Source organism: Cyprinus carpio, chromosome B18, assembly GCF_018340385.1.
Source record: "Cyprinus carpio isolate SPL01 chromosome B18, ASM1834038v1, whole genome shotgun sequence".
In the NCBI taxonomy this organism is placed as follows: domain Eukaryota; kingdom Metazoa; phylum Chordata; class Actinopteri; order Cypriniformes; family Cyprinidae; genus Cyprinus; species Cyprinus carpio.
In genome coordinates, this window is record NC_056614.1 from 26808541 (window position 1) to 26952719 (window position 144179).

At 34.4% G+C, this 144179-nt stretch overlaps 8 protein-coding genes and 1 long non-coding RNA gene across 15 annotated transcripts; 3 read left to right on the forward strand and 6 right to left on the reverse strand.

Annotated features, from left to right (window-relative positions):
- Positions 1-22148: 22148 nt before the first annotated feature.
- On the reverse strand, positions 22149-23914 carry LOC109069361 (hemagglutinin/amebocyte aggregation factor-like). The gene is made up of 5 exons (XM_019086001.2): positions 23799-23914; positions 23612-23684; positions 22946-23134; positions 22384-22533; positions 22149-22272 (listed from the first exon to the last, which is right to left on the reverse strand). The coding sequence occupies exons 1-5, from the start codon at positions 23851-23853 to the stop codon at positions 22227-22229; spliced, it is 513 nt and encodes a 170-aa protein (XP_018941546.1). The 5' UTR covers positions 23854-23914; the 3' UTR covers positions 22149-22226.
- Positions 23915-28404: 4490 nt separating this feature from the next.
- Positions 28405-33280, reverse strand: LOC122140375. The gene is made up of 3 exons (XR_006157024.1): positions 32794-33280; positions 29463-29505; positions 28405-28737 (listed from the first exon to the last, which is right to left on the reverse strand). It is a non-coding gene; the product is annotated as an uncharacterized LOC122140375 (long non-coding RNA).
- Positions 33281-39706: 6426 nt separating this feature from the next.
- On the reverse strand, positions 39707-67737 carry LOC109069349 (DISP complex protein LRCH3-like). Of its 2 annotated transcripts, none has more exons than XM_042744626.1 (21): positions 67352-67736; positions 57576-57720; positions 56298-56423; positions 55969-56075; positions 55749-55885; positions 54740-54849; positions 53866-53959; positions 53657-53777; positions 53413-53558; positions 53235-53311; positions 51917-51962; positions 51687-51827; positions 50687-50734; positions 50516-50569; positions 49987-50067; positions 46942-46975; positions 46725-46838; positions 45900-46000; positions 44306-44443; positions 44150-44227; positions 39707-40107 (listed from the first exon to the last, which is right to left on the reverse strand). In XM_042744626.1, exons 1-21 carry the CDS (start codon positions 67593-67595, stop codon positions 39949-39951), a joined length of 2301 nt encoding a protein of 766 aa, XP_042600560.1. In that variant the 5' UTR covers positions 67596-67736; the 3' UTR covers positions 39707-39948. The 2 variants fall into 2 exon arrangements, with proteins under 2 accessions (XP_042600560.1, XP_042600559.1); XM_042744625.1 differs by lacking the exon at positions 39707-40107 and adding an exon at positions 43363-43937 and having other exon boundaries at positions 67352-67737.
- Positions 67738-69096: 1359 nt separating this feature from the next.
- LOC109069362 (stress-associated endoplasmic reticulum protein 1-like) lies at positions 69097-70993 on the reverse strand. 2 transcript variants are annotated; one of them, XM_019086002.2, is made up of 3 exons: positions 70718-70982; positions 70399-70474; positions 69097-69545 (listed from the first exon to the last, which is right to left on the reverse strand). In XM_019086002.2, exons 1-3 carry the CDS (start codon positions 70799-70801, stop codon positions 69505-69507), a joined length of 201 nt encoding a protein of 66 aa, XP_018941547.1. In that variant the 5' UTR covers positions 70802-70982; the 3' UTR covers positions 69097-69504. The 2 variants fall into 2 exon arrangements, with proteins under 2 accessions (XP_018941547.1, XP_042600561.1); XM_042744627.1 differs by lacking the exon at positions 69097-69545 and having other exon boundaries at positions 70304-70474; positions 70718-70993.
- Positions 70994-73126: 2133 nt separating this feature from the next.
- LOC109072988 (eukaryotic translation initiation factor 2A-like) lies at positions 73127-76352 on the forward strand. Its single transcript, XM_042744631.1, has 7 exons — positions 73127-73273; positions 73418-73517; positions 73607-73689; positions 74255-74376; positions 74452-74565; positions 75887-75952; positions 76044-76352. Exons 2-7 carry the CDS (start codon positions 73420-73422, stop codon positions 76107-76109), a joined length of 549 nt encoding a protein of 182 aa, XP_042600565.1. The 5' UTR covers positions 73127-73273; positions 73418-73419; the 3' UTR covers positions 76110-76352.
- Positions 76353-76366: 14 nt separating this feature from the next.
- LOC109072986 (DCN1-like protein 5) lies at positions 76367-80375 on the forward strand. 4 transcript variants are annotated; one of them, XM_019089172.2, is made up of 9 exons: positions 76367-76496; positions 77073-77202; positions 77285-77376; positions 78134-78204; positions 78285-78376; positions 78455-78563; positions 78710-78814; positions 79831-79933; positions 80014-80375. In XM_019089172.2, the coding sequence occupies exons 2-9, from the start codon at positions 77132-77134 to the stop codon at positions 80067-80069; spliced, it is 699 nt and encodes a 232-aa protein (XP_018944717.2). In that variant the 5' UTR covers positions 76367-76496; positions 77073-77131; the 3' UTR covers positions 80070-80375. The 4 variants fall into 4 exon arrangements, with proteins under 4 accessions (XP_018944717.2, XP_042600563.1, XP_042600564.1 ...); XM_042744629.1 differs by having other exon boundaries at positions 76368-76496; positions 79834-79933; XM_042744630.1 differs by having other exon boundaries at positions 76370-76496; positions 77294-77376.
- Positions 80376-81257: 882 nt separating this feature from the next.
- Positions 81258-84749, reverse strand: LOC109066553. The gene is made up of 3 exons (XM_019083582.2): positions 84680-84749; positions 84209-84427; positions 81258-82418 (listed from the first exon to the last, which is right to left on the reverse strand). The coding sequence occupies exons 2-3, from the start codon at positions 84420-84422 to the stop codon at positions 81508-81510; spliced, it is 1125 nt and encodes a 374-aa protein (XP_018939127.1). The 5' UTR covers positions 84423-84427; positions 84680-84749; the 3' UTR covers positions 81258-81507.
- A 1063-nt stretch (positions 84750-85812) lies between these two features.
- On the forward strand, positions 85813-110881 carry capn5a (calpain 5a). Of its 2 annotated transcripts, none has more exons than XM_042744633.1 (13): positions 85813-86008; positions 88863-89130; positions 91963-92094; positions 95567-95775; positions 96595-96787; positions 97651-97844; positions 100092-100169; positions 102888-103083; positions 103167-103283; positions 104583-104779; positions 105684-105805; positions 107497-107633; positions 108901-110881. In XM_042744633.1, the coding sequence occupies exons 2-13, from the start codon at positions 88966-88968 to the stop codon at positions 109081-109083; spliced, it is 1923 nt and encodes a 640-aa protein (XP_042600567.1). In that variant the 5' UTR covers positions 85813-86008; positions 88863-88965; the 3' UTR covers positions 109084-110881. The 2 variants fall into 2 exon arrangements, with proteins under 2 accessions (XP_042600567.1, XP_042600566.1); XM_042744632.1 differs by having other exon boundaries at positions 88958-89130.
- Positions 110882-113975: 3094 nt separating this feature from the next.
- Positions 113976-131750, reverse strand: LOC109066548 (glycerophosphodiester phosphodiesterase domain-containing protein 5-like; the record flags this gene model as incomplete). Its single annotated transcript, XM_042743637.1, has 15 exons — positions 113976-114518; positions 116006-116085; positions 117252-117334; positions 117415-117562; positions 119203-119360; positions 120218-120442; positions 122160-122310; positions 123485-123567; positions 123824-123969; positions 125655-125748; positions 125822-125920; positions 127172-127231; positions 127304-127397; positions 129419-129522; positions 131505-131750. Coding segments are annotated over 15 exons (1878 nt in total), but the record flags the coding sequence as incomplete, so codon positions are not given.
- Positions 131751-144179: the final 12429 nt, after the last annotated feature.

A 144179-nucleotide genomic window follows, 5' to 3' on the forward strand; every position in this document is an offset into this window, starting at 1 on the left:
ATGCGTGGTGGCTTGTGTGCTGAGATGTTTGTGCCCTGCATCCCCACAGAGCCACGGGACGGTTACATAAACACACATGACATAAATGAACATGTCATGTTTACATTACATATAGTCACATAAACACACGCCCACACTGTCAAAGATGCACTGCTTACTGTATAATGAGAATTTCTTTCAGTAAATATACACTACAAACTTTTTTAATAAGTTCATTTTTATACAACAAGGATGCATTAAATTGATCAAGACGTTTACAATGTTCTACATGATTTCTGTTTCAAATAAATGCTGTTCTTTTCAACTTTCTGTTCATCTTTGAATCCTGAAAAACTAAATGTATCAGTTTCAACACAAATATTTAGCAGCACAACTGTTTTTAATATTAATAATAGTAAAAATCAGAAATGTTTCTTGAGCAGCAAATCAGCATATTAGAATAATTTCTGACGAATCATGTGACTCTGAAGACTGGAGTAATGATGCTGAAAATACAGCTTTGATCACAGAAATAAATTACATTTTAACAGATATTCACATAGAAAACGGCTATTTTAAATTGTAATAATATTTCATAGTTTTTACTGTATTTTTCACCAAATAAATACAGCTTTGATTAGCATAAATGACTTATTTCAAAAACATTATAAAAATTACACCACATTTTAAATGGTACTATAGCATAATAAATTAAATAATAATAAAAATAAATATTATTAATATTAATAATAATACATTTATATTGATTTATTTAAAATATACCAACAAATTAAATAATTAAATTACAGTTAAACAATTAAACTCTCTCTCTCTCTGTTCTCACTCAGACGGGCGTCTAGGGTTACAGGAAGGAAATGAGCCTCATGTTCAATGTTAAATAATGGCTTCAAGAATCAAACAAATCAATTCTTTTTCACTCCGTGACCCCAGTGCAGACGTGCAGGATGAATTTCAGTGTGTCAGAGCTGTCAGATGAAGATGATGATGAGAGAGTGAATCATGAGTTCAGAGGCTTTGACCCCTTTCAGCACTCACTTATCATGAAAAATATTACTGTCCATTATCATTGTGATTACCACATTATCTCATATGTTAGCCAGTATTACATTTTAAAATTACATTTTCTAAATCAATTCAAAAGTGTTTTTCTGAAATGTTTTTTTTTTTTTTTCAAAAGTTTAAGCTTAAAACTAGAAGAAAAAAAAAGATATCTATAAGTGGTGTCTGAAAAATAAACTTAGCTCAAGGGAAAACAAGATTATTTTTCTGACCAAATATACATTTTCAGAAAACTATATTTTATGTCATTAATTATCTTGATTTATGAATGTTTAGATATTTGTTCTGGAAATCAAGACTGAAATACAAAGAAAGAAAGTTAGGCAAAAAATGCCTAATATTAGCTCATTTGAGTTCAAAAATGTTAATAAAAACTTTCCATTATATACAGTTTTTCACAAAATAGTTTATTTTTTTATTATTATGTATACTGTGTATCAGCTTTAATGCACTTAACAAAAGCAGTAAAATGTGAAAGGTTTTGGTTTTAATGACAAAAAGAAGTTTTCAAAAAAAATACTATAAATCGCTAACTATACCAAAATGTACTCTAAAGAATATAATTTTATATCTGAATAAAAAAACAAAAATAAGCAAATCACAATAAAAAAATGAAAAAAAAAAAAAGTAAAATAAAAATAAAACAACAAAACAAAAAAAAAAAAATAAAAAAATACAAATAAAAATAAAAAAATTATAAAATAACTTGTATATAAAAAAACTTACAATCTGCAAAGGAATTGAAAATTATGTTATAAAATATTTCATTTAACGTCAAAGAACTTACATAAATGTATAAACAAAATGCATAATTTAACTTGCAAACTGCAAAGGAGTGGTAAAATATCTTCAAATACTCCATTTAATGTCAAAGAGCTTGCTTATGATGCAGCAGAAAACATCTGGCTCATGTTTGCATTTCATGTCATAATTCTGGCCTTGAAATCAGACAATTACGCATAAAATAATGTGTTCAGATTCATCCCTGCATGTATGAGAAAATGGGCTAAGAACTGATCAAATAGTTGTAATCTGGCTCAGATTCAGACAGGAATCATGTGTTTTGGAGTTTTCTTTTTTTTTTGCAGATTAAGGGAGAATATGAAACTACTTCACCTTAAAAATGCTACGAAGTGCACATATTTTGTGAGAAAGTGTGACATTCTCGAGCAAAACAAGCACTGTTTTTGGAATCAGCCAACCATAATTAAAAACAGCAAAGGTCCAGTGATCGAGCCCTGAGTAAAAACTGTTGTCATGTCTTGAGCCAGATGATTGCAGTATAGGTAAACATATCCACGTCAGCCGGCGTCATTAATCGCTCTCAGACTGATTCATTGATGGAAACAAACACAAATCAAATGCTGATGGAAGGAACTGGTCTGTTTTTTTTGTTTGAGCGTGTCTGTGTTTGTGTGCAGCGGTAAATTTTGTGTCAGCATGTTTGAAGATCTTCACCTGAGATGTATGGCTTTCCATCATCCATCATTTTCTTCATCCCTTTAGTTTGCGTTCATATTATTGTTCTCTCCTCTCCTGCAAAATGAAGGGAGAATTTCAAAATTTTGCTTGTGCGGGGAAAAAGAGTGTTACATAAAAAGCGACTTTTCCTTTTTGAGAGTGTCATAAAAATGCAAAGTAAAGGTATAGAAGCAGCGCATCCAGTTTGTGTAAAATATGCATTATTTCTCATATTGGGGTTGTAGAAATCCGGCATAATCTAATGCATTGTGCTGTTCTTATAAACACCCTCCTTACAGAACAAATCAAATGTTTTTATTCATAAAATAAGAATAATAATGGGATTTGTGGCAACACTCGGCAGGGTCTCAGGATTAACGGTGGAGCAGCACAGACGTGCGTCTAATAAATAAAAAGCCCTTTTCTAACTGAATTCTGCACGACTGGTCGATGTATTGATGTTGATTAAAGCCTTTACGCGGATTAATGATGGTCTTTACCGCTGCTGAGCGTTCTGAAGCAGAGTTTCTGATGAGAGCATTGCTCAACAGACAATCCTCAAATAATGCTCCAAACACAATGAAACTAATTAATTACAGTGTTTTAATTCTCTGTGGTAAGAGCAGGTGTTTTACGTCTAGCGGGAATAAAATGAGGAACAAAAAGAGGTTTATACTTAAATCAAGTAAAGAAATTGTTTGCTTGCTGATTCTCTGACTACTAGTCACAATGATTTAAAATAGGCATGAAAGCAAAATGTATTTTTCATAATGCATACTGTATTAGTTTTCTTATTGTGAACACAAACTATGCATTTATTATTATCATCAAAATTCACTCAGAAATACACTGCCTTTCAAAAGTTTGAGTCTGGCCTTGCAAGTTTTTTTTTTTTTCTTTTTTGAAAAGAAGCCTCTTCTGCTCACCAAGGCTGCATTTATTTAGCCAAAAATGTAAAAATGTGAAAATGTAAAAATGCAAAATAGTTTTACAATTTAAAATAGCTGTTCTCTTTGTTATTATGTGTTAAAGTGTAATTTATTTCTGTGATGTGCAGCTGTATTTTCAGCATCATTACTCCAGTCTTCAGTGTCACATGATCTTCAGAAATCATTATAATAAGCTGATTTGCTGCTCAACAAACATTTATGACTATTAATGTTTAAAACAGTTATGATATTGTATTATTTGCATTTTTCAAGATTCTACGAAAATGCAATCATTTGTTCCACCTCCAGTTTTCTGTATAAAACTTTACTCCATCCAAGTCTAAACATAATTTCTCATTGAATATCTCACTGTAAGACAAGACAAAAACACTGATTAAGAAATAGAAATGCTGTTAATTTTATTCTTTCTTTGCTTGCGGTGTCTCCGCTACTGAAATCAATGAAAAATGATGTGCTAAGGCCTTGGTGTTTAATGATATGCAAAATACTATACTTAATTACCCAAGACTTACTGAAACAGTGTTCTGGACACGCAAGACACTGCCTGCGGCTTCACATATCAGATCTAAACACACACACATGCACGTGTATACTGCATAACACATCACCCATTCAGTATGCAAACACACACACACACACCCTCGAGACAGAACCTGGACTCATTTGAGAACTCCTGATGGTGTTTAGACAGATTTACAATGCAAACATCATTCCCAGATCTCCAGACAGCGGAGAGATGCACAGGTATGAGTGTTTGCATATGTGACCCTGGACCACAAAACCAGTCATAAATTGCTTTCCATTGATGTATGGTTTGTTAGGAGGACAATATTTGTCTGAGATACAACTATTTGAAAATCTGGAATCTGAGGTTGCAAAAAAATCTAAATATTGAGAAAATCATCTTTAAAGTTGTTCAAATGAAGTTCTTAGCAATGCATATTACTAATCAAAAATTACGTTTTGATGTATTTACAGTAGGAAACTTACAAAATATCTTCATGGAACATGATCTTTACTTAATATCCTAATGATTTTTGGTATAAAAGAAAAATCAATAATTTTGACCCATACAATGTTTTTTTGGCTATTGCTACAAATATACCCCAGAGACTTAAGACTGCTTTTGTGCTCCAGGGTCACAAATGAAGACGAAACCCACCCTACTGACTTTGAGCAAAGATGCTGACATATAAATTCGGTTTCATGGATGAAGGAATAACTGGTGTGTTGACTTTTATCTGAACATATGAAAGCGCCAGGAAACAATAATGTCTCTGGCAGTAAACAACGCATGAAAACTCCCACCGTGCCTTCGGGGAAGTGGATGCATGAGGTGCTGGAATGAGCAGGCGGCTTCATAAGATCATCTACTGGTTCCTGATCGACGGGGCTGAAGGACACACAAATGAGAAAAAGTCACATATGAGTAATGTCAGGAAATTGCAACACCTTTACTTCTATAAAAATCTTTTTATGGCCATGCTGAGGGGAGACTGAACTAAACTAAAAGATGCAGCATCTTTCAGTAGCGTGACAGAAGCACAGCTGTTTTCAAAACAATAACAAGCTATTGTCCAATAACTAGCAGTGTAGCGTGAATATACTACATTACTCTTGTTCCTGTAGTTCACTGCAATCGCAGGTGAGCAAACAAAGTGAACACGCTGTCATGGAAAGCTTTCTCAAGCAGAATTGAAAATCTGATTCATTTAGTAAATTAGTCCTGTTTCCAGACATCCCTGCACATCATTTTATAGTGAATTAAATGACTTCATTCAATAATGGGCATTTGAAATATCTGTATATAGTATTTACATAGTATTTACATTTTTGGATAAGATTTTTTAGTCACTTCTGCTCACCAAGGTTACATTTATTTGATCAAAAATACAGTAAAATAATGAAATATTATTAAAATTTAAAATAACTGTTTTCTATGTGAATATCTGTTAAAGTGTAATTTATTTCTGTGATGCGCAGCTGTATTTTCAGCATCATTACTCCAGTCTTCAGTGTCACATGATCTTCAGAAATCATTCTAATATGATGATTTGCTGCTCAAGAAACATTTCTGATTATTATCAGTGTTGAAAACAGTTGTGCTGCACAATATTTTTGTGGAAACCGCAAGATTATATTTTTTAGGATTCACAGATGAATGGAAAGCTCAAAAGAACAGCATTTCTTTTGTAACATTATAAATGTTTTATTGTCACTTCTGAACAATTTAATGCATCCTTGCTTAATAAAAGTATTCATTTCTTTAAAAAATAAAATCAATCGTCTTACAGTTTTTTTTTTCAGCTGCTTACACTCATTTTCAAAACTTTACACACAAATCCAAAAACTGCACACACAGAATGAAAAATGCTTCACATCTCTTTCAAAATGAAGCACTGCATTCTAAATATCACAAACACATCTCAAAAGCAAACATCTGCAAACACCTTTGCCATAATATTAATTCCTGTTAGATTTTTGTGTTACATAGAGAATTTTTTGTTGTGTTTTGCAAAAAGTGTTTTATGAAATTGAAAACTGAGTCAAAGGCTGAGAATTAGTGTATGGTTTTGCAGATTTGGTGTGTGCCACTACTTTAAAATTTTAAACTTTCAGAAACTGTGTGACAAGGAAAGATTTTGTGTAAAATTAATTTTTAATAAAAATCGGCTAACAATTTCCATTATCTGACCAGTCCAGTAACTCCAGTAACTGAACAACTTTAACTATTGAAAGCTATTAGTAGTTTGTCCATAGGGAAGATGCAGTTTGAAAGTACATGTGCTTGATGGGAATCTCACAGAGCTTGAGAAGAGAGAGAGAGAGAGAGTGTGAGAGAGAAATACAAAAACAGGAAACCAAAACAGCCAAGGCAAGCGGAGAGCAGATGGAGCTGTGCACACACACACACACAGTATCACACAGAGGCATGAAAATACATGCAAAGCCATTCATGCATATGCTCGATTGCTCACATACACACACACACACACACTTGACAGCATTCACAAACTTCATCCTTATCACCCGCAGAAGCCCTTCACTTGCCAGAGCAGAGACCGCACCCATTTTACTAAATGAAGGGAAACGCACAGTATTTCTCCATGCAGTCAGCATCAGAATACACTGTATAACATGTGTTGATGTGCAGCCTGTGTGTTCTGTGCAAGCGAGGAGCGCAGCTGCCCGATGGATGATAACCTTAATCTGCTCCCCTCCGGGACAGAAGCGGTTAATGCACGTCCAAGCCACACGTTTGAGCATGACTACGTAATCCAGCAGTTTAAAAGACATGTACTGGGATAAAAGCAAGCATTAAAGCTGATGTGTGTGTAGCATTTGATGTTCAGTATGACCAGACAGCTATAAACTGCTCCAGGCATAATGATTCCTCAATCCCGTGTCTTGTTAAGAACAGGTGTGCTGGTACTTTACAAAGTGATCAATTTAATTTCGGTAGACTGAAATCTCTTCTATCGGGGGTCTGACACACAGACAGATTAAGCATGGACGAGGGGTGAGAGACTAAACAACTGAGTCTGATGTTTCCAATTCACCACCGAATATTACAACGGCCCATTTTGGCAGCAAATCAATGCACAGCGAATGAGAACAGGAGCAGAGTGGACATAAATGACTGCGGTAGACTGAATTAGGATGTAATTCATGCAGTAACTTTAGCCTGTGAATGTGTGGGATTGTGAATCTGGTCCTATGGGACTCACTGTAGAAAATATATATGACCATGCATGGCTTCAGTGGGAAAACAGCGACATGGAAAAGATTGCACAGTTTAGGGCCTGTTTCAAATCGCTCATAAAAGCAATGCATGAGAGACGCAACAGCAGGGTTAGAAAAAAAGGGTTATCAAGGGTATAGTTATTAATATGAGGCTGCAGTAAATATTAATAGAATTTAAAAAATGGACTTCATGACCTAATTTGCTGTAAATAAAATATATAAATAAGTAGAAAATAAATAATTCAGATAAATTAAAATAATTAAAATAAATAAATAATTTTTAGGTTTTTGACTATGTCAGATTAAAATATTTTTATGATTACAGGGAAAAATCATTAGAGGTTCATTTAAAAATATAATAATTACATTTTTATTTTTATAATTTAAAAAGCATTAATAAATTGCATCATCAATATTTTAGAATTGTTTAATTTATTTATAATGGTTACTTTTACACATTGGATATCTGACCCCAAAAATAAAATTAAATCAATCTTAACAGATCATGAGGGATAAAAACTACACTGTTAAAAACTTAAAAACACATATTTCAACTTAAAAACTGAAATTCAGCCTTAAAAATGTTAGGTATAATCAACTTGGTTGTACAAGTCATTCCAAGTTAAATTACATTAAACCAACTTAAATAATCACGTTGAATTTCAAATAACATAAGTTGAAATTGCTCAAGTAATGTACTGATCATATCATTTTCTATACTTGATTGCCTTGAAATCAAATTTAAATGACAGGTGGCTCTAAATGATGGAAAACACCAAATAATCAGAAATCAGTCACATTTACTGAACCAAGTGTTTGTATTAACTAGCATGAAGTCAATAAAAACTCCAGCAAACAATGTGTGAGTAGTTCACACTGTTATTATTTTATGTCGCTTCATAAATAGCAATGAAATGCTCATTTTTTTAGTGTGTTTTTCACTTCAAGTGTGCAGCACTGCTACAGTACATTTGGGTGTAAATACTGCAACACTATTGAGAGCTAAAATGCATGCATACTGCTAAAGTATGTATTAAACGGCAGGCCTGAGGCGACACTGTGTGAAAAAAAAGACCAACACGAGTATCCAAAATTCATTTACGGCCTCTAGCAGGTGCTTTCTGGAAAGTATGTGTGTCTGTGTGTAAATAAATGAGCGTGTGTGTCCTTCCTTGGTCCAGGCCGCCTCTAGGGATTGGTCCTGTAGCGGTCAGTGACTGTAGAGGAGTGTGTTCATCTCGCTATCAGTCACACTAAAGGAAAACTCTCTGAGCTGAGACAGCAATAAATGAGTCCTACCAGATACTGAAGGAAAAGCATTCCAATGATGTTCAAAAGCATCAGGATAGTAGTATAGACAAAATCCTAGATGTGAGAGAGATTTCATATGCTTCCATTTGTGCTCTTCTTAAGACTTTGCATCGCTCTACTATTATTCTAACATGTGCAAACTAATGCTTTGCAGTGTAACGGTTTATTTAGCAGGTCAATGAAGCTGTTTGAACACAGCATAAATAGATTAGAGCAAAACAGAAACAGACGCATCCCCATGCCTTTGAGAGATAAGTGTGAGACACCTGAGAGCTTCGTGCTTTTATCCCGGGAATCCAAGCAGATAAGATGAAAAGCACAAAGAGAGGAAGAGGAAAGCTGATAAAGCGCAGTCATCGGCATCTCAACACACGAGAAATCTGGCAGAAGGGTTTGAGTTCAGGTGCATATTCAGAGATGAAGCTCACTAGAGGAGAAAGAGAGAGAGAGAGAGAGACTGCGAGTATCAGTAAGATAAAAGAAACAGATAGAAAGGCATTGCACTAAAGCGAATGACGCAGCTCTCATTAAGATGCAAAGAGAATAATTACAATCTTTAGATCCAAGGCAGAAACAAATTAGATTAATTAAATGACCATGTCACACAATCCCTACTTGAACTAAACTTTAAATTAGAGAGCTGTTTGCACCAGTAAACTTACATGAAATTAATATTTATTCATTAGTTCAATCCAGTTCATTCACATTTTCAGAACCTATTACATTTAAACCATCATTTTGGTTTTAATTTCGGTAAGCCTTTATTCATGTTGCTTCATTAGTGATCAGTTAAGTGATTGATTTGAAACTTGCAGGAGGTTTAATTTTCCAAAAGTGCCTTTATTTGATGGATTGGGGACAGTAAAAGTTGTCAGAATTAAGTAAAATGCCCCCATTTGAGTTTAATGCAATGCAGTGACCTACACTACTGTTCAAATCATTGTTGTTTTAAAGAAACAAACACTTTTATTCAGCAGGGATGCATTAAATTGATCAAAAGTGACGATAAAGACATTTATAATGTTCCAAAAATTCTATTTCAAATAAATGCTGTTCATTTGAACTTAATATTTGTAAAAGAATGTTTCAAAGTTTCAAAGCAAATCAGCATATTAGAATGATTTCTGAAGGATCCCGTGACACTGAAGACTGGAGTAATGATGCTGAAAATTCAGCAGCGCATCACAGAAATAAATTACATTTTAACAGATGTTCACATAGAAAACACTTATTAGAAATTGCAATAATATTTCACATTTTTACTGTATTTTTAGTCACATAAATGCAGCCTTGGTGAGCGTAAAGGACTTTAAAATGCAAACCCTAGGCTTTTGAACAGCAGTGTATATTATATTGGTTCAGCACAAACACACTCAGTGAGGCATGTAATAATAATAGAAGTGCAATATTAAATTAAACTCAATTTCCTTCACAAGTTACTTATGAGAGGATCCATTGGTGAGCAAGTGAGGCTCGGTGTAATTCCACCATCACTCAACAATAATCACTCTGGCTCCTTCAGCTCATCTATTTTGTCTGTGTCTCTTTACAAGAAGGGTTTCTCGCCTCATCAAAGACTAGAACTTTCTCAGTCTCTGCAAAGGTCGAACAAGCTCTCAGAACAGCCAACAAGGTTTTCTAGACATTATTAAATCAATATATACTGCATTTTCTTAAAGGGATAGTTCAACTCTCATTTACTCACCCTCCATTTGTTCCACTTCTTGTTGTAGCCACTGACTTTCTATAGTATGGCAAAAAATACTATAGAAGTCAATGGGTACCGTCAACTTTTTGCTACCAACATTCTTCAAAATATCTTCTTTTGTGTTCAGTGGAAGAGAGAAACCCGTACAGGTGTGGAACAATGTGAGGGTGAGTAAATGATGACAGAATTTTCATTTCTGGGTGAAGTATCCCTTTAAGAAGCAAAATGATATAAGACACAAAGTCCTTTTTTTATGAAATCTAAGTGAATTTTCCCTTAAAACAGGAACGAAATATCTAAATTTTTTAAAGTTTGTTTTTTTGACCCCACTGGCAGATATCTGTGTAGTGATAAACCAGACATAATTACTACACGGCTAAAAATGATTTTCGTCCTCAGAAAACAAAAGAGAATGTATTGGGTGAAGCAATCAAAACTTGCAATCTTTTTTTGAAGTTCTGATGCTTCTTCAAGGCCTTTAAGCATTAATTTTTTCTTCAATATATATTTGGTTGTCAGTGAACACTTAATCTGCAGATTGACCAATATCATGTTCATTAATATCAAGAGTTTATTTCAAATTGGCTCAATACATTCCAGCATTATATTTTCCTCTAGTGTTCTTGACACAGCGCTATACTGACTTGATCTCCACACTCTGGTAATTACCATTGAAACGGTCTGTGAACGCTCTTAAAGGTCATTCTGGTCAGACAGTATGTGAAATGACAAAAGCACAGTGTGCAGAAAGAAAGAAGCACTGTGGTGGTTATCTAAAGTACTTGGCAACATCCAGCTAACAAAAATATATAACATTTCCATTAAGTTATAAAATGTTATTTCTGAAGTTTTTCCTATGCTTAATGCAAACATTAATATAACATTCCATTTTATAATTTTTGAAACATTCTTTTTGAATGTTCTCTGAACGTTCTGAAACATGCAGCAGCACTTCAAAAACGTTTAACTAAAAAGTTTCAGAGAAAAGTTCCATGAATGATACATAAATAACACTTTGAGAACATTAGATAACTTTGAACATTTAAAATACTATTCCTGTTCTGTTTGTTCATAACTTTGAAAGAACCTTGCCGGAACATTCTGAGCATGGTTTTCTTTGAAGTGTTATGTAAATAACATGTTTTAGTACTGTATATGTCAAAGTATCATGATATTACAATATGAAACCATAACCATACACAGTAATTTTTTGGAAACTTTTGACATTTGACTGCTTTTGTTATTTTCATAAGTGCATTAAACCTGACACATATATAATTTGAAAAACCGATGAAAACTGATGGAAAGTTTTACTGACATTTTTGAGCATTATCAGTTTTATATATATATATATATATATATATATATATATTATTCCTTTTCTATTGTAGATGTCAAAGTAATATTGTGAAATAAAATTCTTTACCTTATTAAATACCTTAATCTTTTTTTATATATTTTTTATTTTATAGGGTAAAGAAATGTGAATAAAAAAAAGGCATTCTTAAATCAAAATACATTTAATTAGTTTTTACTCACTTAATGGGGTAAGAAAAATAATCTTTTTAATAAAAGCACAGAAATTGCACGGAAAAACATGGTTATTTCTTGAATACAACAATGCAACAAATTTCTGTCAACATTATTCATTCTCTGACCTTTTGCAACCCAGTTTACACAATTTACCACCAAAAAGCTTGTGCTTCTGTGATAGCATTCGTTCTTTGCTTTAATGGAAAATACTTTCTTACTTAAATGTCTTAAAGAAAGTAAGAAAGATGGCCAAAGGGCATGAGATGGGGACGTCTAAGTGTGCAGAAAAGTCCGGTTACCTGTCAAAGACTTCTGATACTGCTGGAAAAAAAAAACACTGAAAACTTTTCCCTCGGAAATCTCATTTTGGAAGAAAAGCACCCCTCGAATTGGTTTTAAACTGGCTTAAGATTTAAGCTCGTTTCAACACAGCTTCCATTTGCAGCATGCGAACAACCTCATTTCTGATTTGTGATGAAACTATGATGCTGTATAGAAAAGCAAGTGATTTCTTTGTTACTACATTGAGCTTTTACTTGCACTTGATAAAATGGTTATCAGAAGCAGGCAGATGTGAAATATCATTGTAAAATATGTCATTTATATAATATAATTAAGATGGAAGCCAAAACTCAAAGTAAAGCAATACATGCAACTTCTTTATGCTGAGTCAGAAGTATTGATAATGCTTTATAGTACGCTTTTGTATGTTAAACCTCTATGGTACAGAGCTGTAGCAACAATTAATTATTAATTATTTCCTTGTTATTCTGGCCAGCCTTAAGGTAGTCAATGATGTGCTGTTTTTAAGTCAAATGACATTTATATGTTCCTCCAAAACACTTTTTCCCACTGTCACCTTCACATAGAGGACACCTGTTGAAGATCTCCTGAAATTGCTGTTAACTTCATTTCTGAACATCTCTTCTTAAGGGGGATTTTTTTTTTTTTTTTTTTTTTTTTTTTGCATCATCTTTGGTTAGTAAATTACATTTTTTTATTCACAAATCAACATTGTGAAATTGAGAAAATATCAATGTTGCCATATGGCAACTCTGTACCACAATGGAAATGATGTGATGTATTTCCCTGTTGGGATTTGTTATAGCTAGTAACATCAATAATATGATTGCAGTTATTTATTTATTTTAAGTGTTTATTGCACAGTAGTATAGTTGTATTGATGCATGAACAAGAAAATTACATATTCTTTTCAGAAAATAAATATGGCAATATTTTACGGAAAGGGCAATTGGAAGAGTGCAGAATTGGCTCTTTCATGTGATGAGGATGAGTTGGCCTTCAGTGACTGTAACGATGTGTGTGTGTGTGTGTGTGTGTGTGGCAGATTTTGAATAAAAAATATGTAAGATTGTATGTATCAATTTCTACAAGAAATGTGCATTTCAATTGAAAAGAGAATTATACTTTAATAGAAAAACTACTTTTTTGGCCAATTTCTATTGTGGTACACTGTTGCCATATGGCAACGTTTCCTTAAATACCGCCCAATATGTTTTTGTTTGTTTGTTTGTTTGTGTGTTTTTTCTTCTCAAAAATCTGTTTTGATTTGTATAATTGAAGCTATTTCATGTAATACAAACTTTTTTGAAAAATATTTCATGGTTATAACATGCATATCATTGTAATAAACTACATTAGTTAACATGAACCAACAATCAACAACACTTATACAGCTTTTATTAATCTTCATTAATGTTAATTGCAGCTGTTACTAATACTTTTTTAAAATCAAAACCTAAAATCAAAAATTGTTTAATGCAAAACATGAAAAACAAAACAATGCATTTTTATTAAATAACATTAACAAAATTAATAAATGCATTATCAATGCTGTAGCGTGAATGTATTAAAATAAGTTCTAATATAATAAAACATTTTAGGTCTCATTTGTTAACAGTAGTTGACTACATGAACTAATAATGAACAACACTTCTAAAGCATTTATTAATCTTAATGTTAATTTCAACAGTTAATTAAAAACTTTTTAAACTTTTTAAAGTGATAGTTCACCCCAAAATAATTTTCTGACTGTTTGAAAAGGAAAAAAAGGTTACACCGCTTCATTTTAAGGTTTCCTTGTTACAGTGTAGTTATACAAGTACTAAGTAATATTTATTAACTACTATATGGTTAGGGTTTGGCTCAGGGTTACTTGCAAGTCTCAACTTAATATTTAATAAAATACATTTCTAAAAACAAATATTGGTCTCCAGTGAAAACTGTTGGTATAACAAGTAAAAAATGTTTGAGGTCAGAATATAATTTTAGTATATATATATATATATGACATCTACATTAAAGACTTGCATGCATGTCATCTATTAACTTTAGATTAAGATAAAACGTACAGATATTTTCTTGGGAATCACTGAGGCCCACTGTGAATCTGTGAACATCAAGATTTTGATGAGAAACTGGGGAGTTGAAGATGTTTTATTATATATAACTGAAGAATCATCTCTCTCTGCAATCACATGTGACAGAAACACACTGATCGCTCATCATCAAACCTGAGCCATTACACTGCACACATTACACATTATGTGTGTTACCGCAGTTTCTGGAGGTTTGTGTTGCAGTGAGTTTCCCGCTGAGGCACCACACGAGCCCATGTAATAAATCAACAGTGGATCATACACACACACACACACACACACACACACACACACACACACACACACACACTGTGAGGACAGTAGAGAAAGATCATCTGCCCTGCAGTGTGTGCATGTACTCTTACATGATAGTGTGTGTAACTCTGTTCCAAAAGCTGTCGACATGCAGGCGTCTACTAGGGCAGCATACTAACTAGGGATGGGAACTGTCAGGATTTAATGATTCAGGATCTGATTACACTTAATGATTTAGCTTCCTTAACCATTCTGTTCATTAATCTTTCAGTACTTGAAGAATAATTGGTCCTATACCTGTGAAGTTATCAAATAAACTAATAAAACCAACAACTTAGGGTAATAATACACACACACACTCGTATATGTGGTTCATGGGCACTCTCTACAGGAATTATGCATATAGGCAGCTTTTTTATATTTTATTTTATTTTATTTTATTTTATTTTATTTTATTTTATTTTATTTTATTTTATTTTATTTTATTATTTTATTTTATTTTATTTTATTTATTTTATTTTATTTTATTTTATTTTATTTTATTTTATTTTATTTTTCCACTGGACTGTACCAAACCACACCTGGTGGGTGCTGAAAGCTACCGTGACAATAAACACGAGTAAGTACAGCTCCCCAAAATAATCCAGCGTGCTCGTACACAGGCTTCATATGAAGGATTGTTTTGAAATAATGACTGGCTGCTTCATTATTACAAGATGCAAAACGCAATTTATAAGCAATAATTGTCGGCAGATATTTATAACTATTCACTCACTCCACCTTCTGGCCATTAATTAAAGTTATTTCGATCAAGAAATCTTAAACCCAACTAACTAAACTCTCACAAATTCCCTCAGATGCATCTGCACTCAAATTCAAATCTGAAATGAAGACAAGAAAGAAACTAACAGTTATTATTGACCTAAGAACTTAAGAAGAAAAATGCTGATAGCTCTAAGACTGTGAATGTCTTGAAGATACTGTAAAATCAGTCAATATGAAATAAAATTGGGTTCCAGGTGTCCTGAATGAATCATAATTATATCAAAATAAAAAAATAATTATTTCCTGAACAAAAACAAAAACTATAACAACACATTACAATTTTTCAGAAAGAATTACAAAAACTCTGACCACACTTTTTAATTTGTTACAGTGTACATTATTTTATCAGCATAATAACAGGAGTGGAAATTTGAATAGAAAGATTTACATGAATTTCAGAACGTGTTCAGCATGACTTGAGAAGTTTGCATGTTCAGTGCCATAATCTTTACAGTCGTCTTCTGTTTATGACTGACAATATTAGATGAGTAAATAGATAATTATATCCCTTTAAAACATGTATTTGCTCTGTAAACACTTATCTTTGAAGTCAACATGATTCAATATTTCCCAACCCTGTTTCTGTAGAAAATACAACCTAATCAAACACCAACTCATCAGCACGCGATCCATCCATGAGTGAAAATGTCTTTCCTTTTGACTCGAGTGGGTGAAATTAAATCATGTTTTTCTCTTAAAAAACTAAAAGGAAATTATTGTGGTAAAATGGAACCCATTTCAAGTGCAAAAATACAGTTATCTTGTTTTGGTGGTTAGTTCATTTTACACCCGGTTCAGGTACAGCAAGACCAGCTCCCGTATGGGAACAATTAGGTTTCACTGTATAGAATACTTCAATTGCACATAGGTAAAAAAAAAAGAAAAAAATTATAGCTTGGTTTTCTAAAAATTTACAAATATTTTTTTTTACTTTATTTTACTTTAATTATTTACTGTATTTTCTAATCAAACACCCCTGATTCAACTCATGAGCATGCATGAAGAAACAAAACCTCCATTCAGTTGCTGAATTAAATTACAATTAAATTAACTGTATACTTCATTTCAACTTAAATTATAATAAACTACTTTTTTAAAAAAGTTGAAGCTTGTGTAGCTTGTGTAAAAAAATAAAAAAAGTTGAAAACTGCATAACTTTTTTTAATGCATTTTTCAATGTAATACACAATTAGCACAACATGTAAAATGTAAAGTACATTAAAAATATAAAAGTACAGGTTTTATAGGCTAAAAGTGAAACTCACATTCAGCTTCAAAATGTTGTTAATTTTGGGATTATGACATGCCCCATTATTATTAGAGCTGCTTTTACCAGAAGTTGTACACTCTTAGTCAAACAAAGATCAAAAAGCATTCATTTGTTATCTTCTGATCCGGAGGTAAGTGCTCTGTTTCAACACCCTGTTCGTCCAATCATATATAAAAAAGGACAGAAATTTAAGAGGATTTTTATGATTTGAGATATTTTAGCAAATACGATCAGAGGTGCTTTCATTTTTGTACATAATGAAACTAAATACGACAATAACAAAATACAGATATTTTTTGACTTTGCAATGCAATTGAAAACAATTGACATTTCAAGAGAAAATGAATAAGTGATAAATAATTGCATGGCTATTTAAATTTTTGATTAAGATAAATGGATTTAGATTTTTTTTATTTATTTTTTTCAATATACATGTAAAGGAATAACAATGTTTAATTTTTTTTTACTGTTGTAAAAAGTATTACATACATACTATAAAAACAAGTTAAATTATTTTTTTCTTATGTAAGTTTTTGCATGCAGATTTTTTATTTTTTTCCATAATTTTGGAGTTTTTTAAACAATTATACAACCTTCATTCATGGCAAAGCTAACCCTAACATACAGTATACAGACACCCTAAAACCCGGAAATTACAATTTTGATATCCAGAAAATCAAGCAAACTATTAAAATGCACTTTTGCTGATTCTGTCAGAATTCGTCTTGTGGTCAACAGTGATGCATTTAAAATTTGCACGTGTGTTTTGTCTTAAGCTTCTCAGTCTTTCCGGAATTCATCAGAATGAACCAAACAGGGGTTTTTAAATATGACAATTTAAATCACTTAAACATCAGTTTTGACATTATGTGCTAGGAATTTACTTTTTTTTTTCATCTGTGCCTGAATCAGCTTCATGCACCACACACACACACATTTTCAAAAGCGATGAATTTGGGACAAAAGAATTTGTGCAGCCACAGTTTTGGCTTTTAACTTGCCAAAACAGAGGATCATGAGAGAATATAGTGAACTGCGAGAGAAATTGCATTTTTCAGAATCAAACATCTGTACTGAACACAGACCTTGTAACCATCGTCGATCTCTGAAAGAAGGGCAACATCAGTGAGCAACAGAGCACACAATCTGACATGCTTGACTTAAAATAGCTTCACACAGAAATAACATAATGAGCAAGTAAATCAATTACACCTACTCTTCATAATTTTGATGGTAGCTTTGAGCTCCCACCAGAACGTTCCTGGGAAGGCACAGTCCAGGTGAAGTACTCCACTCAAAAGAGTTCAGATTTTATTGCTCCAGTTACAGTTTGTAGTAACGCACGGACTTCAAACAGCAGTGAAAAACCTCCAGCTGTGTGAAAACATGCAACAGATTTACAGATATGATCCTGGACCAAATTTCTTAAGATTGATATTTATACATTGTAGCCGAGATACAACTTATTTGAAAATCTGGAATCTGAGTGTAAAAAAAAAAAAAAATCGAAATATTGAGAAAATCATCTTTAAAGTTGTTCAAATGAAGTTCTTAGCAAGCTGATATTAACAAATCAAAATTAAGTTTTGAATTATTCACGGTAGGAAACTTCCAAATATCTTCATGGAACATGATCAAAACTGAATATCCTAATGATTTTTGGCGTAAAAGAAAAATGTATAAGCTTTTTGACCCATATTCTGACGGCATTGTTTCACTGTTGCTACAAATATACCCCAGAGACTTGCTCATAGTATTTGTGCTGCAGGGACACAGATGAGAATCAGTGGATCAGAGCTCACCGTCTGTCCTCATAGTAGTTGTTGTGATAGCTGCTAATTCCTGCTATCACATGTTCTGCTGGACACTCAAAGAGGAGCACTTGGTCGAAGTCGTTGATGTAATTTGTCCAACAGTAAAACATTCTGCGACATGGCAAAAGGTGCTTGCTTGGCAGCCTGCATTCCCAACGCCGTGTAATTCATGGTAATTGCTGTTTTCGCTTTGTTAACCATAAGTTGGCATAAAGAAAAAGAATCTTAATCGTATATTTTAATTGCTCTTGATAAATTCTGTTCAGTTTTTTAACAATTTATTACGTTCATTCATGGCAAAGCTAACCCAAAACATACCAGGTAATAACTACACATCTCACCCTTCTTTTGCACCGCAAAGCCACACACGAAGATATCAGAAAATCAAGCAACGTGTGTAAAATGCATTTTTGCTGATTCTGTCAGAAGTGGTCAACAGTGATGCATTTAAATTTACTGCATGTGTGTTTTGAATGCTTCTCCTTCTGTTCGGAATTCATCAGAATGAAAACAATGGGGTTTTTAACAGTGATGATTTACATTTAAATCACTTAAACTGATACACCACACATCTCCCGGAAATGAGTTTTTTGCGGGGTGGGTGGATGTCTACACACTACGTGTGAATTTTGTACCTTGAAGTTTATTATATGTTTATAATGCGCATTAATAGCTGGGACTCACCTCGTCTAATGGAAGATATAAACTAGGGATGGACTGGCCTGCAGGACAGTTGAAGTTTAGAGGCTTCGTCATAGTTGTTGTCACCAGCCTGTGTTCAGATAGATATCAAATCAAATTCAGTTTGGAATATATTCAAATATCAAAACAAAACAAAAAGAAATTAGCTGCAGTAAAAAAAAAAGAATCCTGTATTCAAAGTCACACACCTTGTGCACAGGCCCAAAAGTCACACACACCCAATCAGAAACAGAGCAACTGTCACATAGTATTTCAGGGATGCAAAGGCATTCGTTGTGTTTTATCTGCTGTTTGGTCTGTCATGTGTGTTCTTTAAATGCTTTATCACATATAAATCCGCAGTGGCCAATCATGAGGCTGATTCAAAACTAATGTATTTTACATATTTTTATTATTTGGTGTTATCTGTTTGTGATTATTTTGAAAACACCCCCAAAATAACACTGTATATATTATTTTACAGTTTTTTTTTTTTTTTTATTTTATTAATACAATATCATTTGTGTACTGAAAATCAAAACTATTAAAACATTTCATCACTTTTTAAAAAAATATAAAACCTTACTTATAAAATAACACCATAATAATATACTAAAAGTAATATAGTATGTAATTGGGCATGAAAATTGTTTCTGCTGCGGAATTAAAAAAAAAAATAAAAGCTTTTGGTATGAAATTGGGTATGAAAATTAAAATTAAAAAAAAAAATAAAAAAAAAAAATAAACACATTAAAAAAATAAAGATAAATTACAACTCATAATTATGAGGTATAAACTCAAAATTGCAAGATATAAAATTCTATATAATATATATTATAATAATATAATATTCGCAATTCTGACATTTTTTCCATACTTTTTTTTAAGTTGTAAATGATGCATTTCCACTACAAATTTTTTATCTGTAAATGAGAATTGTGAAGAAAAAACACAGAAATTATCAGACCTAAGAACCCCCTCACAACTCAACTGATAACTTACAAAGTTTATATCTCAAAATTCTAAGGGGAAAAAGTCAGAATTATGAGACAAATGTGAAACTGTGAGAAAAAAAGTCAACTGTGAAATAAAAAGTCACAATTTCCTTTTTATTTTTATTCTTAGTGGCGGAAACATAGCAATGTGTATAACTGATGACTACAAGAAAGAAGAAAGAAACACACAACTTCTGACCACACTTTTTGTCATCAAAAAGTTACATTATACGACATTTTTATCAGCATAATAACATAAGTACAAATTTACACATCAGAAAGTGCACTACATATTTTGTATTTTATTTTGCATTGGACACCAAGTGACTTCAGAAGTGCCATTATGGTTCCTCATTACCATAATCTAAAAAAAAAATTTTCTTTAGTCATCCTCTGTTTATGACTGACAATATTAGATGAGTAAATAGATAATTATATCCCTTTAAAAAACCATGTATTTGCTCTGTCAACACTTATCTTTGAAGTCAACATGATTCAATATTTCCCAACCCCTGTTTCTGTAGAAAATACAACCTAATCTGTTTTTCTCTTAAAAAACTCATCAGCACGCGATCCATCCATGAGTGAAAATGTCTTTCCTTTTGACTCGAGTGGGTGAAATTAAATCATGTTTTTCTCTTAAAAAACTAAAAGGAAATTACTGTGGTAAATGGAATGGTTTCAAGTCAAAAATACAGTTATCTTGTTTTGGTGGTTAGTTCATTTTAAGGGTTCAGGTACCAAGACAGCTCTGTATGGGAACAATTAGGTTTCACTGTATAGAATACTTCAATTGCACATAGGTAAAAAAAAAAACTAATTATAGCTTGGTTTTCTAAAACATCACAAATATTTTTTATTTACTGTATTTTCTGTATATTTACTGTATTTTCCTAATCAAACACCCCTGATTCAACTCATGAGCATGCAATGAAGAAACAAACCTTGGGTTCAGTTGCTGAATTAAATTACAATTAAATTAACTGTATACTTCATTTCAACTTAAATTATAATAAACTACTTTTAAAAAAAGTTGAAGCTTGTGTAGCTTGTGTAACTAATAAAAAAAGTTGAAACTGCATAACTTGTTTTAATGCATTTTTCAATGTAATACACTTTAGCACAACATGTAAATGTAAAGTACATTAAAAATATAAAAGTACAGGTTTTATAGGCTATAAAGTGAACTCAACATTCAGCTTCAAAATGTTGTTAATTTTGGGATTATGACATGCCCCATTATTCTGAGCTGCTTTTACCAGAAGTTGTACACTCTTAGTCAACAAAGATCAAAAGCATGGCATTTGTTATCTTCTGATCCGGAGGTAAGTGCTCTGTTTCAACACCCTCCGTTAATCATATATAAAAACAGGACAGAAATTTAAGAGATTTTTATTTTGAGATATTTTAGCAAATACGATCAGAGGTGCTTTTCATTTTTGTACATAATAAACTAAATAGACAATAACAAACTACAGATATTATTTGACTTTGCAATGCCAATGAAAACAAAAATGACATTTCAGAGAAAATGATGTGATAAATAATTGCATGGCTATTTAAATTGTTTAAGACTGGATTTAGATTTTTTTTATTTATTTTTTTTAAATATACTGTAAAGGAATAACAATGTTTAATTTTTTTTTCATTTTGTAAAAAGTATTACAACATTAATATCATTAAAGAAATTATGTGCTGCTTATAAAAATACTATAAAAACAAACAAAATTATCTTCTCCATAATTTTGGAGTTTTTTAAACAATTTATTACATTCATTCATGGCAAAGCTAACCCTAACATACAGTATACAGACACCCTAAAACCCGGAAATTACACACGATATCCAGAAATCAAGCAAACTATTAAAATGCACTTTTGCTGATTCTGTCAGAAGTGGTCAACAGTGATGCATTTAAAATTTGCACGTGTGTTTTGAATGCTTCTCCTTCTTTTCGGAATTCATCAGAATGAACCAAACAGGGGTTTTTAAATGATGACAATTTAAATCACTTAAACATCAGTTTTGACATTATGTGCTAGAATTTACTTTTTTTTTTCATTCTTGCCTGAACTAATTCATGCACACACACACACACACATTTTCAACTTTTGAATTTAACACAAAGATCAGCCACAGTTTTGCTTTTAACTTGCGTTTATTTCAGAGGATCATGAGAGAATATTCATCATGAACTGCGAGAGAATATTGCATTTTCAGAATCAACATCTGTACTGGACACAGACCTTGTACTTCCATCGTCGATCTCTGAAAGAAGGGCAACATCAGTGAGCAACAGAGCACACAATCTGACATGCTTGACTTGAAATAGCTTCACACAGAAATAACATAATGAGCAAGTAAATCAATTACACCTACTCTTCATAATTTTGATGGTAGCTTTGAGCTCCCACCAGAACGTTCCTGGAAGGCACAGTCCAGGTGAAGTACTCATCAAAAGAGTTCACATACGAGCTCCAGTTACAGTTTGTAGTAACACACGGACTTCTACAGCAGTGAAACCTCCAGCTGTGTGAAAACATGCAACAGATTTACAGATATGATCCTGGACCAAATTTTCTTAAATTGAGATTTATACATTGTAGCCGAGATACAACTTTTTGAAAATCTGGAATCTGAGTGTGCAAAAAAAATCTAAATATTGAGAAAATCATCTTTAAAGTTGTTCAAATGAAGTTCTTAGCAATGCATATTACAAATCAAAATTAAGTTTTGATATATTTACGGTAGGAAACTTACAAAATATCTTCATGGAACATGATCTTTACTTAATATCCTAATGATTTTTGGCATAAAAGAAAAATGTATAATTTTAACCCATACAATGTATTGTTGGCTGTTGCTACAAATATACCCCAGAGACTTAAGACTGCTTTTGTGCTGCAGGGACACAGATGAGAATCAGTGGATCAGAGCTCACCGTCTGTCCTCATAGTAGTTGTTGTGATAGCTGCTAATTCCTGCTATCACATGTTCTGCTGGACACTCAAAGAGGAGCACTTGGTCGAAGTCGTTGATGTAATTTGTCCAGTAACATTCTGCGCTCTGGCCAAAGGTGGCTTGGCAGCCAAATTCCCAACGCCGGTCTTCATGGTAATTGCTGTTTTCGCTTTGTTAACATAAGTTGGCATAAAGAAAAAAATCCTTAATCGTATATTTTAATTGCATTGATATTTACATTTAAATTCTGGAGTTTTTTAACAATTTATTACGTTCATTCATGGCAAAGCTAACCCAAACATACAGTATACAGACACCCTAAAACCCGCAAATTACACACGATATTCAGAAATCAAGCAAAGTGTTAAAATGCATTTTTGCTGATTCTGTCAGAAGTGGTCAACAGTGATGCATTTAAATTTGCATGTGTGTTTTGAATGCTTCTCCTTCTGTTCGGAATTCATCAGAATGAACCAAACAGGGGTTTTTAAATGATGATTTAATTTAAATCACTTAAACTGATACTGGAGTGTGCCATCTCCCGGAAATGAGTTTTTGTGGGGTGGGATGTCTACACACTACGTGTGAATTTTATGCCTTGAAGTTTATTATATGTTTATAATGCGCATTAATAAGCGGGACTCACCTCGTAATGGAAGATATTGACTGGCCTGCAGGACAGTTGAAGTTTAGAGGCTCGTCATAGTTGTTGTCCCAGCCTGTGTGGAGATAGATATCAAATCAAATTCAGTTTGGAATATATTCAAATATCAATCAGCACAAAAAGAAATGCTGCAGTAAAAAAAAAAGAATCCTTAATTAAAGTCACTCACCTTGTGCACGGCCCAAAAGTCCGGTCAGAATCAGAAACAGAGCAACTGTCTTCATAGTATTCAGGGATGCAAAGGCGATTCGTTGTGTTTATCTGCTGTTTTGTCTGTCATGTGTGTTCTTTTAAATGCTTTATCACATGACTAAATCCAGCACTGGCCAATCATGAGGCTGAGTCAAAACTAATGTGATTTTACATATTATTATTATTTGGTGTTATCTGTTTGTGATTTATTTGAAAACACCCCCAAAAAAAAAATTATATATCTCCAGTGACATTATAATATAATACTCCTACAGTGTATATACAAAATAATAATATTACTTGAAAAACCAACTTAAAAAATTATATTAAAAGCTCATGTTAAAAAATTTTATAATAAAATTTTAGCTTACATAATATCATATCGTTTCTACATTTTTAGAAAAATATTATAGTATGTAAGGAGGATTAGGACTGGCAAACTGATCAACCTCAAATAAATAAATAAAATAAAAGTGCCAGATCTATTAAAATTCATCCCACAATGTCCAGCACGACTGGGGTAAAAAGGTGCATAAGATTTTTGTGGGTATAAATGCTATAGTACTAGTAATAATGGAAATTGGGCATGAAAATTGTTTCTGCTGCGGAACTAAAAAAAAAATAAATAAATAAATAAAAAAACCATTGAAAAATAAAGATAAATGACAACTTTTTATTTTCAAGAAAAAAAAAAAATAAAAATCATAACAACTCACCTCACAACTTTTTTTTAAGTTGTAAAGTCAGAATTGTGAGATATAAAACAAGAAAATATCAGATTTTTCCCCCTCACAACTCAACTTGATAACTTACAATTTCAAGTTTATATCTCAAAATTCTGAGGGGAAAAAGTCAGAATTATGAGACAAATGTGAAACTGTGAGAAAAAAAGTCAACTGTGAAATAAAAAGTCACAATTTCCTTTTTATTTTTATTCTATGGCGGAAACAAGCTTCCATATAAATGATGAATACAAGAAAGAAAAGAAACACCACGCTTGAAACCACTGAAGCCTGTCATCAAAAAGCCATTATATGACATTAAAAAGCAGATTACTTATAACACATTTACACATCACAAATTGTGCACTAAATGGAGAATATTTTGTATTTTATTTTGCACTGGACACCAAGTGAGTCAGAAGTGCCATTATGGTTCCTCATATTACAAATGTAAAAAAAAAAATTTTTTTAGTCATCCTCTATTTATGACTGACAATATCGGATGTGTAAATGGACAAATATATTACTTTAAAACATGTATTTGCTCTGTAAACACTTATCTTTGAAGTCAACATGATTCAATATGTCCCAACCCTGTTTCTGTAGAAAATACAACAGTCCATATTTACAATATTTACCTAATCAAACACCCCGGATTCAACTCATCAGCACGCGATCCATCCATGAGTGAAAATGACTTTCCTTTTGACTCGAGTGGGTGAAATTAAATCATGTTTTTCTCTTAAAAAACTAAAAGGAAATTACTGTGGTAAATGAAAATATAGTTATCTTGTTATGGTGGTTAGTTCATTTTAAGGGTTCATGTACCAATACAGCTCCTTATGGGAACAATTATATTTCACTGTATAGAATATTTCAATTGCACATAAAATAGCTCATTATAGCTTGGTTTTCCAAAATATCACACATAATTCTCTTATGATTTAGGATTATGTCCAACATTTTAAATAAATGTAATTTAATTCATAATTAATTAACTTTACATATTGAAGTGAATAATGACACTGTTTTACAGCAGAACTGAACTCTATACAGCTGCTCTGAAACTATCTGTATTGTATAAAGTGCTATAAAGATGATGTTGAATTAATTTGACCTGATCAGAAACTCGGCGTAAAGATTAAAGTACAGCTTACTTGATACTAACAGCAATAGTTTGTAGTTTACGGTAACATATGTATATAAAAGTGTTATATTTATAATCACTATTCCTCGCCTCCAGTTCACTCATGCATTAGATTTTGTGTAATTCCATGCATACAGAAAATTCATACTTTATTAACAGTTTGCATACTGCAGTATAGTAGCAGTTGCATGGCAGTATGCCATTGTATTTAGCTGTATTGTGTTGTATTTAGCAGATTTAATAAAGGACACCATCTGTGTTTTGCATGCATACAGGAAACAGTATTCATACTGGAAACTGATAAGTACTGTAGCATGATAATATGCCATTTCGAACACTACCCTAGTTTTAAACTTACTGTTTGTGTAAAAGTAAATCAGGTTTCATCTCTACAGATGGACAGACAGACAGACTCCCGGATGAGGAAGGAGCATCGATAGCAGGACAAATGAGGCCAGGTTTCCGATAGCCTGTGGGGAAAGAGAGTTTTTCGGCGCTTTTAATCAATGTTTATACTTAGATCCGGATCGATCAGTCGACCTTCAGTGTGTTTGAGATCCTCTCCTGGAAATAACACACTCGACTCTTCACACTGCAAAATAAATCCTATGACACTAAATTAATACTTTTTCACACAAAACAAAAAAAACATACAAAAACCACAACACTGGCTAAAAAATAACTCAACCAAATTATTTGGCTTCACTTGGAACTCTTTTCATCAATGGAGCAAAAAAATATGACTTAAGTGCAAACACTGTCTAAAATGTAAGTCACTCAATTTTACCTTGTTTAACTGTTATATAAAATCAATATTACACTCAAAATTGTGATTAACAACAACTAAACACTTGCTTGTGTTAATCATTGCCTTAATTTCTATATGACTTGCACGCAGAATGGCAATCCAAAATTGAATGTAAGGAACTAGAATTCAAATTAAAAAAACTAAATTTTAAAGTTTCTCAAGATAGACAGACAGAGACAGACTGATAGATGATAGATAGAGATCATGTTATTGCATATGTTCTACTACAGCAACTATTTTTGACCACTAAATGTGAATTTTACACGAAATTTAAATAAAAATAGAAAAAAAAAATATTTGTGAGATGATAAACTAATGCAATTTACATGCAGCCAGTAACACACTATACACAATATCGCACACTACTGTCTGAAACTTTCCTTTTAATGCCTAAACTTTAGTACTAAGCCATTTCATGCTTAAGCCCATGCATGCTAAATATTTCCCTACTATGCACAGTATACACTGCATACTACACACTTGAGCGTCTGCCTTTAAAAAAAAGGGAACCACCAGTTGAAGGAATGCAAAGAGAGAGGGCTGATCTTTTATACACGACCCAGTTAATGAAACAGTGAGAGCGTGGAGACAGAACTGGGTCTCATTTTTTAATCAGTTCTGAGGCTGGAAAAATAAGAGAACGAGAATGATTCTGATCACTCCCGTCTATTTCGATTTGCCTCGCACAAAAGCAGCATAAGCGATGCTAAAAAAAAAAAAAAAAAAAAAAAAACAAGCATGAATTATGGAAATAGCATGCAGAATATTTCAAAACTGAGGCTTTCTGTTGGGCAGAACTGGACAAATATTAATTTGGCTCATGAACAGTGGCTGTTTAAACAGCAGTCATTCAAATGAAGTAAATATTGACAGGAAGGAATATCAGCGAATCTCAAAGATAATCATGAAAATTTAGAATTTGTTCTTCATATAACAGTGTGCACTTTACCTCACCTACTACGTATTCACACACTCACACACACACGCACCACATACACACTCACACACACACGTTTCAATTATGACAGAGATTAATATGGTTTTTAAACTGATGGTAATTTAATGCTATTTTAATATGTTCTATCATCTAGCCCTAACACTCACATAAACCTTTCTGCATTTTCTTGAAGTCATTATTCATGTGTTTATTAATACACATTCTAATCATAATCATCACAACACAAACAAACTCAATCCAAATTCAAATATCACTATCCTAATATTAAAATACAAATAAATACAAATACAAACAAAATAAAAATACATACATCTAAAATCCTAAAATATAATCAATAGCATAAACCTCAGTTGTTTCTATCTATCTATCTATCTATCTATCTATCTATCTATCTATCTATCTATCAATTATTTTATTAATATAATTAATGTTGATATAATAAATTGTAATGTGTGTTTGTTCACGTTATTATTAAAAATTTCTTCACAAAAGCTATTTGAAATATTAAAGTAGACACTTTCCTAGCAATATAGCAAAATATATGTGTGTGTGTGTGTGTGTGCACGCGTAAGATAGACAGACAGTAGTACATTAAATAAAGTGCATGTTTTAAAAGTAATGAAAATGTGTGAGAATAAAGAATACATATTTGCTACATTCACACTACTATTAAAAAGCTGGGGACCATTAAGATTTGTTAAAAATGTCTAAATTATTTTAGTCTCTTCTGCTCACTACTGTTACATTTATTTGATTAAAAATACAGTAAAATCAGTAATATTGCGAAATATTATTCTAATTTAGAATAAGTGTTTTCTATGTGAATATCTGTCAAACTGTAATGTATTTCTGTGATGTGCAGCTGAATTTTCAGCATCATTACTCCAGTCTTCAGTGTCACATGATCTTCAGAAATCATTAAACAGTTGTGCTGCTGAATATTTATGTGGAAACCGTCATACTTTTTAATTTTCAGGATTCACAGATGAATAGAAAGTTCAGGAGAACAATGACAGTGATTAAAAGTGCAAATAGCATCAGTGTGTTATTGCCTGAAGCACTAGTCAAAAAAGCAGCTTCTGCATGTTATGATTTATTTTATGCACATAGGATTGAATTTGAAATGTGATGTTGGACAGATGAATGCCACGTCTGAAGTGCTTCAATTTAACATGCTTATCTAAACGCTTCTCTCCCCCGAGTCTTTAGAAACGAGTCCTGAAATCTCTCTCCAACATCTGCACAGAGGCACAAAGGCTCAAACAGATGGCTTCACGAACGCTGCGGAAGACAGATGTACATGTCGTAATGTCAATCGGGTGACTTGAAACCAAACAAGACTCGTTTTCAATAAACATTACTTTTTTTTTTATTATTTATTTGGATGCTTTGAAATAAGAGCTGTGTTCTGAAACACTGCTGTCGTTCATTCATGTAGTTGTTTCTAAATTTCTAGCGCAAAGGTCACCCTGCTGCCATTATTTCATAGGTCACATGACCCTGTCACGTCAGTGAAACTTGATCAATGTTGTTATTAAAGGTGATATATATATCATACACACATGACAGATGACAGCAAAATGACCAAGCATTCAGTCCTGGCTGAAATATGCGAATACTAGCATTCTAGAATGAAATACTAGTGCACTTATAAATGTATACAACACAGTAAAACAGAGTGATACAGCTAAGAAATATTATATATATATATATATATTTGTGTGTATATGTGTGTGTGTGTGTGTGTGTGTGTGTGTGTGTGTGTGTATACATACTAATAATATAAACACATATATACATTTTTTGCTTGCATGCCCGACTACCATCCGTGCATACAAAAATGTACACTACATACTCTACGCAGTATGCAATATACTGAAATACTATAAATAGTGTGCTATTCTCAACATATGAACATGTGTTGCATCCAAACAGCTCCGCCCACTGTCATTATGACATCATGAGACTCAAAACATACCAGGACGATGTAATTGCGCTGTGAATACCTTGAAGAAGCCGATGAGACGAGCCTTTAAAGCACAGCCGGTGCTGCATGAATAAAAATGCATATTCATGAACATTAGCATTCATTTGCATACACTGATACATCCTGCATCTAATTAAGGTCAGTTTAAAGCAGTAGAGGTGAAGCACCTAAATTCCGTAATAAGAGCTTAACATTTCAACCAGAGTTATGCTTAAGGCTAGATTTGAATATATTCACAGTGTTAGAGAAAACACTTTGAAACTGAACCTTGCCAAACTACTGGCTATGCATAATTTAAATGTAGCTAACGCAATCTGATGGTTACTGATGTTCAATTTAACTCCGTATGATATGCAGAGACAATTAGAAGTGAATTTGCAGGTCAATTCACCTCAAATAATGCCATGGAGTTTATTGTAGGACTGTTCGGGAAACCTGTCTGAAAACAATTATTTTTGCAAGGTTTTTTTGGTGATATCAGCTGCACAGAAATGACACACTTCACCTTTAAACTACAAGCTACTCAAACTAGTTACATTAACACGTTGGGTAAATACATTTATGGACAAATAAACTGATATGAAAATAAAGATGGTCATTGTTGAAAACTATGGAGGCTTGTTTTTGCCACGGGATTAAGAGAAATGAATCTCGAAATTCTGACTTTTTCCTCAAAATTCCAAGTTTATATCTTGCAAATCTGAGAAAAAAGTCTGAACTGTGAGATAAAAAGAAGTAAATTCCCTTTTAATTTTTTTTATTATTCGGGTGAAAAATTGCAAGATGTAAAAACTGTATTCAGAGAAAATAAAATAAAATTACTTTCAATTGCAAAAAAAAAAAAAAAAAAAAGTGATAAAAAATTTAAAAACACTGTTATTACATCACAGAAGAAAAAAAAAATTGAGATAACAACAAAAAAATTTAAAAAGAAAAAAAAACATTTTGAGTTTTTACCTCGCAGTTCAGATTTTTTTGTTTTGGTCATGAAAAAAATAAATAAAAAAAAAATATATATAGTAAATTATTAAAAATTGCAAGAAAATAAAGTCTGAATTGTGAGATAAAAACTCAGAATTGCAAGTACAAGAGTCCAAATTTTGAGATAAAAAGTTGCAATTGTCTTTTTAATTATTTGTATTCTGTGGCAGAAACAGGTTTCCATAGAAATGTATTACTTACATATGATTTTTTTTTTTTTTTTTTTTTAAACAATGTAATACTGAATATAAGGCATCATAAAACACTGGAGCATTCAGAGTAAATCACTGAATCCGTTTTGGGTGAATTCTTTGAAAAGAACCTTTGAACTTATTCACAGAAATGAATCAAATCTATCAACTATCGTTAGTGCATTAATATTTTAGCACAAATTCATCTGTCACTTTGTTCAAACAAGTTAAATCAGATGCTAGCAGGGACAGGTTGTGTGATTCATTCTCAAAAATCACAAACAAAATGATTTACGGTAAACCAGCGTGCAACCCACATGCAAGTTAATTTGATAATGTTAGTTATTTTAGAATTCAATTTAAAATTTAATTAGATCAGAAATAGGTTACTTGAAATTAGATGATAATTACTATAAATGCACATATTTTTTTCAACGAGTGAAAAGCACCACTAACAATATTCTAATCTAATCAATCATAGATGTCTTGTGTGATGTGTCTTCATTTATAAACAAAACAACACAAGATGAAAGAAACTACATGAATGCTAAATGTTTTGGGTCAAATGCAAAATCTCAGTTCTAGAGCAAAACTACTGAGAAATGCAAAACAACACCTAAAACTGAGAGTTTAAAAAAAAAGAAAAGTTTTTTTTTTTTAAATAAAATAAACATTAAATGAAATGAAATAAAATATTTAAAAAAATCAGTTAGCTTCTAATGCAAAATGTTTTATTTTAATTAAGTTTAACTTGATGTACTAAAATACTGTAACTAATACTGAAAAAAAAAACTAACAAAAAAAAAAAAAAAAAAACTATAAAAATAACAAAAAATAAAAGAGAAATATATGAAAAAAAAAATTATTTAAAATATATTAATAAAAATAAAAAAAATATCACTCAAAATAAAAAGTTCATTTTTATATCTCAGTTATGACTCAAAAAAACACTGGAACAAAAGTCACTGTAAATAAAAAGTTCTTTCTGGAGCTTAAGTTTCTCCTACAAAATCAAGCTGTGTAACTTACATTTTGTTTTCTGTATTGCTCTACAAATTAAAGTGCAGAACACTTTATCCTGACGGACAATTTATTATTGCAGAGGGCAGCCGGCCTCGTTAATGCTCTTCACAAATGTCAGCGCATAAATCTTCGTTACTCTAATGATATTCACAGGCTTTGCCATGTTGCCGTCGCCACTTTGATGCTGAGACGCCACACACAGTACAGTACGTCTAATGGTCAACCTGCTGTTGCTAAGTTACCAGAGCATCAGCAGAAAGACGTATAGAGTGAAAGCACTTCATGCAAACACTGAGTGTGATGCTGATTGTGAGCTGCAAACCCAACGGTCTGAGGATCGAACCCCAGACAGCCTGAGTGCAGTCGATGCAGAGTACTACAGTCGCTTTGGCTGAAATGTGTCTAATAAATATCCAGAAACTGAGATTGTTCATTGCTTCATCAATTAGAGCTGCTGTGCTTCACCAGCTGTTTTTATTTTTAAATCAAACTACAAATATAAGATCATTAATTCAATGTATAATTCACTGGATTAATAAATAATATGCATTGTTTGCAACATAGTTGGTTAAAATAAGAAAAAAAAAATTTTTAACGTGCATATCAAATTTCCATCCATTTGGATTACATTGTTTTAACTAATCAACTTAACGTGATGCATATTTGTCAGTCATGCATATATGCAATTTCTGCATTTTATTTGATTTAAATATTTATTTTCAGAATGCATTTATTCAAATCGCTTAGAATATGCATAAATCCGCTCCTTTTAAAAACAATTACATTTATTCGGTTAAAAATAATGATCACGGTTAAATATGGCTATTAATGGAACATGCAACATTCAGTTAGTTGAAATGTATGCAAATCGAAACACAAGCAATCAGATTTATTGATGATAAATGTATAAACCTGGTCATTCAGTTTATTAGTATTATGCACGACTGACAAATATGCATCACATAAATTTCATTACGTATATTTGCCAAAACCATGTAACCCAAATTGATGGAAATGTTTAATGCAATTCAAATACATCTTAAATGTAGGGAAATAAATAAATAAATGCAACAAAATAAGTGCATACTGTGACTTGAAATGAATGTGGTAATATAAAATGATGGTCATAACAGAAATGATACGTAGCCTACTCACCTTATTAATAAAAAAATTATAATTGTGGCCACAAAGTTGAGCAATTCTGATTTCAGATTCAGTCTCTATTGTCTGAAGCACATGTGAAGAAAAAAAAGTTTTTTTCTTTCCCATCTTTTTTTTTTTTTCAACAAGTCTGATGAAAGAGAGAGAAACAAAGAGAGTCAAGGCAGTTTGATGTGTGCAGACTTTTCTTTTTTTTTTTTAAATACTGTGATTTTGTATTCAGTTAGTGACAATATTATGACAATTGCATGAGAGCATCTCCAGCATCCACTTCATCACAGACAGCATTTAAAGCATGGTAAAAGTAAACGCTCATAAATGCTCAGTATCAGGCACAATAAGACATGCTTCTGAATTCAAACTGAAACTAAGCCAGGAATAATTATTTAAAGGAACAGTTCACACAAAAATGAAAATGTGCTGAAAATGTTCTCACCCTCAGGACATCCGAGGTTTAGATGAGTTTGTTTCTTCATCAGATTTGGAGAAATGTCTCAGCAATGGATGCTCTGCAGTGAATGGGTGCCGTCAGAATGAGAGTCCATAAAAACATCACAATAATCCAAAACAGTTAAAAACCACACAAGACAAAAACTTAACACCTGCATAAAACAAAAAAATAAACAAATCCAGCATTAAGACGTTTTTAAACCAAAACTGAGTCCTTAATCCATAATAACACTTCCTCAAGTGAAAAAGTGCATCTCCTGTTGTCTCTCACATCAAAATCCAGCCACAGATTTGTTTAGAGCTGTTTAAACGCTGCTTGATCTGTGCACACCTCACTCATAACACAAAACATAACAACCATACAAAAAATAAAGAATAAATACTCATATTTAACCAAACAATGTTTTGAAGCTAAAACGTCTTAATGATGTGTTTCACATATGCATTTAACAGACACTTTTATCTAAAGTGACTTAATTGGATCCAAAGTACAGCTTATTATCAGACCTTGCTTTCATTAATAAAATGACAAGCTTTTCAATATGTCCTGTGCCAACAGAAAAAAAAAAAAAGTCATCACAGGAAAGTAAAACTGCACTTGTGAGGTCTGTTCGGTCTCTGGATCTCGTGGGACATCTGTCTCCCTGTGTTTCTCACAGCTGTTCTGTCAAATAAAGCTGTAGTGAGAAGCACCACAGAGCTCACAAACACACACCTGACACATTTTACATCTTCAGTGTCCGTAATCTGGCACATTATCAGCGTCGCTCAAGAAACTAAACCTGTGAAAGTGAAGCTGAACAGGCAAACAGATGCAATGTTTGATGACATCCACAGATGCATATCTGATTCAAAGATTCACTTTACAGACAGCAGTATGGATACAACAGATTTAGCTGGACTAAACTTGCTCCAGCAAAACAAATATCTAATCCTACTTGAATCGAATTCAACACTTATTTTACTTGCACAATATAAATCATAACAAGAAAAGAAATCGAGGTGTGATTTTTCTGCAGTTCTCTATAGAAACACTCTCATGTGTGATATAATCAATAAAGGCCTTAGGGAGTCTATTTTTCAAAACACTTCTCATTGAGCCTGCCTTCATTTGCATATTCATAATTAGCGATAAAGCAATGCATCACATTTGGGAAAATAAGATGCGGCCTGCTGGCATGCATTTGCTCGTAAGGGAAAAAGGTTGATTTGATGAGCAAAAAAAAAGATGGATGAAGTACAGTAACCCAAATCCACTCCTAATGTGCATATTCATCTTGTGAAATGGCATAATAATGTAATCGTTCTCAATCATCACTGATAAAGCCCTTCAGGTGCAGATTGAGAACAAGCTCATCTGAAGGACTCTTGTGACCTCTACCGGACACGCGTGGTATTACAACACTATTTAAATACACGCACTCACACGCGCACACACACATATATATATATATAAATTTGAGTTTTGTTTCAGGTGGAGTCTACTATTTCTGTGCCTTATGTAATCTCTTATTTTGAATGGTTTTGTAATTGATATTCCCTGGAAGAAAGTTTGGTCTTTTACCTCATGAGAGAAATTACATTTAAGTTGATTCATAGATTTTACTCGGATAATGCTCTATTAAAAGACTTAAGAATGATATTAATACAGACTGTTATAAATAAAATCGCTGTAAACAAACAGATGCATTTATGTAAAGGAATATATACAGAAATTATGATGATGGGTGTTTTTTTCAATTAAGGACTCAAGAAAAACTTGAATTAAAATATTTGAAAAATACTTGAAAAGTGCAGAGGAATAAAGATGTGATCACGACCTTAAACAACCTTGATCTGGATGTGTATCTTTGTTATTGTGTGTTTAATTTTTCACAATTAACATTGAAATGATAAAATAAGTTCCTGGTAAAAACTACTGAAAGCTATAAATAATCCATACTTAGAATGATTAGGTTTATATATAGTGATGGGTGAAATGCATTACAAGTAACGCGAGTTACGTAATCAGATTACTTTTAAGTAACTAGTAAAGGTTTTCTATTTTTTTATTTACAAGAACATATCTGAGTTACTTTTTCAAATAAGTAACGCCCGTTACTTTGTTTCCATGTATTGACTGACAGCTCTCGTGTTGCCATGGTGACAGAAATCAGGAGTGAGTGCAGAGACGTGTGAACATGATCTCACTGTAGTTCTAGACTAAATATGAACGTATTCAGATTCGGTATTCCTCAAAATGATTAAAAGCAGTGAAACGCCAACTCAAAATATGCAAACCAGCAATTATATGTTATTAATATTATTAACTAATGTCTTTGCTGCTAATCCAATTCCACCATACTAATGAGCAAAACCGACTGAAAAGATTTTACATTTGGCAAAAATAGAACTTTTTATATTAAAACAAACAAGCAAGAACAGCCCAGATGAGAAAAAGTAATGCAAAAGTAATCACTTTCCATAAAAAGTAACATAATTAGTTACTTTTTTAGGGAGTAACATAATATTGCATTTCATAAAACAAAAAACTAAAAAAAAAGGACTTACTTTCTTAATCTATTTAAAAAAAAAAAAACACTTGACTGCATGAAACTCACATCCACAAACCAAGATTGTCTGAAATCCAAGAGTTAAACTTCTCACTTATCTGAAAGAAATGCACCTCCGTGTTAAATAACAGTTCAGTTTTGCTCTTAAATGCTTGGAGAAGTAGAAAAACTGTAAATACTCACCATTATCTTTTGAAAATATTCAGCCCTTCAGCTGCTGGACATTAAAACTTCATGCATGTCAACATAAACTTGTTTTAAAAAGCACGAATACCATTTACAAAACATTGGTTTTCAAAGACAAACAACACACCTGCTTAGAGACAAAGCCCTCAAAACGCTCTTCAGATGCTGCCACGAAAGAGTACAAATGCAGCATAAAAAAAAGCTCTTTAGAATAAAATGTCCAGCATTTGGACAGAAGTACAGAAGCTAGTCAAGAATTATAAAACTTTTTTATCCATGCATGCATTTATAAGATGAAATGCTGATTTGCATTTTAATTATTGCATGAGAATAAAGAGACTGAAGCAGGAGAAAAGGAAAACTAGCACAACTTCGTAGGAAATCATCTGCACGGGACAAAATGTGTATATACAAATATATTACACGAATCTCAAAACACTGTGGCATCCAAACCCAACACACATCAGAGGTGTGCAAATAAATGAAAGGACTGCAGAAATGGGAAACTTTTTATTCATGTATGTCACAAATCCAAATGTTCAGACCATCTTTATTCCAAAGTATAAACTTTACAGCACATGTTTTGCAGGGAGAAGTGTTCAAAAACAAAAGCGCAGTGAAAATAAGAAGCTCATGTTGGGGGTCGTCTGAGAGCGCACAGCAGGTCCTCGTGTTTCATACTTGTAAACGTATGGAATGTATTTATTTACTGTACAGACACGCAGGGACAAACCCTGCAGAAGAAACTACATGATCTGTGCTGGGGAAATAACCCTAGTCAAAGAATTTATTTATAGATTAAAAAAACACACTCTAAAAACACCTATACAGAACATTTCGCAATATTTGTTTCTACCGCTTTTAACTTCCCTTTTAAAAACGCAGTCTCTAAAAAAAAGCTAGTTAAAATATTAACTTTAATCGTTCAGTTTTCTGTATTTTAATTTTTGCTTCTCTTTTATCAGAATTATATTAAAGATGAGGAAATTTCATAAATGCTGCTTTATTATCTTCATGACCCTTCGGGTGAATCTCATGAAAACATATCCAGGTCCCGTTTCACCGTAAAAGCATTCTGAAAGAATATTCTGCATAAAGAAAAAGTAGTACGTTTTTTCATAATAAATAAGCACATTTTTGCAACAAATAATTACTCATCTTAATGAAAAATAGATTCATTCTTATCAGCAAAATGTTTTACCTTTTTTGCTATTTATACAATTCATTATGGAGATTCTCAATTTATTTCATTTTTGACTTTTATATGAAAAATAAGACCTAATATTTAATACTTATATATAAAAAAGTAGAAAATAACATTTAAAAACAGGTTTATTTTCTTTGCATTATAAAAACAGAGAGGTCTTGTTTCAAACAAAGACTAGCTTTTCACAGCAATATAATGAAAACACAAATAAAACAAAATTCAATACTTAAATATATATTTTATTATAAAAAAAAGTTTAAAAACAATTACAAAATGTTCAATGTTTTTTTTTATTTCACTGCATTATATTGTAAAAAAAAATATTTATTTAAATAAAAAAATAGCATTAATAATGCAAAGAAAACTTCTTTTCTTACCACATTATAATGCAATTAATTAATTAAACTTGTTTTTTATTTTTTATTTAAATAAAACATGATTCTACAGTAAAAATGTGCTTAATTGTTATGAAAAAAGAATAAATAAATATAGTTTGTTTTTGTTTTTTTGGTGTGAAATGACCTGGCCATGCTAACAGTAACAGCATGTGGAGCTGCCTCTGGAAAGACAACCGTCTAAACGAGTGAACAACATCTGTGCTTTTCTCTCTCTCTCACACACACACACACACACACACACACACACACACACACACAGCTCTAAACCACAGATGAGATGCGCGTTCTGTTGGCAGACAAATCATAAGCAAAGCCATGCAACGGTGGCAACATAATCTGAATAAAAAAAGGAAATACAATAAAAACAGCTTTTATACCGCCGTCCCATTTCAGTCCAAACTCCCAACACCCAGAATCCCTCGCATGCAAGACCAGTTACATATAAACACATGACAGCAATAGAAATCAGCCCTCGTCGCTCTAGGCTATTAAAATAGAATAAGTGTTCCATTCATTTACTGTGTTTCAAACATCTTTACATATATCCGTTTTTCAAAAACTTGTGCCCATCATGCTAAACCTCACTATAGCACTAATATACCTCTCAATAAAGTCAATAAAGTCTGTGAGCTCTTAAAGTTTTAATAGTTTTCTTCTCGTGCGATCGTAGTACTAAAAGCAGCACTAAAAGTGTCGTTAGAACAAAACCCTGTGGCTAAAACTCGTGACAGAGACGCTCAGCGGATCTGTTAATCTAGGACCGCTGTGAATTAGTGTCTTTCAGTCATTTACAAGCTGCTTTGGAGTGTTTTTCTGCTGTTTAAACACTTACGGAATCTCACCAAAACAAGCCACACTTCACCTAAAATAGAAAAATTAAAAGACTGCATGAAGCTTATTTATTCTTTCCTTGTTTTTCTTAAAGATTTTATACATTTTTTGCATTATGACATTATTTTCATGAAAAATAATGCTCATTAACATGATGCATTTGCATTTTTTTTTTAATCAATAGTTATTCTCATTACTGTAATAAAGTAAAGATACAGCAATTATTTAAATCCTAATGAATTAAATGTACAAACTTATGTGCAAATGTACAATAGCTAATTGAGTAAATTTAATTAATTTAATTTAATAGATTAAAATACTTTTCAATTTAAATAATATATCATTATATGTTTGCATTGCGATGATGAGAATTTGTTTTGCGTGTCATGAAAATAGTCACAAAAACCCTAATGGTCCTAAAAAATGTGTTTCAGTACTTTTCTTAGCATTATAATGCAATAAAACAAGCTGTTTTATTGTTTTACTGTATTATAATGCAAAGAAAATTCTCTATTATTTAAATGAACAATGAAATGGTTAACATTTTTTAATTTAAATACATAATTTTCTTTGCATTATATTTTACATTTGTTTTGTACATCTTGAAAATAATGTCACAAAAATCTTAATGGTCCTAAAAAACATTTCAATACTTTTCTTAGCATATAATGCAAAAAACAACATATTTTAAAATATTTTTTTTTTTACTGCATTTTAATGCAAAGAAAATTCGACATTATATAAATAAAAAAAATAAAAATAAAAATAACCCTTCATTTTATTTTAAATAATACAGAATTTTCTTTGCATTGCATTTTTGCATTGTGATAACAAACATTTATTTTGTATGTCATGAAAATAATGTCACAAAAATCCTAATGGTTCTAAAAAATGTTTTAATAATTTTCTCAGCTTTATAATGCAATGAAACAGCCAGTTTTAAAATATTTTAACTGCATTATAATGCAAAGAAAATTATATATTATTTACATGGGAAAAAAAAAAAAGTTGAACATTTTTTATTGAAATAATACAAACATATCTTTGCATTACATTTTTGCATTATGATAATGAGAATTTGTTTTGCACGTCATGAAAATAATGTCACATAATAATTCTACAAGTATATTATCTTAGTTTTATTTCAGGGTGAAATGTGAGCGGCAGGTTTTGTGAGATTAAACCACCAGCCAATGTAACGCTCAGATATGTAAGCTTTTGGCCAACTCAATAATAATAATAATATTAATAATACAAAATAAAAATATAATAGAGATATAAAAGAGAAATTAAAGTGTAAAACTAACTGCTACAACGAAATAGAAATATAGCTTCAAAGAAGTCTGTGGACATGTCTGTTGGTCAGTCGTCTCCTCTGGTGTCCGAGGGCTGCCCGGGGTTTGAAGAGCGTGTGTGTTCACAGAGCAGGTAGTGTGTGAGTGTGTTACCGTTACAGAACCGTTCATGAGGAACTCAAGAACAGAAAGGAGTCTTAAAGATCTTTGGGCCTGCTGGGAGGAGATTCCTACAGAGCGAGGGGGGAGGCGGTGCTGGGGCTGGTCGGGGTCGTGCTCGGGGACGGCGTGTGTTTCGGAGGAGCCAGATCCAGGAGTGCACGGACTGTCCCGGCCACCTGAGACAAACCTCGCTCTTCCAGGATGTGCAGGGGGAGACACAGCTGGTTCTGAGGCCGCGCACACACACACACACACACACACACACACACACACACACACATACACGCACGCACACAGATACAGGCACACACACACACAAACAAACATGCACGCACACAGACACACAGACACACACACGCACACAGACACACACACACACACACACACACACACACACACACACACACACACACACACAGAAACACACGCACACACACACACGCACACACACACAGAGCAGGGGCGAACAAAAAAAGGGATGAAAAGGGTGTCAATGGAGAAACAAATTATAAAAATTAATATAACTTAAAAAATGAAATGATCAAAAGAATAGTTCACCCCAAAATGAAAACTTTAAGATCAGGATGAGTTTGTTTCTTCTTCAGATTTGGAGTAATGTCTCAGCAATGGATGCTCTGCAGTGAATGGGTGCCGTCAGAATGAGAGTCCAAACAGCTGATAAAAACATCACAATAATCCACAAGTAATCCACAGCACTCCAGTCCATCAGTTAACATCTGGAGAAGACAAAAGCTGAAACAAATCCAGCATTAAGACGTTTTTAACTAAAATACATAGAGTCTATAATCCATAATAACACTTCCTTCAGTGAAAAAGTGCATCTCCTGTTCTCTCTCACATCAAAATCCAGACACATATTTGTTTAGAGCTGTTTAAACACTGCTTGATCTGTGCAGATTTCTCTCCTGATTCACACCAGAACACTTTTTCACTGCAGGAAGTGTTATTATGGATTATAGACTCTATGTATTTGAGTTAAAAACGTCTTAATGCTGGATGTGTTTCAGCTTTTGTCTTCTCCAGATGTTCACTGATGGACTGGAGTGCTGTGGATTACTTGTGATGTTTTTATCAGCTGTTTGGACTCTCATTCTGACGGCACCCATTCACTGCTGATGCACTGATGCGATGCTACATTTCTCCAAATCTGAAGAAGAAACAAACTCATCTGCATCTCGGCTGGCCTGAGCGTGAACACGTTTTTTAGCAAATGTTCATTTCTGGGTGAACTATAAAAAGGAGGAACTTAAAGCAGATAAGGTACAACTAAGGAAGAACTTAAAGTATAATCATGACAATAAAGAACGATGGAGGAGAAGAAGAGAAAAACCAAGAACGCAGCGTTAACTAGTCTGACACTATAAATGAACTGAAGTATTAGTAGAGGCTGTTATTACACAAGCTTTGAAGCCCTTCACCTGAAGATCAAAACAGGGAGTGTAAATCATCATGTGCTGTTTGTGCCTAAAACACAAGCGATAAACCAAACTGAGGTGCCTTTATATCCATCCAATATAAAGCTGCGACTCTCAGACTCAAACACACAATTCAACTAGCGATAAAACACACATCTACAGCGGATGCATGAGTTTAGATTTTATTGTAGAAAAGCAGAGGAGGACAACAGTCAGACTGTAGGAAAACCAGGCAATACGGCACACAAATCTGACAGACAAATGCTCTCACACTCTCCGCGACCGCTGCTGTGTTTCCTAAGTGTGTTAGGAAGATATTACACTGTACAGCTATTCATTAACAACAGGCATGTACCGGATGATGAGGGCTGTTTTTACAGCGAAGAACACGTCTGACAACATGCTTGATAACTGCACAAATAGTGGTTTTTATAACTATTTAAAGGGTTAGTTCCACCTTAAATCTTTTCAAATGTGTATGATTTACTTTCTGCACAAAAGGAGACATTTAACAGAAAGTCCCAGCTGCTTTTTTCCACATAATAAGCTTCAGTCAATGAAACACAAGCAGAATTTTTGTTAACATGAAACAAATTATTCTTATTATTTTTTAAGCACTGCATTTTGATAACATTTAACCATAATACAATGTAATACAGCAAACAATATAATTATAAATAAATCAAAAGAATTATATAAAACAAGTCACTTTGGATAAAAACCTCTGCTAAATGAATAAATATGAATATTATTGTACTGTACTGTAACAAATATAATATTAAATAAAATAATTCATTGTTTTTAACTAAAGCAGTTAGTTTAACATAAAAAGCAAAAATGATTGAAAACAGTCTTTCAGTATTTTTTCATTTCTTTTTATTAAGGATTATAATTATTCTAAGCACCAGCAATATTCATCTGAAAGCTTAATGCTTTAATTTAATAATTTATTTTGAATTTATGCAAAATACTGGAGCCAAACCAGAGAATGCAGTCAGCGTTCCTGTACGCATAATTCATGTAATTGTAATTTCAGGGCGGGATTATGTCAGGCTCAAAAAAGTGTCCCAAATATAGTTCTGTGTATGCCACATGGAACATCCGTCCCCTTTCACTGTAATTGTATGGAAAAGAGAAGTCAAAGCCAAAATTTCTCCTTCTGTGTTTCATGGAAAAAAGCAACTCATACGGAATGACAAGCAGGTGAGTAATTGTTATTTTTGGGTGAACTGTTGTGTTAAGCGTGAGGTGGAAGACACTGAAGTAAGGCACAAAGGGATAAAACAGGGGGAGTTTATGGTTTGGCATCCTCCACTCACTGTCTCATTATTTTTTTTTTTAATTCACGCAAACCCTCAGAAACTCAAAGCCTCACGGAGTACTCATACACTTCAGCACACTTTGGGGAAAAGCGCAGCAGCACTGATGCACGATAAAGGGCTCGTTCACGGAGCAGGCAGCTTGTTCTGTCGTCTTGTTTAAGGCTAAATGGGCCAATCCGCCCAACTTTGTGCTTTTTGATGGAGCTTTGATTTTTGATATGGACATGTGCTCTCTACACACTCATAAACACTCTCACATGCTTCTCCGCTAAGCCCCGCCTTAGAACACCACTGGCCAATCATATCTTAGCAGCTGTTGCTGTTTATAAACCATCAAATGTGACTTTTTTGTTTCATTTTAATCTATACTTTTATTCAGCAAGGCTGCATTAAATTGATCAAAAGTGACAGTAAAGACATTTATAATGTTCCAAAAGATTTCTATTTCAAATAAATGCTGTTCTTCTGAACGTTCTGTTCATCAAAGTATCCTGAAAAATAAAATGCATCACAGTTTCCACAAAAATATTGTGCAGCACAACTGTTTTTAACATTGATAATAATCAGAAATGTTTCTTGAGCAGCAAATCATCATATTAGAATGATTTCTGAAGATCATGTGACACTGAAGACTGGAGTAATGATGCTGAAAATACAACTTTGATCACAGAAATAAATTACAGTTTAATATATATTCACATAGAAGACAGCTATTTTAATTTGTAATAATATTTCACTATTTTTACTGTATTTCTGGTCAAACAAATGCAGCCTCGGTGAGCAGAAGAAACTTCTTCCCAAAATATAAAAAATCTTCCTGGCTTCAAACGGAACAGTAGTGCAAATAATTTCATTTAAAGAAACAGCACATTCTTTCATCACAATTCTTTCCAGTCCAAGTATTAAATTTGCATGAATGTTATTTTATTAAGCCTGTCTAACTTTACACAGAGGGGGCGGAGCTTAGCGAAGCATTGATTGTGCGCACTAGAAAACACTATAAACGTAACATCTGTGTGCGTAAACGCCAGCTATTGTGTAATTCTCCACAAAGACAAACAATTGGTTATTTTAGTGCAGTGAGCAACATGGAAGTGTGATTTAAAGGCTTGGCACCAGGTGGCAGTAGAGAGCACATAGCAGCGACATGATTGACAGGTAGAAAAGGGCAAATCCAGCCAGCTGGGAAGAAGGGGCGGAGTGAAAGGGAGGCGGTGCCAGAGAGAGCAAGGCCTCAACCAGCCTAAACACACAAACCACCTCCCCTTTCAGGACGTCACCCGCTGAACACAAACTATCCTGCCCACAGAGCCAAGACGAGGAGGACACGGAGCGTTCAAATAAAACACAACGAGGGGTTGATGGTTTTAAATTGGAAGGGAATGGAGGGAGAGAGAGAGAGAGAGTTAGTAATATTAAGTTGAAGGCACTAGAGGGAACAGCAAGAGATGCTAGGTTTGAAGAAAATATGAAACAGAGAAGTTTTGTCTTAATTTGGTTTTAAAGAATACCTGCGGAACTCCGATTCTGCGGCAGGCCTCTAGGAAGTTCTCCACATTTCGTCGACACTTGGCCATCGTCAGTTTGGGCTGGAAAGACAGCAAACGTGAAACCGATGCAATCCTATGCACATGCACAAAAACTCAAATAAACCCAGAGTATCTCACCACTGCCGGTGAGGGTACATGGATGCTCGGTATGGATCGGGGACACACGTGGTTGGCCAGATGGCACAACACCACCCCGTCGGTCAAAGCTGCCCCAAGATCACTGGGTAAGGACACCTTGAGTCGACACTCGATATTCTACAGGGTTGCAAAACAAGACTTACAGCGGAAATAATTTGTAAAAAAAAAAAAATTGCAAATAAAATAAAAAAGGTCAAAGATGAAAAAGGGTTTAAGCATAAAAACAATAAGTGTAATACTGCTTTAAATTGTTTTTCAAAAAAAAAAAAAAAAATTGTAAAAAGTTTTCTGTTTAACTTAATTGCAGTTTTGTTTTTGTTTTGCAGAGCAAAAAATAAATATCATATATTTCTCCCTGATTTACAGAAGACACTCACTAAAATATAATTTGGTGGAACATTCTCGTCAGGCATATTTACAACAAAAATACATTTATGACATATTAAAAGACTAATTAGTATTTTTTTTAAATCTGCCACTATCCTAGGCTTTGCCCATTTGTCAGTAAGAATTTTTTACTAATTTAAAACAAAATATGCTCCCTTGTATTTTATATATTTTAATATGTACAATAATTAATAAGCATGTTGTTTGAACTTTTACATAAATATTGTGTTACACTGAATGACAATGTAACATTATTTCAACCAAATTTTGACATTTTATTCTTGAAAAACTTATTTGAAACCTTAAAAGTAGACATTTTACTTACATTTAACATGCTTTCAATGGACACAAAATCACTTTTGTACATTTCCTTTGACTCGGACATCTTAACGTATTTGACCCACATATATATAAAATACTTATTAAAATGTAATGTACTGTTGTGATCAAAGCTACATGGTCTAAAAAGTCACATGATCTTCAGAAATCATTCTAATATGCTGATTTGCAAGATTTTTATTATTATTATTATTATTATTATTATCAATATTTAAAACAGATGAGTAAATGTTTTCAGGATTCTTTGATGAATAGAAAGACCCAAAGATCAGCATTCATCTGAAATAAAACCCTTTTGTAACATTATACTATATACTATTCAAAAGCTTGAGTCAGTATATATATTTTTTTGTTTTTTTGGGAAAGTATAGAAATTAATATCTTTATTTAGCATCGATGCTTTAAATTGATCAAAAGTGATGATAAAAACACTTATAATGTCACAAAAGATTTATATTCCAGATAAACACTGTTCTTCTGAACTTTGTATTCATCAAAGAAACCTGAAAAATCCTATGATAATAATAATAATAATAAATAAATGCTTTTTGAGCAGAAAATCTGAATTTTAGAATGATTTCTGAAGAATCGTGTGACTGGAGTAATGATGCTAAAAACTCAGCTTTGAAATCACAGGAATAAATATATTCAAATATAATTTTTTTTTTTTTTTTAATATTTCAAAATTACTGTTTTTGCTGTACTTTGGATTAAATAAATGCAGGCTTGGTGAGCAGAAGAGACTTAGTTAAAAAACAAAATCTTACTGTTCAAAAGCTTATTATTTATATATATATATATATATAAAATCAATCAATAAATACAGGATGCAGTTTGTTTGACGCACCCTTCTCAGCTGCTCTATCAGTATTGCCTCCTCTCCCGTGTGGGCGGGACTCTGTGTGGGAGTGGCTTCCACTGGCTCCGCCTTCTGTGTGCCGGATTCTCCTGCACATAATTACATAAACAAGTAACAATCAAGAGCAATGACTGACACACTTGTAACAGAGCGCTACAGTGACTACCCACTTTTCAGTGAGATTTTAATATTATTTATACACTATTATAGCATTATTATTATAGCTTTTCTTTTTATATTCATGTTGTTAAGTGCTTTTGGCATTTGTGTAAGTTTTTTTATTTCTCAATTTAATTACATTTTTATCCTCACATATCACTCACATTTTCACATTAATCAAAATGAACAAAAACTAACAAAATAATAACTAAATAACTACATACAGTCAATAACTAAATTAACAATAACAACACCGCCTCTTTTTCAGTGACTCGTGTTCCTCAAGTATTTCTCACATTTTCTCCGTAAGCATTACATTCTTCAATTCTTCAAAATTAAGAGTTCAAGACAAAGCAACACGTTCTAAGATGAATCCCATCATCACAACATGAGATTCAGAGCAAAGAGCATCAAAGTTAATGTTAAGAAGGCAACACGTGTTTTTTCCTGAGGTTCAGAAAACAGCAATACATTAACATACATATTATTTCCTTAAGTGTAACTGATAAAATGCAATGCTTCAGTAGTCAAACCTGTTCATTAGAAGGGGGTGTCCTAATAATTTTAGTGCATATAAGTGTGTGCATCACATGTTTATTCATGACATCATGAACGTCGCACAAAGCAGCAGTCGGCTGCATCAGATGAACAAACCTTTTTTCTTCTCCTCTCGCTGACTGAGGCGGAACAGATAACTCTCAGGTCTCTGGCCGGGGCCACGGGGGGGAGACGGGGCAGCAGGGCTGGGGTACGTGGGGGTTTGGGGGGCTGCAAGACCAGCAAAAAGTCACAATGGGACGTGGGGCAAAGAATTAAAATGGCAAAACAGAAGGAAAAAGGAAGATGAAGTCTGATTTAATCAAACACATACCGGTGGGAGACAGCGAGCCATAATCTTCCCCTTGCTACAGAAGGAAAGAGGAAAAATAAAAAGGTCAAATCAGTGGAAATAACATGAGTAACAAGCAGTGTATCTGTGGCATGGAACTCTAGGCGTGAATCTTGGGAAATATGTCCATGACGGATATTTCTTGGCAGTTTTTGAGATTCGCCCTCATTTTTAAAACACGTTGAGAACTTCCAAACCCTAAACAAACATGCACATGCATCAGCTGAAATCTTACACCATGTCCTAAACAGGCATGACGTGACATCTATCCAGCATCATTTCCTCAATGATGTGGAAATACTGCTCGCAAAATCACAGTCAGACACAAAAAGGAGCAAAAAGCATTGAATAAAAATGTTGTTATTCAAAGCTTGTCGCAGTTGTGGCTGGTTAGGATTAACTCATTATTTACTGCATTCTGCCTGATTATGTCATGGAGATAGATCTGAATGCAACAATGCATTTTATGAAAGTAAAATCATCCACAATAAGCTTATATGCATCAAATAAAGTGATGGAGGCAGATCATCTCCAGGATCTTGCGCTTCAGTACCTGCGGCGTACAGGAGGCGGATAAAGTGGGAGACACACAGCCATCCAGCGGCACAGCAGGGTTTTTTCCTACATTGAAAATTTTTTGGCGGCCGCCAAACTTTTTTTTTTGTCCCGCCAAAGCCTTATTTGATCTGTAATTGGGTTTTGTGAATGAAGCAGGCTACAGACGGAGTGAACGAGCACAGCGCGCCCCTCCCCCGCGTGCGCACTCTCTGTCTTCAGTTCTGTCTTTGCTCGCTCCCCTCGCATCAAAATCAACTGCCTAAAGGTCGGTAGACCGAATCCATGTTTCACGTGGTGCATTCGGAGAATATTTTTGCTGAATTAACGGCTGGGTGTGTAATTGCAGTCAAAAAAAAAAAAAGTTGCCTTATCTTCTCTTACAAATTGTGACAAGCATTCCGCACATGCAGCTGCTGACATAACTTTAGATAAACGCAAAAAATAATAATAATAAAAAAAAAATCTATACAGTTATGAAGGTGTTGTGTGTGTGTGTGTGTGTGTGTGTGTGTGTGTGTGTGTGTTGTGTGTGTGTGTGTGTGTGTGTGTGTTGACAAATCTTTCGCGATGTCCTAACAGCCAGGATTCACACACAACACGTCCGCTAAAGTCCGATTCGCGACCTAATGACTCCTTTGAGCAGATTCATTATAATGAATGGTTAAAGCAGTCGGTCTGCCCGTCAGTGTCGGTGTATAACAAATCATTACTTCTTAGAAGAACATACAATCTGAAATGAAAAAGTAAGTGTGGCTTACCCCATTTAGCAAGAGTGTTTAGTAAAATTTTGCCTTAATTATCCACAGTATGTAAAGGCCTATGACAATGTGTAGTAAATTACCTATAAAATCATTTAGTTTAAAGTTAGACTGGAGTGAGATGAAACTAGATCAAAGCACAAAGCAAGGCTGTTGCTAGCTAGCTGCTAATTTTATATGGTAAAAAAATTACACTATTAACCTTTTAATGCTAAGTTTTTAATGCTACTTTTTAATTGATATGATTATACTAAAATAATTATCAGGTCTATCAAAAAAGGATTTTATCTTTCAAAACTTTGAAAGCCAGTCGTGGAAAAATCACAGCTTTTTTTGCAAAGACGGCAAGAAAGGATGACAGTGAGAGTGACAGGTAATATCTGTGTCTGATAATTGCATAATTTGTAAATAGATAAATTGTGATACCTTTGACATTTCAAATATACTTTGGTATCGATGACGTTTGCATGCAAAAATAAGCTGTAATCGCTTTCTTTTAAAATCTAGCCTGACAGTGATTTTTTAATTTTTTTTATTATTATCATGAATAAATTAAGAAAAAAATCTCAAACTGTTTTCTTTGTATTTATTTTAAATTAAACATTTATTGTCAATATTGGGCTTGCGAACACACAGCCAGCCAGCGGCACAGCAGAGAGAGACCAGCCAGCCAGAGCAATGCAGAGAGGGAGAAAGACACACAGCCATCCAGCGGCACAGCAGAGAGAGACCAGCCAGCCAGAGCAATGCAGAGAGGGAGAAAGATACGAAACCACGGGAAATAACGGAGAGGAATCAGGAAATAAACAGAGAAGGTTTAAGAGGAGAAAAAGATTTTAAAGTTTGTTACTGAAAATGCTGAAGGAAAAATGCTTAAACAAATGTTAAATGTTTTCTTTTAGGGGGGATAATCAGCTTAAATTAAAAATTGTAAAGTTTATAATGATGATGATGATTGTTAAAATTTAAATAAATCATCAGGAAACATGCATAAAAAGATTATTTGCATTTATAGAAACAAAGTGATGGAGGTGGATCATCTCCAGGCTACAAACAAACAAATAATAAATAAATAAATAAAAAATATTAATTATTCAAAATTTACAAGCCTAAAATAATTTTTGAGAGTAAAATCATCAAGAAAAATCCATATTAAATGTATTTGCATCTACAGAAATAAAATGTAGGTAAATTATCTCTAGGCTGCAAACAAAAGAAAAAATAAATAAATAAATATTGAGAATATTTATTATAAGAGTATATTTGTATTTATAGAAGAAGTAACAAATAAATAAAAAAACAAGTAAACAAACAAAAAAAAAAAAAAAAAAAAATTATTTAAAATCATTTTTGAGATCATGTACAGGTTACAAAGAAACAAATAAATTATATTATTATTATCATTATTTAATTTACTAGCTTACGGCAATTTTTGAGAATGAAATTGTCAAATAAAAAAACAACAACATCCATAATAAGCTTATTTGCATCTAGAAAAACAAAAGTGATGGAGGCAGATCATCTCCAGTCTCTAAGAAAAAAAAAATTGTATCTTTGCAACATGCAAAAGTTTAATACAAAGGTTTTTTGGTTTATTAACGCCCCTAACCCAAATTCTGAGCAACACTTATTAAGAACCAGCATTAATCAACAGCAGTGCATTGTAGGTCCCTATTGAGACAGCTAGTAAACATGTCTGTGTGTCTTTCACCTGTTTGTGAGGGTCAGGCCTCTTCTTTATAGTGTTGGTATCTGTGTCTATCTCAAATATCAGTAGAGCCTCAAACTCACTCTGACACAGAACCAACATGACAGAGAGAGAAAGAGAGAAAGACAAGAAGGGAAGCAAAAAAAGCAGGGCAGCCGTGTTAAAGACGCTCGCCGGGAAATGCAGATATAATATTAAAGATGCACTCAGCAAGTTTTAATAATCATTAAGATGGTATTAACTATCAATTACAAGATAAGGCTGGTCATATCTTAACAATACAACTTTTTCTTGCCACTAGAGTCTTGAGAACAATTGAAAACGATTAAATTACTTTTTAATTACTGAGTGTATCTTTAAAGGATGTTAACAGCTTAGATGGAACAGAAAAGCAGTTGCGATTAGAAATAACCATAAATCATGTTAATACATTATGCAAAGTTAAAGGGGACCACTGTTAAGGGAAGTGAACACACAAGAGGAATGAGATGATGCAGAGGATGACGCATGATCGGAGCTGATTGGCTCTTACCATGAAGAGGGCGGAGTCATCGGTGTGAGTGGACCGTCTGGAGGGGTACAGACTCTGGGGTGGGACAGTATGCGTATGACTACAGCGCCACACACTCACATTCACACACACAGCAGGATGAAGTGATGGACAGGGAGGAAGTGATTGTGTGAATGTGAAGGAGACACTCACCTCACTGTCTGTCGGACTGAGCTTCGTAGGGCTCTGAGACGACTTGTGCTGAAAATACAAGACAGAAAATAAGTTTCCTATCTTTAGAAACATCACCGGACACATTTGGGGAGAGTTTTAATTGGAATTCGGATGCTAAAGATCAATTTTTGCCCTTCAGAGCATCTTGATGTATTATTGAGGTAACTGTCGTTATATTAAATGCAATTATATTTGTGACCCTGGAGCACAAAACTAGTCAAAAGAGTCGAAATTGAGATTTATACATCACCTGAAAGCTGAATAGATAAGATTTTGTTAGGAGGACAATATTTGTCTGAGATACAACTATTTGAAAATCTGGAATCTGAGGGAGCAAAAAAATCTAAATATTGAGAAAATCATCTTTAAAGTTGTCCAAATGAAGTTCTTAGCAATGCATATTACTAATCAAAAATTAAGTTTTGATATATTTACAATAGAAAATGTACTAAATATCTTCATGGAACATGATCTCTACTTAATATTCTAATGATTTTTAGCATAAAAGAAAAATGTATAATTTTGACCCATACAATGTATTTTTGGCTATTGCTACAAATATATCACAGCGACTGTTTTTGTGCTCCAGAATCACGTTTTGTGAACAATTGGGAAGCTTTAAGTAGACAAGACTTAAAGGGATAGTTCACCCAAAAATGAAAATGGTAATCTTTTACTCATCCTCAAGTTGTTCCAAGCTTATATGAGCTTCTTTCTTCTGTTAAACACAAAAGAAGATATTATAAATAATGTTGGTAAGCAAACAGCTGACGGTAGCCATTGACTTCCAAAGTATTTTTTTCCATACTATAGAAGTCAATGGGTACCGTCAACAGTTTGGTTACCAACATTCTCCAAAATATCTTCTTTTGTGTTCAACAGAAGCTCATATAAGCAGTTAAACCCCGATTTTACATGTCGCATGTTGCAGCACTTTTTTTGCAAATGCATTAATAATTGTGTGTATGAGTGTGTGTACCTTGACGTAATTCATAACGCCGTCTCTTTGCACTGATCTTGTTTTCTGTCTCTCCTCCTCGTACCGCAGAGCCGCCAGCTGAGCTTCCCGTCTCACTCTCTCCACGCCGGCACCAGAACCTGACGCCGCACCAGCGGAGCGCTGACACACACAAACAGAATAAATTCAGTACATTTTAGAGTAAATTTCATTGAGTGCATAATGAGATGTGAGTGTACAGGGACTCTCACCTGATTATGAGCGTATGAAGATGTGACCGCTGTATCTGACCCACCACTAAACAGACAACAATCGTTACTGAAAACAGATATTTTACTTCTCTGATTTGATTTCTAATTCTTAATTGTTTAGCGGATGGTTCGTAGGCACCCATTGTAATAGCTGGCGTTCTTCTTCGGAAGTCTATGTTGGCAAATAAAATTCCTTGTGGGGGAAAGTTATCAAATTTGGCATGCAGCTATAGGAGAGTCTCAACATTAACCACTGCGAGTTTGGTGTCTCTAACTCAAACCCTCTAGCGCCACCAACAGGCCAAATTTGCACTAATGTTTATGCTAATAACTTTTGAACTGTAAAGTTTAGAAGCAAAATGATCCCTTGGCTCAGATCATTAAATTAGATTATGCTGGCAAAAAGTTACGGAATTCAAGATGATTAGTCAAAGCATTTTTGAATAATGCGTGAACGAATTTGACAAAGAGCACGGCAAAATGGACGTGAGCCTATATCTGCGCAACGGTTCAGCGTATTGAGAACAAACTCGGTGTGTGTTATAATAACCAAGCCCTGAGGTAACATGCACAGTTTGCATGCATTTTTGCTTAGAATTTCTGAACAGTTTGGCCAAAAAAATAAAAATAAAAATAAGTCTCTTTAGATTCAGAGTCATACAATACACAGTTTTCCCATGTCGACCATTATGAATTTAGTTATAAATGCTGTATTTTACGAACTCATTGGCATATCATTACAAAACCTGGTACTCAAAGAGTTTTGTGGTGGCGCCACCTTGTGGTTATTAATTATAATGAAATTGCAAATAATCCAAATAGCTTTTGATTAGTTTTGCCTATTATAATGCTACCAGTCTTGACCGATTCCTTGCATCATGCTGAGAACATTTATACCAATTATGCCATAATCAGGCATTTCGATTTACGTTAAAAAAAAAAAACCCTACTTTTCTGAACTCCTCCTAGACCGCTGGTCCAATTTTCACAAAATTCGACCCAAGTCAGCAAAACGGTTTCCGTTTACCGCATTAACAAATTTGATGGCATGGTGCCAAACTGCATCTGATGCTGTATCTCTGCAAAGCTTTGACATATTGACACCAAACTTTGTGTGTGTCATTGTCACCTAACACCATCAAAGCCACATCAACTGGACAACAGTGCCACCTATTGGTAAAAACTGGAAAAACCAATAAATCATATTACTAATGATTGAACTTATGATTTTTCAGCTAGTCAAAGCAGGCGGGAAATGGCGGAGAGCAAATGTATATTATACATTTTAGTTATCATGAAAGTTGAATTAGTTCAGTACCGGTTATGTAAGGAGGTTTGGCGTCTTGGATCATCAGTTCTGAAGTCTCTGGATAGGCTGGTCTTCACGGGTGAACCCTAGAAACAAAGTAAAGCGATCATCATCCCCGTGTTAACAACAAAATCCAACTGGTGTTGAGTAGAACTGATGTGATCAGACGTTAATCAGTAATGCGCACCTCTGTACTGATTCGTCTTTCAATGTAGGCCATAAACTGTGAGGTGAGGCTGACAGGCTCCGCCCCTTTACGGCTCCGCCCATCCTCCTCATCATCCTCCCCCGTGCAGCTGTCAATGAAGTCTATCTGTTCGAGCTCTGCTTCCACTTTAGAAAGAGACGACAAGGTGATTTAAAATTAAAATCCTGTAGAGCTTACTACTAGAGTATTAGATTACTACAGGGGAGCGTAGATGTGATCTCACATGTGCCATTGGTCACGTGAGACGCCGTCCGATGATCCTCACGTTCTCGATCGCGTCTCTGTCTTTGCTCTCTGGTGATTTCCGCCACTCTCAACGACAAGTCTGACAACTCATCTGAAGGCTTTAAGAAAGGATAGATGGGATGAAATGAAATGAGTGATACATTAAGGAGAATAACAGCTGGATAGAGTGATCAGAATAGCACTTGCCTCATTTCCAGACCACCTTTTGTCTCCGCTGTCCACACTGTTAAAGCCAGAGTCCAGAGCTCCGTACGGCCGGCCAGAATACGAATCCTCTGCACTGAGAGACGGACAGATCAGAGAGAGCGACATCAAATCATCTGAGGTCTCACACATAGAAATAGTCTGCTAAATTACTTTCTAATAACCATATCATCCTACAAGAGATGAACGTTTTTTCTCTCTTGATTTTTCTGGTGTCTAGATATGGCTTGGGTCCCTCCTCCAATGTAACTCTGTGCTATTTTCTCCCTTTAATTATTTTAAATGTAATTTTGATTTTCCAGTCTCAAGTCTGTGCTGTTTTTAACCTTTAATTTAATTTTGTTTTATATTCTGTATTTTATTTTTACTTTAGCTCAAATTTTTGCTTTTTTGGCCTCAAGTTGATGTTTTTTTTCACCCATTTATTGCATTTTATTTTAAAACTTTTTAAAACTATCACAATGTGTCACCACTTAATGTAAGTATCCTTATAAAGATGGTGCTTTTACCACAAACATCTCGAGAACCACTGTGCCTCCTTGTATACAAGATCCTCATATAAGTTTCTGTCGAATTTCCTGAGAAGTTTGATCTCGACATCATCTCGTCTACCATCATCCGGTTCTGCTGCAATCTCTCCTCTCTTCATACCTTCATTCCAATCAATCCAAGCTTTCATGCTGTCTGTCTGTGTCTTTTCCTTTCCCTCCCTTCTTATCTGCAGGATCGCCCTGCCTTGTGTGTCCTCTGAGAGATACGGCCCATAAACACCGGCTCAAACGAATGTGGGTGCGAAAGTGAAAGACGAGGAGGAGTTTATGCTCACAAAACCCAGTGAAATGAAGCGAGTTCTCACCAGGATCCGAAAGGCAGAGGTCTTCTGTCGTAGTCTGGAAGCTCTGATGCTGCTTTGCACGACTCCATGTTTAAATATTTAAATATATGGATCTTTCCCTTTATACAGATCTGGAAAAAATACACAAAAATAACCATGATTCGTTCTCAGAGTTTCTCCTAACTTTTAACCCCTTAACTGCCACCTGTGGGACGCTTGGCGCTCTTTTTTTTTTTTTCTTTTAGTAATCATCATAAATTCTATATCATTTGAAAGCTTAGAAGTCCAAGATTCATCCTGTGAAAACCATTTTGAAATCGGACATTGCGTTACCATGGAAATGGTACTTTAAAATCTTATGGCGGTCTCCTCCCCCTTAGTGGGCGGAGTCAAGTGTCATATTACAAAATGCATTACGGTCTTTTAGAATCAAAACTTTTTATAATCTTGGCAACAAACACATCATTGGAAAGGTCTTGAGTCTCAGGATTCCATATTTGGTGGTTATTTTGAGTATTGAAGTAAAATTGACAGAGAAATCTAGAGAAAAATTCATTAAACAAAATTCAAAGGAGTTTTGATGCTCCCAGTGGCTGTTTGTGGTATGACGCCCTAAATAAAATCTCACAGGAACCTCAATTTTTTTCATATCAACTTCAAATTTGGAACATAACTTATTGAGACACAAGGCTTTAATTTTATACCAATTTTAGAGTAAAACCTGTTATGTAAAATATTTATAATAAATAAATTAAAAAAAAATAAAATTAATATAGCGCATTTTATTTACAGTAGATTCAAACTTTTATAACTTTTTGATACTTTAATTTTTTTTTTAAAAAATTCCACTTTTGCCAAAATCTGCTAAAAACGAGACCAACCTTAGGTCTATATTCCAAAGTGTTCATAAAATACAACAATTTAAGTTTGGATTTTAAAAAAATGGGGGGTGACAGTTAAGGGGTTAAACAGTTCTCAAAGGCAATAAAAAGTGACGTATTTCTTCGATTCAAACAGGAATGTGTGTTACCTGTGCAGGTGGGCTCTGGAGAGGATTGTTGTCTATAATGATGCTCTGGAGGTGTCTGAGATTGCGGTAGCATACCGGGATTGTCGTTACCTTGTTACAGGAAAAATCAAGCCGGACTAACGGCAGCTCGGCCAACTCTGCAAACCCATGAACACAGACATGACACAACAGATCAACACAAAACCGTCACTCTTTTCATTCAGGTGCATGCGTTTCTGACCAGGAGGCAGGCGAACGAGGTGGTTCCTGCGGATGTTGAGGTCGCGCAGAGCTTCCAGCTGACCGATCTGTGGAGGAAGCGTCTGGATCTCATTACAGCTGACGTCCGAAGAGAGAGAGAGAGAGAGAGAGAGAGAGAATCGATGAGTAATGTGCACAAGTGAGAACAAATGTGAAGATGACCTCAAAAAGAGAGAGAGAGAGAGAGAGAGAGAGAGAGAGAATCGATGAGTAATGTGCACGAGTGAGAGCAAATGTGAAGATGACTGCAGAGAGAGAGAGAGAGAGAGAGAGAGAGAGAGCGAGAGAGACAGCGCTGGTCCACACACCAGTTCTGTGAGCTGTCTGAGTTTGCCCAGATCCTCCGGAAGCGAGACCAGCTTGTTATTGCAGGCGATCAGGACTTTGAGCGGCAGACGGCACACGTGAGCGGGGAGAGTGGACAACTGGTTCCGACTGCAGAGAGAAAACGAAAACCAAGAGAATCAGAAACTGTTCGCCGGCTCCAATGACTAGATTAAAGAAAATATGAGCGGTACTTTCACTTGAATATCTTGGAAAGGGCGATGTAGTTACTAAAGAGTTCTGAATGATTTCATGCAGCTTACAGTGTTGCTATTGTTGACTAAAACTAGGGTTGCAAAAAGGTGGAAAATTTCGGAAATATTCCAGAAATTTTGAAAACTTTCCAGGATTTTTTGGAATATTCCAAGGATTTCTGGGAAGTTTCCGGAAATTTTCCACCCCTTTGCAACTCTTAACTAAAACTATTGAAAATTCATTGAAATAAAAAATATAAATATTAGATGAAAATAGCTAATATTTTATTTTTATTTTACTGTATTTATGCTATATATATATATTTTTTTTTTTTTATTTGCCACCAAGCAAAAGCAAAACATGACCTGATTACTCAGAATATTAATAGCCAACTCTCCTCAACAAGATTTAGGTATCATAATTTGTAAACAAAAGTCCTTTATTTGAAAAAACAATAAAATAAAAAAAAGACCAACAAAAAAAAAAAAAAAACCTGTGTTATTGTTAACCAAAAATTCAATTACAAAACCCAATAATTAATACAAATACTACATAATTATTAGATTAAAAACTTCAACTTAAAAATTAAAAATGTTGTTTTGAAAACTAACTGAAAAAAGTACATTACTAATACTGAAAAAAAATACAAATAAAAACTGGAATTAAAACTAAAAGCTAATTCAAAATATTACATACAATAACAGTAACAAAAAATACTAAAATAGCACTAATTGGCTTCTTACTGGTCTTTATCAAAAGAGCCCACATCTGTATTTCTCTACTGGATTAATTTCTGACATAATGACATCTTGTATTTTTTGGCTTTTTAGACGTGTGTGACAGAACACGATGAATGACAGAATTATTATTTTTGGGCGAACTATCCCTTTAAATCTCAAATCATGAATGGTAAGAACAAATGGACTCTACATTGTATTTTTTAATCAATGTTTTTCATATCTCCAGAACTCTGTGTTAAAACACCGCTGCCGTTCAGCTGTGGTAACATTTAAAATGGTCAAATATATTCTAGCGTTATGTTATGAATGCTGTGTCTGTGTATATGACCTGATGTTTAGGTAGGTGAGGGACTGCAGGTTTATCAGACTCTCTGGTAGTGAACGCAGGCAGTTCTGGTACAGGTTCAAACTCTCCAGTGACACAAACATGCACACGTCCACCGGTAGCTCTGTCAGTCTGTTTCGTGATAGATCTGAGAGGACGGGTAACACAGAGAGAAGGAGACGATGAGAAACACATGTCTGGCATCCAGGACGGCTGCACACCGGTCACACTCTGAAAACCTTTCTTCTACTTCAGGTCAGGTAAATGATACAGCTACATCAGCATCAGCCAAAAGGTTTATTTACAGTATGTGTCTGCAGAATTCAAGTTTGGTTGTCCTTGCTTTCAAAACAGCCAATGAAACATATGCAGAATCACAGCTGTCAAATTTTTATTTGAAATACAAAATGCATGCTCAAAATGCAGAAGGAACTCTGCAGTATATGCACTTTTAAATGTAATTTTAAATAAAAAAAATGCATGACCAAATTACAAAATGCATGCCCAATTTATACATAAAGTATCAATTTATAAAACATACTCCTTTTAACGCAGCCACAATACAAGCATCCGATCTGAAATCTGAATTTGAAGAGTTTATTTGCAAAAACAGATAACTCTCGTTTTTTTTAATTTTCAAAAATCATGTTTTTTTATCATGTTATCATGTTTTAAGTATGTTTTATTGTGTTAGTTAGTTAGTTAGTTTTTAACATAGTTAAAATAACCCAACTGCAGTTTGATTGAGATTAATTGGAATGCACAATAAAAAAAATATGATTTCTGAGAATTCTGAGAGTTATCTGTTTTTGCAAATGAACTTTTCATATAATAACAGCACTGCTGGTGCAAATACAGTACAAAGTGTTTAACTGCTGCTTGATACTCAGACCACGTTCAATTTCACAATACTCCATGTCAGATTCATAATCTCAGGTGACTGTGTTTAAGCGTTTAGTGCATGTTTAGGGGTAAACAAAGTGCCTTCCGTATCAAGATTTAGGATCTTTTTCAGAACTAAGACAGAAATCTTGCTTTGATTTCATCAGAAATGTGTGTACACACACACACACACACTTTACACCCAGAGGACAAACACTCACACAAGGGATCCCATGACCACCAACAATATCTGCCGGACTAGGAGCGAGATAAGTGTCCATTTATCTGTTCTGGTTTACATGAAAGAGGTCAGTATATCCTCACTGGTGCTCCAAAACTCATTTCTACACTCAGAGAAGATTCAGACGGACCGAACTTACCTGACGAAGTTTGTTTTGAGAACAATCTAATCTAACATTCACTGTTTTTTGTTTTTGTATTTCATTTCTACAGTGTCTGATGTTTATTACCAAAAACGACAATATAAATACAATGAAAAATAAGTTTTTTTAAAACCTTAAAAAATATTAAGTATGTATTTTCTGAATACCTTAAAATTTTTTGAAAATACAAATATAGCACAAACGCCAATGAAAATGTACGTTATTACAAAAGATTTTGTCTGTATTTTCTGAATACATATTTATTTGAAAAGATTCTGACCTTTTTATTTTTTTTGAAGTTTGTTGGGATTTTCTGAATATATTCACATTTTCTGAATATAATATAGCATGGATGACAATACATTTAAAAAGATTTTGTATGTTTTTTCTGAAAATATTACCATTTTCTGAATGTTAATAGCAAAAACCACAACATTAAAAATGCTGAAAACTAAAAAAAAAGATAAATATGTTTTTTTAAAACGTTACGATTTTGTCAGCTTGTTCTATATAATAATTTTAAAAAAAAATGAATGAATTCACATACATTCTCAAAATACAAAAATAACAAAAATATACACAAAAAAACCAAAAAAAACAAAAAACAAAAAAAAAATAAAAATGATGAAAATGTGTATTTTAATATTTTTTGTATAATTTTGTCAGTTCTCTCTGAACACACTTACACTTTTTTAAAAAATGTGGTATTTTTTTCTAAACATGTTTACATTTTCTGAATATACTAATATAGCAAAACGTACAATAAAAACAATAAAAATGTGTATTTAAAAACATAACATGAACATTTTCATTCATCTTGATATACCAACCGGGACAAAAGGCTTATAGATAAATAGATAAATATTGAGATGTATATTTCATACTGCTAAAAGGGCTAAAAAATACCGAACAGTGTTCTGCAGCACAACATCAGTGTAATCAGACCTGCAGCCTGTATATGTTGTTTGTGGAGGTGTGTGGATGTGCTGATGGCTTTCCAGTCCACACTGGATCTATATTTGTAACGGTGCAGCTGAGCAGAGATCCGGGATGGAGAAGACAGGAAGTGCTGCTGACCGTAACATCTGCTTCCTACACCGACTGCTACCTAAAACCAGCGCACAAACACAGCACGGACCCATTACGGAGAACTCAAAACACACACGCACTTTTATAATAAAGTGGGCAGATGTTTCAGATAAGCACAAGCAGCTTCAATGTCTTTCTGAGTTATACTGTACAGGAAAATAAGGCATAGGGAGTTTCATGCAAACCTTATAAACACACTGTTATTGGAAACTCCCTATAAACAAGCAAATCAGATTGTATCAGGCCTAGACAGGATCCCAAACACTTGTCCTTTAGTCTCTGATCCCTGTGACGATCTGTTTACAAGCCATACTGCAATTCTGAAAACAACCAACAACATCAGAGCCAAGAAGAGCAACGACTGAGTAACGTGCATCTCCTCTTCTGGTTTATATTTCCTAAGAGTGTCCGGCAGCAGACAGCATTTCAGCCTGACTCGTGGCCTCCGTCAAATATAGACCGTAATATCCAGATGACTTCACTTCCTCCATGCTTGTGCACAACAGTCATCAGTTCTGGCCTCGAGGCGAGACAGCAGCAGACGACTCACTGCAATAATCTTCAATCCTGCATCTCCCTCGAAGGATTCCTTCTAGATCAAATCTCTCTCACACAAGCCTTTTCAATAAAACACACTGCTAAACAACACCAAATACAAGCCGATTTATATTTCTAGTCTAAAATAAAAGAAACAGCTACAGATGCCAAGTTGATTCAAAATATTTAATACAAAAAGTTAAATACAGTTAGAACCCTAACCGGTTAATCTAAAAAAAAATAATAATAATAATCAACTGTGCTCATGCAAACACACACACACACACACACACACACACATGGGTCAAAGACGAAAAAGGGAAAAAATCAAAAAAATAATATTAATACAAATTTAAAGTTTTTCCCTAAAAAAAACAAAAAATATTTAAAAAGTTTTCTGTTTTATTTAATTGCAACTTTGTTTTTGTTTTTCCGAGCAAAAAATAAATATCATACATTTTCCCCTGATTTACAGAAGACACCCAGTAAAATATAATTCAGTGTAACATTCTGGTCAGGCATATTTACAACAAAAATCTATTTATGACATATTAAAAGACTAATTACTTTCACCCACAAATACTAATGAGTTGTAATTTAAATTTTTTTAAATCTGCTATTAACCTAGGTTTTGCCCATTGGTCAGTAAAATTTAAAACTAATAATTTAAAACAATAAATTTAATATGCTCCCTTATTCTTTATATATTTTAATATGCACAATAATGAATAAGCATGTCGTTTGAATTTCTACATAAATATTGTGTTACACTGAATGACAATGTAACATTATTTCAACCAAATTTTGACATTTTATTCTCCAGAAACTTATTTGAAACCTTAAAAGTAGACACTTTACTTACATTTAACATGCTTTCTACAGATATAAAATCACTTTTGTACATTTCTTTTGATGCAGACATCTTAACGTCTTTGACCCACATATATATACATCCAGAAGTGTTGTTTTTATTTTAAACAGTTTAACGTTCTCCGTCACAACAATGATGAACTAAACTGGTCTAATAACTTGATATGCAGGAAACTTACTGGCCAAGTACAAAAAAATAAAAGAAATGCATGAATTACTGTGATGATAGTAGTGTTGTTTCATGTTATATAATCATGAATATTCAATATATATAAGTTTAACACAGTATAACAATACAATTTCTTGCTTTTGTAGTTGCACTTCTTTCAAGTCACCATGCGACACAACAGACAACAACGCACAAAAACGTCCTCCTGCAAAACGAAGACAAGCTCATTCTTCTCTCTCTCTCTGTCTGTGTCTGAGATGTGTTTGAGAGCAGAATACAGGAGACAGCTAGTGTATGTTTAAGTGCTCATCATGTTGCAACCAAGAGGTCTTCTGCGGTGAACTTGATTTGGCTGCTTATATAAAGCCAAGAGCTTCTGTTCAAAACAAAGCATGGCGTGGGAAAGTGTGTAATTGCAATGTCTCTGACTTTTCGCAAGCGAACTGACATGACCACAGTCCACAGCACTGCGAGTGAGGCAACGTTTCTCAAACAACTGCACTGACAAAGCACTGTGTAAAAGAAAGAAAGAGAGAGAGCGAGAGAGAAAGAAAGAAGTTAAACAAAAAAGAAAAAAAGTCACATTTACATTTTAAGATGAAACAGGACCCAAAAATGTTCTACAGATTTTTTGATTCAGTCTTAAATGTTTTATTAATCTAATTAACTCAAAGAGAAAATAAAAATAAACAACCAATAAATGAATAACAAAAAATAGAAAATAAATAATAGCCTATAATTAAATAATCAACAAATAACTAAATCAATATCCAATAAATTACTAACCAACAAATACATAACTAAATAACTAAACTAAAATATACAAGAGTTCAACAGGAGTTCTTTAAACCATCACAATAAAATAATCAATAAAATATCTTTAACAAAACCTTAAGAGGTATAATTAACCATAGTCAAATAATTCTATTATCAATAGAACTGAGAGTCTAAAATTCACAACCAAACCTCCTTTTTATTTTTTCCAAATCAAGAACAAAATATTTACTTCCATCATTAGGGCCCTATGAAATCAATTTTATTTCTTTTTTACAAAATCCATTTTTTTCCATTTAAATTTTTCTCGACTCCTTTTTAATGGTTAAATTAATTGTATTAATCAAAAAGCATGTCTAATTAATTAAAATCATAAAACTTATACATTTTCACATCGATTTATTAAAAGTTTAACAAAAATTACGTTTAGGGCCCTTTGAAATGTTTTATTTTCTCTTCACCGTATGTTTTATTGTTACCTAATTCGTTGTTTTAGCATGTCTAATTATTTAAATGCATAAAAACAATTTAATTTATTTAAAATGTTCTAAAAAAATAGCCTTACGGAATGTTTTTTCCCCCCTCAGAAATTCTGTTGTGTATTTACATTTTTCAGGTGATCAAATGAAGGCATAAAACATTAATTTAATTTATCTTTTAATTACTGAAAATTAAGCAAACTTTGTTTTTTGGTAAACAAAAGGGATTTACTATTAAAATTAAAACATGGAAGAAATGCTGTGCGATTATTCCTTAAAAAATAATGTTTGTTTCTTTTTAGTAGTAGCAGTACATTCTGCTGAACAACAGTAATACATTTCTGGCGAATTCTTGTCTTCAAATCAAACCGGACTTTTATTTTGACGGGTTGCCGTGAATACCGTTACAGTCCTGTGTATGTGATATGAGGCTAGTTTTACTCAAACCAAACGGTCAAACACTCATGAAGTGACTCTCAGAGCAGTTCTGGAGATGTTCTTCATGTGTTTACGTCCTCATTTAGTGAGACGGCAGACGCTGAAATCACCGCGAGCATCACGCGCGCTTCAGTATTAAAAGTTAAATACTTCCTAACAAACCTGTTATTACTCTGTAATGCAACATTTACAGTGCAAAGGTGGCTCAGAAGTGCTTCTGAAGTGACGTTTGTGTGTCTTTTTCTACTTGCATAAATTAATTTACACAACAATTACACAACAGCTGTATACTTTGATGCTGGATCAGAGCAGGCATAATTTAGTCTGGCTTTTATGCAGAAACACATCATAACACAAAATCTTAATCATTCACATACAAACACTAAGACATCTGTGAACACTATTAACAGCAATGATTAAAACTTACAGCAAAATTTGGTAGTTATGCATGTTGCTCGAGGGTTGGACTCATCTGAGGTCCTCTTGTAATGACACAAACATTGTTTATTCAATCTCTGGCAATCACAGCTGTCACTTTTTCTCCTAAATTTAATAAGTATGGCCTTTACAGAAAAACTCATTATTGATAAACCTCTTATAGGTAGGGCTGTGCCAAAAAAATCGAATGCGATTCTCATGCGCATCTCATCAGTAAAGGCGCTCCTGTGATTATTAGTATATCTCCAGCACGTGCGTTCAGACCAGGGTTGCCAGGTTTTCACAACAAATCCTGCCCAGTTGCTTCTCAAAACTGCCGCTTCACCTGAACCAGTGTTGCCAAGTCTGCGGTTGTTTTTCATGTCCGCGGGTTGAAGCGACCCCAATACCAATAACGTGATATTTAGCCCCTAAAATGTGAATATTACCAAGGAAACCTTGCCAAAAAACGTATATTTTTATCACCTGGAATGAAACACGATTGGACTAGTTTTGAGAAGCAATTGGGCAGAATTTGTTGTGAAAACCTGGCAACCCTGTGCTTAACGCAAATCAATTAGAAATACTACAAATCAAAGCAGCATCCAAACAAAGTATATACGCATGAAAATCGCATTTGATTTTTTGCACAGCCCTACTTATAGGTGATGGTCAACTGTTATTATCACCTTAAAATGACCTCACTAAAAAAAAAAAAAAAAAAAAGCCATATACAATCTGGCGGAAACAAAGCTATGGCACTCACAATCTGTCATTAGCAAACCATAACACACTCACAGCAAAGCAATAGAGCTATTTTGGGGTAAGAGCATTGAAAGCCTTTTCCCGTTCATTCCTAAAGTCTGCATTTTTGTGCACCGGCTTCGAATGAGAACAAAATCAGAGAATTGTGTGTGCATCCCAGCATGCACTGCACAGACGATCAATATTGACACAGACACAAGACACCAAGTGTGCTCAGGATCAGAGCGGTAGTCCTGAGCTACGATGACCACTTCACATTTTCATATTCTGGGGTGACACTTACTAGACCCAGGCTGAAATAACAGTGAAACTAACAATGAAGTTAAACTAACTCTATTCCCCAAGACATAAAGGTTTAAAATGCTGCGAGTTATGCATCTGAATTATGCATCTACACAATGCAATCACCTCCTTGTGTTATATAGCTGAAGTCTGCATCTATCTTCGCTTTGCAATAGTAATTTAAGACACTAAAATATATTAAATTCCTATTATCCCAGCAATCTGCCCACAACAAAACCAGAAAGCAACTGTACATACAGAGATGTCACTGTAGTATTATCATAACTCAAGAAGAGTAATGAACCTGTCTATCTGCATGCCGATCAATTAGGTAGACGTTTAGGGATTTATCAGTCATGATGCAAACACTTAAACATACAGCAGCGCACAGATGTTTATATAGCCTGAACTGGTTTTACTGTACACACAACTCATAGAAAGCACATTAAATGTAAGTCAAATGTCTACTTTTCAGTTTTTGGAGAATAAAATGTCAAAATTTGGTTGAAATAATGTTGCATTGTCATTCAGTGTAACACAATATTTATGCAAAAATTCAAACAACATGCTTTTCATTATTGTGCATATTAAAATATATAAAATAATAATGCAGCATACTAAATTTTATTGCGTTTTAAATTAGTAAAAAATTCTTACTGACAAATGGGCAAAACCTAGGATAGGGGCAAATGTTAAAAATGTAAAATTACAACTCATTAGTATTTGGGGTGAAAGTAATTAGTCTTTTAATATGTTATAAATTGATTTTTGTTGTAAATATGCCTGACGAGATTGTTACACTGAATGGCATTTTACTGGGTGTCTTCTGTAAATCAGGGAAAAACGTATGATATTTATTTTTTTGCTCAGAAAAACAAAAACAAAATTGCAATTAAATAAAACAGAAAACTTTTTGCATTTTTTGGGGGGGAAAACTACAACAGTTTAAAGCAGTATTACACTTTTTTTTATGTTTAAACACTTTTTCGTCTTTGACCCACATATAAACATATGGGGTCCAATACAGCTCACACTGCTTTTCTGAATGCGACGAAATAAAAAAAAAAAAAAAAATCACATGTCTGAACACATCTAGAAACTCCTGAACCGTGAGGCCTGCACCTGTATGTCTCAGATAAACAAGCTTTAATATTACAGTAGGGCCTGTTTTAATAAGTGCCGAAGAGGCGGGCATTTAACCTTTTTTATGAACAGTCAGTAATAGTGATAATATTGTTTTTCTCAGTCACTACGCACATAAACGTGTTTTAACCCCTTAACTGTCACCCCCCATTTTTTAAAATAGGCATTAAAGTGCACTATCCAAACTTAAATTGTTGTATTATATGAACACTTTGGAATATAGACCTAAGGTTGGTCTCTTTTTAAAGAAGAAAATTAGCAGATTTTGGCAAAAGTTTTTGAAAATTTTTCCAAAAAATTAAAGTATCAAAAAGTTATAGAAGTTTAAATGTAATGTAAATAAAATGCGCTATATTATTTTTATTTTATTTTATTTATTATAAATATTTTACATAACAGGTTTTACTCTAAAATTGGTATAAAATTAAAGCCTTTTGTCTCAATAAGTTATGTTCCAAATTTGAAGTTGATATGAAAAAAAAAGAGGTTCCTTTGAGATTTTACTTAGGGCGTCATACAACAAACAGCCACCGGGAGCCACCAAAACTCCTTTGAATTTTGTTTAATGAATTTTTCCCTAGATTTCTCTGTCAATTTTACTTCAATACTCAAAATAACCACCAGATATGGAATCCTGAGACTCAGACCTTTCCAATGATGTGTTTGTTGCCAAGATTATAAAAAGTGTTGATTCTAAAAGACCGTAATGCATTTTGTAATATGACACTTGACTCCGCCCACTAAGGGGGAGGAGACCGCCATAAGATTTTAAAGTACCATTTCCATGGTAACGCAATATCCGATTTCAAAATGGTTTTCACAGGATGAATCTTGGGCTTCTAAGCTTTGAAATGATATATAATTTATGATGATTACTAAAACATATAAAAGAGAAAAAAAAAAAAAAAAACAAAACCAACCACACCACACATTTCAATTAATTAAAAGTCAAAATGCACATAGATGCACTGGTATGATAAATGAAGTATCTGTTCATCTAAAATACAATATAAACAACATCATAACAGGGTCTCATATAAGCACCGTAAGGGGTTTTGAGAATTTAAAGAGAACTAGATGTGTGTGTGTATCATATTTTGCTCTTTTTTTTGTTTTGATTGCTTCTATTGTCCTAATTTAACGCAAATGTAAATATTCACAGTATAAATCGGGTCTTTGCATGCAAAAATTGCAAATATATAAAAGCAGTTTGACTTTTAGCATGGCAAAAACATTTGAAAAATCACGTGATCATCATCATAAACCGTAAACAAACCCAATGTTTGGGTCTCGCATAAGCTGCACGAGCTCATTGTGACAGATCTCAACATCAACACAACCATGACTTGAACGTTTATGAGTTAAACTCAACTTTATTCAAAACTAAGTTGTGTAACGTTCGCATTTCTTGGACACAGCTGACCGATCGTGAGCTGAGGCGGGTGTTTACATCGGTAAACTAGCGTAAAACTCGACCGCCGCCGCTTCAGCTTCGCTTCTGGACGGTTTAACGGTTGTAACGGTTAAAAGCGAGCGGAATGTGAAGGTTACCGGCGCGTGTGGTGTCGGTGAGGTCGTGTCCGCCGGCGCTCCGCGGGAACTCCTTCAGCTTCCTGCCGCTGAGGGTGAGGGCTCCGGTGGCCGCCGCCTCATCCAGCGCCCGGTCCAGCGAGCGGCTCCAGGACGCGGCTCCGGGAGCAGTGGGTAATCCGTGATGACCGCCAGCTCCGGCGGGGTGGCCGACGGTAAACGAGGGCACGGGGCTTTCCGCGGAGAGCAACACCGAAGCCGCCATTACACACAGCTAACACTCCCGCTGAATCGTCACGGGCCCCGCACGAGCGCGGACAGTTGCAGTGCGCGTGCGCAGCGCGCGGAGACGCACCGGCGAGGACACTAACGTAACGTCAGTGAGTGCGTGGATCGAAACGTCTCAAATCTTTTTAAATAAAACAATTTGATTATTATTTAATGATTATGTAAATGAGGATTAATTTCCTTACCTCTGCTTATTAATGTTTCCGTTTATGTAATATTACTTTATTTTCGTAAATCAGTTATAATACTATAATATTTAGATTTTAAGATGAATGTTAAAATATTTTGGATTTGGGAGGTGGGGAGTAAAGATATAAATATATAAGTTATATATATAATGTACTTTTATGGATATTTTCATGTTATCTACCATGTCTTTATTACAATAAAAATGTTTTAAAAAATATTAAATTATTATTAAAAACAAATTAATTTTTTATACAGTTTAATGTGACATTCTTGAAACAATTTGAACATTTTTAAAAATGATTCTGTTGATGTTGAATTTGCTATCCTCTGCTTATTAATGTTTTTGTTTAATATTACTGTTTTCACAAAACAGAATTATAGCATTATTTATTTACATATAGATTATATAGATTTAGATTTTAAATTAATGTTATATCTATATTATTAATATTATAAATAGATTAGGTATTTATTATTTTTACAATTTTTAATGTCTACTAAAATGTGACAGATTCTTGAAACAATTTGCCTATTTTTTTATATTATTGCGTTGATGTTTAATTTACTGTCCCCTGCTTATTAATGTTTCAGTTTACTTAATATTACTATCGTTTTAAATGGTAGTATATGTATCTTGATTAGATTTTAAGTTATTTCTTTATTATTTTATGTATTTGTACACATTTTTATAAACTGTAATGTCTTTTAATGTGTACAAATTTATAATATCTAAGTGTTCATAATTTCTTGTTAAGTAGGAAAATGGCATGGTCAATAAATGTCAAGATAAAACTAATTCAAGTGCATCCAAATCTTGATTTAAAGTGTTTTATACGATTCAAAAGTTTGTTTAAATGATTCAAATTAAAGAGAAAAAAATAGCTGCAGTTCTATAATCGATAATCTCTTGCAGAAACGGGTGTGTGATATATAAAAGAATTGAAATTAGATGAAGATGTGTTGACTACTGATGATTTAAATATGGAAATATACAAACTGCCCCCTACTGGTCAACTATAGACACTACAGAAACCACTAAATTCAATCATATTAATCAATCATTAAAAAATAACAAATGATCAGAAACAAGAATTAACACACAATGCTGACATATATTTACATTTCTTTCAAGATAATAGCTCATATATATATATATATATATATATATATATATATATATATATATATGTGTGTGTTTATTTTTAACCAATCTATAGAGCCTTTAATAAATCCGCAGACCCCCAGTTGGCTTTATTTTTTGACAAAGTATTTTAAAGGACAAAAAAAGAGACATTTTAAAAGTCTTTTTTATTATTTTTCATGTTCTCTACACATGCAGCTGAACATGTGGACCTTCATTTCCTTGAGCGAACAATCGAAGAACAAAAAAAACTCCAACCAAAGGTGCACAGTACCGAATGAACATGAACCGGTCCAAATCCTAAAACACAGAAAATTCAATGTTTTTTGTTTTTCCACAGAAAAAGTTCAAACAGTCATACTCAGTTTGAGTTTATCGCCTCGGATTCAGCAGCAATACTGACAGAAGTCCCACACTGGGATGTTTCAGAAGATAATGTTCTTGAGTTGGGCGCGAGAGACTGTGTTGTGATGAAAGATATCGATTAAATACGAAAACAGGAATGATCAAGTGATCTCCAGGAACGCCGGGAGAAGAGAACAACGCTGACGACCGCTCACATTCCCATCCTGATGCTCTGAATGATCTGGAATATCGCTGCGGCAAAAAGATTGCAAACATAACATTAGAACACAAATATCTGATATGCATATAATGCAAAGTATTTTTTTTTGTTGTCCGGTGTCTTTGCATGTACATCAGAAAAAAAAGAAGTAATTGCATGTTGATCAATTTAAGATTTAATGTTATCTTCAAATTAAGTGCACAATGCTTAAAGCATGTTACCAATGAATAAGGTGCACGTGCATGAACTCCAAAAAAGTTTTCTCCAATATTACAACACTAGCTAAATTTTACTAACATCCAAGGAATATTTTTAATTATCTGTGGAATGGGGTTTGAAACCAGAATGCATTAGAAATGCACTTTGTCCCTTTAAAGCTGCAGTCGGTAACTTTTGGGCCTCGCGTCTGGCGGAAGAACATTGTAGCCGGAACTACTTCTCTCCAATATAAACAAAACCCACCGCTCCCGGCTCTTCTGGTCCAATCAATCAGCGCAGGGCTGCGCCACAGTGTTGTTTTGTGTTGAAAATGTAAAAAATATATATAATGAGCAAGTACATCATGAATCCATTTTCCAAACCGTGTTTTTGTCTTATCCTGAATCACTACGGTACACCTATAATAAGTGTTTATATTCGGACTATTTTAGTCTGGTTGGGGTCGGCAGCGCTGCAGAGTAGCACAGCACCTGCGTGACTCGCCATAGATGTAAACAGAGAGAAGTAGCTCCGGCTACAATGTTCTTCCGCCAGACGTTACCGACTGCAGCTTTAAACACAGAGTTATGAAACACAGTTCACGCTCTTAGCTTTGGATGTAATCTTGATTGAAAAAATCATCAGTGAATTCGAAGAATGATGCATTAGACAACACATTTAACTCACCTGATCCACACACTACAAACACGAACAGGGCAAGAAGCCAAGGTCCCACGACTGCCTTCTCTTCTTGAGAGACTCTCTAGAGAAAAAATACCAACATTAGTTTACTAACAGAGGACTGTAAGACTTCTGAAGAAAGACTGTGTGATTACTGAACATATTAAAGCTGCTTAATCGAGCAATTAAACCGCTGTCCAGCACAATTTTACATACATAGATGAAGTAAGCGGTCACTGTAATGCAAACAAAGCGGTAAATCCTATTTCTGATAACTTGGAGTTCAAAATTAACGGTTATAGTTGTATTCAGAGCGGTGGTTTACCGTGGATTTGGACACATTGCCTCTCTGAGTGATGTTCTTGCTGTGTTTCTCATTCGCCATGCGAATCCTCTGCTTCGCCACCATCTTTCGCTGCTGATTTATTACAGAAACTCGGAGCGAAAGAGATCCTGGAGGTTTGTGACCAGCTGACGTGTGATCTCGGACTGATTTGGTGGTTTAGTCTACGTGTGCATAAGAGAAACTCACTCCACCCATCGCGACGTGGACGCTTCGCGACGAGATAAAACCGCGGAATGGAGTTTGCGTCAACCGATACAAGAAATGGGCGGGAATTAGGCGGTTGGTGGATCGATTTTATTTATTATTAATTTGATTTAATTATTTCAAGTTGTTGTTTTCCTGTCTGTGACTATTAAAGTTAATCGGAGTCGTTATTTGCGAATAAATTATTATCCAGAACGCTTTAATCGCAGAATTGTTGTCACGTGGTAAGCGTTACTTTAATCAGCGCTGGCGAAGCTGGACTAATCACTGCTGTTTTCGATTACTAAAAAAAAATAAATATGTGTTAAGTAAGGTTTCTGGGGCGAATATTTATTTTTTTTGTGTTAGCTGACAAGCCTTTAAAATATATAAACATTTATATATATATATATATATATATATATATATATATATATATATATATATATATATATATATATATATATATATAAAAATGTCATGAAAAAATATTTTAGATTTGAATTAGGTTAAAAGGAGCATTGACTGTATGGCCATCGATCGCTCCCTGAAGGATAATTGCGTGAAAACATTTATTAACAGTACTTCTTGTTTATCTTAAAACTCACACACGCTGTTTTTTAAAAGCCCTAATCAGGATAAACGTCTCTGATGTGACGTCTGCGCGGAATCCTGTGACGTGTTGGCACGTTGCCGTACTTCCGTTTAAAAATGGCGCCGCCCACACCGCACTTAGCAGGTGAGTTGATGCACTAAAGTGTGTGTTTCACGCTCATTTCGCCAAGTATTTTCAGTGGCGAAAATATAAACAGTCAACGTGGGATTGGAGAGCGTGTTCTGAAATAACACACAAGTGATTAATTCCAAAGTCCAGCAGTCACATGCACTCTTGAACTCATTCATAATAAGCGCAAAAAATATTTTATATCGTAATTTCAAGAAATCATTGACCAGTACTGGTCTAAAGCGTGCCATCATATGCACACACACGCAAATGTGACGTTCTGAGTAATATTTAGCTAAAGATCAGCTGATAAATGATTTAAAAACGTGCATTTATTAACAGTTTTAAGGTTTTAAATCCATAGAAGCTGTATTATAGTTTAATAGTCAAGCTACGAACATTAAACTCAGCAAATCCTGTGTAGACTTATTATTCCCCATAGCTGACAATTACAGACCCCTCATAGGCTCCATCCATACAGTACAACCTCCAGATCTCTGTTCAGACTGCCTGAGTATCAAATCCACATGAGACACAGAAGCCAGCATTCAGTCTTTGTCTTTCTTCTGTTTTTGGTGCTGTTTCACCTGCTGTGGATCAGACGGCATTGCTGCAACCTCCGAGCTCAGAGCATCAGACGTTGTTGCAAATAGTACTTAAACATCTAAAATGGCATCTTTTTTTAACAACACGTTTGAAAGAGGCTCAATCTACGTAGGTTCAGCAGCGACTCCTGCTTTGGGTGGTTGCTTCTCAACACAATTGTTTTAGGGATTACATTATCCACACAACACACTGCTTTGTAAATAGCAGACGGGAGGGAGGAGGCCCATCATATTGAAATGTCTCGTGCTGGCAAACCAGTCTAATTTTGAGCACAATATGGTGGCGGGTTTTAAACAAATCCATGAACATCAACGATTTGAAAGAGATCCGGACGCCTCCTGCTATAAACAGGTACTACATTATTGTGAATATACTGTCTTGGCCAGAAATATGGTGCAACATCTAAAAACATAGACATACATATTTTAATAAAGAGCATAAAAAAAATAAATTAAATGTCTTGCGGGGAAGTCTGAGGTGCAACATTTTATTACGTAGATATAAATATTATAATATAGAGCTGTCTCAATGTTAATCAATCATTTAAAGAACAGACGGAATCACTCGCTGCTCTTGAGTGAACTACTGTTTATATGCATCTTTGTCTTTATTTTGAATCACAAAGATAAACTAAAAAGTAGCAATTTGATTTTAAAGGTGTTTTAATAGAGAGTGGGAAATCAAAAGAACTCATTTTTGAGAGTTTGCTCATTCCGACTCGTGTGTGTGTGTGTGTGTGTGTGTCTGTGTCTGTGTCTGTCTCTCTCTCTGTGTGTGTGTGTGTGTGTGTGTGTGTGTGTGTGTGTGTGTGTGTGTCTGTCTGTGTGTGTTTGTGTGTGTGTGTCTGTCTGTGACTGTGTGTCTTTGTGTGTGTGTGTGTGTGTGTGTGTGTGTGTGATATAGGGTCAGCGTGATCAGAGTGTCCACTGGAGTCTAGGTGAAGTCCTTTGATTTGCCCAAAACTGCTGCACTGGAATTCTCTCCTTTGAATAGAGTGCTGGGCACCTGGCAGCAGTATACCAGTAAGAGCTTTTAATATATGATAGAACATTAATATGGACAGAATTGTGACTCTTCCTTCTAATGAACAGGTTTGACTACTTTAGTAATTTCCATGAGGAGCAAGCACCCCTCAGAACTCATTAGCAAATGCACTTATTTCTCAGAAATGCAGGAAAACCCTCAGGGAGAGGTGAACCTGCAGCTGTGGGACTTGCAAACAGGTGCCTGCATTAAAGCGTTTTATCAGAAGAAGGTTACGGGATGGTGAGGCGCTGTTAATGTTCATAACAATGATATGCTGAATTAGTTTTGTTGCTGTCGGTTCATTCATGATCTGGTCTGCATCTTCTCAGGTGTCCGAGCTGGGCAGATGATGAAAGCATTAGCGTTAGAAATGTCAATAATGAACTTCACTTCTTTGAGAACAACAACTTTGGTAACACGGTGTTCGTCTGTTTACTTAAATCAATACAAATACATAACAGAAAAAATCTTTAATAATTAAAAATTAATATAATCCACATCAAATCAGTCTCTCATCAGTATCACTATTAAATTAAAAACACAAAATAACAGTGTCTCAGCAGTGAATGGGTGCCGTCAGAATGAGAGTCCAAACAGCTGATAAAAACATCACAATAATCCACAAGTAATCCACAGCACTCCAGTCCATCAGTGAACATCTGGAGAAGACAAAAGATGAAACAAATCCAGCATTAAGATGTTTTTAACTCAAATACATAGAGTCTATAATCCATAATAACACTTCCTCCAGTGAAAAAGTGCATCTCCTGTCGTCTCTCACATCAAAATCCAGACACATATTTGTTTAGAGATGTTTAAACGCTGCTTGATCTGTGCAGATTTCTCTCCTGATTCACACCAGAACACTTTTTCACTGGAGGAGGTTTTTTAAACCTTTGCTATTTAGGAGAACTCTTAGTGGTGAATACGGGCCCAGATTCTCTTTTCCTCCAGATTGTGAATGTCCTGTGTGACAGTAATGTGTGTATCCAAGCATGAAGAAGAGCCGCCGCAGAACATGAAGCCTGGAGAGAAGCAGATGTCCAAAGCTGCTTTGAAAAACCAGAAAAAGCGAGAAGTGAAGAAAGCAGCTAAGCAGGTACACCAGAGCTCGGTGTTTGCATTTGTTCAATAAACGCTTAAGATGAATAAGTGATGCATTCTGTTGATTCAGGAAAACAAGCCGGATGAAGCTCCGCCTCCAGTCACAGACTCCGCCCCTGCCAGTCATGTGACTTCTAGCTGCGGAGACCCTGAAACTGACAAAAAGATCAAGAATTTGAAAAAGGTGAAATGGTTGGGATGTGTTTACAATCAAATAAGACCAGCATGTATACATAGGTACAGTGAGAAAACTTCTTGAAGGGAAATAAACACCGCCATGTACTCAGACTTGGAATTGACCACAGAGTAAACTGGACCTACTTTTATGATTCTTTACATTTTTTATTTTATTTTATGTTATATATTTTATTTTATATATTTTATTTTATATATTTATTTTATTTTATTTTACATATTTTATTTTATATATTTTATTTTATTTTATATAATTTATTTTATTTTATTTTATGTATTTTATTTTTATTTAGTTTATTTAACATAGCTCTTGCAATTGCCTCAGCTGCCGACATGGCAACATAACATTTTTTTTCAAATTAAAAACACAAAAAATTCCCTAATTAAAACAAACAAAAATATTTATAATATACCATTTTTTTTTTTAATTCTCAGTCAAAATTATTTTTTTTTTAATTTTAATTATGGACCTACTTTTATGATACTTTAAATTTTTTATTTTATTTTATTACATAGCTCTTGCAGTGAGAATTGCCTCAGCTGTCAACATGGCAAAATTATTTTATTTCAATTGAATAACCCTAAGTTCCCATTTACACCAGTTTAAAAAAATTATATATATATTTTTTAAATTCTCAGTCAAAATGTATTTTTTTTTTATTATAGTGAGAAAAACTTCTTAAAGGTAAAGAAATTAATTACATTTTTTAATTTAATTTTCGCATTTCTTTATTTTATTTATTTATTTATTTTTATTTTTTTTTTTTTTTACGCAAGTCTTGCCATGGGAATAGCCTCAGCTGCTGACATGGCAACGTATCTTTATTTTGATTAAATTGTCAAAATTTAAATGATTTTTTTTATTTATTTAATTTTTTATTTTTATTGAATAACCCTGTAAAGTTCCCATTTATACCAGTTTAAAAAAAAAATAATGTTTTTCTTTCCCTGTCAAAATGTAAGTTTTTTTTTATTACAGTGAGAAAAATGTCTTGGAGGTAAAGAAATAAAATGGTCATGTACTCTTGACTTGAAAAACACCAGTTAAAAATAAAATTTAACAACGTTTATTATACAGTCACTTACATAATAACATCCTCAGCTAATGCTATGGCAACATACCATCAGCTAATGGTATGGCAACAAGTAAATTATGTCCAAATTATTTCTTTTTTTTATTTTTTATTTTATTAAATAACACTGTAAAGTTCTAATTTATTCCAGTTTAAAATAAATAAATTAATTGTATATGTATGTCAAATTTAATTCGTCTGGCACATGTTAATGGGATTTTCATGTTTATCTGGCAGAAACTCAAAGCCATTGATGAACTCAAGGAGCAGCAGGCGGCTGGCAAAGTCATGCAGAAAAATCAGGTAATACAGCAAAGCTCATCAGCATGATTAAAAGTTATTTATTATTATTATTATCATATAAATATTATAATAGTTTCCCTTTTTTTAACAGCTTGAGAAGATGCAGAAAGAGCCCCAGCTGTTGAAAGAGCTTGAAGACCTTGAATTAGGATTGTAAACTCACTGTACCAGTTGTCACATTGTTCATCAGTTTCCAAACCTTGCTTATTGTCGTGAACATGTATTAAGATGATTTTTTTTTTTCACGAGCTACTCACGATTAATAAATAAGAACCTGTTTTGTTTCTTTGTACATGGCTAATATAATAAGTACTAAATTCTCAAAAGCAATATTGCTGTGCAGTGTGACGTACACCACAAGAGAGCCTCCATGAAATACGAAATAAAAATGTTGAGATTCGAACCGCGTGACTTTTATTATGTCTGCTGGAGAGCCGGAAGTGCGGGTTTCTCCAGTGTGCAACCAAAGCAGTCGCAGATTTGAGTACAAACGCAGATGAAGTTTTTGACAAATAAACTCAACGGGACGAACCAAAAGCAGCAGGTATTTCAGGTTTGACGAGAACGCACTTGATTAAACTGAGTTTGATATTTGTAGAGAGTGTTATTGCATCTTTATTTGTGATATTTAGATGAGCCGGTGTGGTGCTGCTCGTGTATATTCATACATCACGCGCGCGCTTGTCTTCAATTTTACTCAAAATACTAGCTGTTTCTGTCCTTCTTGTGATTTGTCCCTTCATATAAATGTATTTGCATTTATTTTACACGTTTAGATGGCTTTTGGCATTGAGCAGATCAGCCACAAAGGCGAAACATTTTTGTTATTTGTTAGTTTTATCAGATAGTTCTTAATTTGTTTGTTTTAAAAATGTAATTGCAACTTTGAACACTACTTGTATGAATCAAAGAAGGGATTTAGTATAGCCTCGACTCTTGAAAAATCCCTAATGATATCATTTTAATAGAGAATCTTTCTAGTTTGTTTACAAAATAAGAAAATAAAAGCACTAATTTTAAGCTCAGGTGCTACTGTAGTCATTTATTATTATTATTATTATTATTATTATTATTTATATATTCGGTCAAATGCATGTTCTGTTTCACACATCAACATCAGGATTTGCAGGAAGCATCACAGAAGAAAAAAAGACATCTGTGGCAAGTCTTTGTCTTGTGATGCCGGTGAAAAAGAAAAGAAAGTCGTCCGGATCCGAGGACCCCGGCATCAGAAAGTGCAGAATCACCAGGTGAAAACATTTGTGGGTTTCTGTCTGCGTCTTTCACTCTTTCGTACATCGGTCGCTGCATCATCACCTCTTTAAAATCCAGTTACTGTAGGACGCAGACTCCAGGACGGCTGCTTCACTCTGATGAACAGTTCTCCAGCAAGAAGTGCCTCGCCTGGTTTTATGAGTATGCAGGTACATGAACCAGTACTTCTCTTACTCACATCGAATGAGCTTTTCATCATTAGTTTTGGAGAAATGTGTCGTTGCGTCAGTGTCTCAGCAGTGGATGTGAATGGGTGCCGTCAGAATGAGCGCTGATAAAAACATCACGAGTGATCCACAGCACTCCAGTCCATCAGTGAACATCTGGAAAAGACAAAAAAAGAGAAACAAATCCAGCATTAAGACGTTTTTAACTCAAATACATAGAGTCCATAATCCATAATAACACTTCCTCCAGTGAAAAAGTGTTCTGGTGTGAATCTCACAGAGAAATCTGCACAGATCACATATTAGTTTAAAGCTGCTCTAAACAAATATTGATGTGTGGATTTTTCTCTGTGAGAGACAACAGCAGATGCACTTTTTCACTGGAGGAAGTGTTATTATGGATCATAGACTCTATGTATTTGAGTTAAAAACATCTTAATGCTGGATGTGTTTCATCTTTTGTCTTCTCCAGATGTTCACTGATGGACTGGAGTGCTGTGGATTACTTGTGGATTATTGTGTTGTTTTTATCAGCTCTCATCATCAAGACACCCAATAACATCAAATCAAGAAAAACTTAAGCAGTGCTACATTTCTCCAAACCTGATGAAGAAACAAACTCATCCAGATCTCGGATGGCCTGAGGTTGAGTGCATTTCAGCACACTTTCTTTTTTTTTTGGTTGAAGTATTCCTTCTTGAGCTGATCTGATTATTGCTGTGTTTTTAAACGCGTGTAGGTTCGGATGACGTCGTCGGACCGGAGAGCATGGAGAAGTTCTGCGAGGACATCGGCGTGGAGCCAGAAAATGTTAGCAGCGCTCCTCTAAAGTTAGGTTTTAGGAAGAAATCCCTTGAAATAACGCGCACTGTGTTTCTGTGACCCTTCAGATCGTAATGTTAGTCTTAGCCTGGAAGCTTGAAGCGGCCAACATGGGATTTTTCACAAAAGAGGAGTGGCTGAAAGGAATGACGTCACTACAGTAAGATGTTTCCTGCCTCGAACGTCATGAGAAAGTCTGTTATTATGCTGGCGTTAAACTTCTGTGGTGTGTGTCCAGCTGTGACTGCACAGAGAGATTACAGGGCAAGCTGGATTACATGCGCTCGCAGCTGAACGACCAGATTATATTCAAGAACATTTACAGATACGCCTTCGACTTCGCCAGGGTGAGAGGATGACAGAAATACACGCATTTACTGCTTTTTAGGATAAACATTGCTTGTTTTTATATCTGTATGTAATTTACAGTTAATATTTGTCTGCTTAGGGTTGTTTTTCATCATATTTTGGTCTGGTTTTATATATTGTGTAGGATAAAGATCAGCGCAGTCTTGATATGGACACGGCAAAATCCATGTTGGCACTTCTCCTCGGACGGACGTGGCCTCTGTTCCCAGTTTTCCACCAGTTTCTGGAGGTTTGTCGTCTTTTTCTTCAAACCAGACTGTCAGATCTGCTCCAGATTAGGTGAAAAAAAAAAAAAAAAAAAAACACAATAAAAGCAGGGCTTTTTCTCTTTTTTCATCCAAGAAGAGCACATATAAAAACCTTCAGAGGCACAATATAATTTGTTTTTACAAGGGACACAAATTTGCAATGTTTTCATACAGAAAGCGCACTGCTTTCTGCTTTAAACTGCATTTATTTAATAATAAAAATAATACTTTTGAATGTTGAATTAAATGCAAGATACATTTTTGTAACTAAAATACCAATAATAGCCAGTAAAAGTGTTATACTTTTAATTAAACAAGCTTGAAATATACTGAGACTCTTATTTTGAAATGTCTTTACTACTTCCAGCTGCTGAGGGAGATAAATACACACTCTTACAGCCATCTAAATCATATTACAGTATAAAAGTGTGGTATTTATTGATCGTGAGCTGCTCTGAAACGGCAAGCATCGCCGCATTTAAACTTTAAAACATGCAACACTCATATTCATTAAATCATCACCTTGTGAAGTTTAATTATCACATTAAGTGATTACTGTTTAATGGCCCCAAAATGTGCAACCTATTAAAATGATAATTAATTGGTTTGTTATAGCATTCAAGATATTTTTATGGCGTTAAATTTGAAACAAAACTCCAGAATTTCAGACTTTTTACTAGAGCAGTCAATCATTTCAAAAAACGAACTAATTAATTGCATATTTTTCTTAGATTAATTAATTTTGACAACCCTGTTTTTTATTGCACACATACTCCTAAGATCATTTTTAGTCATAAATGCAAGCGAAACTTAACTTTTTTTGTGCATGTGTATGCACACATTTTTTTCATAAATGCAAGCGAAACGCTGTCAAACTCTCATAAAAGTAGTCCATTTAAAGCCAAACTTAACTTTTTTTGTGCATGTGTATGCATTCACTGAGTTCATTAGTGTTTGTGGTTTAATAAGATGCACTAACAGAAGCGTCTCTCCTCAGCAGTCAAAGTATAAAGTCATGAATAAAGACCAGTGGTACAACGTCCTAGAGTTCAGCCGCACGGTTAACACAGACCTGAGCAACTATGATGAAGACGGAGCCTGTAAGTGTGATGGATTCCTCTCATCTCCTCTCATAAGATGCGCAGGAGTTAATCGGCTGCTGACGTGTCTGTGATTTCAGGGCCAGTGATGCTGGATGAGTTTGTGGAGTGGAATAAAGCCAGAGTCGCATTATAGCGCACGCAGACACATCAGAGTTTTTGTTGTGTTCCGGTGCCCCTCAGACGAAGGCACACGTCTCGAGGACTGCTTCAGCATGTCCCACATCACTACCCAGAGACTCTTACCGTGTTACTTTAAAAGGAAAGGACACAGAGCAGTCACAAGACAAAAGGGGGAATATTTTTCTTATGTGTTGAATCTGTTGCCGGTGTTGTATGAATTTTCAGTCTGTTTGTAATTTCCTCTCTTTCTTTTTCTCTCGGAGTTATACTTTGTTTATAGTGTTTTGAGAAGGAGATAAATAAAGCCGTTGTAAATTAATTGTTCTTCTTTCTACAGCACTGTCGGAGCAGTTTCCAGCTAGAATCTAAATGAAGCGTGAATAAAAGTATTTACTTTACGTACGCATGAAAAACACAAACGTTTGGAACTTAGTAAGACTGTTAATGTTTTTGAAGGACATTTGAGCTCTTCTGCTCACAGAGGATGCATTTATTTAATCAAATATAAAGTAAAAAATGTGAAATATTATTACAGTTTAAAATAGCTGTTTTCTATGTGAATATGTGTTAAAGTGTAATTTATTTCTGTGATGCGCAGCTGTATTTTCAGCATCATTACTCCAGTCTTCAGTGTCACATGATCTTCAGAAATCATTCTAATATGATGATTTGTTGCTAAAGAAACATTTCTGATTATTATCAAGCAAATATTTTTCTGGAAAATCTGATATATTTTATTTTTCAGGATTCACAGATGAATAGACAGTTCAAAAGAAGCATTTCTTTGGAAATAGAAATCATCTGTAACGTTGTAAATGTTTTTACTGGCACTTCTGAAAAAAAAAATCTTACTGAACTCAAACTTTTTATGTATATATTTCAAATATATGCATCACAGTTACTACTTTTGAATGAAAAGGTGATGTTGACTATACATGAAGCACGTTTAACATACAATTTGATGCTTGTAAAAATATATATCTGTCCCTGGAGCATAAAAACAGTCTTGAGTCATTGGGGTATATTTGTAGCAATAGACAACAATGCATTGTATGAGTCACAATTATACATTTTCCTTTTATGCCAAAAATCATTAGGATATTAAGTAAAGATCATGTTCCATGAAGATATTTAGTAAATTTCCTAACGTAAATATATCAAAACATAATTTTTGATTAGTGATATGCATTGCTAAGAACTTCATTTGGACAACTTTAAAGATGATTTTCTCAATATTTAGATTTTTTTGCTCCCTCAGATTCCAGATTTTCAAATAGTTGTATCTCAGACAAATATTGTCCTCCTAACAAACCACACATCAATGGGAATAGCTGAATTTAAATGTACACTTGATTAAGACTAGTGAGTAAAAAATAAAAAGCTGAATGACAGATCAGCCTGGCCTAACTACAAATTTGTCAAAGGTGTCTTCAGTGATGTCTTCCATTGTGTCATAAATGTGTCCCTCGGCCTGTTTGTGAGTCTCCGGTGTCTCCTGCTGAAGCTGAAACACTGTCTTCATGTGAAGGAGCGTCCTCTTGAATCGTCTGGACGTCAGTCTGCTCTCTGTCTGGGTTGATGTTAAGAGCTTCAGCCTGTTTCATGATGGCATTGAGTCGCGTCAGTGACTTCGTCCTCAGTTTGGGCCTGACCTCGTCTCCACCCTCCGTCCCTGAGTCTTTGATATGGCTGTATGGAGACCCTTCTTCATCAAAGTTGTAGACTTTAATGACGCGGATCTTCTTCTTTGGATGTGGGCTAGCTGCTGATCTCAACCGTGGGGGTTGTTCTTCTCCTTCACAAGTTTGAGGCTCATTTGACTCGTTTATATCATTTCTGATAGCGTCCGCGTCATCGACATCCATGCGTTCCCGATCAACCAAACCAGTGTCCACAGCGTCTCCTCCAGCGGTTTGGTTTTTATGGAAGAACACTGTGTCAGTTTGTGCTCTGGTGGTTTGTCCGTTGATGTGATTGTGATGGACTTTTCTATGAGGCATGCGGGCCCTTATCGTTCGTAGGCACTTCATCACGTAGGATCTGCTGAATGCACCGAGTGTGAAGGCCACTGAAAAACTCACGATTACTGATGATGCCACAGCCGCCGCGAAATGACTTTCTGACACCGTGTCGCTGTAAACCCCTGCCTCCCTGGTCTTCCTCTGCCGTGCAACTACATTAACTCTATAAGGCACGATTGTTTTGCTCATCTTGTCCAGATGGACACAGTAATAGAGTCCATCATGGCTGGATGTGGCTCTTGAAATCTTCAGAGTGCCATTGCATGTGTACACTGGGTCTTTGTTTTGGTGGTTACAGCTGTCAAACTGACCGAAAGGTGTCTGCCAGAACTGCACCAGCACTGCAGAGAGAAGAATACAACAATCACGACTCAATACAGCGGATAAAATAAGTACTGAACATGTTAACATTTTTCCCATTATATATATATTTCTAAAGGTGGTGCTGACTTGAGATTTTCAGCAGATGTCTGTAACAACCCACGAAACCCATACATACAAAGAAAACAAAGCAAATAATTTCAGAAATTAAGTTCTGTGTAATAATTGTTTTACCCGCTGTATGTCTCACAGCTTAAAACACTGAAAATAGAGCTAAATTTGGGTTCTTTTTAAACAAATGGTCAGTGAAAGGAAGCACTTAACATTATGAAAATACTTTATATAAAAATGTTTGTTATTTGAAATAAAGTAACCATTCACTGGAATCGAATAAAATATAAAAAAAAAACTAGATGCCAAGGCAACATTTCTTATTTTTAACTTCATGTAATAAAATACTAAACTAAAACTGAAATAAAAACAAATAAACAAGAACTATTAAAAAACACACAAGAAAATTACTAAAACTTCAACTGAAATTAAAGTGGAAAATATAGAAATATATCAAAATAGAATACAAATACTATAACTGTAAAACTAACTGAGATATGATTATAAAATAACACTGCACTGATTTTTTTTTTATTCATCCAGTTAAAATCTATATTTTATAACTTGAGCCAATGATAAATAAATAACTTACCCTAAACAATATTTTCTATGTCTACAAAAACTATTTTATAAAACTTGTCACAAAGTATATTTTTCTTGTTGAAGAAAGTCAATTAATTTAAATTCTATTTTTGATCCAAACAAAAAAATATAGATTTAATCAAAACAAAAATTCTCTCTCTCTCTCTTTTTTTTTTTTTTTTTAGTTTTAATAGACATAAAAAATATTGTTTAGGGGAAGTTATTAAGTTAAAAGATATAGATGTGAAATCATTACCCTAAATTGGATGAAAGAAAAAATTTCAGTGCAATTTCCGAGTTTAATCTATATCAGTTGTTTTATTTTTCCAATTTGTTAATCTAGAAAATTAAGAAAAATAGCAAACAAATAAAGGAACATTCATGCAATTTTCTGTTTTATTCTAATTCAATTACAAATGTTAATTTAAAAACACAACAAAACATGATTTTTTATCTAAAAAAATTCCCCATAAAACATGAAAAAACTAATTTAACAAACATAAAACAGTTTATCTCAGAATCACAACAAACGGCATCATAACTATATGGTTTTATTCCAAAATCTTGGCAGTACTGAATTTTAAGCACTAACTCACCTTTTCCGAGGTTGAGCATTACCTGCTGAATAAAATATAAAGTGCTTTTCATACACAAAAGTATTTATATTTATCAATCTTTTGAACTAAAAAAATATTACTTGAAAAATAAAACCAATAATGGTAAATTAAATTGAAAGACAAATTATTAATTGGATGAAGAACTGTTTGAAAAACTTTTTTCAGTGTGGGTCATGAATGCACTTTATAGTTTTATTTTCTGTTTATTTTATATATGCAATTCTCCACAAGTCTGATTTCATCATCTTTTAGAAATAGGCATAAGAAAACAAAGAAAATAGGTACAAATGTTTTCATTTTAGTGTAAATTTAGCCTAAAGTAAGCTGTCACTCAATGCTTTTTATAATCTACTGATGAATTAATATTGTCCATAAATTCAAATTTTTTACTGCCAATTCATGAATTTTTTTTTTAAATACTTTTACATTTAATAATTAAGAAAATGGAATAATATTATAGACTTCCAGCATGCTGTGAAAGAACTTTTAGTGCTGCTCACCTTCATCTCCTTCACTTTGGCACCGAAGCGTCAGCTTTTGTCCTGGATGAATGTGAACAGAGTTTTCAGGTCTGACCTGCAGACGGTTTATTTGAGAGTTCATCACAGTCTGCAGCGACTCTCTGGAGTTTCTGTGTGCTGCGGTCTCAGATTGGACACACAGAGAATCCCAGAAGAGAATCAAAGCCAACAGAGAACTGAAACTCAACTCCATTGTGTCTAGAAGAAATGAGAAGTTCAGCGTGTTTACTGCTATTACCAATATTATTGCATTATTAATAAGTGCATAAATATAAAACTGCTCTTTGATCAAAGTTTCATAGCTGCCCCAGTGGTCTGACTTCACAAAACACAGACAAAATCTGAAGTCCACAGTATGTCAAAACAGCACATTTCTGACTGTTTTTATTTGAAATTTAAAATCATGTAAATATATCGCATGAAGTATAGATCAGCCAGTCAAAAACTCACAGAATGCGTTGAAGCCTGTAGTTTTCTCTGTGAGAGGAGTAAAGTACAGTCCTCACATGACAGCTCTTATATTTCATCTCGTGCTCCATGTTTAAAGATTAACATTTTTCTCTTCAATTCTAGGCTGTCATGTGGATGTTTTCCAAATGCTGGAGTTTATATCATAACAGTTAGGGGTGGTTTATGGTTGAAGAATGTGAGCTTTAGGTAATTAGTAACATTATTTGTCTCTGTGCTAAGTGTATGCAGAAGAACAAATGAGAAATTGACAATCCAGCATTCTGTTATTTAAAAAAAAAAAAAAAAAAATCAAACATTTGATTGTATCCATTCAATGCATTACAGCATCTGAAAAGTCATTTTTGGCTATATTGATTATACATTTCTGTCGGTGGTGCATTGCCACACAAACAGGTCATGGACAGCAGAGAAACCAATGCTGAATACTAAAAAAAATATAAGACTTTTTACATACAGACTTTTGAAAAGGGTTTAAAGAAAGGTTTTCCTTTTTGTTGTTAAAGTTAAAGGATGTGCATCTAAACATACTTCATGTATTTTGGAACAAATTTATCCATAATTATATTTTTACTAATAGTTAGGGCCACTATTTGAGCCATTTTAATGCATTTGATTGTTGTATTTTAAATACATTTTGTTACTTTAGTTCAACAGTTTTAAAACTGTGATTTAAGATGTAAGATTTGGGTCCGGAAGCAAAACAATAGTATCTTCATTCTTGCAAATCTCCTCATTTGTTTCTCCCTGTCTTGAAACCATCCAAATTGTTCCACCCTTTTCATATATATATGGAAATTTTATAATAATCGCGATTCTACCTGCTTGTTCTATTTCGACAGCGATCCTCATGAAACGGTGTTTTTGCCACACGGTGGCAGCAGGAGACTTAAACATCACCATATGTTCGTTAAAATGACGTTTTGTGTTTTTCTTTTATTCGTTGTCTTGCTTTTCTTAGCTGCCTATAGAAAGCTGAATCTAAAATGACAGCAAAACTCTAAACAGCGCGTAAAAGGCCACCCTGTTTCTCAGAAGAGTTTACTTCTGTGGCTTCTGGGTTTCCCTTCTGATTAATTGTGATGAGTTGCAGAAACACACACACACACGCAGGCACCTCCCTCAGACTCAGAGCACAGAGAGCTTGAAACTCGAGGAATTAAACACACTACAGTCTCTGGAGGACTGAGGAGAAACCTGTGGACATATGTGTGTGTGTGCGTGTGTGCGTGTGTGTGGAGCAGTAAATCATAAGAAACATCATCTGTTTATACCTCATTTGAATATCCTTAAGCAGGAAGAGTTTTGCAGGTAAATGATGGCATTTCAAGTTCTTGCATCATTACAGATCATATTTAGTGGCTATTTTTTCAAATGTGTGATGAAGGACCCAAAAGCACACGCATCAGCGGTGTTTTCACCTGTTTTGAACGCATTTGGTGTTTACTTGTGACATGTTTTGAGTTTGTTTGCGAGTGTGGAACGTTGAGAAGGAAGGGAGGAGTTACACTGTAACAGTCTGTAATAAACTTCATAAAGTGATACATCTGACAGGGTTCTATATTTATGACTAACTTCTTTGCATATGAAGAATTGTTTAAATGGCTGTTTCCATGCCTGGAAACCTCATGAATGAAGTGTTATTGTGAGTGCAATCTAGTTTTAAATTTGCGAAACATACCTTGCTTTAGTACATTTGATACAATGTAACATTATATTCAGTTCTTTGTATTGCACGTGAAACATTCCAAACATACTGACCTACGTATTTTCCCTCTAACAATAAGTTAGCTACAATCTGTACTGTACATTACCAGACTTGTTTATGAATTGCATAAGGTTACTATGGGTTTGGATGCTTAAATGACACTTACATTTTTTAATAAAATTAAACTTGACTTCATACATCTACTACAATCATGTAAATCCTGACATATCAAGTAATATAATACGTAGTCAGATTTTTATAGAATAATACAAATAGAACAGTTATTTACATTTAAGACATATATTTTTAAAAAGTTTTCATATGTGTTTACAGTTTTGTATCATATTTAATGCTTAAAGTTTTTATGGCTCTTACAGTATGATAAAGTGAGAGTATGGAGCTCAAGGAGTACAAAACAACTCAAACTGAACAAAAATATGCAGTTTGGTGCTGATGCTGATATTATGATTTTTTTTTTTATAGCTTGTGATATAAATCAACGAGATCTTTATAACAATACAGCAGATACTTACATAATATAACATTAATATCAGTCGTCATTTTATATCTCCAGTAATATCTCTTAGTAAGATGATCTTTAAATGCTTAATTTCATGATTAATGCGCTGTAGTTTCAAAACATATTATGCAATGCATTACAGTGATGATTGAGAGATGAAAAAATAAACGTTTCTTAAAATCCTGATGATCATATTTGATGCTCACATTTCTAAAAAAAAAAAAAAATTATGTATGGATAATCAAGTAAACCGAAGTTGCTTGAGTCCTTGAAGTGAGCGCTTTGATCACTGATGATGCATGAGTTGATATTTTATTTCATAATCCAATGACAATAAATCATTTTAAGTTTCTAGATGCTTCCTGAGGCCTTTCTAACTGCTCAAATAAATGTCACCAGTTAAAGACACACCCTCTGTAAAAACACGAAGCCACCACTGACTCATTCTCGTGATCCTGATAGTCCAGAATGAAGGTCTGTGTGTTGTGAAAGGGTTTATATTGTGTTCGTCTTCTTGTGCTATCCGTGTGATGATGATGAGGTTTGGTACTTCCGGTCTGGATGGGTGTATGGTGTCTTAAACAGATTCATCTGAGCTCCGTATCGATCTTTTCTCTCTCACAGTCGTGTGTAATGCATTTATGGCTGTGTGCAGATGTGAATGGGGTTTTTCTTCCAGTTGTAAATCCTGCAGGATGACTTCTGGTGCTCCGTTAAGAGTGATAAACACCAGAGCAGAAAGCAGAAGCATACAGTAAACTAAAGGAGGGTCCGTCGTGTTTATCAGATGCTGAGAGACTAGTTCAGAATTGTTTTCCTCTTTTTGGATGTTCTGGTTTGAGAGTGTGATACTGACTCATGTCTCACGGCTCATGTGGTTTTAGCATGAATGTTAAACAGTTTTACATGAGGAATCGCTCCCTCCATGTTGCTCCTGTATCACTTACATTAGTTTTATTCCTATTAAATTTTTACCCTGTTTACCTGTAGTGCTTGCCATAAACCCCATATTATTTTATTTTAAACAAAACAAGATAACCAGACTGTACAAACATCTGCGTTTTCATATTTGTTCATAGTAGTTCACCCGAAAATGAACATTTGCTGGAAATGTGCTCACCTTCAGTCCATCCATAGATCAGGATGAGTTTGTTTCTTCATCAGATTTGGAGAAAAGTCTCAGCAATGGATGCTCTGCAGTGAATGGGTGCCGTCAGAATGAGAGTCCAAACAGCTGATAAAAACATCACAATAATCCACAAGTAATCCACAGCACTCCAGTCCATCAGTTAACATCTGGAGAGGACAAAAGATGAAACAAATCCAGCATTAAGACATTTTTTAACTCAAATACATAGAGTATATAATCCATAATAACACTTCCTCCAGTGAAAAAATCTTCTGGTGTGAATCAGGAGAAAAACTGCACAGATCAAGCAGCGTTTAAACAGCTCTAAACAAATATGTGTCTGGATTTTGATGTGAGAGACAACAGCAGATGCTCTTTTTCACTGGAGGAAGTGTTATTATGGATTATAGACTCTGTGTATTTGAGTTAAAAACGTCTTAATGCTGGATTTGTTTCATCTTTTGTCTTCTCCAGATGTTCACTGATGGACTGGAGTGCTGTGGATTACTTGTGGATTATTGTGATGTTTTTATCAGCTGTTTGGACTCTCATTCTGACGGCACCCATTCACTGCAGAGCATCCATTGATGAGACACTGATGCAATGCTACATTCCTTAACAAACTTACCTACATCTTGGATAACATGAGGGCAAATTACAATTTTTGGGTGAACTATTCCTTTAAAGTCAAACTGTGTTAAATGTCAGAGAAACGCATCCAAAACAGTGTTTCGACGACATTAGGCTTTTTGCTCTGTGATATAAATGACAGCCATAACTCAGTTTTTGTTCTGAATAACAACCATATGCTATCTCCTCTTAAAACGCACCCTTGTGCCGGAGCCGATCAGGCAGTAAGCCGATCCCAGCGCTCAGCTCAATAACCTGCGTTACGATCTCCAGACTGCGGGATGTTCTCGTCGGTGAAGCCCTTTGAAGAGCAGCACTTCTCAGCTCTGAGGAAACAGTGCCAGCAGAACAGGACTCTGTTTGAAGACCCCAGCTTCCCCGCTGTGGACCAGTCGCTCTTCTCTCATGGAAACCGCATCGGGAAAGTCACCTGGAAGAGGCCGAAGGTAACAAACAACTGCAGATTTTAAGATGCAAATTCTACTGATACAAATACTGGGAGTCATTTGTTACACAATTTGAATCTGTTTGTGTCTAGTTTGTAATCTAGCTTAGTTTTGTTTGAAAATGTTGGTCTGTTTTCCCTTTTGTATTAATAAATAAATTTAATTATTTTAGAATCCAATTTATTCCATAAATCTAATCATTTAAAGCATTAAGTTCAGCATTATAGTATAAAAATTGATATTAGTCTATTTAACCTATTCTAATAAATTTATTTTATAATCCATTTAAAAAAAAAAAAAAGAAATTTAATTATTTAACTCTGAAAGTTCAGGACTGAAACTTGATATTAGTCTATTTCACCTATTTTATTTTTAAATAAATACAATTATTTCATAATCCATAATCTCATAATTTAACACTTAATGTTCAGGGTTAAAGTATGAAACTCTATATTAGTCCATTTTCCCTATTGTATTGAATTTGTTTTATAATCACTTTTTTTTTTCTTTTTTTTTTATAATTTAACACTTAACATTCAGAATTAAAGTATGAAACTCATTACTGGCCCATTTTCCATATTTTATTATTAAGTAAATCTATTCTTTCCTAATTTGTTTATTTCATAAATCTGATAATTTAACACTTAAAGTCCAGGATTACAGTTTGAAACTTGATATAAGTCTGTTTTCCTTATTGTATTAAGTTTATTTTATAATTAAATTTATTTAATAAATTTGATAATTGAACCTTTAAAGTTTATGATTGAAGTATGAAACTTGATATATTGGCCTATTTTATATAAAAAATTTAAAAAATAAACTATTTTAAAATCAAATTTATTTTGCAAATCTATAAAGTTCATATTAAAATTACATTTATTTAATAAATTTGATAATTGAACCTTTAAAGTTTAGGATTGAAGTATGAAACTTGATATTGGCCTATTTTTCCTATTTAAAAAAAAAAAAAAACTATTTTAAAATCCAATTTATTTTACAAATCTGATAATTCAGCTCTTGAATTTTGAAACTTTTTTTTTATTTAATCTAATTTCATGACGTACTGTATGAAATGTGTTTTCTCTTCTTCTGTCTGATTTAGCTGAAGCCCATCACTCAGAAATAAGCCTAAAAGATCTTTGTCAATTAAAACTGAATCCAGTCTATTAAAGGCTCTGGGAAAATCTTTTTGGCAATCCATGAACTAGTTAAATATGCATGAGGTTTTAAGTAATCCTTGAATGGATTGTCAGTGTTAGACAAGCTTAAAGCTTGTTTCATGCAGCGAGCGGCTGATGTAACCGTGTTTGCACAATGATATTCATCTGTAGATTGTTTGGTTTTGATTGTCTGCCTGTTTTATCCTCCTGCAGGTGAAAATGGTGCATTTGGTCCCTCAGTAAAGTAACAGCACACCTCCCCTCTACAAACGCACAGTCTTTGAGAAACACAAGCATTACACCCCAAAGCTTAATGCCTAAGAGTAGTAAACATCACTAAACAGGTCACACAGAGCAGTGTGTTTGCGTTTAGGGAGCATTGCTTCGTGTATTCAGGACACTCCCTGTTTCTCTGTTCATCGTGAATGACGGTGTTCTGTTCAGGCATGTGAGAGAAATGTAGTTGAACAAGTGCGATGCAATCTTCCGCCCTCCTGAAACCTGCTGTGACACAAACTGTTTGCTGAAGCAGAAGTCTGTTTCGTTCACGCATGCTTTACTCATGAAGCAACTCTTCCTCACTGCAGCATCTGAAATATTACTAGAGGATGTGTTGAGTAAAGCTGTGCAGGGAGAAAGAATAATCAATGTCTGTGTCTCATTTAGGGCTGAAGCATTTGTTTTTTTGCTTGTTTTTTTTTGGTGCATCTGTTTGTTTGTGCTTTAAAGCTCCATGTTTACTTTGTAGGGCTGCATAGTTGGGCCTAAAAATGTATATTGTCATTTTATATTAATGTGATAATAATAGTACTAATAATAATAAGTGTATATACATATATACATATATATATGTACACACACACACACTAAATATTACACAAAATATAAAATATTACAATTGTAATAAAACAATTTAACTGTAAAATAAAATGGACTAAGTATCATTGAGTATAATTGATTAATGATAATATAATGTTTTCTTGTATTGTAATACAATATATAAATATTGAGGTTTATTATTATTATATTATTATTATAAATATTAAGTAAAATATAAAATGACACTTTTAATAAAATATTATAATATTGTACAGTGAAATCGTTTTATAACAAAATTATAATATTATATAACATTATTAAACAACAATAAAAAATAATAAAAAATAATAAATAATCAAACATAATAATATAATACAATATATTAATATTGATGCTAAAATAATTAATATATTAACAAATTAAATTTATTATTATTACATTAAGTTATTGATCAAAATATAAAATATTACTATTGTAATAAACATTTTCACTGTAAAATTTCACCAGGCTGAATGAATGAATGCATATAAAAACAAGTCAGCTGTTAACAATTTTAATGGTTCTTGACTTTAATTATAATGATTTCAATATTGAGATGCTCAACAATTTTTTTTTTTTTTTTTCTGAATATCTTGAATTTCATGTAGACTTTTAATCAGAAAAAACAGCTTCCCCATGTTTGCGTTTCTGGAGAAAACTAACCCTTAAACTAGTCTTTTAAATGGTTATTCAGAACATTATGCAGTCGTTGAGCCACAGTAAACCAGCAGCAGAAACACACATTACAGGAGATAAACACACACGGTTCTGTTCCTGGACTCTGCTGAATGCTCTTTGTCTGTGTGTATGACAGGAGCTGTGTGAAGACCCGCACTTGTTTGTGAACGGGATCAGCGCTCATGACCTGCACCAGGGGCAGCTGGGGAACTGCTGGTTTGTGGCGGCCTGCTCCAGTCTGGCCTCCAGAGAAGCTCTGTGGCAGAAGGTGAGTTCATGCCATTAGCGCTTAGTTACCATGACAACCACAACCTCTACCTAGTTACCACTCTTCGTATCACTTGTAACTTGTCTTGTTTTATGAGAGACTGTAAAAAAACAGTATAAAGAATCAGAGCATGATGTTAGCAATGCCAAGGTCATTTCCCAGGAAATACTTCTGCTGTTAAAATGTGCATCTTAAATGCAATGTGAGTTACTTTGGATAAAAAATAAAAATTATAAAAAAAATTATAATCTGCCAAATGCATATACACTACTGGTTGAAAGTTTGAAAAGGATCATGTGACCCTGAAGACCAGCTGCTGAAAATTCAGTTTTGCATCTCAGGTATAAATTGCATTTTAGAATATATTACAACGGACGACTGTTGTTTTCAGTTGTAATAATATTTCACATTTTTACTGTAATTTTAATTTTAAAAAGCAGCTTTGAAGAGCAGAAGAGACTGCGTTCAAACACACACAAAAAATCATAATTATTCTAAACTTTTGAACAGTAGTATAAATTGAAATTCAAAATTTACATTTAAAACAAATACATTTTAATTAAAATAACAGCTCGAACAGAACACAAGAAATATTAATTTATCTAGTGACGGCTAATGGTAACTAATTAATTCACTGGAACTAAAATAACTAATTATGTTATTTTGTCTAAGAAAAAATACTAGGCCTATTAATTTTTCAAAATGTATTTCCATTCATAAAAATACAGCTGTTTTGTGTTTCGTTTCTAGTCCACATTTAATTTTATATTTAAAACAAATAAATTTAAATTAAAACAATATAGCACAGGCAGAATGCAAGAACCCTTGCTGAATCTTTTATTTTAATTTCTTGTTATGATGACCTAAAATAACTCCAGGAACTGATATTTTGTCTGTAATAGTGATTACCGGAGTAAGCCTTGCTCAGTGATATCAGCGGCTCACCTCCTTATCATTAGTTTGGTGAATAATCAGGTTAAATAATTTCATCATTTTTAACTTGTTTAAGGTTAAAAAAACACATTATTTTCCACATACTGTACATTATTGTTTCTCCTCTATGACCCGCCTTCTGAAATGCAAGGTGTGCTGTGATTGGCCAGCTATCCAGCGCGTTGTGATTGGCTGAATGCCTCAAGCGTGTGACGGAAATGTTACGCCCAGTGTTGCCAACTTTGCAATTTTGTTGCTAGATTTAGCAACTTTTCAGACTACCCTAGCAACTTTTTTTTTTTTTCAAAAAGAACCTAGCAACAAATTTAGCTTTTTTAAAAAAGTTTTTGCCAACTTTTAGCAACTTTTGTAAAGTGACTCAAATAATAAAAAAGACACATTTTCATCTAAATTACACAAAAAGAGGAAACCACTGAACAGCTAGCCAGCCAAGCAACACATCAACCTGGAGAGAGCTGGAGAAAGATACCTAACAGTACAAACATCAAATGTGCATTAAGCTGCTAGTAATTGGTCAATAATAAATGCACATTTATGATACAGCATGTTATTATCTTGTATATATAATTGTTGTTCAGTTAGGTACACTGTAAGAAAAAAAAAATATGTGGAAAAACTGAAAAGGTACTAGTACTAGTCAAAAGGTACTAGTCAAGTTTTAACCCTGTAACCTTAAAACACTCCGCATTGCATTTTATTTAAAACACCTGTGAAAAATAAATATGGGTTGTTCCTTCATATTAACAGTGCATTGTGTCCTGTTTTTACAGAATTTTGTGTACCACACTAATTAACTTCCAGTACACTGATAATAAGAAAATGCATACAATGTGTTCAACTGTTCAATAATAATCTGATCATAAAGATGTTACTTGTATTACTTTTACAATTTAAAATATTTAGTTTTTAATGTTTTTACAAGCAAATCCCATTAAAAAAGAATTGCTGAGATTTGAGTAATCTAGTTGTGTATTCTACGTAAAAGCACTGTTTTGTGTCATGATTATGCAATGACATCACACAATGACTTTTAGCAACAAATCAGTCTGCCTTTAGCAACTTCCCCCGAAAATTAATTGGCAACACTGGTTAGGTCTCTTAACATGTTGTGATGCCTTGTCCGGCTGGAGCAACGAGACGTAAACATAAAACCCATTATAAACGTGATATAAACATGATTTCTAGTCGTGTCTTCTTTTGGAAGGCCAAACAAAGTAGTTTTGCTTCCACAACAAAAAAAAACACAGCGTCTAGACGACATGGCGGCGGCGGCAACAACAATACTACAACCAGAATAAAAGATACGCCTTCTTTCTTTGCGTGAACATCTGGGTGGCATTATGCAAATATTCCCACATAGTGACGTAGAGATGTGGGGGCGTGTTAGAATGAGCTGTTTCAGGAGGACGTGGACGAGTCTCAACTTTTATAAAGAATATCTCTTTGGATTTGAGACTTTAGTGTTTGCAACTTTACAGATCTTCTTCATGCACCTAAAGCATCAAACAACCCCAACATAAAAGAAAACTTGAAATCGCATCATATGACCCTTTAATTATGACACACTGGTCTGTAGTGTAAACAGTTTTGACATTTACTGCACATTGATATTCTTCTCATTATTTCCTTAATAGCGGCTAATGAACCAGAAGTCTTGCACATAGGCTTACTTCTGCGTTGAAGAATAAAGTGGATATTTGTTTGAAATATTTTTATTTTTATTAAAATGCAAAGTGTCTTTACAGTTTTTTTTTTTTTTTTGCAAAAAATATATTTTTTTGTTTAAAGAACAGTACAAAATTATTTAGAAGTATTTTCTTTACAAAAACGTTACTGATTGGTTTGTAGTTTCATTTTATTTTTAGTTTTATCATTTTTCTAATATTTCTATTTGACTTTATTTTTCAATTTTAACTTTAGTATTTTATTAGTTTTATAAAATATTTTAATTGTGGGGTAACACTAATCCACAGTGACCTTGTTATACATGTTGCATGTATTTGCTAAATAACAATAAACTATGCATAACTACATGCAACTAACTCTTAAACCAAGCCCTAATCCTAACCATAGCCTGAAATTAAGTATATTTAATTAATTGATATATTACTCAGTACTTGTTTGTATGATTACACCTTAAATTACCCAAATTAACCCAAAGATTATACCTCAAATGTCACCTGAAAGTAATTTTTGATTAAGCTTTAGTAATTTTGTGCATTTGTCTTTTTTTTAAATATTACTTTTTAAGTTTATTTTTTTTTGATATCCTGTTACTAAATTAAAGATTTTTCAATGTAAATGCATTTTTTAAAATTTTCATGTAAACAAATATTTTATAAAACATTAGTTTCCTATTTTCTTTTTTCTATGCATGTTCTTGAGCTTTCATATGATTCTCTGTATGAAGCTCTTTTAATTCCATGTTTTTATGGTTTTCATTCACCATTTTTTCTGGCGTTCAAGTGTGCGTTTAGCTGCCTGCAGTTATAAAAAGCAGTATTTTATCTGTTCACAGGTTATCCCAGATTGGAAGGACCAGGAATGGGACAAGCAGAAGCCGGAGAGCTACGCTGGGATTTTTCACTTTCGGTTCTGGCGTTTTGGAGAATGGGTGGATGTTGTTATCGATGACCGACTGCCGACCGCGAACGGGAAGCTCATCTACTGCCACTCTAACGACAGTAACGAGTTCTGGAGTGCACTGGTGGAGAAAGCCTATGCCAAGTAATTACCACAGCCTATAGAAACAGAAGAAAACATGCCTTATTGAATGGGACATGCACATATTTAATGTAATATAGTATAGTATTAAGCAGTATATTTATTTATTTTTAAAGAATATAAAATATGCTGATTTGGTGCTTAAGAAGCATTTATTATTATCAGTGTTCTAAACAATATAAAGAACGATTATATTGAAAAAAAAAAGAAATTAATACTTTTAACAATGATGCATTAACTTTTGTTACAAGACATTTGTATATTAAATGTAAAATGATTTCTGTAAAAAAGATTGCTATTTCAAATTAATGTTCTATTTATCAAAGAATCTTGAGGAGGGAAAAAAACATATATCATAGTTTGCACAAAAATATTAAGTTGCAGAAACTCTTTTCATTATTGATAATAATAATAGTAGTAGTAATAATAATAAATGTTTCTTGACACCAAGAAACCAAATCGGCATTAAATAAATACATTATGTCTTTTTAACAACATCCATTATTTATATATAAATACACACATACAATATATATGTTGAAAATATTTAAATATTTATATATTTATATTCTTATATTTTATATTATATTTAAATATATTTAATATATAAAGATAACCTATTTTTCTGAAATATATCCATACATGTATGTGTGTGTATTTATATATACATAATAAATATACACATCACACATACATATATTATGTAAACAAAAACTTTTATTGTGGATGCGATTAATCGTTTGACTGTACTAATTCATATATTTATTTTTATGAACATGCATTAATGAACTGCTTCATTCCTCTGTGTCTGTCATTTCTCAGGTTGTGTGGATGTTATGAGGCTCTGGATGGCGGGAACACGGCCGACGCTCTCGTGGATTTCACCGGCGGAGTCTCTGAGCCCATGGATCTGCTGGAGGGGAAGTTCATCCAGGAGCAGGAGGCCCGAAATCAGCTGTTCGAGCGCGTGCTGAAGGTCCACAACAGAGGAGGCCTGATCAGCTGCTCCATCAGAGTGAGCCTTGCATGCATTTGTGTTTCATGCAGTTATGTGTGGTGTCCAGAGCTGGGCAGGAACTGATCACATGCAATCTGGATTACGTAATCAGATTCTAAAAATTGTCATAAGGGTCAATTTGGTGAAAATAAGGTATCCATTATCTGAAAGCTGAATAAATAATCTCTCCATTGATGTATGGTTTGTTGGAGGACAATATTTGGCTGAGATACAACTATTTGAAAATCTGGAATCTGAGGGAGCAAAAAAATCTAAATATTGAGAAAATCATCTTTAAAGTTGTCCAAATGAAGTTCTTAGCAATGCATATCACTAATCAAAAATTAAGTTTTGATATATTTACGGTAGGAGATTTACAAAATATCTTCATGGAACATGATCTTTACTTAATATCCTAATGATTTTTGGCATAAAAGAAAAATGTATAATTGTGACCCATACAATGTATTGTTGTCTATTGCTACAAATATACCCCAGAGACTTGAAACTGCTTTTGTGCTCCAGCGTCACATTTAATTAATTATAGCTGAAACTCATGCACCCCCTGCAGTTTCTTTACAAATCCCAGTTTGGAAAACCTTGACATTAATATAATGTTTAATGCACTTCATGTTGTTTATAATAACAATGAATGGAATATATTTTCTTAATCTTTTTATTTTTATAGCAATATGGTTCATGATTGTCCTATTTAAATCAGTGCAATAAACGAGATGGTAATCTAAAAGTAATCTTTTAGGATAAAGGGATTACGTTACTAACTTAAATTTTTGTCATGTAGTTTGAAATCAGTGATGGATTTTTAATTTGTAAGTAATCTACCCAGCCTCAGGTTTTCATATTTGGATTCTGTTCCCCAGGCCACGAATCAGGCAGACATAGAAGCCCGTTTAGACTGCGGTCTGGTCAAAGGTCACGCGTATGCAGTGACAGATGTGCGTAAAGTGCGTCTGGGCACCGGCCTGCTGGCCTTCTTCAAATCAGAGAAGCTCTCCATGATCCGCATGAGGAACCCTTGGGGTGAGAGAGAGTGGAACGGAGCGTGGAGCGACAGGTTTGTGAACATCTGGACGATGTTTAGTGTTACCGTCGAGTGTGTGGTTTGTAAAGGAGACTGTGTGCTTTAAAACATTTGTGACCCTGGAGCACAAAACCAGTCATAAGTAGCACGGGTATATTTATAGTAGTGCTGTCAAATGATTAATCACATCCAAAATAAAAGTTATATGTGTGTGTACTGTGTATATTTATTATGTATATAAAAAGAAACACACATACAGTATAAATTTAGATGTATATATTATATATAAATACATTTAATATATAAACATAACATATTTTTCTTAAATATATACATGCATGTATTAATAGTTTGACAGCACTAATTTGTAGCAATAGACAACAATACATTTTATGGGTCAAAATTATCCATTTTTCTTTTATGCCAAAAATCATTAGGATATTAAGTAAAGATCATGTTCCATGAAGATATTTTGTAAATATCCTACTGTAAATATATCATTTTTAAATTAAGTAAATAGAACTTTATTTGAACAACTTTAAAGATGATTTTCTCAATATTTAGATTTTTTGCACCCTCAGATTCCAGATTTTCAAATAGTTGCATCTCATTGTCCTCCTAACAAACCATACATCAATGGAGAGATGATTTATTCAGCTTTACGATGATGTATTAATATCAGTTTCCAAAAATTGACCCTAATGACTGGTTTTGTGGTCCTGGGTCACATTTGTGCATGGTGCTCCTACACAGGTTTGCAGTGTTATTATTTGTGCGATGAAAGAAGACTTGGCCTTATTTGACACTGAAATCTTTCCTTGATGTAAATAGTTTGATTTAGGGCACAGAAGCACTTCAAGTCATCATGTAAACAACTTTCTGAATTGCTGGACAACATTTGCCTAAAGTTAAAAATTCCAGTGAATGTGCTTAACAGATAGGAAGAGAAATGATTGCGAGCTAAACATGCTTCATAAAAAAGGATTCATGTATTAAGGTTAATGTGCATGATGTATGACTCACTCGTGTAAAAAAAAACAGGAAATGTCAAGGATGTGGGGACACAGTAATGCTTTGTTTCAAACCACAGATTGTGACATTTAAATGCTGAATGCCTTTTTGTGGTCATACTGCCACCTACTGCAGGACAAACTCAACATCAAGTGACATTATAGTCATGTTCACATAATTGCAGGGTTTTAAAAGTGAAAATCACATTTAAATGTTTGAGGAAATGCCCCAAATCAGGGTTTTTCAACCAAAGAACACTTGTTGAGTAGAGACCTAATAATATTTTTTAATTTACATATTTTTGTGACGCTAATGTGGCAAATTCATTAAAATAATCAGTATTGATGTGCAGGGTCATGAAGCGTTTGAATTTTACTAAATGCATTAGAATTTGGGTGGGACAATTATATACAGGTATTTTATCTTTGGATGAAGGTAACTTAATTGTTACTTTTTTAATATTGTATTGTTCTTGATTGTATATTTGTTGTATGTGTTTCTTTATTGTATTTTCCTTTCTCTTTTTCTTTTTTTATTCCTTTTTAGTCTATTATTATTTATTTTTTTATTATTATTTCTGGTTTATACTTTACTGTATATTTTTATGTAATTTGTATCATCATAGTAAGTTATGTTTGTTCCCCTTCTATCCTGTCATTCATTCTCGTGAGGAGTAAACAAAGTAAGAATTTTATTCTTACATATGACAATAAAGCTCTTGAATCTTATTGCATTATTTTAAATGTTAAAGATATATATATATATATATATATATATATATATATATATATATATATATATATACAGTGCCCTTCATAACAACAAAACTGTTCTGTTTGCTGTGGAGTCCAGAAAACTGTAAATATGATTAAGAGATGAATATGAGACAAAACTACAGAATGTTACATTTTATTATTGGGTGTTTCTACAAACATGGATGTTTTACCAAATAGAAAGGACAGAACTTTTAGAGTGTTCCAATACTTATGGAGGGCATTGTATATATGTATATGTGTGTAATATATAATACGTGCGTGTGTGTGTGTGTGTGTGTGTGTGTGTGTGTGTGTGTGTGTGTGTGTGTGTGTGTGTGTGTGTGTGTGTGTGTGTGTATGCATGTATATTGGTATATATTTGTGTATGTGTGTGTATATATATAGATATATAGATTGATACATTTTTATTCTTGTTTTATTGATATCATTTTGGGAGTATAAATTGAATTAAATCACTCTAATATTTGTTCTTCTTTTGTCTGTCTGTCTGTAGCTCAGAGGAGTGGAAGAGAGTGAGTAAGGGTGAGCGAGAGAGGTTGGGTGTGACTGTGGAAGATGATGGCGAGTTCTGGTGAGATTCTGCCCTGCTTTTGCTCTGTTTCAAGACTTTTTTGCATTGAAATTGTGAAGGGTAATCTGAAAATGTTTAACAAAGAAATTCTGCAATCAAATACAAACATTTCTGACTGAAATAATCAGTTTCCCCTTAAAAATAAACAAAGTCTGTTTATATCTGTTAATATCCCAAAATTGTGTTTTCTATCTGTGACATGCTGATGATTATCACATAAAATAATTTAGCATATTCAGTTTGTCAGTACAGCATTAAAAATGGTTTAAAATATAAGGCTTCCATTTTTGTTAAAGCAGTTAATTAATTCTTCATTGCAAAACCACATTATCCTCCCTTTCTGGCATCTTTGCAAACATCCATCCATGCGTCCATCCATCCATCCATCCATACATCCCTCCATCCATACGTCCATCCATCCATCCATCCATACATCCCTCCATCCATCCATACATCCCTCCATCCATCCATACATCCCTCCATCCATCCATACATCAAAAAATACAACCAACCAAACATCCATACATCCATACGTCCATCCTTACATCCATCCATACATTCTTTCATCCATCCATTCATTCATCCATCCATCCATCCATCCAGCAATCCATCCATCCATACGTTCATCATCCATCCATGCATACATCCATCCATCCATCCATCCATACGTCCATCCATACATTCATCATCCATCCATGCATACATCCCTCCATACATCCCTCCATCCATCCATACATCCCTCCATCCATCCATACATCCCTCGATACCTCCATCCATCCATCCATACATCCATACGTCCATCCATACATTCATCCATCCATCCATGCATCCATCCATCCATCCATCCATCCATGCATTCATCCATCCATCCATCCATCCACACATCCATCCATCCATACATACATCCATCCATCCATCCATCCATCCATCCATCCATGCATTCATCCATCCATCCATCCACACATCCATCCATCCATCCATACATTCATCCATACATCATCCATCCATCCATCCATACATCCATCCATCCATCCATCCATAACATCCATCCATCCATCCATCCCATACATCCATCCATCCATCCATCCATCCATCCATCCCATCATCAATCCATCCATCCACATCCACCATCCATCCATCCATCCATCCATCCATACATCCATCCATACATCCATCCATCCATCCATCCATCCATACATCCATCCATACATCATCCATACATCCACATCCATCCACCATCCATCATCCATCCATACATCCATCCATCAACCAGTCTGACTACCAACCAACCCAACAATCAACCATCCATCCATCCATACATCCATCCATACATTCTTTCCTCTATACCATCCATCCATCCATCCATCCATCCATCATTCATCCATCCATCCATCCATTTGTATTCCACACATCCATCCATCCATACATACATCCATCCATCCATCCATCCATCCATCCATCCATCCATCCATTTCATCCATCCCATCCATCCATCCATCCATCCATCCATCCATCCATCCATCCATCCATACCATCCACCCATCATACATCCATCCATCCATACATCCATCCATCCATACATCCATACATCCATACATCCATCCATCCATCCATCCATCCATACATCATCCATCCATACATACATCCATCCATCCCATCCATACCATCCATCCATACATCCATCCATACATCCATCCATACATCATCCATACATCCATCCATCCATCCATACATCCATCCATCCATCCATACATCCATCCATCCATCCATCCATCCATCCATCCATACATCCATCCATCCATCCATACATCCATACTCCATCCATCCATCCATTATCATTCTATCCATGCATCCATGCATCCTGCATTCATCCATCCATCCATCCATCCATCCATGCATCCAAACATCATGAAATCAACATACAATCATCCAAACAAACAATCAACCAATCCATAAAAATATAAATCCATTCAAAAATAAACAAATGCTAATCCCAACAACTCATCCATCCATCCATCCACACATCCATCCATCCATCCATACATTCATCCATACATCATCCATCCATCCATCCATACATCCATCCATCCATACATCCATCCATCCATCCATCCATACATCCATCCATCCATCCATCCATCCATACATCATCCATACATCCATACAATCCATCCATCCATACATCATTCATCCTTCCATCCATCCATACATACATACATACGTACATACGCCTCCACCCATACATACATACATCCATCCATACATACAACCAAACCAACCATCCATCCATCCATCCATCCATCCATCCATCCATCCATCCATCCATACATCCATCCATCCATACATCCATACATCCATCCATCCATCCATACATCATCCATACATCAATCCATCCATCCATACATCCATCCATCCATCCATCCATCCATACATCCATACATCCATCCATACATCATCCATACATCCATCCATCCATCCATACATCCATCCATCCATCCATACATCCATCCATCCATCCATCCATCCATCCATCCATCCATCCATCCATCCATACATCCATACATCCATCCATCCATCCATACATAGCTGAATTATATGCATGTGAAGTACATCTGATTGAAATCTTTGACTTCAGAATCAAACTCTTCTTAAAACAGTGCAATTTTGATTTGCTACTGATGGTCGTTCTTTTCCATCCTGCTTCCATTATCTTCCCAGGATGGATTTTGAGGATTTCTGCAAGTATTTCACAGACCTGATTCTGTGCCGCATGATTAACACGTCGTACCTGAGCATCCACAAGACCTGGGAGGAGGAAGTGATGCGGGGCTCCTGGTGTCGCCACGACGACCCTTTAAGGAACCGATCAGGAGGCTGCATCAACCACAAAGCCACGTTCCTGCAGAACCCACAGGTGTGTGTGTGTGTGTGTGTGTGTGTGTGTGTGTGTGTTTTATTGTGTAGAGGTGTACTGAAGAGTGTTTCTGTGTTCTTCAGTATGTGTTCGATGTGACGAAGCCAGAGGATGAGGTTCTGATCTGCCTACAGCAGCAGGACAAGAGAGCTAAAGATGGCAAAGGAGAGAATGTGGTCATCGGCTTTGACATCCAAAGAGTATGTACACAAACCAATCTTTAAAAAAGCCTAATATTACATCATTTGATGATGCTAAGTTAAAACATCTCCACCAAGTTTTTTTCTCAAAATAAGACTGAAGATGCACTTACGAAAATAAAAAGCAGTCAAATGATTAGGTTTTGGTGACAAAAAGTAGTATTCAAAACGTACTCTAAACAATAGAGCTTAATAAATAAATATTTATATTTGGCTTTATATCCATCTTTAATGACAAAAAGAAGTATTCTGAAAGTATAAAATAACTCACAAGTCTACAAAGGAGTTGAAAATTGTTAAAATATTTATTTTAACATCAAAGAACTATATATTTGGCTTTAATTACATAAATAATGATTCAGTATATGTATCATTTCACTTAAAATCTGCAAAGTTTACAACAGTTTTTAATGAAAGATGTCTCTTGTGCTTGCCAAGGCTGCATTTATTTGATCATAAATACAAAAAACAGTAATATTGCTAAATATTATTACAATTTAAAGCGTGTGAATATATGTTAAAATGTAATTTATTCCAGTGATGCAAAGCTGAATTTTCATCATATAATTCACTGAAGAGAATTCAGATTGTAGATATTTATTAGTTTTAGTGCGCTTATCAAAATAACAAAAGCAAATGTCAAAAGATTCAGTTTTGATGACAGAAAGAAGTATTCAAAATGCATTTAATTTAACTTCTAATCTGCAAAGGAGTGAAAAAATGTTTAAATACTATTTAATGTGTCAATTTACTGTTTGCATTTTCTTCTGTTGTGTGTGTGTGTGTGTGTGTGTGTGTGTGTGTGTGTGTGTGTGTGTGTGTGTGTGTGTGTGTGTGTGTGTGTGTGTGTGTGTGTGTGTGTGTGTATCCAGATCAAATGTTTTTGGCACACACACACACACACACAAAAGACCAATTTCCCTTAATAATAAACGTGATGAGTACGTTAAAGCCTTCTTTTGTTTTTGTTTTTTTTCGAAGTGCTACCTGTATATATCAGTTAACATCTCAAATATTGTGTTTTAGAGTTTCTATCTGTGGCATAATATGTACTAATGTGTTCAGAATCATTCATACATGTGAAAATAGGCTGAGCATTGGACTGAGAACTGTTGTAATCAGACTCAAATTCAGACAGGAATCATGTGTTTGTGGTGCTTTTCTGCTGATTAAGTGATAACACAAGACTTAAAGACAAAAAAATGCACACATTTTGTTAGAAAGTGTGACGTGATCCAGCAGAACAGACACAGTTTTTGGAATAAGCACACAGAATTGTGTTGATTGTGTTTCTGAAAGGTGGAGCTGAACCGGACGTACCGCATGCACACCATCCAGAAAACAGTGGGCAGCTCCATCTACATTAACTCCCGCAGCGTGTTTCTGCGCAAGGACCTGAAGGAGGGCCGCTACGTCATCGTTCCCACGACCTTTGACCCCGGCCTGCAGGGAGACTTCCTGTTGCGCATCTTCACAGATGTACCTGCTGCCTGCAAGTAATGCGTCAGAAATATATATTATTAGTGCTATCAGACGATTAATCGCATTCAAAATAAAAGGTTTTGTTTGCATAATGTATGTGTGTGTACTGTATATATATTCACATTTAGTCATTTAGCAGACACTTTTACAAATGAGGACAATAGAAACAATCAAAACTAACAAAAGAGCGATGATACGCAAGTGCTATAACAAGTCTGTTTTTTATTTTTTTATTATTTAATTTTTTTTATTTGTATATTTATGTTGTATATTTAGATACATGCATACAGTATATATTTTGAAAATATTTACATATATAAATTTATATTCTTGTAATTGATATGTGACCCTGGACCACAAAAAAAACTGGTCAATTTTTGGAAATTGAGATTTATGCATCATCTTTAAGCTGAATAAATAATCTCTCCATTGATGTATGGTTTGTTAGGAGGACAATATTTGTCTGAGATACAACTATTTGAACTATCTTTAAAGTTGTTCAAATGAAGTTCTTAGCAATGCATATTATTAACCCAAAATTAAGTTTTGATACATTTATGATAGGAGATTTACAAAATATCTTCATGGAACATGATCTTTACTTAATATCCTAATGATTTTTGGCAGAAAAAAGGATAATTTTGACCCATACAATGCATTGTTGGCTATTGCTACAAATATACCCCAGCGACTTAAGACTGCTTTTGTGCTCCAGGGACACATATTATAATTTTCTTAAATATATACATGCATGTACACAGTACACAGTAAATACACACAGTACACACACATATGTTATGTAAAGAAAGACTCCTATTTTGGATGCGATTAATCGTTTGACAGCACTATGTATCATACAGTAGAGTTTGTTTGCGTCGTGGGTTATGGCTGTATTGATGCAGACTGTGTGCTGTTCAGGGAGCTGATGACAGACGAGCCGCCTCACACCTGCTGGACTGGGTGTTGTGGGTATCCCAAGCTGGTCACACAGGTGCATGTCCACAGAGCAGATGGACTCCAGGCTCAGGACTCCGATGGAGGTGAGTCATGTTGTGTTCTTTACACAACAAACCCTTCACAGAAATGCTCTGGAGAACAGCATCTACCAGTTATGATCATTCTGAACAGATTGACATCTCCGCTAGTTTTCACTAACACTCTGATCTGACATGTTCATGATACACGAGAGACATCTGAGGTTATGAAATGGAGATGAAAACAATCTATTTCAAGATTTGCAATGGCCAAATCTTTATTATGTGTTTGATAAAACACAGTCATTATGTTTTTTTCAAGCATTTTTTTCTATTGAAGCATTATATAAGTATTATAAATTTTTTTGAAAAATATATAAAACATTTACAACCATTAATGACACTTAACAGTGTTATAATCACCAAGTAAAATAATAAAATATTTTTTTCTGACAACTTGCATATATTTGTGTAATATCTGTGGGTAGTGTGAACTACCGAGTTTAGGGTTAGTAAGATATTTTATTGTTTTTGAAAGAATTATTATATACAGGAAAAAAAAGTTAAATATTATTAAAATTTAAAACAGCTGTTTTCTGTGTGAATATCTGTTAAACTGTGATTTATTTCTGTGATGTGCAGCTGTATTTTCAGCATCATTACTCCAGTCTTCAGTGTCACATGATCTTCAGAAATCATTCTAACATGATGATTTGCTGCTCAAGAAACATTTCTGATTATTATCAGTGTTGAAAACAGTTGTGCTGCTTAATATTTTTGTGGAAACTGTGATACATTTTATTTAACAGCATTTATTTGAAATAGAAAACTTTTGTAACATTATAAATGTCTTTACTGTCACTTTTCATAAATTTAATCCTTAATGAATAAAAGTGTCAGTTTCTTTCAAATAATAGTGTATGTTTTAATCTGTCTTAAGTTATATTAATATAATTGTTTTTTAAGTATGACTCAGTTCACAATTTTGCAAACTGAATGATCAAATTATCTGATATTTTGAGAAATTTCCTGACACACGCCCTCTGTGATGTCATTTCCTGTTGACATGCTTGTCACAAACAAACAATTTAATACTATTTTATTAATTAATTAAAAACAAAACTGGTTATTTAAAAAAATAAAACTTAAAAAAACTTATCCCTTTTTGGACCAAAATACATACATTTCTTCAAGAGCTCCTTAATTGAAATTCTGTTTCTCTCTGGAATTGTATTTGTTATCTACTGGAGTGGAGACAATATTTGACTCTCATGCTGAACACTTGTTTTTAATCTTGATCCATTTGGCAAAGAAATGCATATTGTTATTGTGGTCATCCCCTCAGGTGCCTTCTCTCAAAATGTGCATGTCTCAAATATCTGCATTACTCCCGCTTGAGAAACTCACTTATGACACACAACAAGAGTCTAATGACTTTTGGAAGATTTAGATACTTCTTTTGGCATTGTGTTAATAACCTTCCCTGATATCCCAATCCACTGGGTATAATTACGTTCCTTCATGTTATGATTGGAATGTATTTTTTAATGCATTTCTTTCTTCACTAATGTAATAATGTATGTTTGAGACTGTATCTGTATGTTTCTGGACATTGGAGAAAATTTAAAAACTTTTATAAATCCTTTTTAAAGAATTTTAGATTTTTTGATGAGACCAACATGCATTTAGATCTGATATGTTTCAGTAAATTGCCAGTTTTGCTGTTTGTGATCAACTGAATCTTGCCATTGTTTCAGCGTCCGATCCGTACGTCATCATCAGCTGTGAGGGACAGAAGGTTCGCTCTCCGGTTCACAAAAACACACAGAGCCCGGACTTCGACGTGAAGGCTGTGTTCTACAGGAAGAAGCCGAAGGAGCCGATCCGCATTCAGGTGCCGGTCTTTCAGGAATCATTAGGAATGCTTCTCTTCTGTAATCAGATTACTTTTTTCTTAAGTAACTAGTAAAGTAACGCGTATTTAGAAGGAAAAATCTTATCTTTTTTTTTTAAAGTAACGTGTTACTTTTTAATTTAGAAGGAAATATCGGAGTTACTTTTTAACATAAGTAACACTAGTTACATTGTTTCCATGTATTGACTGACAGCTCTCATGCTGCCATGGTGACAGAAATCAGGTGTACACTTAGAGACATTGTGTGTGAACATGATCTTACTGTAGTTCTAGACTAAATATGAAAATGTATTTAATCATCTCACCTGCACAAAAACACATTCAGTGTTCCTCAAAATGAATAAAAACACTCAAATGCAAACTCAGAATATTATACAAACCTGCAACGATTAAATATATTAAATAAGACGAATACCATTTTATGTATTTAATCCCATTTTATTAAGCAATGTCTTTGCTACTGACCTTCGATGATCCAGTTCAACCAGACTAATAAGCAAAAAGGACAAATTTGTGACACTGGACCACAAAATCATAAGTGTCAAATTTTAAAAATTTAAGATTTATACATTATCTTAAAGCTGAATATATAAGCTTTCTGTTGATGTATGGTTTATTAGTATCGGACAATATTTGAAAATCTGGAATCAAAAAATCTAAATATTGAGAAAATCATCTTTAAAGTTGTTTAAATGAAGTTCTTAGCAATACATATTACTAATCAAAAATTACGTTTTGATATATTTACTTTAGGAAATTTACAAAATATCTTCATGGAACATGATCTTTACTTAATATCCTAATGATTTCTGGCATAAAAGAAAAATGGATAATTTTGACCCATACAATGTATATTTGACTACTTATGACTGCTTTTGTGCTCCAGGGTCACATTTGTGTTTGATTTTAGTTATTTCTGAATAGTGTTGCACTTTCTTCTCCTGCGTCATATTCTTCCTGTGATTAGTTTGAGCTGCTCTCTCTACTGTACAGATGTGAATTTACACTTCCATCAGTCTGAGGCTCATTCATTTCACTTTTGTTGTGAAAGGGCTTTTACATAAAACATTTTTTTATTAAAAACAAACAAGCAAGTCCCACCCAGATTTAAAAAGTAAAGTACCACATCCCTTAGCATCATTTTTTTTTTTTTAGGGATTAACACAATATTGTAATGCATTACTTTTAAAATGAACTTTCTTTCCCCCACACTGCTGATCTGCCTCTTACTCTCTTTGTCAATCAGATCTACAACAGGAACCTTCTGAAGGACTCGTTCATGGGTCAGGCGGTCCTGAGCGGCGATCTGTCCGACCTGCAGCAGCTTCACACGCTTCGCCTGCGGGACAAAGCTAACCGGCAGAACAACGATCTTCCAGGTCTGGTGTCAGTGAGCCTCACTACCAGCGACGTCCTGACCAACATCTGAGCGCTTCACGCCGACTGCAGTGGGCTTTTAAGCCTGCTCTGTGTCTGTGATTAATCCTGGAGTACTTTACACACTTGATGTGTTGTGTTACACTTATACTTACATGCTCTTTATTAGGGCTGGGGGGAATCAATGCCTCGCGATTCATGGATAGATTCTGAGATTATTTGGATGCATCAGTGTACAAATGTAATGTACTTTCACCTTGACTTTTATGCTTTTATGATGTAAACACAGCCCACTATGAACACCCTTTAATTAGCTTCAAACTGATTATTTTATGTTCTGTAACAAGTTCCTGTGTGTCAGGAACTGGACGCCAGCACAGTACGGCTGTTTCTAAAGCATGCAGCTGTTAAAAACTAAGCTCAGAATCGATTCACGAGAGAATTGCGATGCATTCCGATAATCTCAGAATTGATGCAGAATAATTACTTGATTCGTGATGCATCGATTCATTGTCCCAGCTCTACTCTTTATCTGTTTGGAGTCCTTCGGGAATGTTTCTTGCAAGTGAATTCACTTGTTTACAAGCACTTTTTATAACCTAACAAGAGACCGTTTGGCCAAAAATAAAATTCTGCGATCATTTACTTACCCTCTTCTGTTGGACATAAAGGAAGAAATTTTGAAGATTGTTGTTAACCCACGGTAGCCACTGACTTTCATAGTAGAGAAAAAAATACTATGAAAGTCTATGGGTACCGTCAGCTGTTTGGTTACCAACGTTCTTCAGAATATCTTCTTTTATGTTCAACAGCTAAAAGAAATTCATACAGGTTTGGAACAGGTGAGTAAATGAGAGAATTGTCATTTTTGGGTAAACCGTCCCTGTAAAGGTCTAATTTTCTGCTATATACTGTATACGTATAAATCAAGATATTGTAGGACATGCATTATGAATTAACATGCAGTATATGCATGTATCTAATACCACTATCTATTATTCAGGTATGTAGTTATGAATTCAGTTTTATATTCTGTCTGTAGTCATGTTTTGACCTTTCATCTGAAATGGAGGGTAAAGGGCTTCTTCTCTTTAAAATGTTTACACTAAATGTTGGAATATGGAGGGCATTCCTGTTTTTCTCTTTCAAATATTTGCATTGTCTTGACCACATGTTGATTTTATCACGCTTTTGTTAAAGGAAACATTTCTCCAGATGATGAGGAGTTTTATCCAGTGTTCAGGATTCATTTATGTCTCTAACATGGTGTTTGAAGTGAATATATCAGACAGACTCTGTTTAAGGAATGCATGATGAGTATAAATCTGTTTCAGAGCCATAACGGTGAATATAAATGCACTTACAAATATTGTTTACTATGTGAGCATCACTTGTGTAAAGACTAATTCTGGCCACAAGGTGTCAGTATGTCAACAGTAGAAGAAGCAGGTTTATTTCTATTTCAAGTGGTAATATGTAATATGAAAATCATTTTCTGCCTTGAGAAAAACAAACTTGAAAGATGTACGTCATAAAGCCAAATTCTGCATTATTCTCCTCTGTTTTTACCCTAATAGCAAATGCCAAGATGCTTTTTAGATGTGAAATATGAGAATCTCAGTACAACTGTGCCATTTTACGATCACTATGAACGATTTGTGTTTTATCTTTTGTTCTTTTTCCGTTTCTTTGTGTGTAATGCCTGTTGTTTACAGATGAAGATGTGCCTTATCAGAACAGGTAAAATAGCCAAAGAAATCTTCATCATATTCTGGGACCTATCTTTTTGTATATTGAGATTGTTTCTCTCACTGTTTCATAAAATCAAATAAAGTTTCATTTAATGTTGAGTTATTTGACTGTATTTTACAGACACACATGAAATTACTATCATTTTTGGTTTTCGCATGTTTTTACATCACACAGAATCCTGGTATATTTAAACTGGTACTGTTAAAATCATGGGCATGTTTGTAATTGTAATTTTATTTATTTATTAATTTTTTTTTGTAGATATTCTTGGCTCAAAAATATTTTAGCTACTGTTCTGGAAATATTTTTTAAATTATTTGTAAGTTATTTAATAATTTGAATGCCTGAATGACTGGAAATGTAATGGAATTTCATTTGTCGAAAGGTGGGAATCATGTAATTTTTTATTTATTTATAATTTTTTTGTTTTTAATGTCATCAGCTTAAATATTTGTGCCATTCTGAGTATTTGTGACCATATACACTATTGGTCAAAAGTTGAAATAATAAGATTTTTAATGTTTATGAGTGATTTTTAAAGGATGAGTAATGATTCAGAAAATGTGTGTATGTGTGTGTGTGAGAGAGAGAGAGAGAGAGAGAGAGAGAGAGTGTGTGTGTGTGTGTGTGTGTGTGTGTGTGTGTATGTGTGTGTGTGTGTGTGAGTATTGAAATATGTGTGTGTGTGTGTGTGTGTGTGTGTGTGAGTGTGTGTGTGTGTGTGTGAGAGAGAGAGAGAGTGAGTGTGAGTGTGTGTGTGTGTGTGTGTGTGTGTGTGTGTGTGTGTGTGCGTGTGTCATTTTTAACTTTTTAACTTATATGTATATGTAACTCATTTTTAACTTATATGTATATGTAACTCATTTTTAACTTATATGTATTATTTTCATTCATTATTCTATATCTTCCTTACAAAGTAGCACTAATATTGGTAATAGCCTTAGATACAGTACTACAGTAAATACATGGTATTGGATAATTACCATATTTATTTATTGTGGTATTTAAATAGTACTCCAAGTCAAGGTACAAAAAAGAAAACCGTAGTAAATATCTTGTACATGTCCAAAAAGCATTTAACTTACATTTTAATTCCAACTATATTTAAAAATTAATTAGATACTGTATATTTAACACAAATTTTCATTTTATGCATAAAAGTCACAATTTATTTGACATAAAACTGCATTATTCTCAAAGCATAAAATCCTTGGATTCTCCATCACAGCCATTACACACAGTTTTCTATGTATTAGTTTAGCAGAAATGAGCTGTTTTCAGTGTAATTGGAGGAATGTTAAATTACAGTATCTTCTCAAGGACGAGATGCAGATGTTGAGTTTTGCATGTTTTTCTTGCATTTCAGAATTTAGTTCGTCCTCTGGCCTGTCAGATTCTGCTTTCCAATTAAGTTTTAGCCAAAAACTGACAGACAAATCTAATTAATAATGCACTGATATTTGAAGCCAGTAATCAGAGTATAGAGTGTTCTTTGCTGTTAACTCATGAATTAACTGGATAAATGCATTAACAGTGAAAGATAACTCTTTTTATAAAACTTGATAAGTATTTTGGGCTTTAATATTTTAGTTCAGCCGCTTGAATGTGTCATCGGTCAGGACAGAAATCAGATCGGATTCCTGTGGATTTTGGACTAAGAACTTTTTCATTTGGTCTGATCCTTACTTTACATGTTAATCGAGCCATTTTTAAAACATCCTTTGCTCAAAGTAAGAGGGCCTGCATCTCGATTTTTGTCTGTTAATGACAGAAAGATTGATTTTATAGGAAGCTTTCAACATATACTTGCATCAGCCATTTGACGTATGACTTAAAAACACTGAAGTATTAAAACACACAGCTGAGGATTTAAAGAGAATTGCAAAAATAAAAAGTCCAGATGCACTAGGCTAAATTGAGATATAATGTAGTGTTTACTTAAATTCAAATGCTCTCGAAAGCAGGAATTACATTTTTTTTTTTTATCGATTTTAGGGTGAAATGTGTCATTATAAAATATATCAAAATACATTTTTGTGACTATGTATTGAGGCATATAGTGAGTCTGCTAAAAATATTTTTATTTAGGCTACCAGTGCTGATGATAGAGTAACAAAAAAGACAAAAAACTTGATCAGAATATAATTTAAGATCAGTTTACAATCATATTTACAGACATAAGTTACATTAAGACAGATAAAGTAATAGAAATCACGCTAGGCATTGCATTTTCTACAGGCAGGAATGTTTTAGCATCCCATGATGGAGCACAAAGCACGTATGCAAGCCCAAGCACGACTGCTAAACATGCGAGCGCTGCAGATGACGCGAGGAGCGTTGATCGCATTAATCAGAAACCTTGTATAATCAGAGGCTGATTGAACACGTTTTCTTTCAAAAAAACTTTCAAATCGTCTGTTTGGCTTTTATTGTCTTCCTGATTGTAAATGTTTATCAGATTTATCACATCATGCAAAGGATCTGACATCTTCTATATTTCCAAAACACTCTGAATTAAATGCATTGACATGTAATTCATTTTACCATGTGTTATACCGCGCTAATCAGGCGATCTGCATCTGGGTCTAAAATAAGCAAATTCAGTCTTTAATGATAAAAACGAACTTCACAGAAGCAACAGAAGCTGGATGATGCATTCATCTTGTGCCACCGATTCAGAAAATAACTGGTTAAATACTTTTGATATTTTTTTTAACAAAATATCACTACCATAACATTTCCTATGAATCACTCTGAGTCCCATGTAAACATCATGGTACTGCCACAGCATAAGCTGCATTTCGCGAAATCATATATTTATTATTTTTAATATATATTATTTAAATATTTTTATTTGATGTTACTGTTTAATGTTTGACACATTTTCCCCCCCCAAAAAAAAATATTTAAAGTAAAAATTATATTTAATTAGTTGATTTTATAAAAAGTGTGGGAAAAATACAGTAATAATTATATATATATACACACACACAAATGATATAAATATGTATAATTTAATATAATTAATAAAATACTATTAATTAATAAATAATTATTTTATTATATAATGCTTGTCAATATTTAAATTTATAATCAATTAATATAAAGTATAATATAAAACAAACAAAACAGTAAATATACATAATTAGGCCTATATATATTTGGACACTGACACAATTTTTATAATTTTGGCTCTGTATTCCACCAGAATAGAATTAAAATGAAACAATCAAGACGGAATTGTAGTGAATGAATGAAATATTTCAAAGAATAATGGAAATTATGGAAATAATGAAAAATGAAGGGGAAATGTGCTAAACTGTCACGAGAGTACAATTTTATTTATTTACTTGTATTTTAATTTTGAAGTTTTGATTGAGGATCTTTCTCAGACCTAAAACATGAGTTTTTATATTCTTATATATATATATATATAGTATCACCCATCTGACCAGTAATAGAGGGTCATTTAATATCAGTGTTCATAAAGTCATGTTCTAGTTTGACCCTCGTCCAGACTAGATTATGAAAAGCATCTTCCGCCGCTGGTTTGAAGCTCAGATTGCTGTCTGCGTCGCTCTGAAGCGCTGAATGGACGTGTGATGATGCAGATCTCGGTCGGGGGGCTTCAGACGGGCGGCTCCTCGCTGATGGTGGGCAGGCTGGGAGTGACGGGCGAGTTCTGAGCCTCTCTGTGGACGCTGATGCTGGAGATGGACCAGACGTCGCTCAGCTCTGCCGAGAGTAATGAGAGTGATGGAGGGTCAGGAGAACATGCAGGAGGAGCTCGGGTCAAAGAACAGAGGGACCTCAGATGCATCACACCACAAACATCACGGCCTTCTGGCATCTGACTACTGATTCCCATACTTCACCTTTGCCCAGGGGAATTAGGTCAGGAATATTCAAACCCTTCTGACCATAGAGATTTTAAGTCTATAATGTCTATAAAGTCATGTATGTATTTCTATAAGTTAAATCACAGATTTGCATGTTAATGGTTTTCTGATGCTGGTTAATGGAGGGCTGGTCATTACACTTACATGTTGCTCTTTTGTAAGTTTTCATTGCTTCTTTTGTCCTCATTTGTAAGTCGCTTTGGATAAAAGCGTCTGCTAAATGACTAAATGTAAAGGTCACATGACATGCAGGTAAACAAAATTAATTTCAGTCTTTATTTTGATTATTTTCATTTTAAAACTATTTATTTTTAATTTCACATTTTCATGAGTAAATAGAGAGAGGGGGGGGGGGTATATTTGTAGCAATAGCCAAAAATACATAGTATGGTTCAAAATTATACATTTTTCTTTTATGCCAAAAATCATTAGGATATTAAGTAAAGATCATGTTCCATGAAGATATTTTGTAAGTTTCCTACCGTAAATATATCATACATTAATTTTTGATTAGTAATATGCATTGCTAAGTTCTTCATTTGAACAACTTTAAAGATGATTTTCTCAATATTTAGATTTTTTTGCACCCTCAGATTCCAGATTTTCAAATAGTTGTATCTCAGACAAATATTGTCCTCCTAACAAACCATACATCAATGAAGAGATTATTTATTCAGCTTTCAGATGATGCAAATATCTAAAATTTGAAAAATGTACCCTTATGACATGGTTTTGTGGTCCAGGGTCACGCACACACACACACACACACACACACACACACACACACACACACACACACACACACACACACACACACACACATATATATACATATATATATATATATGTGTGTGTGTGTGTGTACTTTACATCATTTAATACATAATACAGAATTTCATCAACATATATAATGTGCCATAACACACAAAAATTGCTTACTGTGTTCAGAACACAAAAGTATTTTGCATATTATGTACGGCTTACTCTATTTTACAAAATATATTTCAAAATATGCACTAAATATTTAAAAATATAGTAAGCCACTAATATGACCTTTTTATGACCAACTATAACTATATAAATACAGTTCCTTTGCATTTTACCTGCATTTTTGTTGTATGTGGATTAAATGTTTGGATGCGGTCGAGTGCATTACATCATGAGTACAGTATCACACTTACTGTACTGTGCTGTAAACTGCAGATTTGGCAGCAGTGTGACAGTCTGCCGTTCTGAAAATAGCCAGCGATCTGGATGCCACATGCAGCATGACACGCCAAACACATGAGCAACCAAAGACTCACAGCCAAAAGTCAAACTTACCCGTCCTGAACTTGCTGTACGGCCCGGTCTCATTCACCTGTCTGCTGCCCGACCAGAACGGCAAACCTCGCTCACGCCACCTGCAGGAGGAAACATGTATCATATAACTACAACAAACATGCAGCAGGTTCACGAGGTTTCAAGCCTTCGACTCAGTGGTGTAGCAAGTCAGTCCTGGGCCCATATGCAAAAAAAATGATAGTTATTTTTAAAGTGGACACCAATTTAGTTAACTCAACTGGTTGTCTTTTCTGAGGCAAATAGATGTTTTATTGGCTTGCAAATAATATTTAACATTTTCAAGTTTCAATTCATTATTAGTATTGCTCCATCCACCTGATAATCACAGTAAGCTTTGTGCTTTGTTATTTTTAAAATAACAGTCTCAGCCTTTAAATTCTGTCAATTTTATCATGAAAAGCAAACAGTAATGCGTTTGTACACTCTGTCATGTGGCGTGAGATCACTGTATTCTCCTCATTTCAAGCAGAATCAATCATCTCTTGCTCTTTCTACTTGTTACAGTAAAAAAAGAGCAGAGCAATTTAATAAAAAGTCAATGTCAATAAATCATCAGAACAGTAATAACATAACATTTACCTCAGAAAAGCCAACAATATAAGACTTTTTTTGCAGAGTACTGTATGTGAAATTTTATTCGCGCAGTATAACACAACTTTATTCTTGCAGTTTTGACTTTGTTGTAAAATATAATGAATTTAATCTCATAGTGTTTATTTATTTATTAACTTGACACTGTATTAACTAAACTACTGCATGCAAACACAATCTTGACACTGGCCCAAAATGCACACAAACACAAAAAATTAAAATTATGCAGTTTTTTTTTTAACCTAGCTAGCTACCATCAACACAAAGTTTTTTTTAAATTAAAGAATTATTTTATAAGGCCACGGTGATGCAGTGTTTGCATGCAGTTTAAAAAATGATGCAGTTCTACAACAGCAATATTGCAAATGCACACAAGAAATTATGGAGCCATGCACACTGGATATGATGCAAATAATATGCTTTTTAATTCACTGCACATAACATATTAGAATATTCAGATTAACCTAACAAACTATGATTTGGGACATCCTGCAATTGATGCAGTTCTAATCGTGCATACTATATTTAAATAGACATTATGCAATTTAGATCTGGAAGGTCTTCAGAAATCCCTGAACGTGTGATGCATGTGCGTTTGATTAGGTTTAGCGCTGGTTAGTTGAACAGAACTCACCAGTGGAAGATGAAAATAGCAGCGATGAGGAAAGCAGACATGATGTCAGTCAGGATCCACATCAGACTGTATTCATCAGGAGTCTGCGTGAGAAGGAGAGAAGCGTGATTGTCTGACACACGTCGCTCAGTCACAGGGTTTGAGGTTTGAGATCTGTGCTCACCATGAGGAACAAGGGCCGCTGCAGCGTCGTGAGGATGTGCAGAGCGTTCGTCGTGACAGAATGAACCCCAGCGCACCACGCCAGAGAATACAACCACGGCTGGCTGATCACATACAGGTTAGTGCTGATGTTCACGGAGGCATACTTTCTGAAATCACAGACACGTTCAGGAGAGACATTATTGAGCTGCCAGAGACATTATGAAGTTTCACAATCTTTAATTGTATATTTATATACTCAGCAATGAGTTACAAGACTTCAATAAAGACAAGTTTCTACTTTGAAGGAGTTATTTGTATCTTCCTGGTAAAAATGTGGCTTTGTTTTACAATGCCAGTTAATTAAAAAAAGAGAGAATCAACATTTTTTCAAAGGAGAGGAATATATATATTAATGTTAACAACATCAGCATTATGTGAATATAGTGTGTATAAGCGAGTGCATTTCAATTTCTGCACAATCTCTATTGTCATACCACTCGAATTTCATATTAAGAAATTATTTTAACCCAAAAGTTATATTATTCTTCCTTAAAACTGGTTTGTGTTATCCCACGTAGGCTATCTGTAATCAGATACACATTTAAAACTGGAATATAATCTAATTTCAGTCACATGTGTTTCATAAAACATAATACTTTCTGGATTACAATCCACTATCAAAATTTCAATTTTAATTATTCCAGTTGCTGTGAGAAAAGGCTATAAATGATCCTCCACCTGCAGGATCCTCACATGCGATATAGTGCACTAGTCAGGGAAACTTCTTTATGCTTACAGACGTGACATAATGACGCAGAAGCATGCTCGAATACCCGCAAATTCCTACCAGTAACACTCAAATTAGAAAACATAATTATAAGCTAACCGTTGTGAATCAGGCTAGAGTAAGGCAATTGTTTTGAACCCTGGCTGGTTATGTACTTCCTCAAAAACCCAAAAAGTTACGGACTGCATTTAGTGCTCGATCGGCACGTGGACTTAATCGCATTAGAGATTAGACCGGAAAAACTGGACATCACGTTGGTTTCATATGGATTACTTTAACAGAGGACGTGACTTACTTTGTTTAAAAGTAGACATTCAAGCTTTCTATACATATATTTCTCATGTCTTTGAGGCAAGTATTCATGGAGATTCAGATTGTTTTATTTACGTGTCTGTGAAGAGAAGTGACAGAGACCGAGACGGCAGAGAGCGCAACCTGTAAACCTCCTACAAATTACAAAACCACACCTTTACGATACCATTACGACAATACACTATACATAAAAAAATTTATGTCACGATTATGTGCATCAAATAATAGTTTTTGTTTACATAATATATGTTTGTGTACTGTGTATATTAATTATGCATATATAAATACAGACTTACAGTATATATTTACATATTTATATTATTTATATATTTATATTCTTATATTTCATGTTATATATATAAATATATTTAATATATATAAATAACATTTTTCATAAATATATACATGCATGTGTTTGTATTTATATATACAAACACATGCATGTATATATTTATGAAAAATATACATGCATGTGTTTGTATATATATAATAAATATGCATAGTACACACACATATATATTGTGTAAACAAAAACAGTTTGAAACGATACCTTTACGATACGATACATAAAAAAAATATTTTTAATTCTTTTCGCGGTCATCAAGAAAATAAGAGACAGACCGCACCAGTGTGGGCTTCGACCCCAGAGGGTTAAAATACAAAAAAGTGCTCTGACCAGACGCAGCAATTGCTGACCATCAGCCGCACCTGATCTGCTCCTGTGACATGTAGCTGTAGTGCAGGTTGAGTCGGACGATGTGCTCCTCCTGCAGCTCCTCGATGGAGGCGTGATCTCCAGACGTCTGCTGCAGCTCCGGGTCCAGCTCCTGCACCAGACTCCTCTGATCGGCCGGAAGCCACAACACCTACCAGAAAACACCTCTTCAGCCATCCTTTCTTCATTTTTACACAACCGTTTCAAACAGGAACAGCAAAATACCTTGAGGTTATTATAATTATCATGGCCAGTGTCGGGGAAAGTTACTATTAAAAGTGATGCATTACAGTATTGCATTACTCCCTAAAAAAGTAACTAATTAGTTTACTTAGTAATGGAAAGTAATACGTTATGTTACTTTTGAATTACTGTTTAAATCTGGACAGGGCCTGCTTGTTTGCTTGTTACAAATGTAAAAGCCCTTTCACAACAAAAATTAAATGAAAATGCCTCAGTCTGAAGGAAATGTAAAATCACGTTTGTACAGTAGAGGGCGCACAAAAAACAAAAAGAATAAAAAACATGACAAAAAAGAAAAAAACTAAACACTAATACAGAAATAACAAAAATGAAGTGTCATTTTTGCTCAGTATCATAAAATGTAATAATAAATTGTATTTATTATATTCAATAATTCTATTGCATTTGACTGTTCTATTCATTTTGAGGAATACTGAATGTGTTTTTGTGCAGGTGAGATGATTAAATGCATGTTGTTCGTATTTAGTCTAGAACTACAGTAAGATCATGTCTCTACACTTACACCTGATTTCTGTCACCATGGCAACATGAGAGCTGTCAGTCAATACATGGAAACAAAGTAACTGGTGTTACTTATTTGAAAAAGTTACTTAGATATTTTATTGTAAATTAAAAAGTAATGCATTACTTTACTATTTGGGGAAAAAAAGTAACCCAATTGTGTAACTTGTGTTATTTGACATGTGTTACCCCCAACAGTGATTATAGCTAGAAGAAAGCGTCCAGCTGGGGCTGATGAACTACCTGGCTGGAGTTAATGAAGGACTCGTTGTGAATGACCTCCAGCGTGCGTGTGATCCACGAGTCTCTGTACGGATGTCCTCGAGGGGGGCGTCTCAGGTCAAAGATCACCAGCCTCTCGTGCTCAGCAGCCAGATTCAAGAAGTCCTTCAGGCTGGGGACCGTCTGGTTCTGGACCCGAACCCTCTCGTCTGCATCAAGAGACGAGACTGTGCCGAAAGGATCCCTCTGAGAGAGAGAGAGAGAGAGAGAGAGAGACAGAGAGAGAGAGACAGAGAGAGAGGAAGAGAGAGAGAGAGAGACAGAGAGAGAGAGAATTTTGAATTAAAAAACCCTCCTATTCACAACACACTCCTCCAACACAGTGAAAAACAACAAAAACACAATGTAAAGATCAATTCACTCTTAAAAACAGAGCATCATTACAACACCAAATACATTCAAAAGTGACAAAATCATCAACAGACTTATAATAAAGAAAATCAACCATAACTGTTGATTTCACCAAATTAGAAAACACCACTATGTTCTGATTTACATTTTGCACTGTCTTTTTCCTGCTTGTACAAATGGCCAGTTTTACTTGGCCTAAAACAAAATTCAGAAGTTGACAAACAAATATTTTTTTTCCTTACATATTTGAACCCCAAAATAAATGTCTCCAGAGAAAAGTTCTCATGACAACTCCTCAAAACATTACTTACAACTAGAAATAAAGGTTGCAATCTACAACAGTTCGTAAAAGCATGAAAGATGGTTTCTCTATAGAGCAAAAAAGACTCTATATAGAAGCAACCTCAGGGTTTAAAACTGAAATAAAAGCATTAACCGTGACAGCACCATGAAGAATTCTCCATCGTAAATCACCTGTTTTCTTGGTCAGCGGTGGTTTATATAAGGATCTACATTCACGTTTTGTGCTTTCATCCAGATATTTTTCTTTTTTTCCATTTAAAACTTTTTTGCTAAAAACCAAAACACAAGACCTGTACAAAGATACTGTAATATGTCTTGATTTTTTTTAATTAGTTAAAATAATAAAATTATGCTAAAAAAATGTATATTTAACAGTACAGTTTATGTCTTAATTTTTATAATCACAGTTAAAAATAAATATAATAATAATAATAATAATAATAATAATAATAATAATAATATAAATGCCTAAAATAATTACAGTACAATTTTAGATTACAACAGTAATATATTTCTTGATTTTATAATTATAGTTTAATAATAATAGTTATCTTAAAATTTTGTAATTTTAAATCTAAAGGGAAACTGAAGGGTTTTCGGTTGATAAAACCCGTCTGACAACATTTGTATAAATCCTTTATAAGATCCATTATTTTAGGAGCTCAAAGATAACAAACAGTAAACCTTTCAACTACAATTCACAAGCCTTTTACTTCATCAAAGCCCTAACCCCTGCGATGAACTTTAAACTTCAGTCAAAAGCCTAATTCCAGCCAGAATCCTTTAATCCCAGCTGATACCCGGCAGGGATTTCAGACGGATCCTCAGGTTTATCAAGAGGACAAGAATACACACATATGGATGTGCTCTGCATTATTTTTAAAACAGAATGATGGGTTCTCTTATAAACCATAATGGGTTTCTGTTTCAAGTCCATTCTGTTTGCTTTCAGATAAAATGGATTCTATTATGTATAAGAGAACAATATGTGGCTGGAAAGAATATCACAACATATTATAATACCCAGCTTTGAAGTAAATCAAATAATTATCCTTTCTCTAATTATTATTTGATAGCACTATATTTTTAAAAAAATACACTACAAATGCAAACTAGCCGAGAATGTAACTGGATGACTCTTGAAAGCAGGCAGTACTCAGTCAGCTAGTACTGAATAATGCACAAAGCCATCAATATTTTCATGTAGCTGCTAGATGATGAACAGGACCCTGAGGTTCTGGATCATTACCTGAAGAAACCAGGATCCGGCGCTGAGCATCTCCAGCTCTGGCCAGGTGAACATAGCCGCCGGTGCGTCCGTCCGGTTGGGAAACACTTGGTGAACGTTGGTCGTCCTCCTCAGGGTGCTGTCATGCATCAGGAACGGGACGCCGTCATAACTGCAGAGAGGAGCATCGTGTGAATCTTCATGCATTTTCAAAGAGCATGCAGATGTTTCTGCATGCTATGAAATCCAATTCAGTTTCAGAACATGCAAAAATTATGATTTTATGTTATTTAATTAAGAAAACTATTGTTTAACAATACTAACTTGCATAATTATGGAAAAGTATTTCATGGGCCTGAAAAATGTGCACTATACTGTATATAAGAAAGGTCTAAAATGCTGTTAAAGAAACCAACATTCACAAAAACACAAAATCTCTCATTTTATACTTACATAGGAAACATATCACTTCATGTTCACCTGATTAAACGAATAGCCTAAATCTGTCACTTGACAAATGGTAAGTTGGTCAAACACAAAGTGAGGTGTTTAAATTAGTTATTTTTATATTTTTTTCTTTCATTTTTATTTTAGTTAGTTGCATTAGTTCCCTTGTAAAAAAGAAAAAAAAGTAATATTTAAAATACATTTGTTTCATACTGCGTATAAATCAAATCTATTAACATATTTACTGACATATCGCTCAAGACTTACTGATAAAAAAAATATAATTAAACTATATCTGGAGTACTAGTGCACAATGCACATTCCTTTATATACTTATATATATATATATATATATATATATATATATATATATATATATATATATATACACATTTCTTAGCTAGCTGGTATGAGTTTTAATTAAATTTATTATTTCAAGTAACAATGTTTGGTTTTAGGCATCTATAATAACCCTGGTTGCAATGCATTATGGGATTGCATTTTCTGTGAAGGATGCTGCCTTAAAAATAGGCCAGAATGAAGTATTCTATAAAGCAGCGTTATATAGAGTTATAAATTATTTTTGCATTTCACAGTCAGGTCTTAAACACAAAATTGCAGTATGCATCACGGAAGTGACAGAAGACTGTGCATATTACTTTCACATGCATGCATTTTGCAGATGCTCCTATCCAAAGAAATATAGATTGCATTCAAGGTATACATTTTATTAATGCATGTATTGGCATTGTAAGCGGCATGCTTTACTGTTTGAACTAGAGGAACGCCTATGAATGCATGCACTGCTGCTGCCTTAGCAGCCATAAAGGAAGCATATTTTATTGCTTTAAAATGCTTTCATGCAAATGCAGTGAGTAGGAACGGTTGAAGACACTCACCTGATTATGACGTCCGTCTCCAGTCCCTCTCCTCCCGCTTCTACAGCCTTCTCAAAGGACATCAGGGTGTTTTCTGGTGCGAGCTGTTCGAAATTAAACAACAGTTCAAAACAACAACCAGTTGTAATTGTATTTAAACGTCTAATGTTTTCATTAAAAGTCAAAGAAACAATGCAAAAAAATAAATAAATACGAATCAGAATGAAACCAAGTCTAGTTTAGTTTTGAAAGTGAAGTCAGACATGGATTTTAAAGGGCATGCTGAAATAACAAACCCACACTGAACGAACACCAGTGGATTCTATATCACACAAATATCATGAGATAAAAATAGCAGACCATGGGGGCTCCTCTGTGGCCGATGAGGGTGGGAGCCGGCCCCAGTGTGCCCTCCTCTTTGATGCAGGGAGAATACATGCCCAGCGGCACCAGATACAGAGCAAAGAGAACCGCCAGGAACAAGCTGAGGAGAGCCACCTGCCTCACTGAAACACACACACACACACACACACACCAATCAGTATGTGTTATATTTTTTAAATAGGCATCTATAATAACCCTGGATGCAATGCATTGTGGGATTGCATTTTTTGTGAAGGATGCATTGAAGGTGTACATTTTATTAGTGCATGCATCGGCAATGCAAGCGGCATGCTTTACTATTAATAAAAACACATCGCACTAAAATTCTGATAAAGCACAAAGTTATTCATCCGGGATGTGCGTCCATAACTACTTCATCAGCGGGGTTTCTTCATTTCAGGCTAGTGGAACAGTTTTGTTTTTGGAGGGTCTTAATGCTGCGGGTGACAATATTGGAACCAATGGTTTAAAGTTTCAGTTTATATGCACAGCTCAGAGAGAGATGCGATGTCTTTGAGAGAAGGAGTCGGGACAAAGGGCCGGTCTCTGGATGGAGGCGAGGATCCTCATGCCTTCATTAAGAGCGGCGAGAGACGTGACTCAAAACAACAACACGACCAAGTGCTGCATCATCCTCGCTTTTTAGCACAGTCTTACAACACGGTGACGAGGACAGACGCAACAGCTGTGTGAACAAAGTCACTGATAAAAACACAATGACGCAATTTCCATTCACCTGAGCGCAGAGTGATGATGTATGGTACTGAATAACCTGGCCATTCACTAACATGGTTTTTGTTGTTTACAAATTCTACTACCCCAAGTTTAAAGAGCACACCTTTAGCTTTGAAGTTATTTGAAAAACCTGTGGTGTTTTGCTGAAAAATCCTATATAAAATGTCCTTTTAAACACTAAACTAAAACTGTTTAAAAAATTTAAACAAAGTTGAAAATAAAAATATATAAATAAAAATAATAAAAATGTTGTCTTGGCAACTAACTACATTAAGTAGAAGTGATGAAAAAATTAAATAATTGAAATTATATACATATATATATATATATATATATATATATATAAATTATAGGCAGTAAAAGTTAAATTAATTAATTTGAAGTAATTTTCCGTATTGGTTTTTTTTTTCTCATATTTTGAATTACGTAATGCATCGCGCTGTGTTTTAGGGTTAAAAGAAAAGGAAAATTTCATCCATTTTCTCTGTTTATTTTTTTATTTTTATTTTTTTCAGTTTAAAAAACTAAATCTGGAGGAAAAAAAAAAAAAAAGTAAATAGAACAAACAAAAAAGACAAGCACATAAAAACACCTTAAATTAAAATAAAAGCTGAAAATCATATATATATATATATATATATATATATATATATATATATATATATATATATATATTATATATATTATAATATATTGAATATTAGTTCTTCCTAAAAGGTATGATTAAATCGATCATCCTGAAATATTTTTTTTTTATCAAATTGGAAATGCTCTGAAGTTAGCAAAAAAGTCTGAAATTACTCTCAGCTCCTTTAAATATATGAATGGAGAAAATATAGTATATTGATTTGGTGTGCTGCAAAACAAAAAACAGAAATGGAGCATCTGTCAGCTAAAAGCATGTATATTGCATCAAACTGTGCAACACTGGACACTGTTCTGAGACCAGCAGCTGCGGACCCAGAACCACCGTTCTTATTGAAAACAACTAGATGTTTGCTGGCTGAAATAGGATATGACCAGAATCACTATGCAGTTTCATTTGTTGCCAGCAGTGGACAGGATCACGTACCTCTCTTGTTCATGCGAAAGAAATGTAAGGCTATTGGCCAGGACAGAAATGTCATTAGAGAAACTCCGCCCACGTGGAGAAACGGCGCTGTGACCTGCAGGACACAAACACAAACACTTTACAGGAACTGCCGTTGAGGTAAAGTGGAAAGACTGTCAGTGACTCACCTGAAAAGAAAGGAGCAGCGTCGTCCATTCTTTGCTCCATAAGTCAGAGAGCACAGCTGTGGCACTGATCGAGAAGCTGAGGGTCACCAGGATCCCAATCTGTGCAAAAAATACTAATTATAGCAGTGCTGCATTTTAGCTTCACTTCAGACTTTAGACTACAATTTCAATGAGTTTCATGCTTACATTTTCTGTTTCTATTTTAGTTCTAGTTAAAAGTGAGGACACACTAAATAAAGAAAATCTGAAAATATTTAAAAATGATTTAATTTAAATTGAAAATAAATTAGACAAAAACTACAGTGAATGCATACAATTTTTCTTTCAATAAGAGCAAACTTCATATATAAATATATATATATATATATTTATATATATATATATACACAGTACCACTAACAAAAACACAAACACACACACATACACTTTCAAATATAATGGAGTTGACATGTCAATTATTTTAAATTCTAAATATTTAAAAAATTAAATGTACAGTAGTAGTTCACACTGTAGTAGTTAAGTTTATGTCGTGTTTTATTTTTTATTATTTCTATTTTTAATACGTCTATATAGCTGTTAGTCATTTTCATTTTTAGTTATATTGTTATTTTATTATATCGAGATGTTTATGAAATAAAAATGAGAAATGTTGCTAAGGCAACTAGCTGAAATAAAAAAAGTCTAGTTTTATATATTTTTAAATATATTTTATTTTTATATGTTTATTAGTTGTTGTTGTTGTTGTTTTTACCATAATCCTGCAGTGTTAACTAAAACTGTCTGAAACTATTAACTAAATTGTTGTTGAATGAAATAAAGCAGAAATAAAATAAAAAATTTAATAAAAATGAAGCTTAAACTTAAAAACCTGTTTTGGCAATGAACTAAAATAATAAGTACAAAAATGTTTGAAAAATAAAACTAAAATTAAAAAAATCTCCTAAAAATGACAAAAGCAAACAGAAAAATTTCTAAAATGAACATTCAAATAAAAATAATTTAAAATATTTAAAACACAATCCTATAATAACAATAATATCTTGTTTTCCTTAAATATATATATATATATATAGGCTAATGTTGGAGCATAAAAACACAACAACAACATTTGTGTTAGGAGCGAATAAAATACAATTTCTATTAATTACAGCAGCCCCCGAAATTACACTTTAAACTGACATATATTAAGCGAAGCTTTATTCAACATTAAACACTTATCATCATAAATGATTTAATCTTAGGTTCAACACAATCTGTGAATCATCTGAAGCTGTTTCTCTGGTAACACAGATATGGGATGAATACAGATGTGCGAGACGATGAACGATGAAGAGACGCTTCTTTGATCACCTTGTGGCTCCAGTGGAGGTAAAGCCTCTGTCCTTCAGAGAGAAGGCACACGGCCAGGACCTGCACAACATCAACACAACATCAGCATCAGGAGATAGCCATACTAAATCTGCTGCAGTTCTCTGTTCTCACCAGCAGGAGGGCGATGTACGTGAAGAGGGCCACAGCGAGCACCAGCAACACCACAGACCACGGGAACCAGAAGCCCAGCTTCCCGAAGTTAAACCTGCAGAAATACAGCACAGCCTTTAAGAACCAATAGACTTTATAGCATTTTTGTTTTGGGAATATCAAATCAATCAATGAATCCATCCAACCAAGGTCTTTTTCAGGGATTGGAGGCATTCGTATATGAATATTTCATTTAAAACTTTAATAAATATGAAAATAATGGAATGATAAGAACGGTCAAGGTCATGGGTTTGTTTAATGCTAAATGTATGATAAAACCATCTGCCAAAATGCCTTTCAATTGTGTTGATTTTTATGCACACCATTAAATAAAGATCAAACTATTATTTTTAAAGGTCAATGTGACATCAAAAACCATTTGCTAAATAATAAATGCAACTGGTTAAAAGTCCAGGGGCAGATGACAAAGAAAATTCAGAAAATATTTTGAGAATAATTACAGTGAATGCATGACCTTTTACTTTCAATAAAAGCAAAATTCCTTTTTTTTTATCTTATATAAGTTATTCAAATATAATGGAGATGAACAGGGACATGTAAACTCTTGATATTCTGATTTAAAATTTAAAATAAAATGAACATTGTTTTTTAAAAGTTATCTATGCATTATATGTAAAATCAATCAAGTAATGTAACTACATAATTAATTAACAAGTCATATGGACACACAAAATAAAAAATCTGAAAATATAAAAATATAAAAAATTCCTGAAAGATGAACTACAGTGAATGCATTACATTTTATTTATGTAATATTTAATTTTATATAACCCATTCGAATATGGACATGCAAACTCCTGATATTCTGATGAAAAATATTAAAAAATAAATTAAACAGTATGTTTAATTCAAGGAATTAAATTATATAATTAATTAGCCAGAGACACACACAGTTTAATTTTTTTTTTACATATTTCGAAAAAAAAAAAAAAAAAAAACAGTGAATGCATGACATTTTACTTTCAATAGAAGTATTTATTTATTTATTTTTAATTTTATATGACCCATTAAAATATAATGGAGATGAATAGGAATGTGCAAATGTCTGATATTCTGATAAAAAATAATTAAAAATAAAACATATGGAGTAGTTTATCTATTCCTTATATCTGTCAAATTAATCAAGAAAAGTAATTATATAATTAAGAAGCCATAGGGACATACAAAACAAAAACATAATTATATTTAAAAAACATTAAATGTACATTGCTTAAGTAAAATGCAATTTTTTAATGGTTTTTCTATGCCTTATATAATCAAATCAACCATGTGATGTATAAAAAACAAAAATATAGTGAATGCATAAAAATTGATAACAAAAAAAATTAAAAATACAAAAATATATATAAATCATGCTATTTTACTTTGAATAAGAACAAAATAGTTTATATATATATATATATATATATATATATATATATATATTTTTTTTTTAGTTTATATAACCCATTCAAATATAATGGAAATGAACAGGGACATGCACTTTTTTTTTATTTTATATAACCCATTCAAATATAATGGAAATGAACAGGGACATGGACATTTAAAAAAAACAAAATGTACAATATGTTTTTTTTCTATGCCTTAATCATGTATTGTAGTTATATAATTAACAAGCAATAGGGACACACACACACACACACACACAAAAAAAATAATAATAATTAAAAAATTAAATGCACATTGCATAAGTAAAATGCAATTTTTTAAAGGTTTTTCTATGCCTTATATAATCAAATCAACCATGTGATATATAATTAAGCCATAGGGACACAAAATTAAAAATGGACAAAACTATAGTGAATGCAGGCTATTTTACTTTGAATAAGAACAAAATAGTTTTTTTCAAGTTTATATAACCCATTCAAATGTAATGGAAATGAACAGGGACATGCACATTTAAAAAAAAAAAAAAATTTACAGTATGTTTTTTTTTCTATGCCTTAATCATGTATTATAATTATATAATTCAGAAGCCATAGGGACACACAAACTGCACAATTTTCAGTGAATGACAGTATGTAAATCCATCTGTGACCGTCCCGAGACACTCACCAGTCAAAGTCGTTGTAGTCATTCTGCGCCTCACTCCAGAAGTACAGGAATATCAGGGTCAGGAAAAACGTTACGGTGAGCAGAACGAAACTAGTGCACTCCAACTGTAAAACAGAGCCATCATGAGCCGTGAGAACACCCACAATGCACCGCAATCACTCAACACAGCGGGCCGAGTCAGAAATACAGGAGGAGGATGAAACATGAGGCGAATACTAACTTTGCAATTCAAAGAGTTGATTAGGAGCCGTCCAGCGCAGCAATCATACAGTGAGTCATCAGACGCTTTTAAATGACTCAATGAATGATGCTTTCTGAGTCAGAGCGCAAACCGCAGCACACTCAGACAATGTTTATGACTCCGAGGGGAGCTTGTTTATCGGCACTGAACACAGCTCTGTTTAGAAGCAGATGAAGAGCCACGCTCGCCGTGTTAAAGAAAACTCATCAGCACATGCAGGAAAAATGCCCTGATAAGTGCTTTCTATTGAGCTGCGTGAGTGGCTTCAGCAGATATTCTCGTGAAGAGGAAATATTCACAGATTTAGAAGAAACAAGCCCCTTGAGAGAGAACAACATGTTGGTACTTCATACAGTACATGTGGTGTACTTTATACCAGCAATGAGTTTATTCATCTTGATGTGAAAGTTATATATAATTTTGCATTTACCGACATAAGCTGCTGTTTTTTCAATGCAGAACAGGAGGTCATGGGTTTATTTTAAATTATTAAATGCATACTTTAAATGCAGTGTAAGCTGCTTTAGATAAAAATGCCTGCTGAAATGCATGAATACAAAACGTCTTTATGTGGTGATTTTTTTTGCTAAATGAATAAAATATAATGGTTAAAAGAGAAAAAGAAACATCAGAAAACTGCAAAAAAATTCTGTATATTTTGGACAAGAACAATGCATGTCATTTTACTTTCAACAAAAGAAAAAATATTTTTTATTTTATATAATGTACGAAAATAATTGGTGACATTCAAATTCTTGATATTCTGATGAAAAACAAATAACGCAGTGCTATTTTAGTCGTTTTATATATATATATATCTCACACATATACACATACTGTATATATAGTAACATATCTAATTAGTTTTTTTCTAAAAGTTTTTTATAAAACAATTTATATAGTTTTATATCGTTAAATAGTTTATGTATAAAAAAAAAGTCTTTAAAAATTAAAGATGTTAAAAATGTGTCTTCCATTATTTCAATTCGCAAAATACTTAAGCTTAATTTCAATAAACAGGTTTTTTAAATAGTTTTAGTTTACAATAATAACTCTAAAACCAACAGAGATATATAATTACTGAGAGATTAAAATAAATGCCGTTTTTTTAAGTTTATCTATGCCTTGCATATTAAATATTTTAGACAAAAAAGTATCAATTACATTTCATTTAACAAAAAGGTTTTTAGTACTTTTAGTTTATGATAATATTGGCATATTATATTGCCAGTATAACAATGTGATAATCTAAAAAGCATAAAAATACTCAGCACACAGAAATATTAGAGGTCCGTTTTCTTAATTTTCTATTAATACTGTTCATTAATGTATGAAATGTTACATTTATATGTATGGGATAGTCCCGCCTTCTAAATTAAAGAGCCAATCACTGATTGGTAGAGTCATTGCATCACAGCAGCGGCCGTTAGAAGCTCCGGTTCCCATAGAAACCTGAGCTAGACCAGTCATAAGTGTGATATAACTGTGCATGCGCAGTGGCCGGTGTAGTCTGAAAAATAAACATTTTAAACGCTATTTGAGCATAAGAAACAGCATTCAAGGGGCAGTTCATTTCAGATTTTGTTGCTATTTCAGATATTTGAAATATGTACTTTAATTGCGAGTTCAGTAAGCAGTTTTTGAGATTTCAGGATTCCCCCATTCATTTATATAGGGCTTTCCTTTGAAAGGGACTTTGTTTAGTCAGCTCGTTGCAATGCATGCTTAAGCATGCCGTCTATGTCAGCTCACTGTGTTGCATGGAAAAACTTGCATGGGAACCATAACTGCAGAAAAGTATAAGCAGGAGTGATTCCAAGCGCCACAATGATCATGTTTCCTCACCCGACTGCAGCAGCATTCCCCCGGCTGGGCTTTGGCGCGCTGGTAGCGTCTCCACTGGCAGCCGTACAGACCGGCCAGACACGAGACAAACGGCTGGTGCTCATAGCGCTGCAGCAGCTGCCGCCGAACCACCTTTAGCTTCCCCAGCTTCAGTCTGGACAGGCTCACCGAGAGCGGCCCATGGATCAGCCGCTCCCCTGCAAGGAGCAGCCCGGAGCAGACGAGGACAGGAACCCAGCAGACGGATCAGGATCTGCCAGAGACAAAGAGAACCAGGCCGTGATTTAATCAACATTATTGCCCAAATACATAGACCTAACCAGGGGTTAAATTGAGATTTGTTATGTGACCTATAGACCTTTTTTTAAGACCAGCATAAATGAATTTAAAAATAAAAAATTAATACCATATGAGCAATGTCTATGGTAACATATTAAACTGTAAAAACATGATTTACAGGTTTTCACAAAAACAAAAAATTATCTAAATGATAAACTTCACATTTCAATCTTTAAACCATTGTTTTAAGAAAAGAGACGAGTCAGATGTATACATTTTTATATTCATGTAAAACAAGAAAGAAATACATAGCCGTTTCCCCAGAAAGTGCTGTAAACAAAGCAGCGCTGTGCTCGTAAACACTACTTTATCAGATATAGTTGAAATGCAATTGAAACTTTCCTGAAGACACTCGGTTCTTTTCAGAGGTATGTACAAAAACACCTGCATCGCATCATTGCTTGAATTAGTAAGAATGAGTAAAGCTTTTAAAACTATAGCCTGTAATGTTGAAAAAGTATGAGGAAAGTACTCTGATGAGTTACCAGGGTAAGCCTAAGTAAATTAAATTTAAATAACAACCATACACAAAAATTAAAAACAAAAACAAAAACAATTCATACATAAATATCACAAGAATATAATTGGTTGCTATAAATAAACTACACAATCTAATTTAAATAAAAAAATGCTCATGCTGCATATGATTAAAATGCAGAGGTCACCTCACAAGCAAAAGCAAAGCCTTAGTTTGTCTATATAATGAGATTCTTTTTATTTGTATTATTAATTTATTTGATTTGAGATTTTTTTTTTACATTTCAATTTAGCTTTATTTGACAATTTCACAAAGAAATGTGCCCCATTTTGTCTGAGAGATTAACAAAACAGCACCTTTTCATTTATAATTTGTCCTAAATCTTATTTTGTTTAAAAAATAATAAAAAATAGGGGACAAAAAACCTACTAAATAGTATAATATTACATATAACATGTCTAATAATAAATATCTAGATGCTAAAATCTACAGATCAAGGTGGGCTATTTCCAGAGCTATAATGTTCAACCAATCAGAAACTATTAAATATTCATGAGCTTTGCATAGTTACACAAACAAATAGACAAGCAGCTGTTGTGTGCTTCATGTGCCTGATCAATGTTATGATAATATATATGAATACTATAATATATAATATTTTATTCCGCAAGGATGCCTTAGTTTGATCAACAGTCACAGTAAAGGCATTGAAAGGCAAGGCAATAATGTTGCAAAGATTTCTATCTTAAACAAATTCTGTGCATTTTAATTTCATCAAAGTATCGTGAAAAACACAAATTTTTTGCATCATGGTTTCGACAAAAATATTGTGCAGCACGACTGTTTTCAACATTGATGATAATCAGAAATGTTTCTTGAGCAGCAAATCATCATATTAGAATGATTTCTGAAGATCATGTGACACTGAAGACTGGAGTAATGATGCTGAAAATTCTGCTTTGATCACAGAAATAAATTAAATTTGAACATATGAAGAATTCATTTGCAAAAATAGATAACGTTTTAACAATTTTCAAAAACCATGTATTTTTCATTGTGCATTCCAATTAATCTCAATTTAAACTGCAGTTGGGTTGTTTTGATTAGGTTAAAAAATAACAACAACAAAAAAATACAGCTAACTATAGAATAAACTCTTCATACATTCACATATAAAACAGCTATTTTAAATTGTAATAATATTTCACATTTTAAACTCTTCATACATTCACATAGAAAACAGCTATTTTTAAATTGTAATAATATTTCACATTTTTCCTGTATTTTTGATCAAATAATGATGCAGCCTTAGAAAGCAGAAGATACTTTTTTTTTTCAAAAACACTGAAAAATCTCACCAATCCCAAACATTTGAGTGGTAGTGAATTGTTATCTTGAACAATATAACCCAGGATGAAAAATCTGAAGTATGAAAAGCACATTGCAAAGTTATTTCACACATTTACTGTCACTCATCCATTTGCATTTCTTGTTCAGAAGCTGCACATTTGCAGGACTCACAGACACAGACTGGACTGTTCATCATCTCTGTACCAGACAGACTGTGTGGTCTGACAGAGGATCTGTGAGAGGAATTCTGCTGAGAATAATGTCCAACCCGTCTCTGATCTCCAGACAGACACATCAGAGCTAAACCGGTTAGAGATGTTATCCAGAACACTCACTGCTCAAGTTCACTCGTGACAAGTCAGATTTATACTGAGAAACTCCATCCAGCACTGTTACATGTAAAAAAAAAAACAAAAAAAAAAAAACTGGTTTATTCAGAGTTTATTCAGAGCATTACAGTTCTGAGCGGCTCCTCACACATGCAGTGAAAGCGTCATGTGTTCACAATCAATAATTAGATCACAAAACAGCATGCTTCGTTCATCTGGGATGTCGTACAAAACACGTCTGAGCATCTGTCCGTGGCCTTCAAGGTTTAATGATCAGAGACATCCTTGAGGGCTTGGGCTTGTGTTGAAGGTCTGCTCTAATGAGAATACCTGCACTTAAGCCCCGCCCTGAGAGGCTGTTGTCATGGCAATGACTGTCCTTGAGTGAAAGTATCCCATCAGAATGTGTAGCTGAGGCGGGAAGCGTTGCATTAGATCGTTTATTGCTTCACTCAACATCACTAATGCAACCTGTCTGAATTTGATCTATCAAACTAAATCGTGGTCTTTTTAATGCAAAACAAGGCAAAAAGTATGTAAACATAAACAGGCTTAGTCAAGAAGCAAATCTGCATGAGATCCTAAGACTTAAAATGTTTATGCACAATCAAGAAAATCAGTTTTTCTTTCAAAGACAAATTACTTGTTGCATCACATCTTATTAAGAAATAAAAGACTCCTCGTTTATCACTTTTATGCACGTCAGGCATAATTTCCGGAATGGTAAAATATGATGTTGTAAAATATCCGTAATACAGATGAGATATCACAGGAAATTGCGTTTCAAATGGTGGGTCACACCATCATTAACTCAGGAAACACACTGAATAAAAGCCACACGCTGACTGAAATCAAATCTATTCTCAGCCAGAAAAACATGACGTAACATTATAAAAACATTGTTGTTTGACTGACAGATATTGCCAACAGCCACTGATTAACTCACTGATGTGGCCATTAATTCAAACAGCAGCCTGTGAGTGGCTGTGCATTTAAAAGCACAATTACAGGCTACAGCAAAAAATAATAATGTCAGAAAGACCACCGGAACGGAAATTAAGAAACGGTTTCTGACGGACTGATATTGTAGTTGCTACTTCCAGTAGACTGATGCAATAGCCAGATACAGACGTGCGCTCTCCCATTATTGTTCAGTGTTGTGCGTTTATGCAAACAAATGTGAGTAATCATGTAAATATTTAATTAACACTTTGTAGTTATAATTGTGAATGTCTGGCGATCTGTGGAATGTTTTTGAGATGTGTAATGATGATCGCGATGTGATCGCGGATAGGCACTAATTCCATAAGCCGCGTTAGTCTGATCACATTGAACTCACACGTGCTGTTGTATTTCATGCTGTGTCATGCCGTGTATTGGAGTTTACTTTGTTATATAATATTCATATATTATCTGATAGTTGAGTATTCATTTGTGATGAGTGATTTAATCAGTTATTGATATTTTGTGAGTTAATTTGCAGTGAATATATACAGATTTTGTATTCATATTGTATTCTTTATCTGTTTCACAGACCACAACGCAATAACCTGTGTCAAATACTGCCATTTGATCCATCACATCTTCAGATGATGTTGTAATGGATATCACTGATTACCTGAAAGTACTATTAAAGAAAAGCTTGAAAGGATTCACATCGACCATGCCTGATTCTCTAACCGGAATCAATGTCCATATTTGTCCGCCAGTAGAACTGGAAATTTAACAAGGTTGACAGAGGTGGTACCCTGCAACAAATTGGTCCTTCGAGCCGGATCCTGGCAACAGCAAACAATATGGACACTGCAGCTAGTGATGCAGCGGAGCCTGTGGTCAGACCCAAGAGACAAAGTAAACCACCTTCACATCTGAGTGACTATGAGGTTGGCTACATACCCCCAGTGGACCCTCCTCCAATCTCTTCTTCTCGCTGTCACAGCCAACATAAGAGCCAATCGAGGAAAACGTCCCACAGTAAAGCCAGCTCTCATTCCAGATGCAGTGGTCATTCCATTATCTCTGGTGTGCAAGCTACTTCTGCACTCACAAGCAGTCAGGCAGCCATGGTGGATGAGAGAATCAAGCAGAGGCAGTATGACAACCTACTTCAGCAGATAGAGGAGGACACGTTGGCAGAAATAGAATATCAGAGACTGCAAACACAAGCTAAAGAGGCTCAACGTGTTCAGGAAGAGGCTCTCATGGCAAAGGAAGCACTAACTAACCAATTAGAACGACAACGTAAGCTAAAAAAGGCAGAGACTGACCTAGAAGTGACCAAACTGGTGAATTCTTTGCTCAGCCAAGACTTGAGTGTGGACGATGCAGGTCCTGAAGGATCTCCAGACACAACCGTGCCACCACCGCAGTTACTTCATGCCAGCCCAGTCCAGTCTCCTGTACCTCAGCAATTTCCCTGCCCCGTATCATCCATGATCCAAGCCACGCAGACTGTATCAGAGGCACAGAGCATAGATCAGTCACTCAAAAATCCTCCATTGACATTACAAGCAACTATGCCCTTACAAGTTCCAGCTTACACCGCACAGTTGTCCGCATGTACAGTCACTCAAACCCAAGGAAGATCACAAGTAGCACATTATGAGGAGAATATGTCACATGTCTTGCAGCAGCCAAGCCCAGTCTCAATACCACTACCTCCATTCAGCCCTGTGCAACAAGCAGCGACTCAGCTTGCGACACCATACACAGGTAGTGTTCTGATATCACAGACTAAACCTCCTGTTGCACCAATTGCATCAACCTCACATGTGAATACACCATTACCAAGGCAGTCAGCCCCTCTTATGAGTCAGAATCAGCCTATTCCAACCACTCATCATAGAGCACCTCTCTTATCTAACACACCCATCTGCCCTCAACCATATTCACCTCTACCTGTTCCTCAAGCTGGTTACATACCCCAACCCGGGACAGAACTTCTGATGGCAGCAGCCTATGGCATTCCTCGCCCCACACTACCAGTGTTTGAGAGTGGCACTGAAAGTGACTTTGCCTTGTTGAAGTTGGCCTTAGATAATCTCTTAAGTCACCATACCCACATCAGCGAGCAGTACAAATATCAAGTGCTGCTGAGTCACCTGAAATTTGCTAGTGCCCAACAACTGGCTAAAGCATATATGCACCACCCACAGCCATACACCACAGCCTTGCAAGCTTTGCAGGAGAAGTATGGCCAGCCCAGGCAGCTTGTGCAATCTGAGTTAGGTGCAATCATGAGTACACCACCCCTTAAAATGGGTGATTCCAATGCATTTGACTCATTCGCCTTATCTGTCCAATCCCTAGTAGGCATGCTGAGAACACTGGAAGGTCAAAATGGGTATGAGCTCATGTGTGGTTCTCACGTAGACCGCCTTCTGAGTAAACTGCCACCTGCTTACCGAGACGGCTTCGTAGAATACTGCCTGAGCCATGGAATTCTACAAACTGGTACAGACAGAACCTATACTCTCCCCGACTTCGCAGCCTGGTTACAAACGAAGTCACAAGCTAAACGTATCTCAAGCCGAGCAGCCGCTGTATTTCAGTCAGACACTACAAAGTCAACTGGGAAGAGTAAATACACTCCATATCATCGAGAGCATTCAACACCTATACTTCTGACATCAGAGAAATCTGTCAAGCCTTCTGCACTGGCACAAGTAAAAGTCATCTCCAAGCCAAAGCCCTATTGTCCTCATTGCGACAACCAAGATCACTATCTTAACTCCTGTGATAAATTCAAAAGGCTGACCACTGCACAGATCATCACCTGGATCGCAGAGGGCAAACGTTGTTGGAAGTGTGGTCGGAATCATTCAGCTGACTCCTGTAACCTCAAGCGACCATGTAAAGTCTGCAAAGAGCTTCACCTTACCGTGCTGCATGACTCGATTAATGACACCTCCAGAGCAGTGCTTATGGTGAGCCTACCATCGACACAGATCTATCTAGATAGACCCAACCGCTCACAGAAAGTCATGCTAAAAGTTGTCAGAGTTCTCTTGCACAATGGTGGCCAAACAATGGAAGATCACGCTGTCTTAGATGACGGCTCTGAAAGAACTATCGTCCTTCCCCAAGTGGTTCGACAGCTCAGGCTAAATGGAGCTCCAGAAGTTCTTCCCTTGCAGACAATCCACCAGAGCCATACCAAACTTGATGGGTCCACAGTAACTTTTGAGGTGTCTTCTCTCACCAAACCTACAGAGAGGTATGTCATTCGAAACGCCTTTACTGCCTCTGGTTTAAGCCTTGCTGAACATACTTACCCTGTGGCAGCACTCCAGAAAGCATATCGCCACTTGAGAGGTCTACCCTTACAGCCAGTTGACAACGTCAAACCCTTACTCCTCATAGGGTCTGATATGCCACACCTCCTGACGCCAGTTCAGCCAGTGCGAAGAGGAGCAGAGAGCAGCCCCATTGCCATATGTACTAAGCTTGGTTGGGTACTGCAAGGCCCAATGTGTCCAATTCAGCCCCCTAAAGGTTTGCAACAATGTTTGCATATTATGACAGCCCCAACACGTGACGAGCTGTATCAGCATGTTGAGCGCTTGTGGCAAGTTGACACTGTTCCATACAATGAAAAGGTGATAACAAGATCGAAACAAGACCAACAGTGCTATAACCTTTTGCAGACTGCCACTGTCAGAGTGAACGTGGATGGTGTCCTGCGGTATGCTACTCCACTGCTGAGGCGCACTCCTATCACTTTGCTTAATGCAGGTATGGAGTCTGTGCTCCCCAGCTTAAGAAACATTGAAAGAAAACTGGCTGAGAATCCTGAGCAAGCACAAGTTTACTGTTCTGAGATTCAAAAGCTTGAATCAGCAGGCTACATTGCTAAGATAGCACCAGATGAGGTAGACAAGTCCACAGAGTCGTGGTTCATTCCCAACCACATAGTGCACCACAATGGAAAGGATCGAATAGTCTACAACTGCTCCTTTCAGTACCATGGTCAGAGCTTGAATGAACAACGCCTGCCAGGGCCAACACTTGGGCCATCTCTGTTGGGTGTGATATTGAGGTTCCGGCAACATGCAGTTGCAGTGAGCGGGGACATAAAAGGCATGTTCCACCAAGTACGTTTATTACCTGGTGACAAATCGGTCCTGCGATTCATCTGGAGGAACATGAACCAGGAAGCTCACCCAGACATTTACGAGTGGCAGGTACTTCCCTTTGGTACGACCTGCAGCCCATGCTGCGCCACTTATGCTCTTCAGTATCATGCCCAAGAATACCGACGACATACCATGGCTGGACTAGTTGACATTGTGGAGACCTCATTCTATGTTGATAACTGCCTTCACAGTACCCCTGATCAAGGTGAGGCCAAGGCCATAATAGATGGATTGCGTCAGTCCTTGCTACAGGGAGGCTTTGAAATCCGACAATGGGCATCCAATGTGCCATCCATTCTCAGGCACCTCCCATCGGAAGCAAGATCAGCTAGTAGTGAGTGCTGGTTGTCTCAGAGTAGCACTGACCTGCAAGAACTTACACTCGGCTTACAATGGAATTGCCTCAACGACACCCTTGGGTATAGAAACCGTGTAGCAGAGCCTGCTCAGCCCACTATGAGGAACCTGTATAAGACTTTGGCAAGCCAATATGACCCCTTGGGGTTCATCCTACCCTTCACCACGAGGGCAAAGACTCTGATCCAGGATCTCTGGAAACACAACCTAAGCTGGGATGACCCTATTGAACCCTTACATCTGCGTGAGAAATGGTCCACATGGATTGCAGGGCTTTCCAGTATCACCAAACTACAATTCCCTCGACCTTATGCTCCTGGCAAATCCGACACTCCATCCACTGTCAGAGAGTTACATGTCTTTTGCGATGCCTCGGAGAGGGTATATGGATCTGTCGCCTACCTTCAGGTCACCGACGAGAGTGATGAAGTCCATGTCACCTTTGTCCTAGCTCGACTAGAGTGGCCCCTCGGAAATGTCTATCTATGCCCCGCCTGGAGTTGTGCGCGGCGCTCTCTGGAGCTCAGATGGCTAAAGTCATACAGACTGAACTTACCATTCCCATACACCAAGTCACATACTGGACTGATTCAACCACAGTGCTGCATTGGTTAAAATCAGAATCTTGCCGATACAAAGTCTTTGTGGGGTCCAGAGTAGCCGAGATCCAGACTTTGACAGACGTTTCCAGATGGAGGTATGTTGACTCTGCTAGAAATCCCGCTGACCACATCACCAGGGGTCTTACCTTAGTGGAACTAGCTTGCCCTCACCAATGGAGATCCGGCCCTTCCTTCCTGACTCAACCACAGAATAAGTGGCCAGCATTACCCAGTGCAGAGTCTGAACCAGACCTGAGTGAGATAAAAAGAGCATCCTTTGTTGGAGCAATCACAGTTGTTCCCAGTCCAGTGCCTTTAGACTTCAGTCAATTCAGAACCTGGAAGGAGCTACTTCAAGCAACTGTGGAGTCCTGTGATGGGGCGGCCAACTCTGACAACTCATCTGAAGCCTCAAGGTATATACAGGCAGAGAAGCTCCTCTTAGCACAGGCACAGCTTGATTCATTTCCAGAAGAATTGCGGTTTGAAAGCTGGACAATTCATCTCGACAGACAGCCGATTGAGGTCTCTCGCCCCAGAATATGACAAAGATATTGGTCTTATCAGAGTGGGAGGACGACTTCGTCGTATTGAAACCCTGTCTCCTGATGTCATTCACCCTATCGTCCTAGACCCTCAACATCAGGTCACAAAGTTGCTCATCCAAGACATAGATCAACAGCTCAATCATCCTGGTGCAGAACGAGTACTAGCGGAGCTACGCCGTCGATACTGGGTGCTTAGAGGCCGTGAAGCTGTGCGCAGACACCAACATTTCTGTCAGGATTGCCAATTTTGGCGCTCCAAGCCACAGAACCCAAAGATGGCTGACCTTCCACCCTGCAGGCTACGTCTGTTCAAGCCACCATTCTTCTCCACTGGCGTAGACTGCTTCGGGCCCTTTCAGGTGAAGATAGGTCGACGTCAAGAAAAGAGATGGGGGATCTTATATAAGTGCTTGACGACCAGATGTTTACATCTTGATCTCCTTGAACACCTAGACACAGACGCCTTTCTCCTGTCTTTACGACGCTTTATAGCCCGCAGAGGGAAGCCCTTTGAGATACTATGTGACAACGGCACCAACTTCACTGGAGGCGATCATGAGTTAAGAGAATCCTTTAGTCAAATGACACCTGAACTTCAGACACAACTGGCTAAACAGCAGATCCAGTTTCGCTATATCCCACCGAGCACCCCTCACTTTGGCGGTACATGGGAGCGAGAGGTGAAGTCAGTTAAGACTGCTTTGCGAGTCATTTTACGGGAACAATCCATGCCTGAATCTGTGCTGCAAACATTACTAGTGGAAGTAGAGGGCACACTTAATTCCAAGTCACTTGGCTATGTTTCATCGGACATTGCAGACCCGGACCCTGTGACCCCGAACATGTTACTCATGGGACGCCGTGATGCTTCCTTACGACAAGTCCTTTATGACTCCAACGAGCTCTTGGGCAAATGCAGGTGGCGACATAGCCAGGTATTGGCTGATCAGTTCTGGACTGCTTTCATATGCAGCTATCTACCAGAACTACAGGGCAGACAGAAATGGACATCGGATGGCAAAGGGTTGGCAGTAGGACAAGTGGTGCTCCTAATTGACCATCAACTCCCACGAGCACTATGGCCTGTGGGTACCGTGACAGAGACCTATGCAGAAGCAGACAAGAGGATTCGGACAGCTAAAGTCAAAGTCAAGGACAAAATGTATCTGCGTCCTGTTGTGAAACTGATTCCACTTCCTCCAAAGAGGGATGAGGATAAAGACACTTTGGATGGCCTTTCTTAAGGGCTACAATTAGCCTGCCGGTAATTGGGGGCGGCAATGTCAGAAAGACCACCGGAACGGAAATTAAGAAACGGTTTCTGACGGACTGATATTGTAGTTGCTACTTCCAGTAGACTGATGCAATAGCCAGATACAGACGTGCGCTCTCCATTATTGTTCAGTGTTGTGCGTTTATGCAAACAAATGTGAGTAATCATGTAAATATTTCATTAACACTTTGTAGTTATAATTGTGAATGTCTGGCGATCTGTGGAATGTTTTTGAGACGTGTAATGACGATCGCGATGTGATCGCGGATAGGCGCTAATTCCATAAGCCGCGTTAGTCTGATCACATTGAACTCACACGTGTTGTTGTATTTCATGCTGCGTCATGCCGTGTATTGGAGTTTACTTTGTTATATAATATTCATATATTATCTGATAGTTGAGTATTCGTTTGTGATGAGTGATTTAATCAGTTATTGATATTTTGTGAGTTAATTTGCAGTGAATATATACAGATGTTGTATTCATATTGTATTCTTTATCTGTTTCACAGACCACAAAGCAATAACCTGTAAAATACTGCCATTTGATCCATCACATCTTCAAATGATGTTGTAATGGATATCACTGACTACCTGAAAAGTACTATTAAAGAAAAGCTTGAAAGGATTCACATCGACCATGCCTGATTCTCTAACCGGAATCAATGTCCATATTTGTCCGCCAGTAGAACTGGAAATTTAACAAGGTTGACAGAGGTGGTACCCTGCCACAAATAATAATAAAAATAGTCAATAATATTTTATTTAATATTATATATAAAAAATGTATATATCTATAAAATGTTATATACATGTATGCACATATATAAAATGTATATTTTTACTTAAACAAAAACTATATATGTGTGTATATACAGTACAGACCAAAAGTTTGGAAACATTACTATTTGTAATGTTTTTGAAAGAAGTTTCTTCTGCTCATCAAGCCTGCATTTATTTGATCAAAAATACAGAAAAAAACAGTAATACTGTGATATATTATTACAATTTAAAATAATTGTTTTTACATTTATTATACTTTAAATTATCATTTATTTCTGTGATGCAAAACTTAAATTAAAAAAAAATTATCACATGATAATTTAGAAATCATTCTAATATGATGATTCATTATCAAAGTTGGAAACAGTTCTGCTGCTTAATATTTTTTCAGAACATGTGATACTTTTTTAGGATACTTTGATGAATAAAAAGTAAAAAAAAAAAAAAAAAAAAAGAAGCTATGTTTTTAAAATATAAATATTTTGTAATAACAATATACACTACTGGTCAGTAATTTGGGTCAGTAATTTTTTTTTTTCTTGCTTTTTTTAAATAAAATCAATACTTTTATTCAGCAAGGATGTGTTAAATTGATAAAAAGTGATAGTAAAGAAAATATATTATTAGAATATATATTATTTGAATTTTGTTTTTTATTTTGAATAAATGCAGTTCTTTTTAACCTTTTATTCATCAAATATATTAGACAGCAGAACTGTTTCCAACACTCATAATAAATCAGAATATTAGAATGATTTCTAAATGATCATGTGATAGACTGGATGTTACATGTGACACTGAAGGCTGGAGTAATGATGCTGAAAATTCAGCTTTGCATCACAGGAATAAATTATTCTTTTAAAGTATATTCAAATAGAAAACTATTATTTTAAGTTGTAATAATATTTCACAATATTACTGTTTTTTTCTGTATTTTTGATCAAATAAATGCAGGCTTGATGAGCAGAAGAGACTTCTTTCAAAAACATTAAAAATAGTAATTTTTCCAAACTTTTGTTCTGTACTGTATATATATATATATATGTATTTATGTGTGCGTGTGTATTCATGTTTATAATATTGTTTGTTAATCATTTTTAATCTACTATAATTTTATAACATACACATTACATACATTCTATAATATGCTTTTATATCATGCACTATAAACTAAAACCTTTGACACAGAGAAGAAACTGATAAGTTATCTGAACTTTTTCGTGGGCGCAGCCTATTATGATTTTCTGGACTTGAACACGAAGACTTCTAGACTGCCATGAGGTAAAAAAGTGTTTAGATCAGCCGTTCCTGTTTTTCATTAGCTAATGGAAGATCATGTCAACTTAACTGCGACTGTCTGAAACATCTGAAACTGTACACAGCCCTGATATGACTAAATTAAAATCCTTTATTAGACAATTTTTATCCTCATCATGCCCTTTGACCTAGAAATATGCCATGATGGCACAGTAAAATTTTCCT

Bases quoted from the DNA above. Each gene is read 5' to 3' on its own strand.
- LOC109069362 (XM_042744627.1), bottom strand. From the start codon at position 70,801: ATGGTGGCGAAGCAGAGGATTCGCATGGCGAATGAGAAACACAGCAAG. The intron at 70,475-70,717 runs GTAAACCACCGC...TTTTTTCTCTAG, and splicing joins GCAATGTGTCCAAATCCACG to AGAGTCTCTCAAGAAGAGAA.
- LOC109069361 (XM_019086001.2), bottom strand. From the start codon at position 23,853: ATGAAGACAGTTGCTCTGTTTCTGATTCTGACCGGACTTTTGGGCCGT. The intron at 23,685-23,798 runs GTGAGTGACTTT...ATCTCCACACAG, and splicing joins ACTTTTGGGCCGTGCACAAG to GCTGGGACAACAACTATGAC. The intron at 22,534-22,945 runs GTGAGCTCTGAT...GTTTTCACACAG, and splicing joins AACTACTATGAGGACAGACG to CTGGAGGTTTCACTGCTGTA.
- capn5a (XM_042744633.1), top strand. From the start codon at position 88,966: ATGTTCTCGTCGGTGAAGCCCTTTGAAGAGCAGCACTTCTCAGCTCTG. The intron at 95,776-96,594 runs GTAATTACCACA...GTCATTTCTCAG, and splicing joins GTGGAGAAAGCCTATGCCAA to GTTGTGTGGATGTTATGAGG. The intron at 103,084-103,166 runs GTGTGTGTGTGT...TGTGTTCTTCAG, and splicing joins CGTTCCTGCAGAACCCACAG to TATGTGTTCGATGTGACGAA.
- LOC109069349 (XM_042744625.1), bottom strand. From the start codon at position 67,595: ATGGCGGCTTCGGTGTTGCTCTCCGCGGAAAGCCCCGTGCCCTCGTTT. The intron at 53,312-53,412 runs GTGCGCATTACT...CTTTGTTTCTAG, and splicing joins AAAGACGAATCAGTACAGAG to GGTTCACCCGTGAAGACCAG. The intron at 44,444-45,899 runs GTGCGTCAAACA...GCAACCCTGTAG, and splicing joins TGATAGAGCAGCTGAGAAGG to AATATCGAGTGTCGACTCAA.
- LOC109072986 (XM_019089172.2), top strand. From the start codon at position 77,132: ATGCCGGTGAAAAAGAAAAGAAAGTCGTCCGGATCCGAGGACCCCGGC. The intron at 78,815-79,830 runs GTTTGTCGTCTT...GTCTCTCCTCAG, and splicing joins TTTTCCACCAGTTTCTGGAG to CAGTCAAAGTATAAAGTCAT. The intron at 79,934-80,013 runs GTAAGTGTGATG...CTGTGATTTCAG, and splicing joins CTATGATGAAGACGGAGCCT to GGCCAGTGATGCTGGATGAG.
- LOC109066553 (XM_019083582.2), bottom strand. From the start codon at position 84,422: ATGGAGTTGAGTTTCAGTTCTCTGTTGGCTTTGATTCTCTTCTGGGAT. The intron at 82,419-84,208 runs GTGAGCAGCACT...TTCTCTCTGCAG, and splicing joins CCAAAGTGAAGGAGATGAAG to TGCTGGTGCAGTTCTGGCAG.
- LOC109072988 (XM_042744631.1), top strand. From the start codon at position 73,420: ATGCAGGAAAACCCTCAGGGAGAGGTGAACCTGCAGCTGTGGGACTTG. The intron at 73,518-73,606 runs GTGAGGCGCTGT...GCATCTTCTCAG, and splicing joins CAGAAGAAGGTTACGGGATG to GTGTCCGAGCTGGGCAGATG. The intron at 74,377-74,451 runs GTACACCAGAGC...CTGTTGATTCAG, and splicing joins TGAAGAAAGCAGCTAAGCAG to GAAAACAAGCCGGATGAAGC.